Source organism: Hesperophylax consimilis, chromosome 11 (assembly GCF_061612785.1).
Source record: "Hesperophylax consimilis isolate HC1 chromosome 11, BYU_Hcon_1.0, whole genome shotgun sequence".
Lineage (NCBI taxonomy): Eukaryota > Metazoa > Arthropoda > Insecta > Trichoptera > Limnephilidae > Hesperophylax > Hesperophylax consimilis.
In genome coordinates, this window is record NC_142846.1 from 6,481,408 (window position 1) to 6,625,586 (window position 144,179).

General features: G+C 33.7%; 3 protein-coding genes across 3 annotated transcripts in view; 1 reads left to right on the forward strand and 2 right to left on the reverse strand.

Annotated features, from left to right (window-relative positions):
- Positions 1 to 1,474: 1,474 nt before the first annotated feature.
- LOC149419713 (organic cation transporter protein-like) lies at positions 1,475 to 78,059 on the reverse strand. Its single transcript, XM_089637236.1, has 6 exons — positions 77,794 to 78,059; positions 7,669 to 7,891; positions 6,092 to 6,347; positions 5,170 to 5,802; positions 4,588 to 4,769; positions 1,475 to 3,647 (listed from the first exon to the last, which is right to left on the reverse strand). The coding sequence occupies exons 1-6, from the start codon at positions 77,949 to 77,951 to the stop codon at positions 3,468 to 3,470; spliced, it is 1,632 nt and encodes a 543-aa protein (XP_089493362.1). The 5' UTR covers positions 77,952 to 78,059; the 3' UTR covers positions 1,475 to 3,467.
- An 11,798-nt stretch (positions 78,060 to 89,857) lies between these two features.
- On the reverse strand, positions 89,858 to 108,120 carry LOC149419714 (organic cation transporter protein-like). The gene is made up of 6 exons (XM_089637000.1): positions 107,628 to 108,120; positions 95,519 to 95,762; positions 94,588 to 94,843; positions 93,084 to 93,758; positions 92,042 to 92,223; positions 89,858 to 90,181 (listed from the first exon to the last, which is right to left on the reverse strand). Exons 1-6 carry the CDS (start codon positions 107,795 to 107,797, stop codon positions 90,017 to 90,019), a joined length of 1,692 nt encoding a protein of 563 aa, XP_089493126.1. The 5' UTR covers positions 107,798 to 108,120; the 3' UTR covers positions 89,858 to 90,016.
- Positions 108,121 to 124,487: 16,367 nt separating this feature from the next.
- Ttc7 (tetratricopeptide repeat domain 7) overlaps positions 124,488 to 144,179 on the forward strand; it is a 22,844-nt gene continuing 3,152 nt past the window's right edge. The window contains exons 1-11 of the mRNA XM_089637001.1: positions 124,488 to 124,691; positions 124,813 to 125,092; positions 126,238 to 126,349; positions 131,761 to 131,996; positions 133,415 to 133,595; positions 134,731 to 134,928; positions 135,034 to 135,222; positions 136,460 to 136,575; positions 138,448 to 138,598; positions 140,286 to 140,480; positions 140,834 to 140,987. Of these exons, the coding sequence (XP_089493127.1) occupies positions 124,568 to 124,691; positions 124,813 to 125,092; positions 126,238 to 126,349; positions 131,761 to 131,996; positions 133,415 to 133,595; positions 134,731 to 134,928; positions 135,034 to 135,222; positions 136,460 to 136,575; positions 138,448 to 138,598; positions 140,286 to 140,480; positions 140,834 to 140,987 (1,936 nt within the window). The 5' untranslated portion in view covers positions 124,488 to 124,567. The remainder of the gene's footprint in view (positions 124,692 to 124,812; positions 125,093 to 126,237; positions 126,350 to 131,760; positions 131,997 to 133,414; positions 133,596 to 134,730; positions 134,929 to 135,033; positions 135,223 to 136,459; positions 136,576 to 138,447; positions 138,599 to 140,285; positions 140,481 to 140,833; positions 140,988 to 144,179) is intronic.

Here is a 144,179-nt window from a genome sequence, read left to right on the forward strand (position 1 = left end):
CATCATACAGATAAATAGGGATGTAAAAAGGTGACTATATACCGCCTGTAGCAGAATCCAAATTAATTTACTGGAGTCTTCCATAATTTCTTCAGTTCTCACTATTTTAAAGTTTTTCAAGAAATCTTTCAGTTTTCCGCTGAAACATAATTTATGATGACATCTATCTGTTAAGCCCCCAACTTTTTTAATTATTCAATTTCAGAACCATTTATTTATTTGGATTTTAAGGTTATATTCTACGTGTTCATAGATGGCGTTAATTAAATTGTTTTATTAAAATACGCTTTTAAGTTTTGCTTATCATTTTTTGTTTTTAATGAGTTTTTATTATTCACTGTGAATAATAAATACTCATTAAAAAACAAAAAATGTCTAGAAATTGTTACATAGTGAATGCCAAAGTAATACATGAATCATTTTGTTTGCGCCTGTACATACTAATATGAATATGAATAATTAGTTTTGTCTCCATTAGTGATTCAATCCAATATTGTATTTGTGTGACTTTCTTGAAAGAATTGAGTTTTATAATTATAATTTTATTTAATTTTTATTTTTTTTAAATATTCATTTAAGTCAATATCCAATAGAAGTCGTGCAGAGAATAATTATTAAAATCATATTAAAACCTTCGGACTACCCAACAGACCGCTTATTCGAATAATTTCAGGTACCTTCTTCTAAAAATCTGTACATTAAAAATTCATTAATTCAAATCATAAAAGAAAAAGAAAATTACCAATTTCTAACCGTAGGTACTCGACTTACATACATTTTTCCATGTCCAAAATTAAACACTTCCTTTGTACAAAATTACTTTACATACCAAGGAAGAATCTTTTTCAATCAACTCCCTGAAGAAATTAGAATCATATAAAATAATCTTACCTTTCATATCCTCAATCTACTTTGCAGCCCAAAGCACGAATCAAAAACAGCTATAGATGGACAGGGGTCGATGTTGATGATATTTATTTTAAGTTCGCCTATATCCAGATGTAGATGGACAGGGGTCGATGTTGATGATATTTATTTTATGTTCGCCTATATCCAGCTGTAGATGGACAGGGGTCGATGTTGATGATATTTATTTTATGTTTGCCTATATCCAGCTGTAGATGGACAGGGGTCGATGTTGATGATATTTATTTTATGTTCGCCTTCATCCAGCTGTGGATGGACAGGGGTCGATGTTGAAGATATTTATTTAAAAAAAATGAGTAAATAAAAATTCCAGTTTAAAATTGATTGAATTTATTTTTATTGTCAGGCTCTACTGTTCGTGTTTTGGTTATTCAGTAAAAAGGACAATTACATATTATTTATTTTTCGGAATAACTTTATTGAGTAAAACCTCAAATTGTAATATTTAAATATTGAAGACAATATTAGTGATTTCTAAACGAAAATCTGAAACAGAAAAATCAGAAAAGGAAACGGTCACATCTGGGTGTGACCGTTTCCTTTTCTGATTTTTCTGTTTCAGATTTTCGTTTAGAAATCACTAATATTGTCTTCAATATTTTAATTACATATTACGTAAAAAATATGACGTATCAATAGTTACTTATATATATTTAAAGCCCAGAGATATATATATTACATAAGTAGTTAGTATTATTTTTACGCGTGACAGCCGTTTGGCCATTTGAAGGCATTTTCAAACCCTGGCTCCATCACTTTTGGTCGAGTGTGCAATGTATCTAATGTAATCTAATGCTACGTATACATACGCTAGCCGAACTGCCAAGTTGAACCTCAACTTATAAGAAAGAACGCAACAACCGCAAATGGCGCGAAGTTGCTTCGTTACTTTCTCGTAATTTGTGGCTCGGTTCGCGGGTTTCGGTTTGCAAATGTGTACGTACCATTATGAAGTTGATGTGGGCCAATGTGGGGTAATGCCATCCCCAAATGGTGGTGAAGCCGAGACTAAAATCAGAAAATGATGTATAATAAGATTTAAAAAAATCGGAAATATTGCATCCCTTGGAGGTCTATCGATAAAGCCATATATGTCAAAACTATATTGAATAAATTCATCACTTATGGTCAGTTAGCGATATTTGCGAACACGGCCAACGATTGATAAGAAATCTTTCGACGGTCTATAGACAAATTTTAGCGCGACTTTCATAATATTAGATAAGCTTTGGTTAACTTTAATGTGCCTACTATACGTACTACTGAGAATACGAGGATTACGTTTTTTATAATACTTAAATCGTATATTGGTAAAATAGATAATGATTGCCCGCTTAAGGAAATTTTGAGATTGAATTAAATTTAAATTAAAGGTTAGGTCCTACCCACCATAATATAAAACAAGAAATAGTTACATAATATTTCATTAATTACCTATCAAATCTTTCCATTGATTATATTATACTACATTAAATATAAAATCATTTTTTAAAAATTTACAAAAAATGTAGTTAAATGTACAGTTATTGCCCACATAGTTATTCCCACAATAATACAGTGATTGCCCACTTTAGCGATTTGATAAAAACGTTAATCAAACAACCCAAAAATGGTATTAACTTATTTATTTTTATGTCGAAGGGTCATGCCGGTGGGAGAGCAATCTTGCTATTGAATAGAATCAATCCTGATATCGATATTTTTAGCATCAATGAAATTGACTTTAAAAGGCAAGCTTTCCTTTTACTATATTATATAATAATTATTCTATACAAATGCATTTAAAACGGCATTACATTTAACACTTTTGAAATTAATAAATTGAGTTCAATTTTTTTTATGGTTATTTATTTTTGGGGTATTATGCTATGTTGCGCCACCTCCTTCTTTAGCCAACGAACACTGTAATGCTGTCCGAAACGTTGACTAAAGTAGGATATAATACACGGCATAATACCCGAAATATAAATCGCTATAATACTTTGGCCTTAACGATCTTAAATCATATCTGAGTTGAATTTTGTTTTATTATCCACAAAAACTACTGTGAAATATTTATGTATTATGTTATTTAAAAAAGGAAATTAATTGAATGTGGTCAACCACTACTTGCGGGCAATCATTGTCCAGTTTTCCCTATATTATACAGTTACATAATATACAATGTACTTATGAGAAACACTCTTAACACTGAGTTTTTTACTGTTTACTTCCTAAGGAATATAAACATGTCATACAAAATACAACGAGAGGGTTTTTTCAAACAGAAAAGAAACACAAGACCCCCTGTCTTATGAATAGTTTGTATAATAAATTATGGTAGATTTTGAATTACCTTTCAGATTTTCACAATGATTTAGAATTCTCTGTTCTGGACTAAATTTGTCAAATATGGGATGGAAATTGAAGTAGGTACAGACAAACTCACTTTTGAATTATTCCATGGGAAATTTCCCAGTCAGTCTTTATATACTAATATCTCAGCTTATTTAAAAATATCAATAAATATAAAATATCAACAGGTGGTTTTTTGAGACCCTTCAAGGTGTTTCTGTCTTTGACTTTTTGGGCGATTTCTTTTTCCTAGCGATGTTCTCTGCCTCCTCGATGGTATCGGGGAGTTTGATGTTCAGGGTCTCCGGAGAGGTCAGCATCAGCAGACCGGACAAGATGGCAAAACTGCCAAATAGATAGGAGGGCAGCCCTGGAACGTATTCAGCCTGAAATTGTGTTAAGAATTGTGTTAACTATTCTTTTTTTAATATTATAGAAATAAAAAGGAACATTGGTACGATGAAACAATTTAAACTTACTCAACATTTAAAGGTGTGTATCTATGATTTGTTTCTTTGTAATGTCTCATATGTGGGATGTATATTCAGTAATTACCTGGTGACGTGTGTAGTGTATAGGAGTGTGTGTACTGTATATGTATGCGCATTGAACAGTTTACAATATTATTGACATGATGCCACTTTTAAATTTGTCGATGTCAGAATTTAGACTAAAATTATTGAATGAATACAATATTGTCAGTCTTTATATAAAGGCAACTAGAAACGAAATACAAAAATATATAACCTCATGTCGCCCCAGAACAAAAAACCACATAGAGAAGGACAGTGAAAAGTTTGAATTTAAACAAAAAGTATGGTTTATGCTTACATCATGTACAAATTTAGCCATAGAATCTAATAAAAAAATAGCAATCTTCCATGATTATTACTGGACATCATTTTTGAAGGAAAGGTAGGAAGTGCTTTCACGTATTTAATTTTTAGGCAAGGTCTACCAGTTTTCAACAATGAAACGACAAGTAGCCCCCATCAACTGGCGTGGCGAAGCGATGAACATTCCGACGTGAGCGTCTGTCTAAGACGTCATATTTCTAAGATAATTCCTCTCCACGTTTGTCCTTCTGATAATAACAATGTCGCATGTATCTTGTGTTTTTAAATAAAAGTAATCTTTTGAACAATTGTCCTCCTTCACTCTCCTTTACAATCCGCAACCCTTTTAGCACTGCGTTGAGGTGAGGCACAGTATACAACATTGCTAAATAAGTCTCTGGTAGGATGTCCCAAAAACAGTTCTCTGCTCTCCAGGGAGTCTACAAATAGCAAATATTGTAAGGATTTTAAAATGTTAGGGTTTTCTTACAAGTAAAGGTGTCTGCGGTGCCACAATGGAGCCAATACGTCCTATCATGGAGCAAGTCCCAAGCAAGGAATGACGAAGGCAAGTTGGAAACAGCTCGGAGGTGTAGACATAGAGGGAACTAAAGGCGATGGTGATGAAGTACTTGCCCAGGAGATAGAAGATCATAGAGAGCCAATCAATACCTAGAAGGAAATAAAGAGTGATACAAAATTCTTCAATTAGTTCTGTGGTTTAGCTTAATTTCTAGGTCTAATGTCTAAAGCTCCAAAATGGTCAAAATAGCAAAAGTTACATTACATAATATTTGAATAAGAAATCATTTTAAAATAATTATTGTGTATTTATATATAAGAAGATAAAGGTTACATTTGGAAGCCACCTCTTGTTTGGAGCCCCAAATACTTTAATCTGTTTGTACAGGGTTGACATTTGTCAAATGAGAACGGGTTATCAACAGCTCGGCCATGGAACTATTTTCCAAGCTCTGTGTTCTCCTCTCCTACAACATGGGTCTCTTTAAGACTTGGGTGTCTTTAAAACCCTTGAGTTAGCGTAAAAATACATAGGTTAATAAATAATTACCTTCTGGTAAAAGTGGAAAGGCGATGCAGGCAATGCCACCAGCTATGAACGAAATGCAGAGCGTTGATTTCCTTCCGATCCTGTCCAGCACCAGATAACAAGTCATGTAGGCTGGCAGTTCAACCATACTGACCAGAACAAAGTTCAAGTAAATGTTTCCAGTAAGGCTCACTGCGTTGATGCTTAAACCGTAGTAGGTAAACGTGCAAGTTATCCACCAAAATGAACAAGTTAACAATCTAACCATGATAATTTTGGATTTTAAGCACTGTATAAAAGCGTTTTGCTTCTTTTCTGGATCGGATTTTACTTGAGTGTGTTCGTTCTCTGCGTTCAAATATAAGCTCTCCATTGATTTCTCTGATAAAGTTGTTCCATTCTTCTTTGCAGCTTTCTTGAGAATTTCAACAGCCTTTTCGAATTGGCCTTTGCTAATGAGCCAACGAACGCTCTCCTGAATTAGCCAAAAATAGACGATGAATAAGAGGGAAGGAGTGTAGAGGACACGGAGAAGATCCCTCCAGTAGGGTACAAGCCAAGCGATCAAACCAAGCAGCATAGCGCCAGAAGAATAGAACATGCAGATGATAGTGGAGCCCAGAACACGACGTTTTGGACCCACCAGCTCCATTCCTGTAAACAATAATAGCAATAATTGGAGTAAATCTGATAATTTTGACAGAAACACTACAAATAGAGTATTTTTGGCTTCAATTAGATTTACGAGATTTGAACTGAAAAACATGAAACATGGGGTCTAACAGTTTAGATAGTGTTATTTAACGCAAAATTTTTATAACAACTATTTTGCTAATTCTGGTACAATTGCCAACCTAGGTACAAAAGTATTATGAGAAACTGGAGTAGCTTGAGGACCGGAATCTGGTTCTACTACGCTAAGGAGAAAAAACTGCAAAATTACCCAGAATAAAGCCAGCACTGAAGACTCCAGATCCAAAGAGTGGCTCCAAGAATTCAAATATCAAAAACATGACATAGGAAGTGGAAAAAGACCTGGCGAGTCCAAATACGCCGGCAAGGAAAGCAGAGGACACGAAGGCCAGCCTCCGCCCATACCTGTCTGAAACAACGGAGACCAGGGGCAGGGCACAGAGGAGACCCACACTGTGGATGGTGCCGACTAGGGTTCGCTTCCATCCGTCGCACTGTATTTCAAGCTGGAAAAATATGGTCAATTTTGGCATAAGTTACATCGCCTTGATTTTATTTTTCATTGGTTCATTTGCATTAATTATTATTGCCCTTCATCTCAAACATTTCATCGAAAAAACACAGCATCGTTTACTTGCACATTTATACTAATGGTACTGGAAATCAGCTACTTTGTTGACAAATATTGAGTGCTTATGCGAGTACGATAAACAGATAGAAATATGGTAATCTTACAAAATAAATAGGTATGTTGGTTTAATAAAACTAAATCACTTCATTTACAGACTACTACTTTCAAAATAAACGACATGTTTAGAAACCAATGGTTTTTGTTGAAAGGGTCGATTATTTTGATTAAATCGTGGTACATATAAAGAAATTTATTTTCATTAAAATAAAATGGTGCCACAGAGTTAATTTACGATTATTGAAAAAGAAATATTAATGTTTGCAATTGTCACAGCCAAGTGTCACGTCTTGATGGTTTATTGGGATTTTGAGAAGAGTTGTACTTAATCCTTATATTTGAAAACCGTTGTGGTAAGTAAGTAGTAGAATGAAACAACACGTTGTAACTCCATCGTACTGAGGTCTCCATTGTAACCACTCTTTCTGTTACATCAATTTTTTTGTGGAAAAGAAGGAGATGTTACAACAATGTTATCTATGGCAGGACCGTATTTATAAAGTGTGATGTGTGGAAGATGGACGGAGAACAGGCTTGCACGTGCGCGGACGGGAACACGAAAATGATGGCTGGCCATGTGAGATTGATTGGAAGAGATTCCAAAACACTTCGGAACACATTTACACCGGATATCATCTTAAAAATATATGAAACATATGTGTGACCTTTCCTGGAATATGTTTTCCAAATATAGAGTCCATATTTTGCGAAAGATATAGATCTAATAGAGAAAGTACATAGACGATTTATAAAAATTCCAAGAACTTTAAAAGACCGGCAATATGAAGATAGACTCAAAAAACTAAGATTACCATCGTTAAAAGAAAGAAGAGAAAGGGATGATTTAATTGAAATTTTCAAAAATTTACCTAGACATTATAATTGCCCTTTGATCCAAGAAATCTTCACCATTAACAAAAAATATAAATCTCCATTGACACTCAATAAAACGAATAAAACACCTCTCGCATCTAATCCTAGGAAACACTTCCTTACCGATAGAGTAGTGGATGTATGGTTCTTCCGTGACAAACTTCAACAACGTGTCATCAATTTAACTAACATAAGCCAATTTAAATGTGTCCTGTGATTAGTGAAGCATTTAATAGTACTATAATAAAGACGGGTTTAATTGCTACCTCTTTGACTATAGAATGACCTAATCCAAAGACAAAGTCTTCGCACCCGATGACTGTGTTATGGTCAAAGGCATCCGGGATGCAGGTGGAGTTGACCAGGGAGGTGTTCAGGAAAGGGGCGTATCTGAAACACCTTCTGGGGTCCTCGCTGTCTGGCATTGCGTAGTGAAGCCATTCGGCCTCCAAAGGTGTGTTCTCGGTGTCGCATTCTGGCACGGCACATCTGTTGGTGAAATTTCAAATTATATGTTAAATTACTATTTCTAAAAAATCTTTCCAGTTACTATAAAAATACATCGTTCAGTAAATGAAAGAGCTATGTCAACAGGATTCGGAAGAACCCTTCCTCATTGAAGGCAAAACAACAACAACAAAAAATACAAAAAATCATGTTCTTAAACAATTTTACTTTGAAACAATAACCAATCATTTAAATTTTTTAAACTTTCAACTTTAGTCTTGGCATTGGCCGTGTTTAATGACCATATCTGAATAGCCAGCTATTTCACCACCTTCCCCTCCCTATCTCCTTCCCCTCCACACTACCTTCAGCGTAACAATATACCCCCATTGAGGATGCCATATTTTCACTTACTCCAACCGGTTGGGAGCAGTTGGTACTATTGTTCGTTTTCATACACACGGTGTATCGGCGGTGTGTTATGGGCACTTTGCTGTCCGGTAACATTTTTTTTTAATAAAAAATTTATTATTCATATTTTCACCACATGTCACCACTGTTTTATCCTTTGTCACAGTTTGAAAACCCATCTGGGAATATTTTATTCGAGTTTCGTTGAATAATATACGTACGTACATACATTTGTATATATGGCATGGCACCATTCGTCTCATTTTTAACTATTATTATTTAGTGTGTATGAAAGAGTGAAGACGCTTTTTGACACACTTGCTAATAACTAATAACAGCTGTTGAACACGAGAAACAATGCCAATGACAGTGACGGAGTGTGGATTTTTTTATAATTTTTTGTATTTAATTGAAAAAAAATGTTACCGGACAGCAAAGTGCCCATAACATTTTTTACTCCAAATGTGCTAAGGAAAAGCTGGTTAAAGTTTGTCGGGTACGTGCCGATACACCCTGTATATATTTTTATTAATAATTTACGCCTGAATCATATACATATATACTAATTACTGTAATATCGTATCTTCCGTTTCCGATGTAATTAGGTAGTGATATTTTTGAGCTGTTTATCGAATCTGACGAACTAATAATATATATTTTTAAATTATATTCAAACGATTTACAGGCATAGAAAATAAAAGATTTTTTCCTGCTTATTTTACATTAAAAAAAGCAAAATTAAATTAAAATTATTTATTTGACCTACTTCCATTCGATACATAGTAGATTGAAGTATCTATTTAATGTTTATACAGATTGAATTAAGTCAGGTAATTAAGTACTTACATCTACATCACATCTACCAAACTTATAATATAACTATTCTACTCACTATAATACCTATTATATTATTAATTACTGTTATATCTCTGCTTACTAGCCGATTTCTGTGTGTTGGGAACTCTCGATAAAGTAAAAGGTTCTTTACAATAATTGCGTGTATTTACGTTACAATAAATAAGTCTGGATTTAGCTACACTGTTCATTACCCGAGGGTTGGTAATTCTCTGTTTCTAGAAGCTTGAAGTCTGACAAGGATACCCCACAGGCAATTGCTACACTCTGTCGGACTCTGGAGTAAGCTTTCTGACTAGTGCCATCTATCGCTTGAATACCCAACTTATTACCATACATCACAATTACTTATAAATAACTACAATAATGTACTGTGCACTCCTATTCCAAACACAAGCTAACGATTTTATGGAGGAGTAGTATTCACATCTCTTAAGAGGAAGCTACAGGCCAAAAATGTTTATATTCTTGGTATACCTTATATTGTAGGTAATAGGCTTTAAAATCGAGTCTAGAAACGTTATATTTCTAGTACAAAACTGGTTTTTATTTATTTTGTAAATAATTCAATAAGAAAGCAAAACGTTAATCAAGTGAAACTGTCACAGATAATCTTAGCTATAAGACTGTATTTTTTTTAAGTTGTTTCCTTTATGCGTTGATACATTTCTGTTGAAAAAAAAAATTTTTAGTAGTTTACATTTATATTTTTTATTCAGTAATTTATTTTTTTACTTGTACTCTACTCAAGCGAAACGATAGGAAAACCTTCAATTTGTTTAAAGCAATTTTTTTGGTATTCACAATATACACCAATTCGTTATAAAGATAAATCAAAATAGTGATTTAGCATTAATCTTCGCCTTAATATGTAGAAACTCAATGTAAATAGATTTTATATTTATTTACTTTATTACTTTAATCAAAAAAATAATTTTTATATTCTGGTAACGAATATAATAATTTATAAATTCCAGAATTTCAAGCCAATTCACTACAAAATAGAATTATTAATTGTAGAATTGTTAATTGGCCACATTGAGACGACTTATTTATATGATTCTATTAACCCCCGCCTTCAATTTTTATGATGTTTAAAATGATTTATTCATCTAAATGGTTAACCGGTATAACTGCTTCATCAACCAATTTATTCTTATAACTGTGTATCGCAAAAACTTTGTATGCATAAAAAGAATCTCAAATTTTAATAGATTGCACAATTTTTTTGTCTAATGTATAGATGATAATTTTGTGACTAGTATAAAGCTTGCTTATTTTGTTTTGACATACATAATAGGAGTTTCATGATGTGAAATATTAATTAAAGTGTGGTAAGATAACCATACCAGTTTTTGTATTGCTTAGTATCACAAAAACGAAATATTGAATCAATAATTATATTCGGTAAGTCTGAATCAAAACTTTCGGTTAGTATTACGAGAACATATGTCCCTCCCGGATAGATTAAAAGTTAGTAGGTATTAAGAGAACATGAGTTCTTCCCGGATAGAGTAATAGTTAGAATTCAGAGAACATGAGTTTATCCCGGATAGATTAAAAGTTAGTATTAAGAAAACATGAGTTCCTCCCGGATAGATTAAAAGTTAGTATTAAGAGAACATGAGTTCCTCCCGGATAGATTAAAAGTTCCGCGTTCATGTCTTGGTCGTATATAATCATAACACAGTGTCAAGAATTTTTCACTTTTTCATCAATTAAAGGGTCTAAAACTTTTGAAGCCGGATCTATGCTTCGAAGCATTTTAAAAAGATGAAATAAATTTAAGAGTAACCAATATTTTTCAAATTTGATCTTATAAATTCCATCTTCGGTCTCAATTTACTCGAAAACGAAAGCTCAAATCAAAATAAATTTTCTGTGAAATTGACTCCAAAAATGTGATGTAGATTCACCGGTTGCACCGCTAGTTTCTGGACACTGTGTATGTCACTTATATTTTAAATTAGAATTGAATCTGAAATGATGGTCTACAACATCCTCGAAGGGTAAAAACAAAAGATGTAATTCAATAGAAAAATGTTTTCTCTTTTAAAGTAAAATAGAAGAGAAAATGATTTTTGCTTGAAATTGAATGAAAGACTTCTACTTAAATATCTTAATCAGTATGAAAGACCATTAGTTACTTTCCTGTAAGTGTCGTTTGACGCTGTGAAGATGTAATTTGTAGCATAATTAGAGCTGAAAAACATGGGTATGACTATACACATGTAGGTATTTCTTTGGAATTTTCCAAACTGGCCGATATCCACAAACAAATGGTCCAAATCCACATCCTTCTTGGCTACCATGATGAAATTGTTAAAAAAATTACCACACTTTTACAAAATTCCGTAGAAATTTATTCCGAATCGCTCAAAAATCACATTCATACTCATAGCGGTATAAAAACTTTAGTTAAGATAATGAAAAACTTTAAAAATAGAAATACAATATCACATCAACGGGTTTTACGCACACTAACATTAGATAACCTAAAGGTTATAACATTATTCACCTTTGCGTAAGTACTTTTTTTTATATTATACATGGTGTATCGGCATGTACCCGACAAACTTTAACCAGCTATTCCTTAGCACATTTGGAGTGCAAAATGTTATGGGCACTTTGCTGTCCGGTAGCATTTTTTTTTCAATTAAAAACAAAAAAAATAAAAATTTCCACACTACATCACTGTCATTGGCATTGCTTTTCGTGGTCAACAGCTGTTATAAGCAAGTTTGTCGAAAAGCGTCTTCGCTCTTTCGCACACACTAAATAATAAAAGTTAAAAATAAGACGAATGGTGCCGTGACATTTCGTTGAGATTGTAAAAGCGCGCCAATATAGGTACACACGTACATTATTCAACGGAATTCGAATAAAATATTGCCAGATGGGTTTTCAAACTTTGACAAAGGATAAAACAGTGGTGACATGTGGTGAAAATATGAATAGTAATTTTTTTATTAAAAAAAAACGTTACCGGACAGCAAAGTGCACATAAGATTTTTTACTCCAAATATGCTAAGGAATAGCTGGTTAAAGTTTGTCGGCTACGTGCCGACACACCCTGTATATCGTTCCAATAAACCGAATCGTTTTGACGATGAAAATGAAAAAAATATTTTGAAAGTCTTGTTTTTTTCTGTGATTCTAATTTATTGTTTCTGATAATAAAGAAAATGACTTGCTAACCAATTTCGCGATGCAATAAAGGTTTGGCAAGAAATATAGTACGCCAAAGCTAATTGCAAACGGAATGAGTTGGAAACCAAGTGATTTTACCTTAGAAAATGCAATTTGAATTTAATTGTTGATACCTGTTTAAAGCTAATACATGGCAAAGGTATTAATTAAAATGACTGGCTTACTACGATGCTTCCAGACAAATGATAAAGATGACACGTGTATAAATACAGGGTGTTATATGATATACCTGACAATCTAAATTCTATATACCGACTTCTTTAAAGCTTTCGACCAAAAAAAGTTAAAGTAAACCACTCAATCCTTATGGCCAAACTATATGCTATCGGTATTAGAAACCCCTTGTTATCATTCTTTAATTCTTATTTAAGGAATTGAATACAAAGAGTTAAATAAAACAACTTTGTGTCTACTATTATTGAAGTAACGTCTGGCGTACCTCAAGGTGCACATCTAGCACCGTTTCTTTGTAACTTGTTTATAAACGACATTTTTAGTATTTTTTCTCATACACGCTTTTAGCTTTTTGCGGACGACAATAAGATTCTAAAGATTATAAAAAATCACGATGACTGCCTTCTTTTTCAATCGAATATCGACTCTTTCAATGATTGGTGTAAAATTAATTGTTTGAAACTAAATGTCGATCAATGCAAAATTATGTCCTTCTATAGATCAAAAAAACCGATTGTCTTCGAATACAAATTTAATAATATTTGCTTAACAACTGTTACATCTATTAAAGACCTTGGTGTCTCTCTTGATAGCAAGCTTTCTTTTCGGGATCACATAACTGCAATCGTTAATAAATCCCTCAAACTACTTGGTTTCATCACTAGAATCACTTCGGACTTCAAAAACGTAAATACCCTTAGAACTCTTTACTGCTCCTTGGTTCGCCCCCATCTTGAATATGCTTGTGTTATTTGGTCTCCTTTTTATGCTGTCCACATTCGACGCATTGAATCTGTTCAACATCGGTTCTTAAGATGGATTGCTAGGAGACTAGGTTTAGAAAAAGGCAAATACTCATATGATGAAATTGAACTAACTCTAAACCTCTCTCCTTTGGAAGTCCGTCGGGAAAGAAATGACCTCATTTGCTTCTTCAAAATTATAAATGGTATTGTTGATTCACCTACTCTACTGCAACTCATTCCCTTCAATATCCCCCCTCGCAAAGACTCAGAAATAATGAATTGCTCTTCCTCAACCATCATTCGACAAATTATGGATATTATTCACCATTGTCCAGAATGTGTAGACCTGGTCAACTCAAGTCAAAACCTTAACTTTTTTGGGATAAGTCTGAATGATTTTTGCCAGTCGCTAAACAAGTGACGGAATATTATAAGTGTCCTGTGGTCCTGACCCACGGCGTATTCTTGACTTGATTCGACTTGTCACTTTATTTTCTTATATTATATCTACCATATGTCTTTGCTTTCATGTACCTTTGTCTACTCCTGTATTTTTCTTTTTACTTTATTCGTGTTATTATTTTGTAATTTGGACGATGTCCGTTAGTAAATAAATAAATATTTTTCGCTTAAAGCGACATAAGACTAAGACGAAATAACGGGAGCTTGCTCGACGCTCACATTTTAATTATTCCTAAAGTAAAATGAAAGAAAGTTGCTCAGAAAATTAAGTTCGCTATAGAAAGGTAACGGTCTACAGCGCAGTGCAGTGTGGAACATTTCTGCAGAGGGTCTTACAGCATTTGGTTAATGTCGATTGCTTACCGACCCGTGTGCGCCATCTCTTGGGCCGGCTAGTAGCCAGTTTCAAAGATTTTTAGACAATGACTTTAATTTTAATTTTTTATGATATTTATTCAGTTGTTTTTACATAGTGTCTTACAAAATTGAGTCTTGAGTATTCAGTTTGATTGTATCTTGATAATTGGATTTAGGTTTTAATTAAATATATATATATTTTTTTTTTGTTTTTACGTGATTCATTGAACTAAATTTTTGCTGTATACTAAAACTATATTTGATTTCTACGACGACCATCTTACAGGTACGGTGCGTCTTTTTGCATATTGCATATTAGGTATTATACATTCATTTACTTTTAGGTATACGTTTTCATGTTCTACGGAGGTAGAAAGACCTGATTTTTATGTCTTCAGATAATACGTTAAATATTTCAGGGATTTTATGAATCTTTCTTCTATTTCCGCACACATTTTGTGATTTATTAATTATAAACATTTGTGCTTTTCTATGTCTAATAGGGTAATTGTGGTTAATGGGTTTTTTGAATTCTGTGTTCCAGAATGAATCCAGCGTTAATTGGTAATCTACCCTATTACGTATGGGGAGTACGTTACACAATGAAAACATTTTTTTATAATCGCCTTCATATAATTGGTTTTTTTTTCCCTTCTATCAATTTTAGGAGTTGTATTTGCTCCATCGACATCGTGATAATACATTAAAAACTATTAATTCATTAGTTAAGGGTAGGCAATCTCGTTTTCAATCGGATTACGAAGAATTTGAAGAGTTTTCTAATAAATTAGTAAAACTCATTTTATTCCGTGCTGAATGAGTTTACACGAGGTGAATTTCAAAGTTTCCAGAATTCCAAGAATATTTCAAAATTTCCCAAAATTGACTTGAGAATTTCGACTTCAAAAACCAAAATATGAAAAATTTGTACGTTTCCTTTTTCCCTAAAAAGAATTTCCCTATATCGAGTGAAAATTCCCTAGACATACCTTCTATTTCTTCACTGTAATATGAGATGCTAACCGTTCGAACCTTCGAATAACCAGATGTTTGCGAGTGTGTTGCCGTAGGCAAATTTGCTCGGCGAACAGATTCGGCGAGCAGATCCGTACTTGAATTCAGTGCATAACACAGTTCATTATATTGTTACTGGTTATCGTAAAAGTTGGCGATTGAGGACATTATGTACATTATATAATTTAGATATTATTTAGCATAATTCCTAATTGATTCTAAAAAAACCGACGTAATTTTTTTTGGTTTGCCTTGATATTAATCGTTCTGTTGAATGGTCGATGCAATTTTATGAAAATTACAGCTGTTAAAAATTAATAAAAAAATTACAGGAAACCGGAAACATATAAAATAGCACCCAATAATTTATAAATTTTATTGAAGTGAAAAAAACATGTTTATGTTAGTACTTGATGCGTTTTGACACGTTTCAGAGTGGACGATGTTCTTAGTATCGCCCTGGTTAAAACCAGGACGACTATTCAGAATTTAAACGTTGATCTGAATATGCCATTCCTATTGAAATTAAAAACACCATGGAAATAGAAAAGTTAAAAATAGTCATCAAATTATGGCTAACTAAACATGAAGATGAGGAAATCATTAAATTTATGAAGTAACCCCAACGCAACCTACAGACAACAAACATAAATACTTTTTGCTTAATTTATTTTATATTTTGGTGGAACCAACAAATGATGAGGAAACCGTGATCAACACATACAACAACCTACAGTCCGCCTCGGAACAGGAATACCTAGTGAGGAGGACTGAGAACAAACTACATCACTTTATATCTTTATTTTACTTAATATTGTATCTTTTTAACTTTACTTTATAATGCCGTTAAATAAAAAAGATATGAATAGCGAGATACTTCCCCAACTTCCTCTTCACCATCTCCTTCCTCTCCCAACATCCTTCAACATCACAACATACTCCGATTGGGGATGACATAGTGACACTGGCTCCAGACGGTTAGTAGAGGTATTCACATCAAAAATATGTTGCCAATTCTAGCAATCATGAATTCCTAATTATGGTCTCTCCCCTGGGGATACTGATAGTATCAACGATATGATAAATATAAAAATAAAAAGTATGACGTTTCTAGATTATATTTTTACTCGATCACTCTGAATCAGTGATACAGTTAAATAGTTGCAATGTCGAAAAGGTCGAAAGATTTAGATACCTCGGCAGTATTCTCACGGAGACTCTTGACCCAGATGTAGAGGTTAGGTGCAGAATTGAAGCAGCAAGAACTGCGTTCATTAAAATAAAAATCCCTCTTCTGCAATGATAATATCAGCTTAAAACCAAGGCAGAGAATGCTAAAATGTTATGTGTGGTCGGTCTTGTTGTATGGATGTGAAACATGGACCTTGAAAGTAAATACCATGAACAGATTAGAGGCTTTTGAAATGTGGCTTCACCGGAGAATACTCAAAGTCCCATGGACCGACATGATCACCAACACAGAAATTCTCAGACGGGCTAGAGCAGAGAGAGAACTGCTTAGATTAATAAAAATCAGGAAAATTTCATATCTGGGTCATGTACCTACTTCGAGGGGAGAAGTATCACTTGCTCCAGTTAATATTGAAAGGCAAGATAGAGGGTCGCAGATGGCCTGGTAAGAGACAAATGTCTTGGCTGCGAAATATACGAGAGTGGACCGGCATTAGAAGTGTGGAGGAGCTATTCCGGGCAGCGCAAGACAAAGAGACATTTTCTAGAGTGATCGCCAACGTCGGGGGGACCTGATACGGCACATAAAGAAGAAGAATGACGTTTCTGAGTTAGCATCGCATTTGGGTCCTACCCAAGCGTCGTGAGTTTAATTTATATACTGGCTAAGCAGGACTTTGCGACATTACGACAAAAGCAACAATTTCCAATTCCGGTAGTAACAGAAATCCAGTATCAGTTCCTAAATAATTACTCAACGCGGGTGGGATGTTATCACTTTCACATAATATACAAACATACTTTCCTGTAATGGTCATCTTCGGCAGTGAATACGAAATGCGTATCGTATATCGCAGATGCCAGCAAGGGAAGACAAATATACATATAATCTATAAACTGTGTCTTTCCGAACTCTCCGATGTTAACCAAGATCTGGTCTAAATTAATATTCACAGAAGACATGGCGAAGAATCGAAAACTTTACCAAAATTCACAATAACATCCGTTAACTTAGTAAATATTTCAGAAAAAACCGATGGAATAATCAAAATCACTCCGAAACACAATGCATTGTACTTGTAATTCACATAACTGGTTTCGCACAAAATTATTTGCAAGCTTTGGAAAATTGTATTGAAGAAAAGCACTACATTATTGAATTAAGTTTTTATAGAATTTTCTTATTATCACAAACACTTTTATGATTAATAAAGAAGAACAATAGGTTTTATCTGTTATGCCAAAAAAATAAACAAAAAACTTAAGGCGATACCATACGTCGTGTAATATTTTGAATCGAGCCGCCATCAATAACACTCCTTACGTAGATGGCGATAAGGCTTAAATTCCCGCTTACCACCATCCAGCTGTTTTGATTTATGCAAGAAAAAAACATGGCCAAAAAGTGCCTTTTATTTTATTTTGAGGATGTTCAGGCATAAATATTTAAATGTTTTCCGATCATTTTATAAATAACTTAATTTGCCACATTATACAATAAAACCATAACCGAAAGTGGGTTCGTAAGTAGGAAATTTTGAACTTTAAAGCAGTTTTCATAGGCCTATACATTATTTTTTTCTGGGCTTATAAAAAGACTTATGTAAAAAATACTAGATTGTTTCAAAAGCCAAGATGTATTATACTCGCGGTATTTATTTAAAGCATCTGAAACATTTCTAGGCGACCAAATTTTCAAACCAAAAACACATGATTTTGTATTACTACGTATGGCATCGCCTTAACGATGAATTATTTTTATCTCGTAACGTCGTTGACCATTAGAATTAATTCCGTTTTCAGTATCAAAACAAATAACCTTTAAAGTAAAACATTTCGGTTTAAGACGCCTAAAAAACCTTTTTACTCGAATCTCGAAAATCTATTATTATTATTGATATCTTGGAAAATTACAAGCAGATGTAGCAATCGCAAAAGCCACAAAAGAACTGAAAATAATATCAGAATGATTAAATTTGTGTGTAGGTTTGTAACAGATTCCGCGTGTTTACATCTCACCTTCTGCTAATATTTACCGTAATGCCCATACCTGTGACGATACTCTAAAATTCATCTCTCACGAGAACAGTAAAGCACCTGTTTTGATTTAATTGATTAGCTAACAATGGATAAATGGCAATTTTTTTCACAAACGTGAAACAGGAAACATTGAATCATCCGTGACGGTCACATATATACATATATATATATATATATTGTTAACGCTGATTTTGGGCTCCTTAACCCTTAAATGCATGATTTATTAATTTTTCTGGAAAAAAATATATTTTGTAGATATTTACATGCATATGCAAGGAAATATAAAGAATTTTTTTTTTGTAATTTTTTAACCTGTTGTATGCCAGGAAATTCCAAGCTTTTTTGAAAAAAACCGCGCGCAAATTACTCTCCTGCCTTTTGGTCAAACATCCGTTTAAAATCAAAGAAATTGTTTATTTTGCGATTGTTTTCTGTTTATCAGATAATGTATCTTATTATTCATATATATTACATGATAATATTGTTACAAGTTTTCCCAGAATAGCTAACTTTAACAAAAAAATGTGATATTTGATTAAAAAAAAATATTGCAGATTTACAACACCATGTATTTAATAAAAAAATAATATGAACAATTTACGTATGAAAAAAAAAATAAAAAACCTAAAAAAATTCTCAAAACTAATAAGTGTACCGGAAAAATACGAGTTATTACATATAAGTATTGTATTATTGTATCTAATTACCTAAGAAAATCAAAATAATAACAGCAAAACCAAACTGTAATTCTAACCTCCAACCGATTTTCGAGAATCTTCACTTTGTTAAAGAAAAAGTGACATTTGACATTCGCGAAAGAAAAAAAAGGTGATGCCACTCGATAAAATATATTACCGTGAACTTGATAATTCTAAAACGGCATGCATTAAGCATACACCAAAGAGTTAAAGGTGGTTTGAACGGTATGTTGCAGTTTTGCAACAGTATGCATTTAAGGGTTAAAACGGTAATTCAATTAACCAAAACATCACATACTTAAGGTTGTACACATAAAAACTACTTAGTGAGCGTTCACAAAGAAGAAGAAAACACATTTTAACACCACTTATTTTAATGAGGTCACAGGCAGACTACATAACAGGCTATTGTCATTGCTTCTTTCTTTACTGTTATTTTATTTTTTATGTTTTAACTAAATTTAATTCTTTAATTTTTCTCATAAAAATTTAATACTGCACTATGTATATGTAAAAATATAAAATAAAAACTTTGTGTGTAAATGGAACTTGTGCCGTAAATACTAAATAAATAAAAATTGTTTGAAAGGGAGATATATAAATACAATTGTTAGAGGGAGCGTGCTAGATCTATTACGAAATAGATAATAATAAAGCAAAAGTTGTGAACACATTTCATGAAACCCGACTCGTTTAAAAAATAACAAAAATCTCTCGACAAATGCCTAGGTTGCATTTCAAGATATACGGTGATTTTTTTCTATATCTATAAACATGTTATACAACAGAACAAAACGTGTTTTTAATAATTTTCTGAGCATACTTTTCGACTTTTTTGTTTCGAGGAAATTTCAAATAATTATCGTTTCGGCTTATCGTTACAAAAACAACAAATATTATTTTAGAAACATAAAAACTTAAAGTGTTCTAGAGAAACATGTTAAATATGGAATAAACATTAATAACACGTATGTCATGATTTTTGACAGTTTGCATAATGACGTAGAATGGCGTAGAATATAACGAAATATACATATTTATAAATAGCCTCGTTTATTTAAAAAAAACTATGTGCTAATTTTATTAGCTATTGTGAAAAAATATGATGTCATGGTAAATAGAAGAACTTGAACTAAAAATATATGTAATTATGCTTAAGGCGATGCCATACGTAGTAATGCAAAATCATGTGTTTTTGGTTTGAAAATTTGGTCTCCTAGAAATGTTTCAGATGCTTTAATTAAATACTGAGAGTAGAATACATCTTGGCCTTTGAAACAATCGAGTACTTTTTGGATAAGTATTTTTATAAGCCCAGAAAAAATAGTGTAAAAGCCTATGAAAACTGCTTTAAAGTTCAAAATCTCCTACTTACGAACACATTTTCGGTTATGATTTTATTGCTTAATGTGGCAAATTAAGTTATTTATAAAATGATCGAATAAAAATTAAATATTTATGCCTGAAAATCCACAAAATAAAATAAAAGGCACTTTTTGGCCATGTTTTTTTCTTGCATAAATCAAAACAGGCGGATGGTGTTAAGCGGGAATTTAAACCTTATCGCCATCTACGTAAGGGTTGTTATTGATAGCGGCTCAATTTAAAATATTACACGACCTAGTGCATCGCCTTAATTACAACTTCTTTTCTTTCTTTCTTCTCTTTCTCTGTACTATGTTTTATATTTTGATTTTTCTTATTATGATTTTTGTTATTTCACTGGTAGCTTCTACACCAGCTAGTAACGACACACTTTAATAGACGCAAGGTGAGAACATACTTAATTGGAGTGTTTATATTTATACAAATCCCAATGGCAAATTAACTGTCCATCTTCCTGGGCTATAAAAGGAGCAGTTTATGTCAAATATGGGTTATTCACTATCAGAACGTTGAAGAGAACACACGTGAATAATTAACGCTAGAAAACAACACCTTAAAATGGTCTCAACTGCTGACGAAGTGGTGGCACTACTGCAATCAGGAATGCGACAGTGTGATGTTGTTAGGCAACTTAACTTAAGCCGTTTTGCCATTCGACGGCTTTTCTAACGGTCTCAAGAGACTGGTGGCTTCATCCGGAGGCGTGCATCAGGGCGATGATGCTGCACATCCGATGGCGAACGCTTTATTGTCTCATAAAATTTTGCAGTAGGTGTGATTTTTTTGACTCAGAGTGTAGTATAATCTACTTTGAAAGTTCATAGAAAATTGAGTTCTACTTTAAAATAACAATTTAATAAGAAATACAGGATTAGTTCCTAAATAATTACTCAAATCGGATGTGATGTTATCACTTTCACATAATAAAAAAAAACAATCTTATAAAAATACTTTCCTGTAATAGTCATCTTTGGCAGTGAACACAAAACTCCTATCGTATGTCGCAATAAACACCATGGGAAGACAAATATACATATAACTTATAATCTGTGACTTTCCGAACTCTCCCATTTTATCCAAGATCTGGTTCAAATCCATATCCACAGAAGCCATGGCGAAGGATGGAAAATTTTACCAAAAAATCACTAAAGATTTCAGAACAAAACCGGTCGTATAATCAAAATCACTCCAAAACATGTTGCATTGCACTTGTAATTCACAAAACTGGTTTCGTTCAAAATTGACATACGGAAATTTGTATTCCACGAAAGCACAACGATATTGAATTAAGTTTTCCTAGAATCTAAAACATTTTTCTTATTATCACAAACACTTATATTTTATCTTTTATAATGAAGATGCACAAAAGCTTTTCCACTGATAACTTATATATCTCTTATTCCAGGAAAAATAAATAAAAAACTAAACGATGAATTATTTTTATCTTGTCATGTTCGATGACCATAGGAATTAAATCGTAAGTATTCGGTAATTTCGTTTTCAATATCCAAATCTTTAGAAAAGTTATCAGTATCGAAATGTTTAAAATCCAAAAATGATATGTTACTACTGTTTACTGTTTGTTACTGTTTTTAGTGCAAAAAGTGATTTATTTTATTTTATAATGATTTTCGTTTGTCCATAATGTCACGGAAATGACGAAAATCTGTGTAAAAATGAGAGGCAGCTCCCTTTAATGAGTAATTTTATATTTAGTTCGACGAATTTATTTCAAGCAAATCAAATTAAAAGTTAGGGCCCCATTTACACTTTTTTATAAAAAAGGTTTATTTTTGAATATTGACATTATTCGTCAATTTAATGAACAATTGATCTTTTCGATTCCGGAAATCAAAGAAATCAGATAAAAAGCTATAATCCGATCAGATATAATACTTCTTCTTGAGTATCTTCTTCATTGCTAAGTGTTGCGACCCCACTCCACTTTCCCTGGCGGACAAGGCTCCTTCACTCCTCGCGGTCCTGGGCTGCATGGAAAGCCAAGGACGCTGACGCACCAGACGACAGTCACAGTCAGATGGTCACTCCAGCACATTGGTGACCATCCTTCTCTTGTCCTGCCAAAAACTTGACTGTGAGTTTCTCCAGATTAGAGTCCTCACTTGATTTCCTGTACGTGCCTATATTGCCTATTCGAAATTTACTAAAATTTTATCAAGAAAACTGTTAATTCATTCGTTAATGGCCTGCAATCCCGTTTTTAAACGAATTACCAGTAATTTGAAGTCCGTATATCAATTATTGTGGATGTAATATTATTTTCACTTTAGTTTTACAAAATTTGGATCTTTTAAAGTTAAACAGTTCGGTTGATAAAAAGGTTATACAAAAAAATTGTAGAAAGTCACGAAAATTTATTATTATTGATATCTTGGAAAATTAAACTCAGTTGTTGCTATCGCAAAAGCCACAAAAGAACTGAAAATAATATCAGGATTATTAAATTTGTGTGTGGGTTTGCAACAGATTCGTCGTGTTTACATCTCACCTCCAGCTAATAGTGCCACCGTACCTGTGTCAGTAGGTATTACATTTATCTCTCATGGAAACAGTAAAGCATCTGATTTGATTAAACAGGTTAGCCAATAATGGATAAATGGCAATTTTCGACAAGAGTTTTACATATTTTTTCACTAATGCTTAACGCCGTTTACACGTCAGCTAGTGTATAAATTGCCTCGTTTATTTTAAAATACATGTGCTAATTTTATTAGCTATTGTACATAAGATAATATGCTGTCATAGTTGAACTAAAAATGATGTACCTATATTATTACTTACTGTGTTTTATATTTTATTTTGATTTATATGTTTATTTCATCAGCAATATCTCCACATAGTAACAACAAATCTTAATGTACGCATGCTGAGACCATTTAAAATCTTCGTCTATGCACATCACAACATTTAACATTGATGTAATTATTGCTCACTCTGTAAATGTTTCAAATAAAAAATAAATAAATTTTTGTATTCAAAAGCTGATAGTAGAAACAACAAGCGTGCTGAAATCAACTTCATAGATTTCGATTCAGACAGAAAAGTTATATTAGTTAATTCATGACACCAGAACACGTCGATTACGAGATTTTTAGCGCTTCGGATAAAAGGGTAATCTACTTTTAAGGCGATGCACTACGTCTTGAAACATTTTAAATCGAGCCGCTATCAATAACAGCCCTTACGTAGATGGCGATAAGGTTTAATTTCCCGCTTAACACCACCCGCCTGTTTTGATTTATGCAAGAAAAAAACCTGACCAAAAAGTGCCTGTTATTTTATTTTGTGGATGTTCAGTAATAAATATTTAATTTTTTCCGATCATTTTATAAATAACTTAATTTGCCACATTATACAATAAAACCATAACCGAAAATGGGTTCGTAAGTAGGAGATTTTGAACTTTAAAGCGGTTTTCATAAGCCTTATACATTTTTTTTTCTGGGCTTATAAAAAGACTTATCTAAAAAATGCTCGATCATTTCAATGGCCAGGATGTATTCTACTCGCAGTATTTAATTAAAGCATCTGAAACATTTCTAGGCAACCAAATTTTCAAACCAAAAACACATGATTTTGCATTACTACGTAGTGCATCGCCTTAAGCTTCATGACCTGCTTCAGTTCCACTGTAAAAATATAATTTTATTTAAATAATAAAAAATATTTTTTCGTAGGAAGCAATTACTTTGTGATTAGACATTCTATATTTAAATAAAATGCTTTGTTTAGTAACCACGGGTTTTTATTAATTTTCACCCATCTACCGGTTTCTCTTCCGTCAAGCTTTATCAGGATGTTGGTTAAAAAGTTTTTAATTTACATACTGATGAAGCTTGAGTGAAGCGAAACCGGTAGATGTGTGACAATTAATAAAAATACCTTGTTATTAAACTAACTATTTTATTTAAATATAATTAAAAATAATTGAAATCCAGTATCAGACAGAGAAAAAATAATACTGATGACTTCGTGACTGATAAAATCGTGTTTAAAACGTGATTGCACGCTATTTCCCAACAAAACATCAGTAAATACAGAAGATATCGAAACACGTGTTCTTGCAGCTAATAAATATAATGACAGAAAGCAAAAATATCAAAAATTTTATGAACACGTGTTCCCACATCGTCATAACACATTCGTAATGCACTAATACTTAGTTAGGAAATTTTCAATAAATTTGCAATTATTATATTTTATAATAATTTATATTAATTAATTATAAAATATTTTAAATCAGTAAGTTTTTCCATGAAGTTTTTAAATAAAGATTATTATTAATAATCTTTATTTATCTTAATTCTTATATCTTGTCAACTACAGATCTAAAGAGAGTATATTATGCTCCATGCCACTCTCTATTGGAATATGGAATAATAGGATGGGGCTCAGCATCATCAAACCATATTAAACTACTAAAGAAAACTCAAAATTGGATCATAAAGAGCATATTAAAGCTCCCCGTAAGGACGCCAACTACTGATATTTTTAATCTGTTTGATGTTCCAAGTTTACAAAAAATCTATGCTAAAAATATTCTAGTTCATCACCTAAAAAATAAAACCGAGGTAAACCCCTCTCACGATCATAAAACCAGAGCCAAGCAAACAGACATACTAAATATTCCTAAATGTAATTCTACCTTTGGACAAAGAAGCTCTGAATTTTTAGCAATAAAATTATATAAAAATACAGTGTGTGGCAAGCCTACGCACGACGGAAGTGAAACTTTTAGTATTCTTCTCCTCTCTTTTCATTTCATTCTCTCTTTTTTCTGTCTATTGACATATTTATAAGTAGCATGTGATAAAAAAAATTAAAAGTTATAAAAATATGGGATTCGAACCCGGGTCCTGCATAACGAGTGTCGAACGCTCTGCCTCTAGACCGCGATTATTACGTATTCGACCAAAATATCATATAGTCAAAATATCTAAAAGTCTTTTATCACTTTTAAAAAAAGCATTTTATCACTTGAAAAAAAATTATTATTAAAAAAATCACACAAAGGAAAAAAAATAGTTTCAACGGGGATCGAACCTCGGTTCTTCACGACGAGAGTCGCGCGCTCTGCCTCTAGACCGCGAAGCTGAGTTTGGAAAGTGACCTAAAGTAAGTATATAATATTGGCTAGGCTCCTATAGCGATATGATCACGGTTTTTCATGACGGTCATGAGTTGGTTTTACTCCTGTCCTCGAAAATGCATAACGCGCGTAAAGAAGTTTCACTTCAATAAACTTCCTCTCAACGTCAAACAAAGGAAAACAAAAAATAACTACATTAAGGACATCAAATCTTGGCTTAAGGAAATATCGGAAGAAGAACTAGCTAATATATTAAAAACATCATCTTAGTCGCTGAAAACGTATACTAACATATATACAAATTGTCCAATATTATTATTATTATTATTAATTAATCAAAGAGGGTGTGATGTTATCACTTTTATATAATACACAAACATAGTTTGAAAAATACTTTCCTGTAATAGTCGTGTTCGGCAGTGAATACGAAATTCGTATTGTATATCGCAGATAGCAGCAGGGGAAGACATATATACACATAATTTATAAACTGTGTCTTTCCAAACTCTCCCATTTCAACCAAGATCTGGTCCAAATCCGTATCTACAGAACCCATGGTGAAGAACGGAAAATGTTACCAAAATTCATAAAAAAATTTTAAACCGATGGAATAACCAAAATCACTCCAAAACACAACAAATTGCACTTGTAATTCACAAATTTCGATCAAGAATTCGCTCAGTTTTGAAATCTGCATTAAATAAACAAAACAATATTGATTTAGGTTTCCAAGAAACTAGATCATTTTTCTTATTATCTTCACTAAAAGGTAACTAAATCACAAACACTTATATTTTATCATTCATAATTAAAAAGCACAATAGGTTTTACACTCATGATTTCTATATCTGTAATGCCGGGGAAATTAAATACATAACTAAATGACAGTATTTTTTATCTTATCACGTTCGATGTCGGTAAGAATTAACTCTAAATCATAAGTATCCGGTAATTCCGTTTTCAGTATTGAAATCTTTAGAAAAGTTTGTCTGTGAAACTTACTAATAACAAAAATGCGATACACGCGTATCTAAAGTATCTACCTGTGAACATTATAAAATTATTGTTATTCTGCATAACTATTTATCTCTAAAAAAAATTGTTTGGGGATTACTCTTTCGTCAGGCATTAAACTTGTCACTCTTTTTGAACAAAAAGGAGAATTTTTTAGATAAAATTATTTATGTTATAAATTATGTTACATAACGTTTTTAATGCTTAAAATTGTGGATAATGGATAAATAAGTCAGTCCAAATCCGATATGTCGCTGTATTTAGTAGACATTTTGTTTTGTTTGATAATAAAATGGTTTTTGGTACGAAACAACAGCGAAATCCGTGTAAAAATGAGCTTATATTTAAAAATTACAACCAATCCCAATAGGTATGTATGTATGTCCTTTTTATATTTAGTAGGAGAATGTAAATTAAGGAAAAATAATCTCGAAAATATTCCAAATTGAATTGAATGTTAGAGACTGACCCCTAGAGTAGCTATTCACAGGTGTTTTTTTTCATATAAAACGTATATTTTATAACTAGCTGTACCCCGCTACGCATTGCTGTGGCTCCTTCTGCCTGTGCAGCTAGAGAAACAATAGCGCGTGTAGCATTTAAGTCCAATAGATGGCGCTGTTTTAAGCAAATAAACAAGTTTGTCCCAGCTGTGTCAACAATGTCACAGTTGACATCTATATAATATATAAAACAAACGCGTATTTGAATCCAAAGTTGTGTCAAAATTTCAAATCAATCGGTGAAGTACTTTCTGAGATTTAAGATTTTGAACAAACGAACATTAACAATTTTATTTATACAGTTATTGCATAGACATATGAATATTAGTAGACCTGCCCTAAGTGATTAAAAGCGTATTATCCCCACTCCCCATACCGGTTCCATTGGAGCCGGCTGTGCTCGCGTATGGCCTCAAGTGAAATTTGAAAACGTGACGTCATCATTCTTGTTCGAACTATGGTCGAGGCATCATCGGTTCATTTTACGAAATAACACGGCAAAATGTTGACTTGTACTATGAAAACTTGTAAAAATAGATGTGAAAAAGAGAATAAACCCAATTGTCGTATTACATTCCATATATAAGCATTATTTTACTTTATTTTAAGCATATTCACATCGTATAATATAGATCAGTTTTAGAAACATATACTATCACATCGAGAAACGTCTGGACGCGAAACACAAAGCTGGTTGGTTGCTGGGAAGTAAATTATGAACATTTATAAAAGTGTCTTAACTAAATACTTAAACGAAATATTCGACTCTGAAAATAGAACCGAATTTTTTTGCCGAATTTGGACTTCGCCAATTTGTTCATAACGTGGCGAGTAATTTGCGCTCCCATGTAAAAATGTCTATTCATTCAAAAGCAGATTTTACTTTTAAGAAGTAAATGGTGATATTATAATGCGAGATGCCTATTTACTGTCAGATTGATTTATTGACGAATCACAGTCAGCCTTACGCCCTTCGTTCTTCAACAGTTGATTTTACCCCTCGCCATTATCTTCTCGTCTATTAATTCCTATGTCTGTGAGTTATTGACACTTTTCGGCAAAAAAATGAACAATTAATCTTTTCTATTTAGGAAATTGCCAGAAATCCGATAAAAAGCCAGAATCCGTTTAGAGATAATACTTTTTCTTGAGACGGTTCATTATGATCATGACCCTTCTCTAATTTACAGGCTCCTCGAGTCCAAGGATACTGATGCACCGGACGCCAGTGATACTTGGTCACTCCAGCGTATTGGTGACATTCCTCAGCTTCTCCCGCCAAACACTTTGCCGCTGACTATAAGCTTCTCCATATAGGAGTCCCTTGTTCGGCAAACCACCTGTACAAATATCTGAAAATACGCTGCGGGCAGACAGTTGATTTCCTATTATTGTCGATGCTAGATATTAAATGATTTTCAATTTATTTGTATAAAATGTATTACTTTTAAAGTAAAATATTTCGGTTTTAAAACGCCAAAAACACAACGATTTACGGAAAGTCGCGGAAATCTATTATTATGTCTTATAATTAATTCAAATAACACACAGATGTCGCTGTTGCAAAAGCCGCAAATGAACTGAAAATAATAACAGATTTGTAACAGATTTAACCGTGTTTTCATGTCACCTTCTGCTAATAGCTACCATTATGCCCCTACCTGTGACTATAGTATAAAATTCATATGTTATGGAAACAGAAAAGCCAGGGCCGGCACCACGCGGGCACAATTGGAGCAGTCTATTCCGGGCGCCGTATTGCCAAGGCGTTGACAATACCTAACACCTAACGCATCGCGATTGAGATTATTTTTTACAAAAACGGCGATATACAAAAATACAAAAGTTAAGAATATTATTTATTGCAGTGGCATAGGCGTAGGTTAACGCCGAACGACTACCTGTACCTCGGTGTTATTTTATTGTTATCAAGATAAATGTGAAGAATTTTTTAAATTAAAGTTTAAAAAAAAACTGCCACTGTTCGATTCCGATGAAATAAAATGATCGTGTTAAAAACGTGATAGCATGCCAATTTCCTGATAAAATATTAGTTATTAAGAATATATCGAGAAGACGTGTTCTTTTCCTAATAAATATCATGACGAAATGCGACAATATCAGTATGTCAATATCAATATGAGTAATTGTATGACAGCGTGTTCTGCCGTCCTCCTAAAACATTCGCTTGTAACTGATACTTTGTTGGGAAATTTGTTAATTCATTTGTTAATATATAATATAAGAATTTATTCCAGAATGTATGCAGGGGTAGTGCAATGCAATACATTCCATATTGGAAATAGTACCTATACATAATAAGTAATAAAAATAATAAGAAGGTAGATAATAACGTAGGTGATTCCGACAGGCACAAAAAAGCGGAATTTATAAACACAAAAATGAGTGTGAACAGCCGTTTATGGGGGGTATTTGCACATCTCCCGTCTCCAGAGGGCCATCAGAGGATACTCCATCCAAGCAACCATGGCAGTGATGATTTTGTTACTTGATTGGCGCAGTCTGCGCCATAAGCTTCCCATGTGATGGCGGAGAAGCGCTCTGAAAGAGTATACTCGTCCCTCCAGGAATATTTCCGTGGCGCTGCAGTATCTCGGTAGGCGGAATAGTTGGAGATAAGCATTATTGTAAGCGACTTTTTGAAGTGAAACTTCTTTACGCGCGTTATGCATTTCGAGGACCGGAGTAAAACCGACTCATGACCGTCACGAAAAACCATGATCATTACGCTATAGGAGCCTAGCTAATATTATATACCTAGTTTAGGTCACTCTCCAAACTCAGCTTCGCGGTCTAGAGGCAGAGCGCCCGACTCGCGTCGTGAAGAACCGAGGTTCGATCCCCGCTTTAACTAATTTTTTTTCTTTTTGTGATTTTTTTAATACGAGGAAAAGTGATAAAATGCTCTCGTGCTGCGACTTTGTCAGGCATACATGTAAGAAGATATCTACATGATTGTTGTCAAAAATGCACATTTATATTTTTTTATTGAGTAATTTATTTTTAGAATTTTTGCGATCGAACCTTCTAATTCTGTTTGAAACGATCGATTGAAGGAAGCGAATTTTGAATCGTAATATAATATCATATACAAACTCCGTTATAAAAATAAGCGCGGGACAAGTCAATTGAGGAGTACACGTTGTATACGCGGTTCTCTTCGCGCGAGATACCTCTCCTCTGGTCTAGAGGCAGAGCGTTCGACACTCGTTATGCAGGACCCGAGTTCGAATCCCATATTTTTATATCTTTTAATTTTTTTTTTATCACATGCTACTTATAAATATGTCAATATTAGGAATCTAGTTAAACGTTCATTTGTTAACAACACGCCTATAAATAAATGTATGCTTTTTAAAACTATAATGTACAGCATTCTGAATAATAATAATATGAAATGAAAAGAGAGAGAGAAGAATAATAAAAGTTTCACTTCCGTCGTGCGTAGGCTTGCCACACACTGTAATTTTTTATGCCATTGGGATGCAGTGTAATTCACCCACCTTAAAGGCCTGCGGTCCCGTTTTTAAAAGGAAAACGGATAATTGGACCATATTTTTATATCAGTATGTTTCCTCGAGTACGCACGAATGATGACGTAATAAATGATACCTCACACGAATTAGTTTTAAAACATATATTTTTCAAAAATCCCCCTCCTTTTCCATCCCCCTAGAGGGGTGTCTCACAATTTTTTTGGACGACCCTGCAGATATTAATTTATATCTACTGCTCAGATGAACAGTATGACTAAAGTTTAATAAATGCACGAATTTTGTCATTTATCAAACCCTATTTTATGTAGGTTTATCTGTAAGTATTTGCAGAGATTTAAAATTTCATCAAATCACTATTAAAGATGCAAATTTATCGATCTGTTTTGTTTTTTCCGAGGAGTACCCTGATAAAACAGAGTGGTTAACAGTAAGGATTTTTAAAAATAAAATTTCCAAAATACGATTAAGGCGATGCACTACGTCGTGTAATAGTTTAGATTGAGCCGCTATCAATAACAACCCTTACGTAGATGGCGATAAGGTTTAAACTCCCGCTAAACACCATCCGTCTGTTTTGATTTATGCAAGAAAAAAACATGGCCAAAAAGTGCCTTTTATTTTATTTTGTGGAGGTTCAGGTATAAATATTGAATTTTTGAAAATGGGTTCGTAAGTAGAAGGTTTTGAATTTTAAAGCAGTTTTCATAGGCCTATACATTATATTTTTTTTGGGCTTATAAAAAGACTTACATAAAAAATACTCAATTGTTTCAAAGGTCAAGATGTATTCTACTCGCAGTATTTAATTGAAGCATCTGAAACATTTCTAGGCGACCAAATTTTCAAACCAAAAACACATGATTTTCCATTACTACGTATGGCATCGCCTTAAGTATGTTGTGCATAAAGTTTATTATGTATTTAAAAAAAAACTCATAAATGGTAGGAAAGCAAAGCTATTAAAATCCATTGTGGAAAACTGGTAAAATTAGTGTCCACGTGGGAAATAGATACATGTATCATTATTACAATTACATAAAATAAGTCACAGAATACTGGATAGAAATTTTAATCCCTTCATTGCGTTTTTGGAATGACATTGTTGTTGTTACTTTTTTAACGAAAAACAGTGTTTTAGTAAATTCAGGTTTTGACAAGGGGCGCCAAAACTTACTTGCTCCAGGCGCAGTTTGGCTCAGTGCCGGCCCTGAATAAAGCATTTGTTTTGATTGAATTAATTTGATAATGACAGATAAATGGCAAATTATTTCAAAAATATGCGACCACCAATTTGGAAAATTGCATCATTTGTGACAGTCACAATATGCGTTCTTGACACGATTTTCGAAGTTTTCCGTATTTTCAATAGGCAATTCGCGTTGACACAAACATCACAAACTTAAAGCGATGCACTACGTTGTGTAAGATTTTAAATTGAGCCGCTATCAATAACAACCCTTACGTAGATGGCGATAAGGTTTAAATTCCCGTTTAACACCATCCGCCTGTTTTGATTTATGCAAGAAAAAAACATGGCCAAAAAGTGCCTTTTATTTTATTTTGAATATTAAATATTACACATCTGTGAAAATAACTATTAACAACGACACACATTGATAGTCACAGACAAATCGTTTTGTGTCAAGGTATTAATTATAAATATAACTCATATAGGAGCTCCCGCTCCTAAGTAAAATTGTAATTTTATAGAAGAACTGAACCAGATTGCCTTGAACTTTCAAAGTAAATCGTGATCGACGAGTTCTGGCGTCATGAAACTAATACAGCTTTTATGTCTGGATCAAAATGAGTGCATCTAATTTCAGCACGCTTCACGCTTGATGTTACCATCATCAGCTATTTACCATTGAAATATCTGTTGAAGATCATGACGCATAAATTGTAAATGTTTATTACATATCGTGCAATTAGGAGAAATAAATTCCTACTGGAACATGCTCTACAACGTTTTTTATACGAACAATCTTAAGGCGATGCCATACGTAGTAATGCAAAATCATGTGTTTTTGGAGTGAAAATTTGGTCGCCTAGAAATGTTTCAGATGCTTTAATTAAATACTGCGAGTAGAATACATCTTGAACTTTGAAATAATCAAGTATTTTTTTAGATAATTCTTTTTATAAGCCCAGAAAAAAATAATGCATAAGGCCTAAGAAAACTGCTTTAAAGTTCAAAATCTCCTACTTACGAACCCATTTTCGGTTATGATTTTATTGTATAATGTGGAAAATTAAGTTATTTATAAAATGATCGAAAAAAAAAAATTTATGCCTGAACATCCACAAAATAAAATAAAAGGCACTTTGTGGCCATGTTTTTTTCTTTCATAAATCAAAACAGGCGGATGGTGTTAAGTGGGAATTTAACCCTTATCGCCATCTACGTAAGGGTTGTTATTGATAGCGGCTCAATTAAAAATATTACACGACGTAGTGCATCGCCTTAAATTGAAGGTTTTCCTATCGCTTCGCTTGAGTAGAATATAAATAAAAAAATAAATTATTCAATAAATGCAAAATACTAAATTTTTTTTTTTTTCAATAGAAATGTATGAACGCATAAAGGAAACAACTTTTAAACAATACAGTTTTATAGCTAAGATTATCTGTGACAGTTTCACTTGATTAACTTTTTTGCTTTCTTATAAAATTATTTACAAAATAAGTAAAAACCAGTTTTGTGCTTGAAATCGAACGTTTCTAGACTCCGTTTGTCAAGCGATTTTAATGCCTATTACCTACGATATAAGGTACACCAAGAATATGCACATTTTTGGCTTGTAGGCAAGTTGAATGTTTTTGTACCCGTTCGCAGTCTCTTCAATCCAAAACGATACTGGGTGCGTAGGGAAGTTTTTCGAAGATTTTTTTCATGTTTTATGAGCTTTTCTACACAAACCTTAAATTGCAGCTAACCGGCAATAATAAGGCTGCGTTTTCGATTCCCGTTTTTTCAATTTGTATGGGTATATCAGGTGAATAATTTTGCTTATAGTAATGTGTTATCCTTTGTGTTATGCATAGAACTCTTGTGTTAAAACATTGGTTTATAATTAAAAATATTAATATTTGAAAAATAAAATATTTCACCATTAAATGTAAATATAATGTATACTAACAAAGTCTTTCCTACAAAAATAAAGATGGTTGTTTCCATGCAAAAAACGTAATAAACAATAATTGTTGAATGAAAAAAATACTAGTAGATATTGAATTATTTGGCGGGTTTGTAATAGGCCCACGCAGCTTAGTGGTTACAACAGCTGACAGTCGGAAGGCTGTGGGTTCAATTCCCATCGGCGGCATTTATTCACTCTCCGAATTTCGTAATATTGTTTCAATTTGTATGGGTATTTCAGGTGAATAATGATTGATTATAATAATTTGTTATCCTTTGTGTTATGCTATCCTTGTCTTAAAACATGAGTTCATCATTGAAAATAACACTGTTAAATTTTTTTTTACCTGCCCGAAAACCTATAGCATTTGATTTACTTTCCACCGAACCATATTAATGATAACATACCTTTGAGTCGTACACGACATACAGTGCTATTCCACACGCTTAATTACAAAACAAATGCAGCATCTAATTCGACAATTAACCGAGATCTTCATACCCTAAATAATATTTGTCTTAATTCAAACATTGAACATTTTTCGGATTTATTGCCCAAATTCATCAGCAGTCATCATGTCAATAATATAAACTGCTCAATGCGCATACATATATACACACACATTCACACATACATACACACACAACTATTTACTACACACGTCACGTGGTAATTAAGGAATATTCATACCACTTAGCAGACATTACAATGAAACCATGGACTATATAATATATCAATGAATGAAACATATCATAGGTGCTCAACATGAAATATCTAATTCCTGTCATTTCATCACTGTAACTCATGTACAGTTTCGTTCTGTAATACCAAATAAATTGGTTCGCTAAACATTATATCCCCTAATTAGTCTTGGTAAGAATATTCGTTACTGAGACAACACGCTGATCTGAACTACTTCAGCGGGCAGTTCATATAGCTATTTTATTCATACACCCATGTTCTTTTAATCGTTAACCTTTTCGCGGTGATACATGCATGAATATTACTTGTGAATATAATGCGCAAAATGTCGTATATATTTCTCTAGCTGTCATCAATTATACAGGGTTTTCCAATAAGAGGTGTTATTTTGATATTCAATCGTAAAAGATCAATGGTTTCGTTGCTTGTGTGGCACGTAGCGCCATCTTGTTGAAAGTAAACGTTGTCCAGATCAAAACCATCCAATTTTGGCCATAAAAAATCATTAATCATCTCTCAATAGCGCAATCCATTCACCGTAACTGTTGCTCCAGCCTCATTTTCGAAAAAGTAAGGTCCAATGACTCCGCCCGACCATAAACCGCACCAAAAAGTCACACGTTGAGGATAGAGAGGCTTTTAATCAATAACTCTTGGGTTTTCCGAGCCCCAGATGCGACAATGTTGCTTGTTGACGAAGCCACCGAGGTGGAAATGGGCTTCATCACTCAAGATGATTTGCATTTGATTCACTCAAGTGAATTTTAATAATTTCAATGCGTTTTTGAAGCATGTATCGTTCCATTTTTATCAATGACGTAGTTTCTACTTGTCAAATGTCAAAATGACAGCTTCAAATGTAACATCTACCGAAATAGCGGGCTATTCAAAATAACATATCTTATTGGAAAACCCTCTATAATTGATGACAGCTAGAGAAATATCAATGAACTTCACAATAGAGATACAAACAACAGTAAAAGATTTATCACTATTATGAATAATAAACAATTAATCTCATGGAAGAAAGAAGTAGTAATCTAATTGTTAATACGTTTTAGTATGCATGGTTTAGCGTCGAGAGATTGCAAAGTTCGCTTATTGATATGCGGGTGTATACTGTATAGTAGCGATGGAACATGACTCATTTGATTAATAGCGGGAGCCATGGTACTAGCTCAATATTTTCGTACGGCTCAATAAGAGCGTATGACCAATGAGAACACTGTGTTCGCTCCATACTACTAGCCCGATGCGGCTCCCCCGCTACGGCTCCCCCTGATACGGCTCCCGGCTCCTAGACTTTTGTTACCAGAACCTGGCATATTATTTACCACGAGATAAATAGTATGCCAGGTAGTTAGTAGGTGTGTGTAGATATGTCCAAGTCCAGATGTCTGACTGTCAAACGCCGATCGCGTCTCTGAGTATGTAATGTCTATTTCATCTTTGGGTAAGCTGTGATTGGTCAAGAGAGACTAGTTGAGAGATCAGGGACCGTTTATCTGGAGTTAGGAATACGGCTCACCAAAAAGAGCTAGCTCTATTGTGCGGCTCGTTCACGAACGACTCATCGCTAGTGTATAGTACAGCAGTTTGTATGAATTACATCTTAACGGTTTTATTACTCCAATCTATTAATCCATGGCTTAGGAGTTGTTTTAATAGAGGAGCAATTCATGTTAACGAGATTATTTTTATAAGCTAAGAATTAATTTATGACTGAAGAAGGTTTTTTAAACGCTGATATATTACTTACGTGCGTTGTCTGGAGGTGACGTCACAGTATTTTTACAGTACGAGACAATGTGAATGTTATCGTGAAAGTCGTTCGGTGTTAGTCACCAGAGTAAAGTTTATTTATTATTTTTTATACATTAACCCCACACAGAAGGGTTTGAAGAAAATAATTTCATCTTTGGGGATACTGTGTGGATGGTCTTTTTAAGGAAAGGAAGAAGATTAAAGTCTGGAAAGGTAAAAGGTATGAGAAGGTATAGTAATCTAGGAATCAGTGTCTTCAGGAGTGACTGACTTATGAATCCATCCCTCCAGTTGAAGTGCAAAGCAAATAATGTCATGAGAGACCAGTTAGAGAGGTCAAAGGGTCTCTTCAAACCAGCCTATCCCAATCTGGCAAGCCACATAGTACTATAAAAATTGTAGAAATTTTGCTACGTCTACCGTAAGTTGATGTAATGACGAGACAATCATGAAAATAATTGGAAACCATTAAGGTATTCAAGACTAATTTTAACCCTTTGGATCCAACCAACTACAATAGCAGGTCAGTGAAATCATGACTATCTTCAGGTGCACTGCAATGTGCAGTGCAGTGTATAGAGTTAGGTTTTACAGGTTTTCAACGCATCTCAATACTGTTCATAAAACTTCCTTAGTAAAATGTTGATATTGTAGATGCCTGCTAATTATTTCATATACAATTTTCAATGGGTGTATCGGCACTAACCCGACAAACTTTAACCAGCTATTACTTAGCACATTTGGAGTAAAAAATGTTATCGGCACTTTGCTGTCCGATAGCATTTTTTTTCAATTAAAAACAAAAAAATTAAAATTTTCCACACTCCATCACTGTCATTGGCATTGCTTTTCGTGTTCAACAGCTGTTATAAGCAAGTATGTCGAAAAGCGTCTTCGCTCTTTCGCACACACTAAATAATAATAGTTAAAAATGAGACGAATGGTGCCGTGCCATTTCGTTGTGATTGTAAAAGCGCGCCAATATAGGTACACACGTACATTATTCAACGGAATTCGAATAAAATATTGCCAGATGGGTTTTCAAACTTTCACAAAGGATAAAACAGTGGTGACATGTGGTGAAAATATGAAAAATAATTTTTTTATTAAAAAAAACGTTACCGGATAGCAAAGTACACATAAGATTTTTTACTCCAAATATGCTAAGGAATAGCTGGTCAAAGTTTGTCGGGTACGTGCCGATATACCCTGTATATGGCTTTGAGATATTTACAAAATATTACCCAGCTTCTAAAGGTTAATTACATTGCCGTGAACAACTAAATAAGAACGTAAAGATGAAATTTATGTCCGTGTTTCCAAATGTGCAAAGATAAGTAATTGTTTTTGTTAAAATTTTAAATAAAATACATCGGTCCTGGGCTTCAGCATCACAACATATCCCAATTGGGCATGCCATGGGCCGGTATTCACATAGCAAAAATATGAAGCCAATTCTAGCAATGTAATCTTAATTATAGTCTTTCACCTGGGGATACTGAGTAGTGCCAACGATACGATAAACATACCTTAAAAATAAACCACAAACTAATAACATAAAACAGAAGTCCAGTAATAACCCAAAGAGGGTGTGATGATTACTGTCACATAATACACAAACATACTTTCCTGTAATAGTCATCTTCGGCAGTGAACACGAAATTCGTATCGTATATCGCAGATGCCAGCAAGGGAAGACAAATATACATATAATTTATGAACTGTGACTTTCCGAACTCTCCAATTTCAACCAAGATCTGGTCCAAATCAATATTCACAGAACCCATGGTGAAGAATAAAAAAAATAGATAATTTCACAAAAACATCTGGAAAAAACTGATGGAAAAATCAAAATCACTCCGGAACAAAAGTAGTTGGCAAAATGTTTTAATTTGTATAACAAAAACACAACGATATTAATTTAGGTTTTCCAGAAACTAAATCATTTTTCTTATCGTCTTCAATAAAAGGTACCTATATCACAGACACTTGTATTTTATCTTTCATAATCCAGAAGCACAATAGATCTTACACTGCGATGATTTCTACATCTGTAATGACAGAAAAATTAAATACAAAAGTAAATTAAGAAGTATTTGTATCTTATCAGGTCCGATCGTAAGAAATAACTCTTAATCGTAAATTTCAGTATCGTAATCTTTAGAAAAGTTTTTTGTGTGAAACTTACTAATTAACAACAATGCGATACACGCGTATCTAATGTACCTACATAATATGCATATTATTTAATTTGTGTAATTCATTATACATACTTATCTCCAGAGGGATTACTCTTTAAGGCAGGAGTTTCAGTCTTTGAACGTTTAAAGATAAAATTGTTTCTGTTGTAAAATGCTATTACAGAAGATATTTGATGCTTAAAATCTTGGATAATGGATAAATAGTCGGTCCGAATCCTTGAATAATCGATAAATAGTCGGTCCGAATTCGTGGATAATCGATAAATAGTCGGTCCGAATTCGTGGATAGTGTATAAATAGTTAGTTCGAATCCGTGGATAATGGATAAATAGTCAGTCCGAATCCAATATGTTACTATATTTATTTTTAAGTGCAAAAGCAGATTTTTTTAATCAATATATGGTCCGGAATATCACGGAAATCGCAAAAATCAGCTAAAAAATGACAGAAATTTCTACTATAATGTATTATTTTATATTTAAATCGAGAAATATTACGAAAAAAAATTTCTTCAAAGTCCAGGAAATTGAATTGAAAGTTAGGGCCTTACCCCTAGGGTAGCCAGTTACAGTTTTTTTTACAAGAGGTATGTTTTGAATATTGACACTTTTCGGCATTTAATCTATTATATGCAGGAATACAATATTGCACAATATGGAATAAACACTATTTATTACAAAAATATTTCGACAAATGCTTTAGTTGCATTTAAAGATATACTGTGATTTTTTTTTCATATTCATAACATATTAAATAATTGAACAAAACGTGTTTTTAATAAATTTCGGAGCTTAGTTTACGATTTTTTTCTATCGAGTGAATTTCATATAATTACCATTTCGGATTAACAAATGTAAAGATAGATGTTCCTACTCTAGGGCAGGAACTAGAGTAGGAACTTGAGTAGGAACTTGAGTAGGAGATCCCCTTATGCCCCCGGATTCCGAATTTCTACCGATTTATACATATTTAATATACGATTTATAAATCGGTAGTAATTCGGAATCCGGGGGCATAAGGGGATCTCCTACTCAAGTTCCTAATCAAGTTCCTACTCTAGTTCCTACCCTACTCGAGTGCCTACTCGAGTTCCTACTCGAATTCCTACTCGAGAATAACAATAGGCACTTTTTTTTCGATTGTTAAATCTTCGTAAACAATTTTAACACAATTTATAATTTATCAGAAAGTGATATTTGTTGAAAATTTATATTCACCGCAGTTCGTCTATATGTTTATTGAACAGCCGAGAGGGAAAATTTGTATTTAAGACAAAAATAATTAAAAATAAATTTGTTGAATAAAAAATGTTTACCAAATATCTAGTTCGTATATGGACTACGCTATTTATTTGGGTTTTAAATAATAAAATATAGGCCATTAAAGAATTCAATATTTATTTTATTTTTTGGAATAACTTGATGATTAAAAGCTAAAATTGTTGAAGACAATATTAGCATTATTAAAATCATAAAAAGATACGGTCACATCTAGGACTCGAACCTGGGACCCTCGCCTTGCCGGGGCACACTGGCTATTGTCTTCAATAATTAAATTCAATATTTCAAGATTTCAGAGGCGACTTTGATAATTTTTTGTGAGATAGTGGTAATTATTAAAAAAAATAATCTTGCCCAATCTACTACTGAAATACATTGATAAAAAATCGTAAGAAACCGCATTTAAAAATATATATATACATATAGGTATGACAAATTTCTGTTCCAACGTAAATCGGTCGTTTGTGCAGGGATAAAAATGAGTATTACTGATTTATTAAAAACGTGATGGCAAGACATTTTCCAAAAAAAATGTTACATTTAGAATATAATATCATAACACGTATTTATGCAACTGCGCTTTTTTGATAAATATATTGACGAAATGGGACAATATTAGAGTTTTCATGAATACGTGTTCCGACATTCTCATAACACATTCGTATTTTACTGATAATTTGCTAGCAAATCTTTCAATTCTTTTAACAGGATAAAAATTACCAGATTTTTAATAAATTAGAAATAAGTAATATCGTTAAGTTTTCTCGGTGTAATTTAAATTTAAGCCAATGAAAAAACTTTTTTAATAATTCTTTTTTTTATTATTTTATATTTCATTATATTTGCACAGTAGTTTATATTGGGATTTACAAACTTTGCAATTAATTAATATATATATACCTATATATATATATATATTTTTTTTATTGTTTAACTTATAACATTGTTACATTGTACATAAAATTAGGTAATAATAGGTAATAGTGAAAAACATATATTATTGAAATTCTACTCCAATTAAGAGTCGCTGATATTTTCGTATTGAATTTTCATCAACCAAATTAATTCATCACTTTTTATTAAACGTTAATAACGACATATCATAATTTATGCACATGGCTCTCGACTAGCAAGCTGGAGGTCGCGGGTATAAGCCCCGGGATGCGCAAGTAAATTTTATTTGATTAATTTCATAAATTAATCAGTTAAAATAATATATAGAATATTTAGTGCCAGAGTGAAAGATACTCTCAGTATCGCCCTGGTGTAAGACCATCATTAAGAATTGAAACTTTGCTTGTAAAGGCTTTGGCTTTGTTTGGTGACCAGATCTTAATAGCCAGGTACTTCCCAACCTTCATCATTCCCATTTCCTTACCCTCCCTACAACCTTAATCCACCACTTGGGGATACCATAGTCTCACTGGCTCCAGACGGTCGGGAGCAGTTGGGACATGTGCGGTTTCACTAAAGACCACCATCCAGAATCGAAATTTTGTTTGAATTGGCTTTAGCCGTGTTTGGTAATCAGATCTTAATAGTAGACAACATTCCACCCAACTCCTTCCACTCGCAACATACCCAAGTTGGGGATGCCATGGATATATCTCCAGGGAATTAATTTATCTTACGGCTTCCTGGGTGAGTGAATATCTAATTTTTTCAACTATCATGCCTTTTTGGAAAAAACGAGATTAAAAAATAAAACTTAAATACATATAAATATACAAAACTAATATCCAACACATTGTGATCAATTGAGAGATTATCCTGCAATGGATTAAAATTATCTAGAATATGGACTGGTGGCCTTTGACAGGCAGATAAAAAAATACACATGTCGTAATATTACCCAAAGGTGTGGAGACATACTAAATTATTGAGAATCGACAAATTACTGCCACCTATTGAGAGCTTCCCAAAGCAGAACTGAAAATACCAATACTAGTGGTAAGAAAATTTTCATATAGATGGCGGTCATAGTCTATTTTATGAAAGTAAAATTCAAGTACAGAATCATCAAAAAATTATTGATGACAAACTCGTCAAACTTTTGTTAGCGTATACCGGTGATTCCCAACATATGCGAACTCACCCTCCTGGGAGCGTTGGTGAGATTCCGCATCTTTTTCCGGTGTGCGGACATAGTATTTCTCGGGCGTCTCAAAAAATACTTAACGTGGAGCGTCTCGAAAAAAACAGTTTATAAATAATCCATTTTTATAAATTGATTAATAATATTTTAGTAAAAAAAACTTCTGTTTAATGTAATTTTGTATGTTTTCATTTTTCTTATAACTTCATTTTATATAATTTTACCTAAAATGAAATGAGCAGTGATTCTTGAGGATATTTGGAGCAAAAATTATACCTAAGTATAATTTCGGTCCGGTGACTTTCTTCTTTGTTTTTACAACTAAAAACATAATCAGAACGTAACAGTATGAAAATGGACTTGAGTGCCGAAACAGCTGTCACAATAATACAAAAAAATAAATTACTTGCAGGACTTAATAATAACGGTGACCGTGTATCTATCTCATCAAAATGCAACACATCTACAAAAAATGATATAGTGATGAAACAAATACTAGGTTAAATAAGTAACTATTTAACCTACTTTTTGTTTCATCACTTTTAATGACTCCATATCACTTTTTAAATGTGTGTTTAGTTATAATATTGATGAAATATCATGGAACCAATAAAAGCATTATTAAAATTGATTTGCAATAAATAAATGGATTTCTACGAATTAAGGCGATGCACTACGTAGTAATTTAAAATCATGTGTTTTTGGTTTGAAAATTTGGTCGCCTAGAAATGTTTCAGATGTATGAATACATCTTGGCCTTTGAAATAATCGAGTATTTTTTAGATAAGTCTTTTTATAAGCCCAGAAAAAATAATGTATAAGGCCTATGAAAAGTGTTTAAAGTTCAAAATCTCCTACTTACGAATCCATTTTCAGTTACGGTTTTATTGTAAAATGTGGCAAATTAAGTTATTTATAAAATGATAGAAAAACATTAAAATATTTGTGCCTGAACATCCACAAAATAAAAGAAAAGGCACTTTTTGTCCATGTTTTTTTCTTCCATAAATCAAAACAGGCGGATGGTGTTGAGCGAGAATTTAAACCTTGTTGCCATCTACGTTAGGGTTGTTATTGATAGCGGCTCAATTTAAAATATTACACGACGTAGTGCATCGCCTTAAATAACAAAGAAAAACGTTTTTTTAATAATTTACAGAGCTTACTTTGTGATTTTTTCTATCGAAGGAATTTCATATAATTAACTTTTCGGTGTAACAAATGTATAGATATTGTCTTAAAAAATTACACTTTTTTTTGTAAATTAAAGCGTTTAAGAAAAACTTGTTATAAATCGGTAGAAATTGGGAATGCGGGGCTTAATTTTGATTCTGATTTCAGAGGTGATAGATAGACTAAAGACCCATGAAAGAATATTAATTTACAATGTTAGAACTTTATCATTTGACACAATCTTCTTATCAGCTAGTTATTTTGTGTAAATATGAATGTTCAACACTATAGATAATAATATAATATATTATTATCATATTATGATCGTGAGATTAAATAATACATTTATTACATATTGCGAATATTAGAGGTTACTGAAGGACATGTTGAGATTGTTTAACATGATTGCATTTTTTAAAGGTTTTATAAGGTCAATAAATTGATAGACGTTTGTACGTGCGGTTAATTTACCGAACGGAAAAAATCCTACCGTTCACACAAAACGGATATTTTGTTGTGAAGTCCCCACGAACACAATACGTGCCTTTTTTTAAACGGGAATCTGCACAAGAGTCCCAACTGAAAGACTATGGAATTCCTAATTGGGGTAAGTTGTGAGGCTGAAGGTAGGGGGGAGGGGAAGGAGATAAGGAAGAGGAAGGTGGGAAGTAGCTAACTATTCAGATCTGGTCACCTAACTCGGCCAAAGCCATTAAAAGCAACGAACTGGAACGTGCCGCAAATACACAACATTTTATTTTAAATTAGTATTTTGTGAAATAACACAAATTAATCAAATAAAATTTACTTGCGCACGCCGGGATTTGAACCTGCGACCTCTAGTTACTAGTATATTAGAATCGCTGACATTAGAAATAGGAAGGTATTGAGAACATCCTATTGTGAGACAGATGCTAGTATTTAGGGTCCTAGGGTCTATCTTCAATTATGAAGAGATGAAAAGAAATTTATACATTGACCCATACATGGCCATAGATGTTTTATGCATATGTCAGGTTTCCTAGACAAATGGTCAAGAATTATACAGGGTGTATCGGCAAGTACCCGACAAACTTTAACCAGCTATTCCTCAGCACATTTGGAGTAAAAAATGTTATGGGCGCTTGACTGCATAATGCGTAACAGTATTCAATTGCAATGAGCTTTTGATTTTCAAAATGGAACTGATTATTGAAATTACTTATCAGACAAGCGATAAATTAGGTAGGTACAAAAATAATAAATAATCATTTTTTTTCAATTTTATTTTGTACAAATGTTTGATAGATGCTTACATGAAATAAAAGAGTGAAGATACGTTACTGAGACAATTCGTGGATTCACTGAACTAGGTCCAGTGGACATACTTTATAGGCCCGTTCATCCTACATAATATTTTTTTAATGGCTATCCATTTCATAACGGTGCCACATTTTTGTTCTATTAGTAAGAATATAACGTGTCTTGTATTTTTGATGTCATAAATTTTCTAAATCAATAACACTAAAAGGATTTATTTTTTTAATAAATATTTTTACCTTCACAAATCCTAAAATTATAATAACATATATGATTTGTCATAGGTATGCGCTACACAATAATCATATTATCCACTTCAAACGCGTTTACTACGCAATATAAATAATTATTATCTGACAGTAGCAGAACAAATCAACACTAAAACTACGATGTATTGATGAATTTATTAACAAAGGCAATTTTGCCTTCTATGATGCGTATCTTAAAATGTCCGTGTCAATGGCACGAGCGTTTACAAGATGTTATGCCATGCATATAGGGTGATAAAGGACGTACTGGACTATTTAAACAGTGATTCCTGACATTATTTGCAGTAATTCTGGTCTCCGGTGACTTTGAGTTTGAACATTAAACAAATACAAGATACACACAAATTCAAAACGTTACTAAACACTTTCCTTGTTAATAAATGTCACTACACGTTGAGTGAATACCTCACGTAAATGAAACACATATTTTTATTGGTATATATATTTGTATTTTTTTATTTTTTCATTGGTATATTGTTATTTTATCTGTATAAACATTGTAATTAAATAAATGTGGTTAGTTGGAAGAAATGGGGTCTACCCATAAGCTATACCTTTTGTAATTTTAATTTTACAATAAATAATTTTTTATTTGATTTGATTTGATTTGATTTGAGCCATGGATGTACGGTTACTTTGCTGAGTTACCAGTGACAACAACAACAACAAAAATCGAAGTCACTGGAGACCAAACTTTCATTTTCATTTTTACTCTAAATAATTTCAGTAATCACTGGTTAAAGTAAGTCAAGTACGTCCCTTAATACCCTGTACATCACCATTACCAACGTGCACGTGGCGACACGTATAAGAACATAAGGAACCGGTTCTTTTTCTGTCACTGGGACCTTGAACCGCGGTGACAGGCAATTTCGTACACGAAGAATACTAGCCACTTTTAATCGCAAATGCGTAGTGCAGATTTAAATAATATAAAAATACGCAGTTTATTTGCCGTGGTGTTTTATTATCAACCAGTCATAAATATGTGCACGATACATGTGGTTATCGCGTTGTCAATACGTACCTATATACAAAGTTATTCGACGCGAAAACCTTCAAGCAAAACCCGGTACCGTGCTGTATGAACAGTCTGTGATTAGAATAAATAATATTTATTAGCATTAGACGCGGCGTGAAAAGATAGTGGCCCTGTGAAAACGTTATATAATAAATTTATAAGTAATAATAATTAGATAATGAATTATACGAGGTGTCCATCAGCGACCGAAGTGATTCTACATGATAGTATAAGTGAACTGGCATTAAATAATGTATCTTTTTTTAATAAATCATAACCACAATTTCCTTTGAAATCGTAAGATTTGTAAGTAGGTACTTAAATACTTAACTACTTAATTATAAACCATAAATTGAATAAAACAAATTTTAAATTTAATGCTTAATAATTCTTGCTGTTGAACAGAATAAATTCGGATATCGACATATTTAGCATTGGTGAAGCTGCCTTTAAAAGGCAAGCTCTATTGATGCTGGTATAATTGATACACCGCTTATTTATAATGTAATAACATTTTACTAATGTACTTAAAAACTAATTAAAATGTAATTTTGTAATGTTTTTAAAAGAATAAACAAATTGAATTCGAAAATAAAATCTTTAACGGGCCACGCACCGTCTTGAAACAGAAAAGGAACGTACAGATTAAATGCAAAACGGTCGACTTATGTCAGGAATTACGAAAACGGCTCATCAAAAAGGGCTAGCTCAATTTTGCGGCACTTTCATGAACTACTCATCACTATTACCTATTGATATAATATCACAAAACTTAACTTTGGTATTGTTGTATCTATTTTAATACAACTTTTCTTCATACATTTTGAATACTATCCACATTTATATGGTTGTACATACATTCCTCATTTCTTTTCAAAAATCTTCTATCGAACTTAATATGTATTTGCTCCCACGATTATGTTTGTATTAGCTCTATACGCAATATAAAGCATTATCTACTATTGTAGTAACCTAAAACTTCCATTAACAAACAAAAAAAACATTGGCAAAATCTTTTAAAGGATTTTTCCTCAGCAGTTTTATTAATCAGTGATAACATTTTTCTTTAAGACTTCGTTTTAGTTTGCATATGTTTCTTATATTTACAAAAATGTGTATTTGTTTCAGAAATTTATTTGTGATTTGTTTGGTATGATGTGTCCGTCTGAGATTATATTCAACTATGATTCCTGTGTTTTATTTGGTGTGTTTTTTCTAGAGTAGGGTTATCACAGATATTGGTGTTTGTACATTCATGTATTTGCATTGTTTTTTGGCTGTCCCTAGCTATTTATACTGTACGTTATAAATTTTGTTTTCGGTGTGTTTAATGTAAGTATGTTTGTATCTAACAATGTTTTAACTCGCATGGTTCCTAATTCAGCTATATTACACACATTATTCCAGTTTTAAGATTTACAGAATAAAACTATGTAGCACATAACTGACTATTTCTCCATCCATTTCCATATTGTTGAGTTCATTTATTTAAATAGCGAATGGAACGGGCCCTAGTATGCTTCCTTGTGGAACACCATATTCAATCGACAGTGGCTTGCCAGTATGGTGATTAATTTTGACTTGTTGTATTCTGTTACACATGTAACTTTTCATTAGTTGGAGTTCCTTGCCTTTGAAACTAATGTTATCAAATTTAAAAATACGTTTTCGTGGCAGATTGAATCAAAAGCTTTAAATAAAATTAAAAATATAAGCTAAATACTATGCTATGCTTCAATGGGTATGGATAGTTTGTAATTGATGAGCCTTAAAAATTCGTAATGAACTCTGTCAATTTTTAATTTATGTGCTTTATAGTATAAATTGTGGAAATGTATTCTAAATTACTTCTTATTAAGGCAGTGAAGAGAATTTCAAAAGAATAGAGCAAAGTAATAGAATCTTTCACTGTTCTTAAAATAAATGTCAAACATTGTTTCGCCATGTTTGTACATGTTTACTTTATTTTTTATGAGTGACTTTTTGATATATGCAGCTCAAATAATTATTAAAATGTATGTTAATGGTTAACCTTGTATTACTCTACTCACGCCAAAGGTCAGCGACATGGCGCTGGGGAAATTTTGAATAATTAAACATACAGTGAGCTGACAAAAATTTATAAGCCACGATGATTTTGCATAACAGCGAAAACATTTTTTCACAATATTGAAAATGGTATAAATTAGATTATATATAATACAGGCTGTCCCAAGAGTCAACGTTATCTTTTGGAGGATATCTTTTTTCTAAAATAAAGCGTAGCAAATATCATACGGATTGGTGTGGTGCAATTGTTTAGCGGCAGAAGGAGCCGAATTAATTTTTTTTTTAAAAAAAACAAAGTTTTGGGGATCTGATAAGGAGACGAATGAAAGATATGTGTGGTATCATAGCAGCGTCTTTATTGAAGTAGTCGAATTACACAGTCCAAATAGAGTAGCCAGAGTAGTCACAGTTGTTGCAGTAGTTGATGTGCATCACGATGGTCTGTGAATCCGTGGTCCATGATCACGGCGATGGAGTCGGTGGCCCGACACCGCGTCGGTGGAGACCGGACTTGCAGGTGGTGTTCATCACTGGTGAAGACCATGGGTCAACCTGTGTGAAGTAAGTCCGCTGGACCTGGTTGGCTGATGATTGTGAGCTCGAACCACGGGCAAAGCCAGATACGCTTGTAGGTACCTTCGGACCGTTGCGGGAGCGGAGAGCGCGGTTGCAGCTGGGCACTTGAACGAGACCGATCGACTGAGTACTTAGGACTGACTTTTAAGTACCTCGATGTGGTATTTATATAGTAGTCATATGCGCCTAGTAAAGTCTAGTATCTTTCAGGCTGTAAGTAGATAGGCTGGCGGCTTCGCTATTATTCTAGATAGGTACTACGCTGCTCTCGAAGATTTCGGGCGCTCGATGTATATTCGCCGCGCCTCCCGTAAGTTCTAATGCGAAGCGGGTTGCATGTTTCGATATTCTAGATCTTTCGAGCAAGTATCAAGTATTATTCTAGTAGATGCCGCTTCAAGGTTTTCTTCACTACAATATGTCTATTTTCAATAATGTATTCATGTATTTAAAAATATGCATAGATTTTTTTTGGGTTGACTGAGGGTTGAACTACCTCCCCAGGGACTGGCTCTTAACTGTTGTGAACTTTTAAGATATCTTGTAAAACCTTTTTTTTTTAATTTTTGACTAAGGATTAAACTTTCCTCCCCAGGGATTGAATAAAATGAGTGAACTGCGATATCACTTAAGAAAAATCCTGGATGGAACCGAGATTTTTTTGTATATTAACTGCTGTAAATATGTATAATGTCAACCAATTTCAGAGAAATGCTTGTGTATGTGTAAATGTCATGAAAAGTCAATAAAATTCATTGCCATCTGCCGAGTTTCAGCTCTATCGAATGTCGGGAAGTGTGTTAATTTCAACTTCCAAGATTATATTTCATTAATTTATTTATGAATAGTTCAAGAAAACAGAATCTAAATTCAAATATATATATTGAAAAAAAATAACTCATGTATCGAACAAAAACTTTTTTTACAAAGAGTCAATGTTTGTTTTATTTTGGACTGTGATCGAAGCAGCGCTCTTAAGGTTTGCGTAGTAAAAAATAGAATCTTAGGAAATAGAATTTTCTATCTGTTGCACTCGAAAAACTTACCTAAGTGCCAATACTTCGACAACTAGGGACGTATTTTTTTGGTCCGTCATGAATTATGAGTTGGCCTATAAATCCTCCGAACAAATTGACTTTTGGGACAACCTGTATTTAGATTATGTCTCTTCATATCAGGAGGAAAGTACAATTTGGATTATTTTTCTAGCCAGTGACTGCCACTAAATATTTCATCGATGCCACGGTCAAAAGTCAGGTATCTTATACCACCTGTCGGAATGCTGCTAAATAAGAAAAAATATTGAAATAAGTAAGCTGCAGTTTGGGAGGCGGGTGTGGGTACCGACGCCCCGGGAACTATCCATTGGATAACCAACACCTATGCCATGTGTTACCCCAAGTGGATCGCTACGTTTGGTGACTTAGCAGAGGTGCCAGGATACGTGAGGTGAGGATTGTCTAAGTCTTGGAATGGTATAGATGGTTCGAAAGGGAGATATGTAAATACGATTGTTAGAGGGAGTGCGCTAATATTAAAAAACGATAACAATTAAGCGAAAACGGTGAAAATATTTAATAGAACACGACTCGTTATTGTGATAAGAATCATGGAACAAGGCTAAATCAGTCTTAAAATCTGCAAAAAGTTGCATTTCTGGAAAAATCATCGTTCTTATTGGCACTTTGCAAGACTTGGGTTCGGACTTTAAAAGCCAATGTTTCAGGCTCTACGGTACCACAAGGGCTGAAATTTCGGATTCCAGGCAAGAATCTTGGTCTTAAGCGAAATCAATCAAAAAATCTCCAAATTGTTGCATTTCTGTAAAAATCATCATTCGAATGGGCACTTTGCCAGACTTGGGTTCGGAGTTTAAAAGCCTCTAGGTACCAAAAAGGCTGAAGTTTTGGAATTATGATAAGAATCTTGGAAAAAAGCTAAATCAGTATTAAAATCTGCAAAAAGTTGCATTTCTGGAAAAAATCATCATTCTTATGCGAACTTTGCAAGACTTGGGATCGGACTTTAAAAGCCATTATTTCAGGCTCTATGGTACCAAAAAGGCTGAAATTTTGGAATTATGATAAAAATCATGAAACACAGCTAAATCAGTCTTAAAATCTGAGAGCAAAAATCTCTCGACAAATGCTTTAATTGCATTTAAAGATACACTGTGAATGTTTTCATGCCCTTAACATATTAAATAACAGAACAAAATGTGTTTTTAATAATTTTCGGAGCTTACTTTGCGATTTTTTTCTATTGAGGGAATTTCATATAATTAACGTTTCGGCTTAACAAATGTATAGATATTATCTTAAAAAACTTAAAGAGTTAAAGAGAAACTTGTTATAAATCGGTAGAAATTGGAAATGCGGAGGCTCAAAGAAGATCTTTTTACCTCTCTAGCAGGACTTTATAGACCCATCGCCTTGCAGCGCAGTTGGAGGGATAAATTCAAACTTCCGTCACTTCTGGACACACTGACCGCAGATTCCTACCCACCCCTCATACCCTTTTCCTTCTCAGATCTTTCTCTCTTTCATTTCATTAAAAAAACCACCACCATCCCAAAAGGTGACATGAGCGGGAAAACTAACGTAAAAAAACGTAAAATAAAACATTATTGTAGACAAATTTTTCAAGATTCTCTCAATCCGATTATGAAGCAATTTGATTTACCCATGCGTGAGCCACGTTTATAATATTTTCTTCCGATATTGAAACCGGAAAGTATTTAAATCTTATTTTACTATATAGAATAAAACAGAACTAATAAATTTAAAGAACAGAATTAAAGTGACGCTCGCAATTGCCGAGTGGTTAGAAGCGTTGTTCTGGTAAGAAAGAGATTCTGGATAAAAAACGGCGGTTCATGTTATAAAGTTAAAGCCAAATAAAACGTAACAAAAAAAATAGTGAAAAAATTCAACATCAGCCTAGAAATAGTAAAAAACAACGAAAAACACATAATAAGCACTTATTATGGTATTACTTGAATGATGAATTTTTAGAACACCATTAAATTCAACGAATATTATGTAATGGAAAAGGTAATGGAAAATTATTGCGCTATTGCCAAAAAGCTATCAAATTCACAACACTAGTGACGTCCAGAAGTACAATTCGTGCGCATTTTGGCAGATAAGTAGATAGGTGCATAAAAAAATTACATATTTTTGTACTCAACGAAAATATTTTTAGGCCTTTTTTAGAGTGAAGGCATTGAGTAGACGTGAACTATCTAAAACTAATGAAATATTTAAGAATTAAGAAAGCAAAGATATACACGGTGTCCGGAAACTCGTAGTACAAGCGGGAAACTGGAGAATCTACACCACATGGGGAACCCAAAAAAACATAAAGTTTTTTGATTTGAGCATTTTCAAAAAAAAAAAAAAAAACCAAAAAAAAATATTTTTCGGCTAATTTAGGGTTAAAATTTTTTCTGGTGTTTAGGGTTGAATAACAGATGTTTTAACCCTGCAGAGCAGAAATATTTTATGATTACACCGGGTTAAATGAAGGGTGATTTCAAAATAATGCTTCAAATCCGAGTTTCTTCATTTGTTTTACTTTCAAATAGTTTTAATTAGTTGGGTACTTTGATCTTCAGTAATAATTTATAAGAATTTGATTAAAAAAAAAAATCAACTTCAAACTCGATTTACTCGATAACGAAAGCTCAAATAAAAAAAAAATATACTACTAAATCGACTCCAAATGTGATGTAGATTCACCAGTTTCCCGCTTGTACTACGAGTTTCCGGACACCCTGTATACTATCATAAATTAAATAAAACTAATGAAATATTTGAGAATTAAGAAATCAATGATATATACTATTAAAGATTAAAGAAAACTAATGAAATATTTGAGAATTAAGAAAGCAATGGAACCCTATTTCTATAGGTCATATTTTACTGTACACTTCGAATAAGAAATAAGAACTATCAACATTATATTAATTTTTTAACCACACATTTTTATTGGCTCCTATATTTATGTATGATCGCAAGATTCGGCTCGAACTTAATGTAATCTAGATAATTCTTGGAAAAATATTTCCCATTTTTATTTTATGTAATGTGCGATATCTATTGCCATTTTTGCAAGCCAAGGACGATTTTTTTTTAATTTTTGGAAAAATTAATGAGTAAAATCTAACATTTTTTGTATTTAAATATTGATGATACTATAAGCGATTTGTTAACGAAAATTTGAAACAGGCACAATAGAAAAGGATATGAACACATCTGGGATTTAAGGACCTTTGCCTTGCTGGTGGAATCTTTTTCTGATTTCAAATTTTCTTTTAAAAATTGCTAATATTATCTTAAATATTTAAATAATTAATTTACAAACAAAACTTTATTTAGGTACACCACAAAGAACATTTTAAATAAAGAACATTGTTCTCGAAACATGTTTGTTTTATATTTAATAAAGTAGTGTAAACAGAGCAGGTACCTAATTTGACTTCAAGAAAGTACTTAATTAAGATAAACATAATATTGACTTAGCAAATAAGGCGTTTCAACAAAGCGCTGCGCATTCTGCAAGAATATGCATCTACGATAATTTACATACAATGTAAGGTAGAACTCGTCTTCATCTAAAACGGTGAAATAATTTCATATATTTACGTGGTGGCCTTGAGAAGCTCAACGTTAAAATAACAACTGCAATAATAATACTGTTTCTCTCATTGAGCCAAAGTTCGATACCATTTTACTAACAGATGGGAGTCGTTAATTATAATTCTGTTGCGATGTGACGATGATCCGCGTAGAAAATTCTTTTCTCTAGAAAGCTCTGAGATGGAAATACATCATAATACTTTAACACATAAGGGGAAATAGGGTAAGAGAACAGGGCCGCGGCCGGTTAGACGGGATTAGCGTCTAAAGCACAGACTCCCAATCTTTATTTATTCAATTATTTTATTTATTTATTTAATTATTTACTTAGGTTGAAAAAAAAATTAAAGAATTATTTTTAACTTCTTCTAACACAGCAAACTTATTTTGTGGCACCATTTTAATTGAAATTAATAAAATACTTCGTTTTTACCACTTTTATTGTTTATTACCAACATGTTTCATGAGCAACGCTCACTTCTTCAGGGTTTTTAATAATACTAATTATAAATAATAGACATAGACAATAGTGTCAATAGAGAATGACCCAATATTAAACCTATTCCCTTTGTAAATTGTTCCATATTGCCTCTCTTTCCCCTATCCGTTTTATCTTTTCATTGTTGTCATTGTCTTTGTCTATTATTTTTTAATGACACCATTGTCTATGTCTGTTATTTCTCCTTTGACACTATTGTCTATGTCTATTATTTATAATTAGTATTATTAAAAACCCTGAAGAAGTGAGCGTTGCTCATGAAACATGTTGGTAATAAACAATAAAAGTGGTAAAAACAAAGTTTTTTATTAATTTCAATTATTTTTAATTTTTTTATATAAATACTAGTACTATAAGAAAATTTACTTGTCTAATTATTCGTATTCATGTAAAAAAAACGGGACTGCGGGCCTTAAATTGACAGGTTTCCTAAAAAAACTGACGGTAAAACACACTTATTATGTTATTAGGATGTCGGAACACGTGTTCATACATTTTTAATATTTTAACATTTCGTCATTTTATTTATAAGGAAAAAGACACCTGCATGTTCCACACGTCTTCCGATACATACTGAGCGGACTAAAATTTTATTATTTATGGAATGCAATCACGTTTTTAATAGGATTTTAATTAATCAGCCATACTCATTTTTATCCATGCATAGAAGTCCTAACTGCTCTCAAACATCTTAAGTCAGTGAGATTATAGTATCCCCACTTGAGGTAAGTTGTGAGGGTTCAGGTTATTGGAAGGGGAAGGATAAGTGAAAGAGGAAGGATCTGGTCACCAAACACTGCTAAAGCCATTGCAAGCAATGTTTAAATTCTGAACGGTGTTTTTCATCAGGGCGATACTGAGATATTCTAACTATGAAATGTGGACGTTGGGATTTGAACCCTTCAAGAGCTTTATCCCTCAACCTAGGAGGCTGTCATTGATTGTTTTCCTGTATCTGTCTGCCAAATTAGCTAACATTTCTGACATCCTTTCAGCATTCGTTATCAGATCTGGTGTGTAGACTTTTTGCTTTTGTGATAAGAATCAATAAATGGAAAATAAATCTGTAGGTTTTCTATAACATCTATAAATGACGGTTATCAAATTTCTTTACAAAATTATTTGCCACAAAACTGTGGTTTTCTTTATATTATTAATAATGGTTCCGTGTCAACTAAGGACAGTGGCAATTCAACACACTTTTGAAAAGTGATATAAAGTCGTTAAAAGTGATGAAAGAAAATGGCTAGAAAACTAACCTACAGTAAACTATTTAACCTAGTTAACTTTGAGAGTTAGGGGGACAAGAAAGTTTTAAAAATAGTTCTCGGTATATAATAATTACCACAAAGTTTAGAAACCAATGGTTAAAATCAAGTAGTAAAGTTGACAGACCTTTACAATAGTTACTTAAATAAAAAAAAAACTCGACGCGAAACGGGTTTTAAGAATTACGCAAGCACAACAGAAAATAATTAACTTAAACTAATAATTAAAGTAGCAACGTCCTGTTTTAACTCGAACGCTTGGCATTTCATCTGTTTGTAAATTTGTTTTAAGTTCCGTTTCCGGTTCAAGATTGGTAGCCGTGTTCTTATTCCACCAGATTGGTTCCTACTACGAGCGGAAAAATCAATATAATAATAATATCTAATATAACCATTTCATATCTGGTGAGTTGACGTGTTGTTGTTCTTGTATTGTTTTGTATTTATTTTACTTATATAATGCACTTACATAGTGTTGATTGACTAGCTGATCATTTGTGGAAAAGTGAGTGGAAGGGTTTAGTTTTTCCTATGGGGAAGATTTAACCCGGACAACAAAATCGGAAGCATAAAAAAAAAAGTATTATCTTGTTTTTATGTAATAAATAATAATAATAATAATAATAATTGGATAATTTGTAGAGCGCCGTTTTTGTGAAAAATCACCTCAAGGGCGCTGTACAATTTATTTCCTAGGATCTACATTTGTTATTTAGAAAAGATACCAAAACATACTTACCTGGCAAGTCACTTCCAACAAACACACTTATATTAAAAAGTTTATGCTTATAAAAGATAGAACTGCACGCAGAGGACACTATACCAAAAAACACTGGTCGTCGCATGATCTTAAGTCTGCTATAGTTTTTATTTTAATTTAAATATATTTTAACTGTCTTAAAAGCCTACAAATTGTAAGTTGTTATCATTTTTATTTATTTATTTTTAATTATTATTTTTATTTATTTTATTTTATTTTTAGTATTTTTTACATTTTGTTAATTTAAATTTAAATTGCCGTCAACTGTGAAAGTGGAGGTTTCTGAAATTATGGATACGACTGTCTGAAAAGGTGCGTTTTAAGTTTAGACCTAAATTCTGTCGAGTCTGCGATCATTCTCAAATCATGTGGCAGTCCATTCCAGGCTTTAGGTCCTGACACGGCAAAAGCACGCTCACCGAACTTAGTATCTGGTGTGCGCTTTGGTTCCTTCAACCTTCCGATAGCTGATGACGTTGCTGACCTAAGGGTTGACTGTCGGGAATTGGAATCTTCTGGAATACACAATATAAATAAGCCGGAGCCATTCCGTTAAGTGACTTAAATACCATCCAGCATACCTTGAACTGGATTCTTTCAGGACATTTGAGCCAGTGCAGATTTTTGAGATGCTTTGAAATGTGGGAGTATTTAGATACTCCGGTGATAAGCCTTGCCGCGGCGTTGAAAACGGATTGTAATTTGTTGATTTGACATTTAGGGAGACTTGCATATATTCCGTTGCAATAATCTAGACGTGAAACAACATAGGAATTGACTAGCAATTTAGTCGCCTCTGTTGGCAGGTTTCTCCGCACTGCTTTAATTTGCCTTAATTGAAAGAACCCCGTGCTTACAGTTCTGTTCACCTGAGTTTTAAGGGAAAAATTAGCGTCCAGATTGACACCCAATAATTTGATGCACGTTTTTGGAGTGATGTCACTTCCGGAAATGGTTATTGGGGAGTTTTCAATGTTATGCTGACGTCTGCTTGTAGCAGTCCACAGAAACTCAGTCTTTGTGGGATTCAGTTTCAATCTATTTGAGGTCATCCAGCGAGTAATTGCTTCTATACACTCAGTTATACGAATTTTTAGACTGTTTATTTCTTCTGGTAAGCAGTAAAAATAAACTTGCTGGTCATCAGCGTAGCAGTGAGATAGAAGGCCGAATGATTCTATTATTTTAGCGACATCATTTGTGAAGAGGATGAAGAGTAGTGGGCCCAGAACGGACCCTTGGGGTACTCCAGATGAAAGGGTTGCATAATTTGATTGTTTTTTTCCTACTTTTACGGCTTGTAAACGGTTGGCCAGGTACGATGTCAGCCAGGTCTTAACATCACAGTTTAAACCAAATGATTCATCTAATCGTTTAATAAGAAAGTCATGCTCAATCGTATCAAATGCAGCACTCATGTCCAAGACTGAAAGAAGTGCCAGTTTACCCGACTCAATGGCAGTAGTTATGTCCGACAAAACACGTAGTAACCCGGTTTCTGTGGAGTGGAACCGTCTATATGCAGATTGGTATTTAGTTAATAATAATAGATATAATTATATCCTCACTGGGATCTCCCGTGCTGAGGATTTCATTTACATTATTAAAATTTAGTAGTATGGATAATATAGATGGTGTTTTTTGTTCAGTTGAGTTTTTTCAGTTTCATTCTCTATTTGGTGTCAGTATATTATCATTTTCTGACCTCCCTATTTTTTTATTATGGTAGCTACAGGTACCTGTCTGAAGAAAGTTTGAAAAAGAATAGTCATTCATATACTGACATTTCTTTGGAAAAACTGTTTTTAATCTCATTTTAAATACATAGAAATATTACATGAAATATTTATGTTTCACAATAAGGAGAGTAGTATTTAAATTGGTAGCTACATATAAATCTGGAGTGATTTTTTAAAGAATAGAATATTAGAAACGTGTGTCAGGGTGTTTGTAAGAAAATAGTCTTTCAGCGTTGGTCAGTTTATTTCTCTTACATACAGCGTTCACAGCTTATAGTAAAAAACAGAGTACAGGAAAGTTGTAGCACAAAGTAAAGTCATTTAGAGTTTAAACAATGATCACTAACGTTCTCACTAAGCACTTAGCTTAATAACCTACACAGAAGACCCGTGGTCTCTTAGTTGGGTTGAGGTTATCCCGACAAATAATGTCCCCGAGGGAGCTTTTACTTGAATTCCCAAGGAGGACCCGGAGGGTTCTCTCGACTTGGTACTGGGGAGGGTTTAACTGGACAATGACCACTAGGATTCTGTTGCTTAGTTTAACCAGGAGCAGGGGCGTATAACTCCCGCATGACCTTGTAACCCTGATGGGAGGAGTTATTCAATACCCAAATTCTTATAGACAAAGCTGTTGTGGCTGAAAGCTCAGATCTCATTGGCTTAGAGCAAAAATTGTAGTTTGATCTCCCGCTCTCTACCATAGCGACTTGTGTAACAGAAAGAGAAGCTAAGCATGCTTTATGCTCCGATAAAAATTAACGGTAATTTCTAAGACGCCATTTCGTAAGTTGAAAAGTCAGTTGATGTTTTTACGTAAATATTTTGAATTTTCTTTCACCCATCTAAAAATAATGTTACGTGCTAGAATTCTTTTTTTTTTTTTTTTTTTTTTTTTTAATTTATTAACGAGGCTTCTGACTCACATAATGCTGTCATTTTTTGCCTCATCTGTTTTTAAAATTACAATATTAAAATATTTTTATTATAATTTATAAGTTCTTTAAAAGGTGCCTTTTGTCCAAGATTACACTTTCAAATATTTTCAAATTTACATGATCGAATAAATTTCATGATTCTTGATATGGCATAGAACTCTGTTGAGGCTATTAAATTCTGAACTTCCGATGGGTCCGAGGTCATCAATATTGTCACTCTCTGTTGTTCATACTTAATGCACTTTGTTAATGTATGTTGGAAATCTTCAATTTCATCACATATTGAGCACATTGGATAATCAGAGAGGCCTATCAAACACAATACTCTTCCCATTAGTGCATGTCCGGATCTTAATCTAAAAATTATTCTCATTTCTGACCTTTTCAGATTAACCTCAGTGAACCAGGGTTCTTTAAACGGTTCCTTTTGGAGTTTTCTATACCATATACCCTTATTGGTAGATAAAGTTTCAAAATGTTGATTCCACATCATATTACATGTTAAATTAATTTTTTGGCAGTAATCTTCGGCATCTGGTTTCCAGTCATACATGTGTCCATTCACACATGCTTCGTTTGCTAACAAATCCGCTTCTTCATTCCCATGTATTCCTACGTGAGATGGAATCCATTGCAAGCATATTTGCATACCTTTCTGCTGTAGCCGCATTATTTGATCTGCAATATTGTAGGCTATTTTTCTGCAGGCAATTCCTTTTGAAACACTTTTGATATGTTGAAGCGCGCTTTTAGAATCGCTTAATATTACAATTTGATTCCAGTTATTTTTAATTGAATACTCCACAGCTTCTTTCATTGCTATCAATTCTGCATTCATAATAGTGCAATTTTTATTCAGTTTTATTTTATGTGTAAAATTGTTTTGTATTGAAATGAAGGCAGCTCCAACTTGATCCGGTTTTTTCGATCCGTCGGTGTAGATCTGGTAGAATCCTGAATATTTCTTAATTAGCATATCGCTTACGACATTACTAATTTCTCTCAATGAAAGATGTCTTTTGGGGTAATTGAAATCATGAATATCAACTGCAATACATTCTAAATTAATTGCTCCAACCCAGGTTTCGAAGGAGTACATATCGAGACATTTGTTTCTATTTGTTTTCCAATCAATGGTTTCTGTACAAATTTTTATCAACATAGGTAATTTTTTATTATTCCAGAATCTGTTTTGTATCAAGGATTTTAGTTTGAAAATTTCCAAAACAAGTGGATTATTTTCAATTGATACAGCTCTTAGCCAAAATCTTGCAGCTAGTTTCCAAGTTCTTATATGCAAAGGAGGGGCACACATTTCACTTTGTAAGACATGCACCGGAGTTGAGTTCAGGAAGCCTCCACATATTCTTAAGGCTCGTGATTGTATTCTCTCTAATTTTTCAATATTGCTTTTGGCAGAATTATGAAAGAGTATACTACCATAATCTAATCGACTTCTTATAAGGGACGTGTACAATCTTCTCATATGAAGTGGATGAATTCCCCAGCTTTTGCCTGACAACACTTTCAAAATATTCATCGGCTGGTTCAATTTTAGACAGGTATTATTTATATGTTTATTCCAAGCGAGTCTGTAATCCAACCACACCCCAAGGAACTTATGTTCATCCACTCTTTCTATAAGTATATCATTTATTTTAATATTCAGGATGTTTCGTCTCTTTCCCCTTGCAAATAGACATATTTTCGTTTTATGTTCCGATATTTCAAGACCTTTTATTTGAAGAGCATTCTGTAGTTCTAACAGAGCTTGTTGAATAATGTCTTCACATGTTTTTACTTTCTTACTTGAATAATAAATACCAAAATCATCAATGTACTGTACGCGTTTCACTTGAGGATGGTTTCCTATACCAGAAGTTCCAATATTGAATAGGAGGGCAGACATGGGATCTCCTTGCGGTAGTCCTCTCGAGCACCTTTGTGTAGCAAATATGTTACATTCTTTAATAATGATCATTCTTTGTTTAAAATATTCCCAGATATACTTTATAACTTTTCCTTTTATACCTTTAGAGATGAGAACCTTAATGACCTCTTCGATCTTTATATTATTGTATGCATCTTTAATGTCTACAAAAGCAGCAATTGTAACGGCATTGGTTGTTTGGGCAACTTGTATTTCTGTAACCATTCTTCCCAGATTATCCATGGTTGATAGTTTTCTTCTAGATCCTTATCGAATAAAAAATTACTTTCTAAATACCACTCTAATCGTCTTGTAATTATAGTGTTGAAAGTTTTACAAAGACATGAAATTAACGAAATTGGCCTTATAGAGGTCATAAGTTTCGGATCTCTTCCGGGTTTAATTATAGGCACAATTTTTACCTGTTTCCATTGCATAGGTAATATGGAAGTTCGTAAAATTGAATTGAATAAATCGATAATAAGCAAATGACAAGAAGTAGGTAAATTAGTTATCATAGAATAAGATATCATATCTATTCCTGGGGATGTATCTTTCATTTTTAATACTGATTTTAGTTCAGAAGCTGTTATCGGTTTGTGAATGCCAGAAGTATCCGAGGTTTCTTCTTCTGTCCACACATGTTCAATTAGATCTTCGTTTGGGGCCAGATATTTTAGATACTCTAACGCTGATTCGCTATTCTCAAAGATATTTGGACGGGAGGTTCCTATTCCCTTATACCATTTCATTTTCTTCCACATATCAGAGTAGGTTGTATTAGAGTCAACAGAATCACAGAACTTTCTCCATCCATCCCTTTTTGCTTTTCTTACTATCCGCCTAGTACTCGATTCCTTGCGCTTTAATTCTATGTAATTGTCAATATTAACATTTTTCCGTAAACGAGTCAGAGCTAATCTTCTTTCAGCTATAGCTTTCGAGACTTCTTGATTCCACCATGACTTCGGTTTGAATTCTTTATTTTTAGACTTCTTAAAGAATGGAATACTTTCATCTGCACCTTTGTTTAGAACTTCTTCTAATTTATCATAGTACTCTTGGATTGACAATGCTTGTTCTGGAAGATTTTGTATTAATTTTTCCACCGTGGATTTATATTTGTTCCAATCTGCTTTTTTGAAATTTCTTTTCAAAATTGGTTCATAGTTACAACAATTTTCTTCTAAAGTGATAATTATTGGTAAATGATCACTACCCATCGTATCTGAATCTACCCTCCAGTTACAAGTCAGTAGGAGCTCTGAAGATACCAGGGTAATATCCGGGCTCGAACTCCTTTGTCCGGGATGTCCTAATCTTGTTATATCTCCGTTATTGACAATAATAAGGTTTGAATCTTGGCAGGCTTCTGCAATGAGATCTCCCCTTGTATCTCGTATAGCTCTATCCCATAGTGGATTGTGGGCATTGAAATCACCGCCTACTAGTGCACCTGATCCCATCTGATCAAAAGCTTTCCTCCATGTTTGAATTGTAACATTTATATTACTAGGACAATATATCACGTTGACGGATTTCAGATTTCCAGCATTGAGTAAGTTAACACTGCATAATTCTAATTCACAGGATCCGATGATATCTAGGGTTCGTTCAATTGACTGTAAACTTTTATGGATTAAGATTGCAACTCCTCCATAGCCATCGGCTCTGTCTCGTCTATATGTTGTATAGTCTTTAAATGTCAAATGTAAGGAAATTGTAGCCAAGTTTCTGATATTAGGGCAATTTTAATGTGTTGCCTCTGTAAATATATTTCTAAATCAGGTTTCTTAAAATGTAAGCTTCGAGCATTCCATTGTAATATGTTAAGGTTATTCTTATCCATTATTCGCCGTAACAAGTGATTTCAATATATCATTTAAGCCTCCATCCTTAATCATACCCATTATGGTGTCTATGAATCTATTAATTGCTATTTTTACGAGATTTTCCCAGTTTTCCCCATTTATAATTGCTGTCAATATTTCACGAGCAATGTTGACATTACTGTTGTTTTTTGAATTTATATGCATTTCAGCTGTGTTTGTCTTATTTCGTTTAAGTTTCTCTGCATAAGTAGTTTTTCCGCTTGATTTGTACACATTTTCTTTATTAAACATGTTATTTGGAATATTTACTTTTTCTTTTGAGTTGGATATCTTCTTTTCTATGAGTTTTTTCGCCTGTTTATGCGTAACATTTTTTTTTGCCATTTTTTGTGTAATCTCTTTCTCGTTCTTCCACTTTGGACAGTTAATGTCATTTGCCGGATGGTCTCCTCCGCAGTTAACACATTTGGCTACCTGGTCACAGGTCTCGTGCTCTCCATTACATTTCGGGCACAGCTTAATATCTTTCTTGCTACAGTTATTTGCAATATGTCCATACCTCCAACAACAATAGCATTGCATTACCCTGAACACATAAGGTTCTACTCCGAATTTGACCCCGTACATAAAGACGTGTGATGGGATCTCTTTCCCCACGAATTTCAGGCTCACAGTTGTCGTCAGTTGACCCTCTTTCCCCTTTTTAGAGAAACGCTTTATGCTAACCACACTTTTATCAGATTTGACGACTTCCATGATTTCTTCGTCTGTCACATCAAGGTCTACCCTTCGTATTACACCGAAAGAAAATTCATTATTATTTTTTTTTGCCACTTCCCATTTCTTAAAATTGAAAATTGAATTTTTGATGGCTTTTTCGGCTTCCAGATCGTTTGGGAACGTAATTTCCATTTTTGTTCCGGAAATTATTTTCAATTTCTCCATTTTCATTCCAGCCTTAAAAAGTAGTTTCGCCATTCCTAATTTTCCAGGTAGGTTTTCTCCTTGTACCACAATGATTCCTTTCTTTTCATTCAATTCTTTTTTCCCTGTTTCACTAGTTTCGGAGTTCAGCCTTGACCTTTTACCGGACCGTGTCACGGTTTGCCACTCTCCAGAAATCTCATCACTTTTATTATTTGATGTTTCCATTACATCATTAATCACTATTTTAGGCGATAGCGGGTACACCATATTACTGGATGGATCCAGAGCCTTCTGGCCCTGGTCTCCCCTTTATTTATATTTCAAGCACGAGTAGTTTTTCGAAAACAACGTTTTGTAGATTTATTGTCACCAATGCGCGTCCACTGGTAGTAATTTCTGATTACGTCAAAATACGGAAATTCGAGCGCGGCTCGGACTGCTCACCACAAAGGTTCGCGGCGTACTGTGCTAGAATTCTTCAAGGTGATAAATTAATGCCGTGTTGTGTTAAAGTGTGTTATCCGGTCTATCTCCACCAATTGAAAGAAGGACCCGAACCCGTTGTAAAATACAGGTACTAACCTCTCGTTCTTTGATACAATGTTCCTGATTTCTGAATGTACTTCATTGGCTAATAATTTAATTAATTTTCCTTTTCAGACCTATCCGTATTCCGACGCGATACAATACCACGTATTAGGATGCTAAAACTGCTAAAAAAAGCCACGATTACATCATACAAGGTCATTTAAACCTCTCCAGAATTGCATCATGTAAGTATTCAGATTTAACCAGCATTTTCCATGATGTTTGCTGACAAAAAGAGCTGTGGAAATTATATGAAACCCTTGCAGGAGAATTTGAATAACTTCTAGTGCTGTGGCAATAATAATGAACACTTAAATTTGTTGAATATGTATATATTCTTGTATTTTTGTGCAAGGTCAAATTAAATCCTATTAAGTTGTTGCAGTAAGACAGAAATCCTGGGTTCGATTCCTAGTTGAGACCGTTACTTTTTATTTTTCTGTGTCTTGTTCCGTTTCATGTTTTGTTTAGATATATTAGTTTTATCTTCTACTTCAATGATAAATCAATGCTCAATACATCGGTTGTACTGACCCTGTTTTGTATTACTGTCCATTGTCTTTTTGAAAATAAAAAGTATTTTTATGTGTGCATAGCTGTGGGTTTTTTTTATTTTCCTTTTCCTGCATTCCAATATTTTTATTTTTAAAATATAATTTTTGTGGGCTATTGAATGAACGATGTTCGCTGGGTGTAGTTATATTGTTTATGGTTACACTTTTTTTAAATGGCCTTGAGATTTATTTATGGTCCACGATATATTTACCTGTCTGGACTAAACGACCGTTTTATCTGTGGTCGTCTGTGGTTAAGGGGGTGACAAAATGGCGCCATACAAAAAGCCCGAAGATATCGATCTAGAGAGTGGTTTATTTATGACCAGGAGACTGGATACTCTGATTCCATATAGGCCTGCACGGTGTTATATACCCTTTGGGACAGGGTAGTGCCGGCCGATGACGGAGGGGTGGGGGTAGCTCGGCCAATGGGGTGTCTTCCTGTAAGGGTGATGAGCTGAAAGTTGCCGAGCGAGACGGCGCTATACGTGTGAGGGAGAAAGTATTCGGATCCGTGCATCGGACGAAATACCGCGCACTACAAACGTTTTTTTTTTGGATACGAAGTCTGCTATTCAAATTACTACTGTCAGATGTCTTAAGACTCATTTAAAAAGTATAAAATGTGTAATTAAATTATACATATACTTCAAGTATAATATTCAAGATACCTACCAGCAAACATTATCTTAAGTCCTCCATAAATAATATATCTCATTTGTTGTGTTTATTGCATTGCACCTAATTTGACGGTTAAATGAAAGTTACATTCACGACCACAATTATGCACTCTGAGCTGAAATATTTTGAATATTATTAAGGCGATGCCATACGTAGTAATTAAAAATTATGTGTTTTTGGTTTGAAAATTTGGTCGCCTAGAAATGATTCAGATGCTTTAATTAAATACTGCGAGTAGAATACATTTTGGCCTTTGAAATAATCGAGTATTTTTTAGATAAGTCTTTTTATAAGCCCAGAAAAAAATAATTTATAAGGCCTATGAAAACTGCTTTACAGTTCAAAATCTTCTACTTACGAACCCTTTTTCGATTATAATTTTATTGTATAATGTGGAAAATTAAGTTGTTTATAAAATTATCGAAAAAAATTTAAATATTTATGCCTGAACATCCACAAATAAAATAAAAAGCACTTTTTGGCCATGTTTTTTTCATGCATAAATCAAAACAGGCTGATGGTGTTAAGCGGGAATTTAAACCTTATCGCCGTCTACGTAAGGGTTGTTATTAATAGCGGCTCAATTTAAAATATTACACGACGTAGTGCATCGCCTTAAAGACAGTATTAGCGATTCTCGAACAAAAATGAAACAGAATAATCAGACAAAGATTAGAAATAATTTTAAGAACCACTAATACTGAATTACCATTTTTAAGTTTGTTATACGAGTAGTTAAGGGCACTTGAAGTGAAACGACACTAAACTGCGCTATATAAATGCCATATTATTATTATTATTATACGGTAGAATCTAGGACTTGAATCCAGGACTTTGCCTTGCAGGGACGCTGCTCTATCAACTGAGCTAATCCGACCCCATATCCGTCAGTCATTTTTAATTTCATCACACTTCAAACAATAACTACCAACATTATATTTATTTTCTTAACGCATATTTTAACTGGCTGCTATCTGTATGTATGATGGCAAAGATTAATCTCGAACTAAATTCTATCTAAATAGTGTATTAGATAAATATATCCTATTTTTAATTTGATGTACGACATCTATTAACGTTTCTGTAAGTCTAGGATGAATGCTTAATTTGATTTTTGGAATAAAATGAGCAAAACCTCAAATAGTAATAATACTAATAATGGATTATTTTTGTAGTGCCGTTTTTGTGCAAAATCACCTCAAGGGCGCTGTACAAGTATAAAATACATTTCTACAATGATCTATGTTATTACTAACTATATATGGAGATAATATACAGTACAATACTTACCTGGTAGGTCACTTGAGATTAAGATTAACTTATTGTTTACTAGCGAAATTTATATACATGATTAAGGGCATAATTAGAAATTTGGACATAATTGGACTTTCTCTCAGAAATGGTATATTTAATTTAAGGGTATGACAGCTTAAAAAGGTAAGTTTCTAATTTAGACCTGAATTCTGTTGGACTTGTTATGGATCTTAGTTCTAGAGGGAGTTTATTCCAAGCCTTCGGCTAAGATACTCCGAAAGTGCGATCACCAAACTTAGTATTTTGCTTGTTTATTTATTGATTGCACATAATAGTTTTTCCTAAAATAAAAATATGTATTTTTCATAATTTTGCGTTCATATTAGGCCGTGTTCATAACTTACTAATAAGGGCTGGGCTCTTTACATACATTTCAGGATAAACTCCCAAGGCTAAGTGACTTTGAGGAATATTTACCTATTTAGTAGCTACCGGGGAGGGGCGACTCCAGTATGACCTAATATGACCTTTTTAACCGCTGACAAGTTATCCACAATATGTCTACAACGTTTGCAGGGTGTTTCAAAATAAACTATTCAATAAATAATAAGGTAAAATTTTTACTAAACTTCTGCAATAACTTTGTCTTCTACTCCGCGATTCATCCATTAGTCACTGTTCCACTCAAAGATAATAGTATTATAATATGTTTGCTTCCACTACATCAAAAGTGTTTTTTTTTACAGAAAAAACGAATTCTTTTTAAGAATTTACAATTCGAACTTGATTTAATTTACAATTGAAATAATTATCTGACGTCTTCCCGGCCTTGTTTTGGTTTGGAATTTTTGGTTTTTACCAAACATAAGTATTTTACCATACAAAAGCATTTGTTTCATTTGATCCTACCACGCCTTCCTCGGGCGTCTCTGACTTATTCTACCATTCTCTTCCATATCATACAAATAATTATTTGATTCGTGTCTCCGTCGGGGCCACCGATTTTTACTACAATACAATACTGTATACCACATTGTTACTATTAAAAAGCTACATTATATCAACTTGTATTCGACTCGTTCCAGAGATAGTGCTTAGCCTTCCTCGGGTGTTCCAGGCTATTTCTACAATTCAAACCACTCTCTACACACTCCCAGCAATAATAAGAACAAACATTGAGCAAACAAGAATGAATTTTCATCGCTATTGGTCCAGTAGTTTTGAGTCTATAAGGGTCCAACGACAGGCAGGGTCGTCGAAAAATTATCAATGACTGTAATAAACAATGTACTTAATAAAGGAAATTTAATGAAATTAAATAATGTACTGCCATACAACATTATTCAACACAATATTGTTCTTACACAGAAATGTAATATTGTTGTGAAGAAGTTTAAATATACAGGGTGTATCGGCACGCACCCAACAAACTTTAACCAGCTATTCCTTAGCACATTTGGAGTTAAAAATGTTATGGGCATTTTGCTGTCCGGTAACATTTTTTTTAATAAAAAATTTACCTTTCATATTTTCACCACATGTCACCACTGTTTTATCCTTTGTCACAGTTTTAAAACCCATCTGGCAATATTTTGTTCGAGTTTCGTTGAATAATATACGTACGTACCTACATTGGCGCGCTTTTACAATCACAACGAAATGGCATGGCACCATTCGTCTCATTTTTAACTATTATCATTTAGTGTGTATGAAAGAGCGAAGACGCTTTTTGACACACTTGCTAATAACAGCTGCTGAACACGAGAAACAATGCCAATGACAGTGACGGAGTGTGGATTTTTTTGTTTTTAATTGAAAAAAAATGTTACCGGACAGCAAAGTGCCCATAACATTTTTTACTCCAAATGTGCTAAGGAAAAGCTGGTTAAAGTTTGTCGGGTACGTGCCGATACACCCTGTATATAAAATATTGAAACAAATAAATATTCATATATTTTTTTTTACTTCAGTAACACGTAGGTATACAAATGAATTACATTTTGAAGTTATGATAATTCGCTGAGCCAAACATTTTTATTATGTGCAATTTAGAATTAGGAATTCCAATCAAAATTTCTCAAATGCAATTAATTATTATTGTTCACTAGATTTCCTTATTACAATTACCTTTAGTTTTGGTTGTATTGCTCATTGTTTATAACAAATAAGGTAACGATACTGATTACAGTGACTACGCCATTAGACTATGGACACAAGTGTTTTTCGTTCTCACAGAGTATAAGTAATTTATTTCCAGTGGTAAATAACTTATCATTAGAAATATATACACACACACCTGCAATGATAAATGGATACTTTTTCCAGTCTTAATTACTAGAGATGCAACGAATAGTAATTTGGTCGAATACCGAATATCGAATATTCGGCTGCCGAATATCACATAGCAAATGAGATAGATTTTTAATTGTGTGGTGTCTCAATCGTTAGGTAATGCTCTACAACCGGTGGTCTGCAAACGCAAAAAAATTACGAACCTATTGAAGTTCGTTAAAATTTATCTTTCGTCAGCTTGCAGTTATAGTGTCTGTAGTGAGAAACTATTTTCGGAAGCTGGTATAGTCTACGAAGAAAAGCGCAATTGTCTGCCACCAGCAAAAACTGGTTTTATTCACCACAGTTTGCCTCCGATTGATTTTAAATATTGAATAACGTAATATTATCTTAATAAATAGACAATTTTTGATTGAAATGCATTTTTATTTTCATTATTAGGTATTCGGTAAACAGTATTCGGTCGAATACCAAATATTAAAAAAAATAGCCTGTAATGTATGGTAATAAGTTGAATATTTAAGCTATAGATGGCGCTAGTCATAAAGCTTACTCCAGAGTCCGACAGATGTCGCTAGAGTGTAAAAAATACTTGTGAGATGAGATTGACATGGAGCAAGCTTCTAGAACCAGAGAATTACCAACCCTCGGGTAATGAACAGTGTAGCTAAATCCAGACTTATTTATTGTAACGTAAATAAACACAATTATAAGTAGAACCTTTTACTTTTTAACAAAGAGTTCCCAACAATAGATATAACATAACCGAATACGGAATTGCTGCCGAATATTCGTTGCATATCTACTAATTACTGAAAATTTCGGCCAAAAATGAAAAATAGATTGTTTTAAAATGAACTAAAAGTCAATAATATACTCGTAACATCTCAACCATTTTCACAAATATAACAACCCAGCGAAAAACCATTTTATTTATATTGGCCAAACTACCCGGAAATTCTATACTTCAATCAAATATCACTTGAAAACGCTCGAGAATGATAAAGATTTTTTTGAATTCGCCAAACATTAATACCCCGATCAAGCCAAAATCGTTGAGAATTGAAACCACTTAATAATAAATGAAAATTACTATTTTCTAAGGCCTCTGAAATAACCAAATTCTTAATAATATTGATAATAAGAATCAATGATTAATTTATCTAACTTAATGTATAACTAAAAGTTAAACATAAGGAAATTTCTGTAAGCCCTGTAGTTTTTTCATTGTTTCCGCCCTGACTGTCCACTTTATATCTGTCACTGCTGTTGTCTCTTTCTTTCACTCACACGTGACATAATTGCAGTAGTAAACAGTAACCACACACATATTACATTCATACCTATGCCGACATATTGCACACTGTTCCACGACGCATGTGTTTCTGGTGAAACCATAATGCAATGAATTTCTTGAATGGGAAAAAACAGGCCGAAAGTAAATATGTCGCTTGGTATGACAAGTTGTAACGTTTAAGAACCTTTCTTTTTTCGGAGAATACAATTATAGCAGCACGTGAAATTACGTTCACACGCTCAGGCAATTCCACGAACCTCGACATCTTCAAGGTGGTAATCTTTCAGCAGGATGGAGCACCATGAAATTATGTAACAGCCAGGGCCGTACCGGAGCCAAACGGCGCCAGGCACGACTAAAATGTTGACGACCCTCATCAAAACCAATAGACGCCTAGATAGGTGATCACCACTATCAATAAAACCAGAAGATGCCTAGATAAGTGATCACCATTATCAATAAAACCAGTAGACGCCTAGATAGGTGACCACCACTATCAATAAAACCAGAAGATGCCTAGATAAGTGATCAGCATTATCAATAAAACCAGTAGACGCCTAGATAGGTGACCACCACTATCAATAAAACCAGAAGATGCCTAGATAGGTGATCTCCATTATCAATAAAACCAGTAGACGCCTAGATAAGTGATCACCATTATCAATAAAACCAGTAGACGCCTAGATAGGTGATCACCACTATCAATAAAACCAGTAGACGCCTAGATAGGTGACCACCACTATCAATAAAACCAGAAGATGCCTAGATAGGTGATCTCCATTATCAATAAAACCAGTAGACGCCTAGATAAGTGATCACCATTATCAATAAAACCAGTAGACGCCTAGATAAGTGATCACCATTATCAATAAAACCAGTAGACGCCTAGATAAGTGATCACCATTATCAATAAAACCAGAAGATGCCTAGATAGGTGATCTTCATTATCAATAAAACCAGTAGACGCCTAGATAAGTGATCACCATTATCAATAAAACCAGAAGATGCCTAGATAGGTGATCTTCATTATCAATAAAACCAGAAGATGCCTAGATAAGTGATCAGCATTATCAATAAAACCAGTAGACGCCTAGATAGGTGACCACCACTATCAATAAAACCAGAAGATGCCTAGATAGGTGATCTCCATTATCAATAAAACCAGTAGACGCCTAGATAAGTGATCACCATTATCAATAAAACCAGTAGACGCCTAGATAGGTGATCACCACTATCAATAAAACCAGAAGATGCCTAGATAGGTGATCTCCATTATCAATAAAACCAGTAGACGCCTAGATAAGTGATCACCATTATCAATAAAACCAGTAGACGCCTAGATAAGTGATCACCATTATCAATAAAACCAGTAGACGCCTAGATAAGTGATCACCATTATCAATAAAACCAGAAGATGCCTAGATAGGTGATCTTCATTATCAATAAAACCAGTAGACGCCTAGATAGGTGACCACCACTATCAATAAAACCAGAAGATGCCTAGATAGGTGATCTCCATTATCAATAAAACCAGTAGACGCCTAGATAAGTGATCACCATTATCAATAAAACCAGTAGACGCCTAGATAGGTGATCACCACTATCAATAAAACCAGTAGACGCCTAGATAGGTGACCACCACTATCAATAAAACCAGAAGATGCCTAGATAGGTGATCTCCATTATCAATAAAACCAGTAGACGCCTAGATAAGTGATCACCATTATCAATAAAACCAGTAGACGCCTAGATAGGTGATCACCACTATCAATAAAACCAGTAGACGCCTAGATAGGTGACCACCACTATCAATAAAACCAGAAGATGCCTAGATAGGTGATCTCCATTATCAATAAAACCAGTAGACGCCTAGATAAGTGATCACCATTATCAATAAAACCAGTAGACGCCTAGATAAGTGATCACCATTATCAATAAAACCAGTAGACGCCTAGATAAGTGATCACCATTATCAATAAAACCAGAAGATGCCTAGATAGGTGATCTTCATTATCAATAAAACCAGTAGACGCCTAGATAAGTGATCACCATTATCAATAAAACCAGTAGACGCCTAGATAGGTGATCACCATTATCAGTGGACGCCTAGATAGGTGATCACCGTTATCGATAATATTCGGATAATTTGTATTTTTATGTAGCGCCGTCTTTGTGAAAAGTAATCTTAAGGCGATGCACAACGTAGTAATTTAAAGTCATGTGTTTTTGGTTTGAAAATTTGGTCGCCTAGAAATATTTCAGATGCTTTAGTTAAATACTACGAGTAGAATACATCTTAGCCTTTAAAATAATCGCGTATTTTTTTAGATATGTCTTTTAATAAGCCCAGAAAAAATAATGTATGGGTCTATGAAAGCTGCTTTAAAGTTCAAAATCTCGTACTTACCAACCCATTTTCAATTATGGTTTTATTGTATAATGCGGAAAATTAAGTTATTTATAAAATGATCGAAAAACATTTAAATATTTGTGCATGAAAATCCAGAAAATAAAATAAAAGGCACTTTTTGGCCATGTTTTTTTTTGTATAAATCGAAACAGCTGGATGGTGTGAAGCGGGAATTTAAGCCTTATCGCCATCTACGTAAGGTGTGTTATTGATAACGGCTCGATTCAAAATATTACACGACGTAGTGGGGGATGTGTTAGGACTGTTAAGTGTTAGGCATAATCAGCGCCTTGGCGCCTTGACAATTCAGCGCCAGGGAATTGATAGACTGCTCCAATTGCGCCCGCATGGGGCCGGCCCTGGTAATAGCTTTTATTACGACGATTATCTCACATCCGATATTATGTCGTTGAATTCATCGTCCCACATCAATTACGGGCAGCAAGTTTGTTGGTTTATGCTTTGACTTTTTGCTTTAACTTGGATGAATTTATAACTTGATGAGTTCTACAGACTATGGGGGTATTTCTCGAAAGCTGTCAAAAATATCACTCGATAACGCTGTAAGTACTCGAAAATAAAGTCCGAGTATATACTATTCATTACTTAAACCTGTGAATAGTGGCTATAGGTTTAGTTATGGACAGCTTATCGAGTGGATGATGAAATACCCCGTTAATCGTAATAATGTGACAATTAATGAATTGTTATCAAGTTTAATTTATAGAACCACGTTTTATTTCTTTTTTTTCTTTTACATATTCAATAATATTATTTTTAAATTTATAATAACCGTTTATTTATAAACAAGCTCCGCTGTGTAATCATTATTACGCGTGACAGTTTAATGCGAAACAGCTGTCACGCGTAATAATAATTACACAGCAGATATTCTTAATAAATAAACTGCTTTAATAAATTGAATAACTTAAGTAATAATAAATTGTTGAACATATAAAAGGAGAAAACAATTGCTGTGACCATTACTGAAAAGTATTGGTGGATTGATTGGCGAAACATCTTCTATAGAGGCAGTATAAACACTAATGTCCAATGAGTCTGTAGTGGGTTAACCCTAGAAGCCTAATCTATTTTATAGGTACATAAAGCCTTAACATACGTCTCAGAGGCGTACACATGTAAATGACAGCCTGTAAGCCAAAATATACCTACTTTTGCCCTATTATTTGATGGAAAGTTAAGTTTGGTATATAAACTAATAATAAAACACAGTTTTATCAATGAAAACTACTATCATAGGTATTTAATACAACGAATCAAATAATTATGCTTATATTCAAACAAAAAAATCATCTTCTTAAAAATCAACCTGAACATATGTTTTTTTTAAATAATCTAATATTTTTTTAACATTAATTTCTTATTCATAGGGCAAACATTAAAAGTAATTATGCTTTTAATTACTAGCTTTAATTTTAGAGCAATCTACACAGACATCAACTTTGTGCTCAGAAAATACTGACTTTTTGCACTTACAGCACACTTATTTCGACATTCTATTTTTTTAAGCAGCAAAAAGCTCAGTATTTATGTTTGTTTGGGCTCTGGTTCTCGTGCCTGAAGTTTATTACCTGAATCAGTAGGTTTTGCGAGAATTTGGCTCATATTTTGTATTTTTGTCTATATAAGTCGAAGTTTCAAGTCTCATCTCCATCCAAGGCTTGACCGAATCTGTGCTGAGTTGTTTAATGAATTTTCTTTTGTTTGAGGGTTTATTTGATCATGTTGTGGCCATAAATTACAGCAGAATTGACAAAAGCCATGTTCAAGATGCCATAGAATACAGCCATTGACCATCTATTAGTTTTGCGGCTGCACCACATTGAGGAGCACTTTTGATCAAATTTATCTACTCCTCCTTTTGTTTGGTTCTAGAAATGAATCATGTCTGGTTTGCCGCTTGAATTATAAAAAATTAAATCATATTTGCAGGTTTTGGTTTGTACGATAAAGTGTCAGAGGGCCATCCAAACAAAACGTAGGATTGCCAACAGGTCGAGATCTCAAGTTCTTCAAGTTTTCGTGAATTTCCCGCTCATTTGATCGAATAGTGCCCACTAGATTTAATTTGTAATTTGAGCTGGTCCTCGAGAGGTGCGGACATTATTCATAGCTGAAGTTCTGTGAGATGATTGGCCCCTATTTGTTGACCAAACATCCCGCGTCCATTCTTACCGCGAAGATTATTTCCAGGAACACGATAATTTTGCCCCGAGTAGGCGATTGCGAAGCATGAGCAGCATCAAATGCTAGGTCAGCTTTTGAAATTTTGAGTCTGCTTCTTTAATGGGAGCAGATTCTTGTAAAGGGAAAGCCTCTTCAGTTACATAGTTATTCTCATCTTTGCTTTGAATGTCGTCCAAACTGGCTGTCCTCGTCTCCTGGAGCTGATTCTCCCAGAAAAAGACTATCTTCTTAGTGTAAGATTTTAAAAATATCGTTACTGTTTAATATATTAGACCATGACATATTGGTATCAGAAACAATGCCAAAATAAACATAAAATGGACGAAAAATTAACGAAAGTAAAAACATATAATCTTAGTTAAAAGTTACACAAAGCCTAAACATACGTCTCGCAGGCGTACTATACCTCAAAAACTCAAAAATGGCTGGACTTAAGTTAGTGATGAAGTTACCATCGGCGAGCTCCCGTCGGCCACTAGGTTGGTTAAAGAGCACGAGGCGCTAACTTCAACCGTTAGAAAGAGAAATAGAATTTAAGATTGTGTGTACGCCTCGCAGGCGTAGATAAGGCTTCTATGGTTAAAAAAACCCTCGGAAATTTTTTTTTTAAACACATCATAAAGAATATTTTTTTTTGAATTGTATGCATTGTAATATTTTTGAGAAAAGATGTATTAATGAAAGTCAAATAGCCTGTTCTTGGATCTCGTCTATTATTTGGATCATAAATTCTAACTCGATTATTTGTTAGTATGACAACAACGATGTGAATTCAGCCATTATCTGCAAAAGTCAAATATAGAACTTTTACAGTTTAAAACATTAGAAATTATTTCGTGAAATTTATTAAACTTATTTTTAAATGTGCTTCAATGTCACTGAAAATGTTTACTTCAACTACGATATGCATTGGAAGATTTTTTGTTGGAAACTCGTTTGTAGGTAAAGTGGTTGAAACTATTGTTTATGAACATTATTATTTAACATAGGTAAATCCATTTGTAATTAAATTTCGCACGACTTACCTCCCTATAAATCTTTCAACCCTGGTATTTAATAAATTGTTATTGTTAACAATTTTCGTTTACACATTTATGTGTAAGAAAACGGAATATTACTTCATGACAGGATGAGGTCAATCCTCACCCTTCCTACCCAGTAACTGAAGTCGACAACTTTATTGAAAATCTCGGTTAAGAACGACATTTATTCCGTATATTAACTGCTGTAAAGTCATCATAAATGCGTGGTTGCCACCAAAAGTCGTAACAATGCATTGTCATCGACAACGAGTCTGTCTGCTGACTTTCAGCTCTATCAGATATCGGTAAGTGGATTAATTTCCGCTTCCAAGATTTGCATTTATTACCGAAAACATAAGTGAAATTCAAATATATATAGGTATTTAAAAATGTGTAAACAACGAGGTTTTATTTTCTTACTTTGTAAATTTTCGCAATCAAATTTTTTATCAATTTTAAGTATTTTAATATACGTAATGTGTTTGCAATGCAATTTAAAAAATTCGATGCCTTTGAAAAAAATTTTCAACACTTTTGAAACAGCTTTTAAAAGATTATTACGTTGTATTTATCATGCTGTTTATCGTACCACAAACGTATTGTTTATATTTAGTAATCAAACAGTAGGAAATAATTGTTTTATAAACAATTATGAAAGTAAGAATATGTTTTGTGACAAACACCAATAAAATATTGCCGATAGTAAAAAATAATTAAAAATATTCAACGTTGAATATATTATTACTTCTATTATATGAGATTACGAGAGAAAAATTCAGGTAAATATTGGCTTTTCTTATAACATTAAATCGCAAATTTAAAAGACCTCGCGGTTTAGATACTTTGTCTTATTTACTGTCTATAAAGTCACGCTGTCAACTATTGACTTATAAACTATCGATTAGTCACGACTTATATACTCGTACATATGAAGGGTCTCAGATGAAAACAATTAATTTCAAAAAACAAAACGTTATGTTTTTGTCACATAGAAAGACAAATTCGGATTGAAAACAAAATCTTCTCAAAATAGTAAAAAACAAAGTCGCCATCCGCGTCTGTCTGTTTGTGCTCTTAGTACTTCTAAATTACGTAACGGATTTTGACAGGATTTTCACTGTCATTTAGAGAATTTCCTAAGGAATTTTTATATGTTTAATACTTGAATATTCTATTTACAGGGACAGCTCCGAGCTGAAGTAGAATTTTGGTGCCCCTTGTCAAAACCAGTAGACACCTTTTTAATTTGTATTTTTGTGCAGCGCCGTTTTTATGAAAAATGATCTCAAGGACGATGTGTTAGGACTTTTGGTGTTAAGTATTAACAGCGCCTTGTTAATTTGGCGCCCGTAGCGGACTGCTCCAATTTCGGCCCTGTCTATTTGTAGAAAGTAGAGAAAATTCGTTGTTTTTCAATCAAGTCGTAAAAAAACAATTATTGGACGCTTACTTTGATAACGCTGGCTAAACCTTATCATGTACATCAAAATAATCTACTACGGAATTGTATATCTTAAAAAGGCCTGCAGAAAGTCCGCGATGGTATTCCTAAGGTTAACCCCCAACAACTCCAGTTAGTAGTAAATAAATGTAACAATTTAGATAAAATGAAAATTTTGTTGAGGATCCAAAATATCATCCTATAAATTTACTAATATTTAATAGGTACATTGATATCTTCTAAGTTCAGCGGGGTTATCGCACATTCCTACAATAATTTTATCTTTAATACAGGGTTTTCCAATAAGAGGTGTTATTTTGATATTCAATCGTAAAATATCAATGGTTTCGTTGCTTGTGTGGCACGTAGCGCCGTCTTGTTGAAAGTACACGTTGTCCAGATCAATACCATCCAATTCCGGTCATAATAACATAATCGGTCATAATCTTGTTGAAAGTCACACGTTGAGGAAAGAGAGGCTTTTCAATAATAACTCTTGGGTTTTCCGAGCCCCAGACGCGACAATTTTGCTTGTTGACGAAGCCACCGAGGTGGAAATGGTCCTCATCACTCAAGATGATTTGCATTTGATTCACTCAAGTGAATTTTAATAATTTCAATGCGTTGTTGAAGCGTGTATCGTTACATTTTTATTAATGGCCTAGTTTCTACTTGTCAAATTACAGTTTCAAAAGTAACATCTACCGAAATAGCGGGCTATTTTAAATAACACCTCTTATTGGAAAACTCTGTATAAGCACACTGTGTTCAAATCAAATTTCAATTTCTTTAGAAGTTCTGCGAAAGTTCTATTCAACTTATATTTTTATTCCACTGTGTTGCAAGTTTCAAAGAAATTGAATATAACTTTCGCAAAGCTTGAAAATAACTATGAAATTTGATAAATTGTCCTAATTCTATGAAACAAAAAATCACTGGTTTCCACTAAGTTTTAAACTTTAAAATGGAATCACAAATACACATTTTTCTTTTTAAATGGAATGATTTATCAATTTATACAGCGCCATTTTTGTGCAATATCACCTCAAGTTATATTAATATATTAACCGGGAAATGTACTTGTTTCGTAACGATTGTAAGTGATGCACATGGCAATATAGGTAAGCTTTAGAGTTGGAGACATCTATTTATAAAATTCCTACACGAGTTACAGTAATGCACGGAGCTATACGGAAGAATATTGATTCAATTGACTGCAGATTTTTCATTATAAACAATCAACAAACAACATTACACTTCAGATATGATTTAAGATTCTCACGAACAGAAGAATAATGCTGCCATCTGTTCCGATGATGCAAACTGGCTGTCTGAAACATTGAATAAACAAGTAAAAGGGGCAACACAACGTAACACCCCAAAAATAATTCACTTTTACTTGCCTATAATTCGTATGTCTTGCCGTGAAGTTGTAGTTCATATTGTACATTGAAGCGCACATAATCGGCAAAGCGATCATCATATAAGTCAATCTCTGCGACTTGCCAAACTGTCCTATATCGAATAAGATGGTATCCAAATTAAATTGTTTCCCGCCCATTTTGTTTGTAATGTTGTGCACTTTTTTATTTTTCTGTGGTTTTGCTTTCGTAAAGATTGGCAAAATTTTACAGCGGCTTTTGCGCGGAACAAGTTGCGACCTCTCGGCGCGGCGCGGAACTAAAACTAACTTGAATTGTTGAAGTTGGCTTTTTCTTCGGCGCCATTTAAACCGCGACGTGTTATATTTATAAATAAGCGACATGTGCGTTGATGATAAGCGGTTCGACCGGAGAAATAAATAATATATTATAAATGGATTATACGCAAAATACGCGTTGTTGTAAATCATAAAAGTCATGTTTTATAGATTTTTATTTACGACAAGTCATTCACAAAATAAGAGGCGCGATGATCCGTGATATGTATATTTAAAACCACACTGAATTTTTGTTTTTTTTTTTCTTACATATTATCAATTAGTAGGTACCTTTTTAAAATGTTCAACCGCACAGGAGTCCCAACTGCTCCTGAGACTATGGCATCCCCAATTTGGTTATGTTGTGAGGCTGAAGGTAGTGGAGAGGGGAAGGATATGCGGAGGAGGAAGGTGGGGAAGTACCAGGCTATTCAGATCTGGTCACCAAACACGACCAAAGCCGTTTCATGCAACGTTTCATTTCTAAATGGTGGTCGGTAGGGCGATACTGAGAGTATTTTTAAATAAATAATTTGTGAAGTTACATAAATCAATCAAATAAAGTTTACTTGCGCATGCCGAGAATTGAGCCTGCGACCTCCAGCTTGCTAGGCGAGAGCCTTATCCCTCGACCACGGAGGCCAACATTATGGTAAATGCCATTCCATGGCAACTCAGTACAGTGACAATTCAACACACTTTTAAAAAAATGATATTTATGGTAATAACATAACGTAACCTACTTAACATAATTTTTGCATCACTTTTCTTGACTTTATTTCACTTTTCAAAAGTGTGTTGAATTGTCACTGTCCTGAGTTGGCCGGTTACCGGTAAATACACTGTTATGTGGCTTGGAGGGTTTTAAAACACTCTGCAAAGGATATAATTCCTCGTGATGTTCATAACCAATTTGTCACAATAGGCACCTATTCCTCTTAGGGTTTACTATAACTAATTTGTTATGATTTATTACTCTTGAGGTTTATAACTAATTTATCATGATATGTATTACTCTTAACTTTTATTATAACTAATTTGTCATGATTTATTACTCTTCAGGTTTATAACTAATTTATCATGATAGGTATTACTCTTAACGTTTATTATAACTAATTTAGCATGATGGGTATTACTCTTAACGTTTATTATAACTAATTTAACATGATGGGTATTACTCTTAACGTTTATTATAACTAATTTACCATGATAGGTATTTATAGGTATTACTCTTAACGTTTATTATAACTAATTTACCATGATAGGTATTACTCTTAACGTTTATTATAACTAATTTGTCATCTTTTTTTCCTCTTAAGGTTTATAACCAATTTACAATTATAGTTAACCTTCTTAACGTTTATAACTATTTGGTCACGATAAGTGATCTTCTTAACGTTTATTATAATTAATTTGTTCGTGTTTTTAAATCACTCAGAATCTTAAATCATTGCATAAAAAAGATCAAAAAAATTTGGCTCTGCCCTTATTTCATATTAAGTAGAAATTTTAAAGCTCAAAAGTTCATAGTGAACATGATGTAACGCGTCTAAAATAGTTACGTTTACCCAGAGATTTCAGACTTTGCAAATTTCAGGATAGCTGTGTTCGCCGTTTGCGAGTTTTTACTTCTTCAGTTTACACGAACAGCTTTTCTGCTTTATTCATTATTATTACATGGTGTCCGGGTCATTGTAGTCAAACAAGTAATTTGTTTACTCAGTCGGGATTTAAACAGTACATAGGTTACCTAATTAGACACTTATTATATTTTTATATATATTTTTTTTAATTTTACTCTTTTTTAGGCCCGTTCATATATTTAAGAAAATAATACTTGGCTAATTTTAATTGCGACATTTTCGATATTTTTTTTCATATGACTACCGCACAAGAGTCCCAATTACTCCCAACCGTCTGGAGCTAGAGTCAATATGGCATCACTAGTTGGGGTATATTGTGAGGCTGAAGATAATAGGGAAGGGAAAGAGAAGGGGACGAAAAGGTAGGGAAGTACCTTGCTATTCATATCTGGTCACCAAACATGGCTAAAGCCATTTAAAGCAATATTTCTCTAGAGCGATACTGAATATATTTACCACTCTGTAACGTGACGTGAATGTACTGTACGTATGTTATTTTTAATTAAATAGGTAACACAAAATAATCAAATAATATAATAAGTCTTTCATACATAGATTGAAAATATTTCTGAATTGTTTTCTCTTATACTATCTGCATAATGTGCATATCTTTTATATTGCTACCATAAAATTAAAAAAATATATTATCTTGAATAAATCACTTTAAATTGGGCAAACATGTTAATTGAATTCAATAAACACACGTTAAATGTTTTACATGAAAATATAATATAAATTATTTAATCACGAAAACAACATTTTAAGGTAAGGTTAGTGACAAAATGTCTGAAGATAGGAAAATAGATAATATAAATATTATGATAAATTATTTCCACATTTATTCAGTACGTGACAGTGGCGTGCCATCTTTAAGATTAATAAAAATCCCACATTAATAATATTGGTAATGTTAAAATTATGTAAAGGGACGTGCAAAACTTACTTTAACCAGAGATTCCTGACAAAGTCTGCGGCGTTACTTTCCACGATTTTTTTCTTTTTTAAATTTTTTTTCTTCCTTTCTTGGTTAGTCAGCCGAGTAAACGCCAAACCCCCCACTCCGACCCCAACTCATCAATAATTACTGATTTTTACGATTTTAGTAGGAAAAAAGTATCTAATCTGTCACCGGAAACCAAAATATCATTTATTTTATTTACTCTAAATAATGGCAGATATCTCTGGTTAAATTAAGCCAAGTACGTACATTAATACACTGTATGTAAGCAATATTATTGTAGTTAAATGTAACACAATGAATTAACAAATTAGAATTGATAGCAATAATTTTAAGCAATAGTAAAACTTTATTTATTTTATTCAAAATATGAATCAAACGGGTGACATTTATTTTTCCTTTTTTTAAGTAAAAATCTTTTACCTTTGTACCATATTTACGTCAATAGTGTTACGGAAAATTGAAACACATATACTTTAGGTTAAATATTGTGATCATTTTGTGAACATTTATAATCGACCATTGAATACAGATTAACATCTCTTTAGTAATTAAAATTGACTTACATTTTTTTCACATCCGAAGAAAAACTACGTTAAATAATTATCCTTTTTTCTTCTTATGTATGTATTGTCTTCTCTGTTGTCATCTATTCACTTTGTAACCTTACACAATAATACATATCTAACTTTTCACTTAACTTCGTTCTGTAACCACGCACTTTAAAACTTCACTTTGAAACTTTTCACAATAATACATGTGTAACTAATTTATTTATTTATTTATATAATTTGTACATTTATTTATAATAAAGCCTAAGACGTTATAATTGTACCATTTATGCAGTGTATATGCAATGCCAAAAATCTCGTAAATGCGCTATAGGACACAAAAAATAAATCTATTTTTTTATCTACCGCATTCAAAAAGCACGTAGCTCTCCTCACAGGTGAGTTCATAAATAAATTAGTGCGGCTTGCTCTACTATATAGAAGATTGTGATGACGTCCTCGAGAGTGAGACTCTGGTACAAAAAAAATTAATAGGGCCATAATATGAGTGTCTAACTTTTCACTTAACTTCATTCTGTAACCTTTCACTTTGTATCTTTTCACTTTGAACTTCGCTTTAAAAATGATCATTTTATGCCTTCATTTTTAAATTCTTCACTTTGTAACTTTTCACGAGTAATTATAACATATAAGTTCTCTCCTCCTAAACACAAGAATCTGCTTTATTAGGAGAGTGTAATAAAATTTGTGGAGAAATAAAAAAAATAAAAAAACTTATAATTTGATTCTACGCTTTAATTCTAACTCGGTTCTAATGATAAGTAATGTAAACACCATGCAGTAAAAAATATGAATCCTTGATAATAAATGGTAATCTCACGGTTGTCAAGTGTAAATAACGCGAATGCAAATTTCCTTCATGTCCATTTACGAGTCGATTGACCTCGTTACACTATTGTTGCAATATTTATTGCTGTACAAGTGTACATACATTAAATAATATTATTTAAAGCCATAAAATTATGATGTATACGATATATCAATATAATGTCCGCCTATAAATATTAAATGATCGGTCAAATCTGCACTCTAGTGGTAATGTATGTAGGTTGATTGATTCACTTTCGGTACATGATACCGGGTTGTTTCATTTCGGTAAATGATACCGGGATGGTTGATTCTCTTTCGGTACATGATATCGGGTCGTTTAATTTCGGTACATGATACAGGGATGGTTGATTCTCTTTCGGTACATGATACCGGGTTGTTTCATTTCAGTACATGATACCGGGTTGATTGATTCTCTTTCGGTACATGATACCGGGTTGTTTCAGTTCGGTACATGATACCGGGTTGTTTCATTTTGGTACATGATACCGGGTTGTTTCATTTCGGTAAATGATACCGGGTTGGTTAATTCTCTTTCGGTACATGATACCGGGTCGTTTAATTTCTGTACATGATACAGGGATGGTTGATTCTCTTTCGGTACATGATACCGGGTTGTTTCAGTTCGGTACATGATATCGGGTTGATTCAGTTCGTTACATGATACCGGGTTGGTTAATTCTCTTTCGGTACATGATACCGGGTTTTTTCAGTTCGGTACATGATACCGGGTTAGTTGATTCTCTTTCGGTACATGATACCGGGTTGTTTCATTTTGGTACATGATACCGGGTTGGTTGATTCTCTTTCGGTGCATGATACCGGTTAGTTGATTCTCTTTCGGTACATGATACCGGGTTGGTTGATTCTCTTTCATTACATGATACCAGGTTTTTTAATTTCGGTATACGATACCGGGTTGGTTGATTCTCTTTCATTACATGATACCAGGTTTTTTAATTTCGGTACACGATACCGGGTTGGTTGATTCTCTTTCATTACATGATACCAGGTTGTTTAATTTTGGTACACGATACCGGGTTGGTTGTTTCTCTTTCGGCAAGTTGTCTAGGCAAGCCTCATATTTTAAACTTCATTCTAACATCTCTATCTCTAAATAGTATAAAATAAAGTCACTATTTGTGTCTGCCTGTTTGTGCGCTTAGTTCTTATAAACAATGCAGGGAATGTTTTATCCATGTTGGTGTAACAATAGTTTTCAAATTGAAATTCAGCTAAAACACAGATACAGCTATAGTACCAATGAAACAACCCGGCCTAATGGAGATATGGTTTTTCAATGTAATAAGAAAAATTAATAGTGTGTGGAACAAGAATCACGTCACCACTACTTGTTTGTCACCGGTTACTTCATCGGAGCCGGAGCGAAATGCGATTTTTAAAGGGGTGGTGTTTGAATCGTTACCATTACTAGTGTCAATATGGCTGAAATAATATTATAATTTGCTGTAATTTTAATTTCGATAACTGTATTTAGTGTTTGTAACAATTTTGTAGTTTTATTTATTTTTTAAATTTTAATTTTACTTACATGTTTTTTTAATTTTTTTTATGTACACCTCACAAGAGCGTCCCTGCCTGTGCAGTGTACAGACAGGGGAACTATGTCACCACCCGGTTGGGCGGCGTTGTGAGGCGGAATAAGGTAGGGGCTGTAGGAAGGGATTTGTTAATGCGGGCCTTGAAGAGGCTCGGATTATAGGAGGGAGGAAAAACAGATGCCGGTAGCTCGTTCCACATACGAGCCGACTTACACAAAAACAAGTCGTAAAAACGGCCCGTTCTCATGAAGCCAACGTCAACCGTGAACGGGTGTTCAGCTCGTGTCCGTTGAGTTTAGCGCACGTGCACCGGTGCATCAGGAATCAATGCTGCTAGCTCCTTGGAGCAGGCTCCATTGAAATACCTGTAGAACAGACACAGCATGCCTACATTACATTGCGTCTATGCATTAGAGAAGGCAATCGGTCTGTTAACAACGGATTGTCAATCAGACGGATCGCTCTCCTTTGCACAGATTCAAGCAGGTTTATTAAGTATTTTGGGGGACCAGCCCAAAGGTGGCTCCCAAATTCAATAGTTGGGCGGACTTGAGACTTGTACAGGGTCAGCAGCTGGTCACTGTTGAAGAATCTCCTAGCTCTGTACAAGACGCCCAACTTCTTGGAGGCCCGATTTACTCGGGCTTCTATGTATCCCCGATGTTTGCTTTTTAATACATCTTTTTTAATGTCGATTTTTTTTTCTTGATTGAATGAGTTAAGTGGAAATTAACCCACTTCCCGACATACGATCGAACTAAAACTCGGCAGGTAGATTCGTTTTTTTTTTAATAGTTTTAGTTTCATAAGATATTTTAAAAGTTTACAGCAGTTAAGAACCAGTCCCTGGGGAGGAGGGTTCAATCCTCAGTCAAACATTTTTTAAAAATTTTATAAAAACAAAATGCCACAGTACGGTTTGGTTTTTATTTATATAATTGTAAAGCTGCACATCTCAACACAGAAATGACACATTTTTTTAAATAAATAAAATAAATAATGACCCCCCTTGGAAGACTTACAAGACATACGCAGGAAATGATGATATCTTCCACACAAACTTCAATAAGTTCACAAACCATTGAGTCTTTAAGATTGAAGTACCTTCTTTTTTCTTTGTTTATTGAAATATAATTCTTACAAATTTATACAAAAAGAAATTAACATTATTAGAAGTTACCTTAAGTAATTATCAACGATTAGTTTATATAAAATGAGATAAAATAATATAAAACGAAAATGCAAGACATATAAGCAATGCAAAAAAATAACAAGTTCTAAAATGTCAATGTTATTAACACCTCCCTAATTAAGAATAAATCTTGTTTAGACAGGGGGTACACTTACCTACATACTAATTGTATTTATTTTATGTTGCCGAAACAGTACAAAACCACAACATTGCAAATGCGATAAAAAAACATTAAAAAAAATAATTGGCTTAGTAAACATAATATATATTATATTATAAAAACATAATTCATGTGGGATAAAAAAAGATTTCACGTGGGTACACACAGACAAAAAGATTAAACAACAATTCGTGCTGGAATTCTTTGTGGTACATGTGGAAAATATCGGCATTTCATCTACATCACGATTCGGTAATGTTGTGTACTTAACCCTAGATAACTAAACTGTTTTCATTGTTTCATTGTAATTACACTTTCTGACTACGAAATAAAACACTAGAAATAAATCAGTAATATTTAATTAAGATAGGAACTTGTTACATGGCACAAAAGTAAGGTTTAAAATGAACAAATTAATATCAAAATATCAGTCTACACAGTGACCACACATGTCAACATTATGTGGACCACAAATAGCCCCTCTACATCTGGTGCAACGGTGTTTGGTCATCCTCCGGGCTTTGGATGGATACAGGTAGCAAATTTTACGCACGTTTGACGTAGATGGAACCGGAGCTTCTATTGTAGAAGATTCGCCAACATTAACAATAAATATAAGAATATATGAATGTACGTACCTTAAAAATAAAAATTATTGCTATAACTAAAGTTTCGTCCAGCGGACAACGAGATGGTCATAGGGCACGTCCTAGTATGCGTGTGGCAGCAATCGCGTCACGTGCTGCACTGTTTACTGAAATTAGGAAGGTAATGAAAGAGTCAAGGTCGGGGAGCGGGGGGAAGTAGGTGATTTCGAATTTCGCCGAGTAGCGCGTCGTCGCCTATCGACGAGCGATTAGTTATCTCTGGTTAACATTTTTTAGTTACAAATTAATTCCTTTTTCGAGTAAATCGAATTGGAAGCTGGAACTTTGAATACATCATTAAAATAATGCATAATATATTTTCTGCATGTTCACAATAGAAGTAACTCTCAGTAGCGCTCTACTACTAACTAAATACCACCATTAAAAGTTGAAACTTAGCCTGAAAAGACTTTTGCCGGGTTTGGTGGCCAGATCTGAATATCCAGGTACTTTCCCATCTTCTTCTTAACCATTTCCTTCCTATCCTCAATACCTTCACCCTCAAAACATACCACAATTTGGGATGCCGTAGTCTAACTACTGGCACCTGACGGTTGGGAGCAGTTGAGACTAGCGAGCCGGATCACCAGTTCCAGCTGTAAAGATCTGGTTCGGTGAACCGGCTCGATTGAACGACGGTTCGTGAACGAGCTAGTCCCTCCCCCTCAACCTTCCTTTTCACATTTCATTGTTACAAAAAGGATTTGCAATATCATTGAGATCCCCTTTTGAAAAAAACAAATATAATCAAGAAATCCTTTACATTTTCCCCCTCGGTCTGATACACAATGACAATCTAGTAGTTCTTTGAACAGTTGACCTCGTGTAAATAAACGTACACTTCTAATTTATTCTTCTTTTAAATCAAAACCGAAATTTCTTCTGAAATGATAACATTTATGTGTAGGTAGTTAAATATCTACCTACTTTATTGATAAACATTACACAGCGAATGAAGTGTGCACGCATAATATGAATCCCTATATTATCAACCCGGATCAGCAGTGACCATAGACGTAAAAAGCATTGGACAGATCATTAGTGCGATTTTGTATTAATGGCGTTGAAGCCAAATCTAGGGTAAGGGGATATTGCCTGGTAGCCATCTTGTATGTCTATTTTTGAACTGATTTGTATGCAAAGTGGTACATAATTAAATTTTATCATTTTTTTGTTGTTAATGCAGTTATAACGGCATAAGATTTTTTAGGGTATTTGATGAGACAAGGAATGGGATACGTCATTAAAAAAACAGGTTTTAGCATTTCTCTACATCTCCCCCCTCACCACGCGGCTTTAAATTGTTCTCGAATTGCTCCGTCCAGGGTTTTTTAAGTTCATGCTGGGTTACCGGCTCACCAAATCACTCGTTCTAGAATATCCGAGAACCGTGAACTCGGGTCTATGCGAACCGGATCTTACGGGTCCGCATGGAGAGCCGGTTCCTTGAGCCGAGTCGTTCGCGATTGAATTCTTCTAGTTGAGGCTCTTGTGTGGTATTTACATAAAAATAAGTAGGTATTTACATAAATAAGAAAATTTGAAAAACAAAACAGCAAAATAATTTCAGTACACTTTATTGTAATCTTCGCCTTAGTATTGTCATTAAGGTACGTAGACTGTCACATTGTATTTAAAAAATAAATAATTAAAAAACTTTTAGTAAAAATATATTATTTTGTGGAGTAGCCAATGCTCGAAATATTGGAATGTTTTATTTATATTGACTTCCTGCGAATACGGTCCTGCCGTTGAGAGCTCTATTGTAATCAGTCTTCTCGCCTCCGTCGCTTGCAAGAAAGAGGAAGAGGGAACAACGGAAGCAATCAGAGAAAAGGTTTAGTGTTATAAATGGACTGGCTTCGTGGCGTTAATTATTTATTCGTGGAGATAACTTAATGAAATTTCTGTACAAAAATAATTTCAATCAGAAAACTGTTGGTTTTATGTAGAAAGTTACCATATTATTCCAGTTAAAACTGAGAACTTTAAAACAAAATAAAAATAACTTGATTTTTTTTTTTTTTTATAATTTGTATAAAAAAATTCCTTCAGAATATAAACCGTAAGTCACGGAAACTATACAGTACACGAAGAAAAATGGCTAACACTAATTAATAACCTTCAATTTGTTTATTATAACAACTTTTCTTTTGAAGGTTATAGCCATTAATGTGCTTTATCATTGAAGAAGAAGATAATACTAATAAATCTAAATGAATCATACAGAACAAGACATAGAAAAATAACAAGATAACGGTCTCAACCAGAAATCGAACCCGGGATATCTGTCTTACCGGGCAACATGTTGTAACTACTGGACCATTAGAACCCATTTATTACACGTAATTTTTGTCGAACTCATATTTCAAATTCAGAATTAACAATATTATCTTACAGCTAATTTTTGTCGGCTATTTTTTTTAAATATTATCTTTCTATTAGATTTAAAAGTATTATTATCTTCTTTTTTAAGACGTTATTTTCGGTAAAGAACGGAATTGCAGGCCTTACGAATGAATTAACAGGTTTTCTGACAAACTTTAAGTAAATTACAAATATATTATCATGATGTCGGCACACGTGTTCATGAAAATTACAGTGAAAATACTTTGTATGGTAGCAATGTATCAAGGCAAATCGCTATAACATTCTTAAAACGATATTTTAATAATATGGTCTGTTAATTATTTATCGTGAGGGCAAAAACCAATATCTCTCCGTGTACCTAACTACCTACGCCGCTGAATAAGAAAGGTACTTTTTTCATTGTAAACATTTATAACTTCTTATCTTTACACCAGTAATAAATCAACACAAGTTTTTAGATTAGCAATTTTATGAAAGTTAGCTATAATTTACTTTGTCATTTTTGTTTAAATTAACCTCAAAAACAGCTTAATATTTTTGTGGTTGGATTGGACAAATACATGTTTATTCAAATTTTGTTGGCGTTGAAAGATTGAATGAACTAACAGACCCGTGAAAAGTCACGGGATCATCATAACGTGATCATCACGCGAGTAGAAATGCACGGGGACCGGATTCTGTAGTTTCCGGTCGTTCGGTGTTAGAGCGTCGGACCGCAAATTGGACTAACTGTAGGATAAGAAGTGGAACCAATTATTTAGTCTATAGTCCGAATTCCAGAAAAATTGGTTCCATTTTTGAAAATGACAATTCAAATAATTTTCTGTAAAAATATTATATACTTAACATTTTTCAAACATTTCAAATTTTGAAAATAAAACTTAAATTCAAAGCACAAGTTAATTGAACAGGATGAAAAACCGAAAATAAGTATTTTTAATATTGTTTTATTTTAAGGTGATGCCATACGTAGTAATGCAAAATCATGTGTTTTTGGTTTGAAAATTTGGTCGCCTAGAAATGTTTCAGATGCTTTAATTAAATACTACGAGTAGAATACATCTTGGCCTTTGAAATAATCCAGTATTTTTTAAATAAGTCTTTTTATAAGCCCAGAAAAAAATAATGTAAAGGCATATGAAAACCGCTCTAAAGTTCAAAATCTCCTACTTACGAACCCATTTTCGGTTATGATTTTATTGTATAATGTGGCAAATTAAGTTATTTATAAAATGATCGAAAAAAAATTAAATATTTATGCCTGAACATCCACAAAATAAAATAAAAGGCACTTTTTGGCCATGTTTTTTTCTTGCCTAAATCAAAACAGGCGGATGGTGTTAAGCGGGAATTTAAACCTTATCGCCATCTACGTAAGGGTTGCTATTGATAGCTTCTCAATTTAAAATATTACACGACATAGTGCAACGCCTTAATAACAAATAGAACAAGCCTGTCTACAACAGGTATCAACAGGTGGCGCTGTTTTCCATAAAATCATGTTTTTACCTGTAACAGGTGATAACTTTATAATATCTTAATTTATAAAAACACGTTTCACTGTGTTCATACACGCTTATCTTAGAAACTGCCTCTTTTAGGCCCAACATATTGTGATGTTTAAAAAAAATGCTTGTTTGTCCAAAAGATGGCGCTTTTTAAAAAAAACACATGTTTGTACCTGTCACGCTACATCTATATAATAAAGGTCTATAAAAAACACACGTGTATTCGGAAGCAACGTTGTTTTGGTGAAGAACTTTTGGAGATTTAAGATTTTGAACAAAAGAACACATTTTTTGTTTTTATAGATAGATAGATAAAAAAGAAGATTATGTAACTTAAGTATAAAAATCTATTAGAGTTTCTTCCGTTAAAATTCGGTTCCTGTTGGACACTTTTAAGTATAATAAACCACCAATTTAATATAAATCACTGATTTTTTCTAAAAAAAATTGTGTATTTCAGTCACTATAATTTATGATCGCAATCTCTTCAAGCTTCTGTCTTTGGCACTTTTCTTTTGGAGATATTTTCTGCTTCCTCGATGGTGTCTGGTAATTGAATGTTTAGAGTCTCCGGGGAGGTCAGCATCAGAACTCCGGACACTATGGAGAGACCTCCAAAGAGGAACGATGATAGACCCGGCATCAACTCCTCCTGTGACAGAAATAAAATTCATTCATTACATACCAATTTTAAAGAAAAATCCAAATGGAATGTTAAATTTTCTAAAATATTCACTGTACACCGGTGATTGGAAATATCATCAAGAATACTAATTTCGGTTAGGTTAGGTTAGGTTAGGTTAGGTTAGGTTAGGTTAGGTTAGGTAAGGTTAGGCTTAGGTTAGGTTTATCAGAATCCTTTTGTATAAATTTGTTTACAACTATTTTAGTATTTATGTCGGATTTCGTCATTTTAAGGGTCGTGTAGAAAGCAATAGCATTTTCTAAGTTTTAAAATGGGTATTCCATCAGTTTTGTTGAGCTAAAACACTCTTTTAAATGATATGATTAAAATGTAGGATTTTCACTGACTTGGTACTAATGTATAAAATTCTAAATGACGGATTTGAGAGATCGGAATTTTTTGCATTCATAAGCTTTCGGACTAACTACCATATGTATTCCTCACTGCCCAGAATGGAGGAAAATAATCAAACCGAGTCGGTGGTCATTTTTAATTTATCACTAAACAATGCATAATAATTACTGTATAATTTTTACTATTCATATGTAAAAGCCTCTAAAAAGGGCGATAATAAATAAACATATTCAATGGTAGCAACCCTTTAACAAATTTGATGATTTTAGTTTGAAATAATGTCGTAAATATTTTTGGTAAAGTTAAATAAAAATACAAAAGGTGTGTAACTCGGATAACCTCGTTGCACGAAAAACACTACTATTTCAAATGAATAATTAGAATCATTGGCGAAATAATCCAAAAATGTAAGGTTAGTATTATTGTTATATTAGATCAGACACGTGAAAAATCGCGGGATAGTCTGCATTATTGACACATCAGTAACGATTAAAAAATGTATTTTAGGTATCTAGGTAATTTATCGTTTGTTTGAATTCTTCACCCAATCATTTCGATTTTTGTAAAATAACACTTAAAAACTCCGAGTATATTGAAACAGTTTTACAATCACAGACACGCGATCGAAACTAATATTTTTCATGATTTTTTAGCAAAGTAATGACAGCCATTGGCGATTCTGAAATATCAAAAAACCATAAATATTAAAATATATCGATAGGTGCATAGTTAATATCTAATCTTAATCATTTATTCGTTGGAAGAATCTATGTGTTGGTATAAACATCTTATTCTGTATACTTGAGATAAATAAACATCTTACTCTGTGTACTTGTGATAAATAAACATCTTATTCTGTATACTTGAGATAAATAAACATCTTATTCTGTATACTTGAGATAAATAAACATCTTATTCTGTGTACTTGTGATAAATAAACATCTTATTCTGTATACTTGTGATAAATAAACATCTTTTTCTGTGTAGGTACTTGTGATCAATTAACATCTTATTCTGTATACTTGTGTTAAATATACATTTTATTCTGTACACTTGTGATAAATAAATAGTTAGGCTGCAACAAGGCCAGCCAAAAACATATTGAACAATATACGAAACAAATAATAACTGTTATATCTCTGCTTACTTGGATATTTCTGTGTTGGGAATTCTTTGATTAAGTTAAAGGTTCTTTACTATAATTGCGTTTATTTACGTTACAATAAATAAGTCTGGATTTAGCTTCACTGTTCATTACCCGAGGGTTGGTAATTCTCTGTTTCTAGAAGCTTGTTGTCTAGCAATAATATCCCACAGGCAATTGCTACACTCTAACGACATCTTTCGGACTCTGGAGTAAGCTTTATGACTGGTGCCATCTATCGCTTGAAAACCCAACTTATTACCAAACATTACACATAAAAATTTGATTATTATCCTGGTTTGCCTGATATAAAATTTTATTGGACGTACTATTAGAGGTGCTTGAGGTGCCACAATTGATCCAATTCTTCCAACCATGGAGCAAATTCCAAGCAATGAATGCCGGAGACAGGTGGGGAACAACTCCGAGGTGTAGACGTAAAGGGAACTGTATGCCACGGTGATGAAATACTTCCCCAGAAGGTAGGTTATCAACAATAGCATTTTGGAATCTGAAAAAGGCAAGTAAATTTATGAAATAAATGTTTCATAGACAGGATTAAAGAACTCCAATATAATAAAACATTATTTTTGATACAATTGTAAATAAATCTGACGAGTCGATTTGTATTTTTTTAAATTATCAGATAATTAATAGGAAGGAGCCACCTTGGGGTGATTTGACAAAACTTGAAACAACGTTAACAATTTTAGTTAAAATACAATTCAATGCCTAGTTCACACGAGGACAGGACAATATTGTATTGTACTAACTCCGGACCCATTTTCCTAGTGTGAACAGAAGTTTGGAGGATAGGACAATGAACCAAAACATTACCCTACAGATAGACGAGCAGGCATCTCCGCAGGATAATGTCTTACCTCACCCCGAGATTGGACAAGACACTCCACACGTCCGTATCTCAGATCGGATTTATTTGGCTTAAAAATGTGGCGTAAATGGAACAATACATATATCTTGGTAAATTCCTCGTAATATTTTTTGCGAACTCGCGCATCGTCTTTGTCCATTTTCCGCATTTGAACTACGGTTGAATAGTATTCCATTGTGATGTCCTGCGCGGTTGGGGCTTTTTACGGAGCTGGGATAAGACAACATTGTATTGTAATGTCTTATGTACTATCCTCGCGTGAACTCGGCATTAAAGTTCTGCAAGGTTCAGTTATTTTATGCTTCGCCTTCCAAAAGTACTGTAACATTGTCATTGAACTATCCTGCCAAGCTGTTCGATGATGTCTCCGCAGATGTACAGTTTATTTGTGATACAGCTGTCGCGCGTACAATAAATATCGGGCAGATTAAAAAATATTATTGAAGTAAATAAAAACAATGAATCATTTTATTTCTCACCTTTTGGTAAAAGCGGAAAAGAGATGCAAGCAATACCACTCGCTAAAAATGCACAGAAAATTGTGTACTTTCTCCCCACCCTATCCAGTAATAAGAATACAGTACAGTAAGCTGGTACCTCCACCAAACTGACCAGAATATAGTTCAAGAAGATGTTTCCAGTCAGAGAAACAGCGTTGATACTCAAACCATAGTACACAAAAGTACATGTAACCCACCAGATTGAACAAGTCAACAATCTTATGACAATCACTCTCGATTTAAATGCGTCTTTTATTGAAGAAGGTTGTACTTCTTCTTCTTCTTTCAGTTGTTTAATCTCTACATCTACTTTTAATGGTTTCATTTCAACATCAGTTTCCTTGCTCTCTAAACCCCCATAAAGACTATTCATGGACTTCTCTGATAGAATTACTCCGTTAATTTTTGCAGCTTTTTTCAAGATTGCTGCAGCTTCCTTGTTTTTCTCCTTGCTGATGAGCCATCTTACGCTCTCTTCGATCAACCAGAAGTAGACGATGAAGAGGAGTGAGGGGGCATAGATGATCCGGAGCAGATTTCTCCAATAGGAAACGGACCAAGCGATACGCCCTAGTAGCATTGCACCACTACTATAGAACATGTGGATTACGGTTGCACCCAACACTCGACGTGTTGGACCCACTAGCTCCATACCTGAAAGCAATAAGAAAATGAGAATTTACCAAAAATCACTCTATAAAAGGGTTGTTATTAATCAACGAAAATAATATAATTTTCATTCCCTCGGTCGTTCCATATCCCTCTAAGGCTTCCCCTACAAAATAGTTCATTCAATTGCGCATCATAATATCTACAGGGTTTTCCAATAAGAGGTGTTATTTTGATATTCAATCGTAAAAGATCAATGGTTTCGTTGCTTGTGTGGCACGCAGCGCCGTCTTGTTGAAAGTAAACGTTGTCCAGATCAATACCATCCAATTCCAGCCATAAAAAATCATTAATCATCTCTCGATAGCGCAATACATTCACCGTAACTGTTGCTCCAGCCTCATTTTCGAAAAAGTAAGGTCCAATGAGTAACATCTACCGAAATAGCGGGCTATTCAAAATGACACCTCTTATTGGAAAACCCTGTATTTTTTATTAACACTCCATTTTCCATCCATCCGCTCGATGGTTCACACGATCTAAATGTCCCTTTAATCTTGTTATTTACGCTTTCATTCGTTACACATTACTTTTCTGACCCCAAATTCGTAAACGACCGTGTTAAGTTACATGATTTACTGTCTTCTATTTGTTTTTGTCCATTATCTGCCAGTTTCATGCTTCTCCGCCATACATCCGTTTTGAACTCAGAATTCTATTCTCGCAGCTTTATTCGCAAAGTATTAATGCTGTATAATGCATTAATACTTCTTTAATTAACTTTCCATCGTCTTTATCAACATTGCCGTCTTTTGCAAACATCCTCATGAAACATGCGCAAATGATTTATGATAAAAATAAAGTGTATTTTTACCAAGGATGAAGGCAGAGCTAAAGACCCCAGAACCAAAAGCCGGCTCCAAGAACTCGAAGATCACGAACATGATGTACGAAGTGGAGAAAGACCGAAGCAATCCGAAGACTCCAGCGAGGAAAGCCGAGGAAACCAGAGCTACCCTTCTGCCATATTTGTCGGAGACATAAGCCACTAGAGGTAGAGCACAGAGCAGGCCAATACTGTGGATGGTGCCTACGAGGGTTCTTTTCCAGCTTTGACACTGGATTCCAAGCTAGAAAAGAGAAAAAAATGTTTAGCTTTGAATTAAGAAGTTCTAAAATGATTTGACTTTTAACAATAGGGTAACAAAATATTCAAAAGGTTCCACAAAGGTAAGAAAATACAGGTACATGTTGTCATTCCTTACGAAAGCTGCAACGTCAATTTCGTTCATCGAACTACACATTTGGTTTTGAAGTTTTTCTCAGGGTCTTTGTTATCTCCGGAGATGCTGTGTGGAAACTCTTTAAAATGAGTATGAAGTAGGACAAATATGAGTATGAGGGAGGACAATTACTATCACATTCAAGTTACAATAGATTGAGCAAAAAGTTGTCAAAATAGCCCATTCTTACGTGGAAAATAAACAAAATATGTAAATATATTGGGCATTACTTTTCCGGCATACCTTGCACAGGGACTGAAGAGATAAAAATTGCTTTGGAGTACCACCCACTGAAGTACCGATAGAATACACACAGCATTACCGCATGAAATTTTTATTTTAAATATTGCAAATCGCCAATTTTCATCAAAAACTTTATACTTACATGTTTCATCTATGAATGGTGATACTTGATAGACATGCATCAAAATCGTTTTTCATTTTTACTGTTGTACCTAGTGTCGTAGGTTCCGATTACGACATTCAACATTCATTCTTTTAAATAAACATTTTTTTAAATACCTCTTTGACTATGGAACCTCCTTCCCCGAACACCCATTCCTCACAGTCCAACAGCGTGTCCTGATTGAAGGATTCTGAACTACAGGAGCCAAGCAGCCCTTCATCTCCGGAGATCGCTAAGGAGGATGTGTTGGATGGACCATAGCGGGAGCATCTCCTTGGATTATCACTGTTGGGCATGGCATGGTGGAGCCAGTCCCCGTTCAGAGATGCGTTTTGCAGGTCACATTGCGGGATGAAACATCTGACAGAAAGAATTAAAATAACTTGTTTTATTCATATCATTACAATTATGCTTTTTCTAATCAATTAGAAACTTTTTTGTTTCTTATGAGTCCTGTGACCTTAAGAGTGAGTTAAGAATAGATATTTTATTTTTAAAAAAGTGGACCTAGAACGCTTACAGCGGTAAAACTAACAATTACAACACTTACACCGGTAGGTTTAAAATTTGTACTGAAATAAACAGTCAGGTAGATTTAAAAGTTGGACCTCGCTCAAAAAGGGCCAACGCAGCTTGCTATCTCAGGACCATTTTAGTTTTGTTAGGTTGAGATCAGGATCAGGCCTTGAACTTAGTACTCGCTAGGGAACTCTATGACGTAATATATTATGCAAAATACTGAAGAAACGCACCAAAAAAACGACAAGAGATTCAATTCCAAATCATTGTCAAAAATATATATTTTATTTTAAAATGCCGTGAGAAATAAAACCGGTTTATATTCTATACTTCCAATTCTTACGAATTCCCGTAACCTACATCACCATCACCATAAGATACCGCCGAATTAAATTAAATATTATAATTTAGGTTGTATCTGCCACTTCAATAAACTGTATTTGAAAATCGGATTTGATTTGAATTTAAGTGTAATCGTTTTCAAAATTGGGAGTGTTTGTTTGGACAAATCCAGATAAGCGATAAAGTACAAACTTATGTTTTTTAACAGAATACTATTTCAATTGTCTTTGATCTCGTGATTTTCACAGATCTAGTAATATACAGGGTGTTAAGGGACGTACTTGACTTACTTTAACCAGCGATTTCTGACATTATTTCGAGTAAAAAATGGAAATGAAATTTAGGTCTTCGGTGACTTTTTGGTGTGTTTTTTGTTTTCAAAAACATATATTTTTAAATTCTTTTACATGTCGTCACGGGTCACTCAGTCGAGTAACCATCCAACCACCCACATTGACTATAGCTGTCCAATACGTGATGATTTTCTATGTTTTTAGTTTAAAAAAAGAACATTAAAGCGTCAACGGCGACCAAAATTTAATTTACTCCAAATAATATCAGGAATCACTGGTTAAATTAAGTCAAATACATTACTTAACACCCTGTATATATTCATTAAAAATACTATGTTATTAGGGGCCGTTCAAGTATTATGTAAGCACTATAGGGGGGCAGGGGGGTCTTTGCTTTGCTTATTTTTGATGACATGGGGGGTGGGGGGGTCGAGATAGTGATTACTTCAGCACTGCTCAGCAGTAGTTATTTTTTTTTTACACATTGGCAACCCACACATTGTCTATGTTTGAAAACCGAATACATATTCGGGGATTCCCACAAATAATTAATACGTTTAGGTACTCGCTTAAAAAACAGAAAAATGCATATAGCTACCAATTTTTACGTAAGCATGGGAGGGGGGGTAAGAGCTTTGCTTACCTTTGGTGACAAGGGGGAGGAGGGGGTAAATAATTGTAATAAATCTGCTTACGTAATACTTGAACGGCCCCTTACGTATAGTGAAATTATTATACTGCTGTCGCATTCACAAGAAGTCGTATGTGGCATTTTTGGCCAATTTGTTTTTTTACACAATCTTTTATTTAATGTAATGTGCTACTTCCTATATTATCTGGTATTTTAAAATAGTTACGTTAACGAGTATGTTCCTGTTAAAGATAAAATTGTATCCGGTCTTACAATGGTCATAACCGTTGACCTATATTTAATTTTAATTATGTAGTTTAAGCAGATTCTTGTTGAATAAATTAATCCCATTTTAGTCGACTTGAACGATGACAAGTTACCGACACTATCGTGCTAGGGGTGCAAAGTAAAAAATATAGTCGGTATTTTTCTCATTTTTATATTAAATCAATTTAAGATACACACACGCACACACACACAGTAATATTAGCCGTGTGAGATATATTACGTAGGCTTACTGCCAAAAGGTGGTAACTAAATTTTCCGCTTTTGTGAGTTACCAACTTTTGTAAGTTACCAACTTTTGTAAGTTACAAACTTTTGTAAGTTACCAACTATTGTAAATTACCAACTTTTGTAAGTTACCAACTTTTGTAAGTTACCAACTTTTGTAAGTTACAAACTTTTGTAAGTTACCAACTATTGTAAATTACCAACTTTTGTAAGTTACCAACTTTTGTAAGTTACAAACTTTTGTAACTTACCAACTTTTGTAAGTTACAAACTTTTGTAAGTTACCAACTTTTGTAAGTTACCAACTTTTGGAAGTAACCCTACGGTTAATAGAATGTTTTAAACCCAACACGGAAGGCAATAATATCCAGCCTTTCTCCCGTACAATCTATTTATATAAAGGAGAGAGTCTGTGGCGGACGGGCGGTCTGGCTTTGTTTTTTATACAAAGCTACAATTTTATTCTAAGATTGATAAAATTTTGTACGCTTGACCTTCAAAACAAGAGAAAGGTCACTGTCTACTTTATGTATTGAAAAACCGTCCCCATCCTGTTTTCCACTACTAAAAGAAGAATTTTGATGCTCTTGAAGAAATTTTGCACAATTAGGTTAAAAATAACATGAAAATTACTGTCTATTCTAGATGCTAATAAATAATATAATATGCGCATAGCAACACCCGCGATAAGATAATATCTCCACGTACTATCGTATATTACGATACGACACAAACATTTATTTTTAGCCGCGTTTACGTGACAGTATAATATGCAACTATCGAGATTGGGCTGAAATTTTCTCCCAATCTGAACAAGGCTTCAAGCATGTTCGGGGCATTGTAGTATTTACCCGTTTAGTGTGTCTATTTGTAATTCATAGTGTGTTTGCGAGATAGATAGAAAGAGTTAGTGGGATAGAAAGGGAAAGGGAGTATCGTACGATAACATCGTACGATATTCTGTGTATAAATATAGAACGAATACTTTGTATGTATAGAGTGTCGTCTGAGAGAAACAGGGGGGGTCAATGTGTTAATGCATTATCATTATTTTAAATACATATATTTGCATTTCGATCTTGTTTTCTTGAAGGAATGAGTAATTTATCGAAATGGAATACCGGACCATGCTGAAACTCGCAGATAGACTCGTTGTCGATGAAAATGTATTTTATTACTTCAAGCATTTCTATGAAATTGGCTGACATTATAAATATTTACAGCACTTAATATACGAAATAAACCTCGGTACTCGGATTGCGCGGTTCGTTCACTTTAGTCAGTCCCTCGGGAGGAAAGTTTAATCCTCAGTCAAACCAAAAAAAGTGTATTTTTGAAATAGTTACTATGTTTAAGCTTTTTTTAAAGAAATTGTATTTATTTTAAGTTATATTTTTTTACTAAGAGATACAATTATTAATTAATCTATTTATTTGTATTAAGCAAACTGTTTTTATTAATTTATCTAGTTTTCTTAAGTAATCATGTTTTATCTTGTAATATAGTTTTATATCTATTTTAAATAAGTTTTCTATTTTCAATAAGTCATCGATATTAATCAACAAATATTTTTTTTAAAGACATCTATTTGTATTATTAATTAATCTAGTTTTCTTTATTATTGAGTTATCTTTTTTTTTTTTTTTTTCGACTTTATGTCCGGGTTAAATCTTCCTCACAGAATAAACTAAACCCTTTTCCACAAATGATCATCTAGTCAATCCACATTATGCAAATGCATTTTATAAGCATAATAAATATAATACAAGAACAATACGTCAACTCACCAGAGATCAAATGTGAAAATAATTCACCGACTCCAGATATTTTCATATCAGAGGGTTCAGCTCGGTGGAACTCCTAAATCCTACTGATCCCTCGATATAAATATTTAAAAAATCTTTCGTAATCCTACTTGTACAATTTAAAATGACTGATTTTTGTATTTTTATATATAAATTCTTTGACAGATCTAATACGCCTAAATTTTGAATGAGAGAGCTAGTTATAATGCCAGTAGTTAAAATGGTAATATTTTTATAGACTGAGAATGCCAAATTCTTTTAATCTCATTTCCTAAATCTGTGTATTCTCTTATTTTTTCAGAAACAGAATTTTTTTAATTTTGTCATTTAAAATAATAATATTTTTACTAAGATATCAATTTTTAATTAATCAATCAATTTTTATAAAGTAATCTATTTTAATAAAGTAGTTTTTTTATTGAATAATCTTTTAATAGTATATGTTTCGTTTATTTTTTTTATACCGAAGAATAAGAATATGAACAGATACTGATACAAAAACACGTACGTCACAACTGATTTATATTACCTACATTGCTATTTTTTTGAAATTTAAATGTAGTTTTTTTATTTGACAATGAAATAAACACTGTTAATTGTGAATGCGTAAAAACTGTTTACAACGCTAATAAAAAGAATAGATGACTATTCACCTATTCCGATTTTGTTAATAAACACAACATTTGTTCATCAGTAAACCACCAAGTAAAAGACGAAACCTACACTGGAAAGATCATACCAGCCAAACCGTTGACAAAATGAATAGTTAGAAATTGTAATAACCGTTAAAAAAATTAGAAAAATAATTAATAGTTTTAAGAATTCGAAACTTCACGGGAGATTGTGAGCACATCATTATCTCTGTTTGTTACAAAAATACAAGATGGTAAAACTTTTATTATTATTTATTTAACTAGAAATAATAATTTCACTCTAGTTTTTACCGGTCGAAAATGGTATGCAAAAGAATTTTAATGCAAATAATCAAAATATCATATCTAGCCAAAATATCACATCGAGCCAAAATATCATATCGGGCAAAATATCATAACAAGACAAAATATCATATTGAGCGTGGACTGTGACAACAACTTACAGATATATGTTTATATATTGTGTTTTACAACAACGTCCTATCAATTTCCGGGAATCAATTTGTAAGGGATCAACTAGAAGAGGGATTTATCTGTCCTGGGACGAATTGTCAGGGGATCAATTATCGTCTAGGGACCAATAGGGAAAGAATTAAAAGAAAACGTTCGACTGTGTGATAAGAATGCTTCTTATTGTGTTTATAGTATACCTAAATACTTCAGCAATTTGAATATATTGATAAAGATATTAATTATGATATAAATATTGCATTCATATTTATGAAAAAAACATTATCGTGCCTGAAATGGATCGCCTAATAGCTGAAAGTAGTTTAAAAAATATATATCATTAAACGGTTGAACATCCCTGTAAAACCGTTATCATAAAAATAGGGTAACATACGGTTACGCCCACTCATTGGAATGGAATGTACGTCAGAGTGTTAAGTAGGTACATATGTATTTTTATTTTCGCTTTCAAAATAAACAAAAAAACTATAAATATTATTATAATTCAAAAAATCATGCCGGATTTTCCAAAAATAATGTTTCCTTTTTATGATTAGGTTAAGCGAAAAGTTGCATGGAGTATTTTAATAAAATGGAATATATGAAATTCTACTTAATATTTAAGGCTATGTACCATGTCTTGGAATCGGACAGCTAACAATAACACTCCTTATGGCGAAGGCGATAAGGTTGAAATTCCCGATTAACACTTACTAGTCGCCTGTTTTCATTTTCGCTAGAAATAAACATTGTCAAAACGCGTGTTTTATTATGTTTTATTTTAAGTTCAATCACAAATATTCAAATTTTTTACATTCATTTTCTAAAAATCTTAATTTGCCACAACAATAAAACCATAACCGAAAGTGGTTACGTAAGTAGTCGATTTTTTCAAAGATTTAAATATTAAAACCAAAAACACGTGATTTTGCATTACTACGTAGTGCTTCGCCATAACAATTCTTTTCTTCTCTGTTTTCAATCAAATTAAAAAATAATTAATTTTCTTAAGTGAGACATGGTGTCACTACCGAACTTGCTCGATGGAACGACTCCGAATCCAATATGACGCCTGTAGAATCATATTTGTATACCGAAGATACAGCAGCGCATCGACAATGTTCACGGAACTAGGACTGAATGGATTTGCCGGCCTGATGAGGCACCGGGTCACTGGAGCCAGGATGCGGCTAATGGCCTCCGCCAACACGTTGGTGACCGCAGCCTACCAGCACCAAGCGCCACTCTTGAGTGAGCGCTGGGCCCAAGCTCACGAGAGACAACGCCCTACAAGGTTGTCCTAAATTGGTAATTTTATTTTTTATCTATATGGGACGTGTGGGATTGCACTAACCTCCCCACATCCTTCCAACAGACAGAATAGTGTTGGAATTCTCTGTCATGAAAGTTGAAGAACCTAAAAAATTGTTATTATCCATCCGACATTTTGATTTTGACATAGTGTGACAAGTCGAGCGTGAAGATTTTACTTTAGCTTCAATATTATAGCCTAAACGGATTACAGTTGAAGAGTAGGTACCGTTCTTATCTTAAAGTCTTATCGATAGCTGGGAAGTCCGGGTGAACTTCGACGTTGCACTTTTTTTAACCTTTTGTAAGTTATCTTGTTTTGATGGTATTATAGTGAACTACTTTACTATAGTGAATTATTATTAAACTACTAAAGACAAGTTGTAGACAAAATACGTCAGTATGAGGACGCCTGTCAGATGTAAAATATTGATTATTTAATGAAATGAAAATGAAAATGTCTTTGTGTTTTAATAGTAAAACCATTATTTTATTCTTATTAAAATATATTCAAAGAAATATATCAGAAATCAAAGATATATGCGTTGATGTAATGCGGTTAAGTTGCATAAATCGCTCTATCACACCATACAAGAATCGGCCTTCCCCGCACAGAGTTTTGACGGCCGGGAGGAAAGAGCCGATGAGTTACGAGGCTGGCCGAATTAACGTTGTTCCGTGCAAGAGAGTCGTCCCGTCGCAACTAAGTGCGACAATGGATAATTTCCGTCATGATTTACTCAGTTTTGAAGTATTTATATACTACAAAAAAATGAAAACAGTATGTTTTTTGTTATTGTCTCCAAATATTCACATGGGTGATATGTTAATAATGTATTTTTATGTATAAATTCACTCAAGATAGTAAGTAATTTGCTGAAACCTAATAGTTCGATTAGTTCAAGTACACATAATATATTATACAGATTATTTAGATAGCATCGTGTAATATCGTGTCATCGATAAAATAAATACATAAATGATAATAAATTCACGATAACTAATAACCATATCAATGTCATATATTTATAGTGATTTCCCCATGATATTATGTACCTGCTTATAAAAAAGAAGTAAACGCGACGTACGTTTATTAATTTTATCTACGCGCTGATAGATAGACGCGCGTTTTTTTAAAGTTTTGTTCGTTTTGCTTTAAAAGTTTGCGCCCGTACAATGGCCACATGAATATGAATAAATAGTTTTGTTCGTAGAAAACTCGACTCTTTCAAGAAGGGCATACAAATATAATATTGCATCGGTGATTCGATCCAATATTGTATTTGTATGCTCTTCTCTAAAGAATTTAGTTGTATACGGACAAAACTGTGTATTCATATTTATATTGCGTATAACGGGTGCAAAAAAAAATTTTCTTCTCAATATTCTAAACATAACATTACACACATTGAGATTGTCACACACACGGCGAGCACAATACACATGGAGAGAATTACATACATATAGAGATTTACACACATGAAGATAATTACACACATATGGAGATTTACACACGTGGAGAGAATGACCCACATGGACGGAATTACACACATGGAGAGTATTACATACATGGAGAAAATTACACACACGGAGAGAATTACACACATAGAGACACTTACACACATTGAGATTGTTACACACATGGCGAGCATAATACACATGGAGAGAATTACACCACCGGTGAGAAATACAAACATGGGCACACATGGAAAGAATTACACAAACAGAGAGAATTACACACAGAGAGAAACTTGTACACATTGAGATTGTTACGCACATAGCGAGCATAACACAGATGGAGAGAATTACGCAAATGGAGAGAATTACACCACTTGTGAGAATTACTTATATGGTGAGTAATTAAACACATGAAGAGAATTACACACATGGAGAGAATTACACAAATCCATCCTAACATAACATTTATTTACCACACACTAAAAACGCTCTAAAATGTAAAATTATTTAAAAATTTAAAATCATTTCATGTGTAATTTTGTCTGTGTGTAATTCCATCCGTGTGTAATTCTGGGTTCCGTGATAACTCCTCAAAATGACATTTCAACACACCTTTAAAAGGTGATATAAAGTCATTTAAAGTGATTGAGGCGATGTACTACGTCGTGTAATATTTTAAATCGAGCCGCTATCAATAACACCCCTTACGTAGATGGCGATAAGGTTTAAATTCCCGTTTAACACCATCCACCTGTTTTGATTTATGCAAGAAAAAAACATGGCCAAAAATTGCCTTTTATTTTATTTTGTGGATGTTTAGGCATAAATATTTAATTTTTTTCCGATCATTTTATAAATAACTTAATTTGCAACATTATAAAATAAAATCATAACCGAAAATGGGTTCGTAAGTAGGAGATTTTGAACTTTAAAGCAGTTTTCATAGGCCTTATACATTATTTTTTTATGGGCTTATAAAATGAATTATCTAAAAAATACTCGATTATTTTAAAGGCCAAGATGTATTCTACTTGCAGTATTTAATTAAAGCATCTGAAATATTTCTAGGCGACCAAATTTTCAAACTAAAAACACATGATTTTGCATTACTACGTAGTGCATCGCCTTAAACAAAAACTAAGTTACATATGTAACCTATTTAAACTTGTTTTTGTTTCATGACTTTTCATAACTTTATTATACCTTTTATAGGAGTTGTCATTTTTTGAGAACTGTCATTTTGATGAGTTATCCGGTCACGGTAATTCTGGTAATGTAATATTTGTATGTGAAATTTACGCCTAAGTAATTTTACTCGGATACCATGAAATGCTATTTAGTAAGAAACAAAAGATTGATTCATTTTAAAGATACTTACGCCTCGAAAACGTTCCATTTATTGCGAATACGTATACTAACATAATACATATTCAAAAATTACATAGTATTATTTTCAAAGGGTTGGTTATTAAAGAAAAAAGATTGTACATTACAAGTAATAAAAATCAGAAATTTAACTTTATTGAACCGTTATTGTGTTTTGACAGTTGTTTTGTATAAACGATTTATGGTAAACATTCTGTTTCAAATTTTTTTTATTTTCTACGTTAAATTGGTAGACACGACGTGTAATTATATTTTCAATATACAAATTCCCAAATTCCGACAAGTTTTTTTTACCAATGTTATTTACAACAGCTGTAAAACCATCTGTTTTAAGTCTATCAAAGTTAAACACGGAGTAAAAAATTGAAATTCAATTAAATCTACGTCAGAATTACGAACACGTTTATATTTTTTGCACTTAAATTGGGTGTTAACCGAAATACACACACAGTTGGATTAATTTTATGTAATAAATGCACTCTAAATAGATATTTTTGCGGTGTTTTAAAGATAATCTTTTTGTAAAGCCATGGATTACAAAAAACCTTTATTATATTCGTTTATTACGATCCTTTTAACGTGCTTTAAACGCAGTTTTAATCCGTTAGGCCAATTGCACGGAAACGGTGCATGAATCTTTATTGCTAGGTGTCCAAGAGATTACAAAAAGTTTAAACAACATACGTCGACGGAAAAAAGGATAGTAATTATTGTATTTCGGCTTAGTCGATTCGACGAAGGTTTGTAATCTAGGGTTAGAGTAAAGGGCTCTATAGGGGTTAACATGTTAACATATAGATAAAAAGTAAAAGTCTAATGGATAAATGATAACTTAATTGCCCTTTATAATATAAAATGTTGTTAGGTAGGGTACCTACTACCATATTAAAACGTAAATGTAACGGGAAACTCGCTGTACAAGCGGCAAACTGATGAATCTTCATCACATATGGGGTCGGTTTTGTGGTTTGTATAACTGTTTTTGATTTGAGCCATCAATTTCAAGGAATTTTTTAGGTTAAATTTGAAAAAAAATCGGTCGCCCTAATAGGTTAGTTTCAGCTTTCAAATGTCTTTTAAAATGCGCAAATGGACGTAAACCATACTCCAAAAGTTTTTTTTAACCATTTAGCTGCCGAAAAAAAGGACAAAAATAAAAATGCTCAGACCGTGTTGTAGATTCACTAGCTTCCCCCTTGTAGGTACTACAAGTTTACGGACACCGTGTATAGTACATTTGCAGCACGTTCTAGAGTGGATGATACTCTCATAATGGCTTTTTGTTTGACGACTAGATCTGGCCAGAATAGCCAGGTACTTTCCCACCTTCCTTTTTCCCATTTCTTCTCCGTATCATCTTTTCCCCAAAACATACCCCTATCGGAAATCCCGCAGTCTCACTGACTCCAGACAGTGGGAACAGTTGGGACCTTGGTTCGGTATTCACATAAAATTAAAAATATATTCACAAACACAACTGTTTATTTCAGTTCCTACTTATTACTTATCAGCCACTTGTGATGGTTTAGTGTTCGTTCAACTTCTTGTAAAGCTGACCTCTTTTTCGCCAGGAATACTTAAGAATTCGTGAAATTACGCAACGCCGCACAGTGGGCTGAAAATCGCCTTTCATAGACATAGAGACTTGAATTTTCAAAGGTATTTTTTTTGGCTAGAAATGGATTCTGCTGATCATTACTATGCTATAAAATTTCGTATGAAGCAATTGCGTGTACAAATGAAGGAGTTATAATTTTTTTAAGAAACATTTGTAGGGCACTGACATTAAAAATGAGGCTATCTATTGAATCATAAAGTTGGCCATTATATCCTTACATTCAGATAAACTACTATTTATTTGTATTTTTTTTACATACTTCGTATTGTGGCGCAACTTGCGATTTTTTTTTTAAATCCTCAAAGTTGAAAAAATACTTTTTTATGTTGATGATTCATTTTAATGCTTAAATGCTTTACATATGAGTATGATTTGTCTAGTTTACAATATTTTATTTACACTGCAAGCCAAAATACCCTTGAAAATTCAAGTCTATGAAAGGCGGTTTTCAGCCCACTGTGCGGCGCTAACTTCAATACAAACAGAAGCAATTATAATTATTATTATTAGCGATGAAAAACTCAAGAAGATGATGAATGATGATCCATAGTTAATAATAAATAATAACTTTATAACTCTCAACTATGTATGACTAAAAATTGCTTCAAAATCAGTAAATAATTGAACCACGATACTTTCACTGAAGGTTTCAATTACATCCATATTACATCTGACGAAGGCAATGACCTAAAAACTAAAATCTACGCTGTCGTAAAATTTACACAAACCATTTGTAAGAAAACTAACTCAACGCACGTGTTGAGCCGCATTCAGATGAGAGCTAAAATTCAGCACGGAGGCCAGACAACGAAATTTAAGATGAAAATATTGCGATTTTACAAATTTATTAATAATAAACAAACTCCGAGGTGATAAATCTTTCCACATAGTATTTTTTTTGTAATACAAAATTGAATAACAAGAACATTTGAATTGATTGAAAGGTTCGTAACTGATGATGGAAATGAGGTTGCGACCTGAAAATAGTTGGGTTGACCTAGAAATTCATGACATAAAAAGCTGCGCAAATTTCGAGACGCCAAAACTTGCCAGAATAGATTGTGGGTGGCTTTTGTCTATGAATGAAAACTTTTGTAAGAAATACATATAAATAAATAAAAAAGTACTTGTGCTAGGGAAGTACTTATTTATTAATTAGTAATTTATTATATGCCTTCTATAAATATATTTTAAACGTGTTAAATTTGAAAAGCTTGAAAACAACATATTTTATTTTAGTACAAACCTATATTCGAGATCAGCAGCTGAGAAAATGTAATTTCCATTATTCAGAGCTGCAAATACCACGGGTATCACCAACAAAACATAATTCAAAAACTGATATTTTCCAAATTCACCAATTTCAACTAAAACACTGTCCAAATTTGCCACAACAGTTTTCTTTTTTTCCTCCATTTTAAAAAAATATTTGGTCTATGGCAACTTTTGTAAACAAAACAATATAAAACGTCAGTTTATTTTAAAACCGAATATGGAACACTTTTGAAAATATTATAATATTATAAAGCGATACATTATTTTCAAGTTGAATTCGGAACACTCGTTAAAATGATCACATTTGAACGTTCAACTGGACATTTGTCACATTTGAATTTGGAACAATAGGTCAAGTCGATTAAATGAATTAATTATCTTGTTGAAAGTTCTAATTCTTTTGAATTCGGTTTTGAGCGGGAAATCCAAGCGCACGTGGAACGAACGAAATGGCGCGACTTTAGCTCGTGCGCGCGTTCAGTTTAAGACTGAACGAGATTACAAAGACTCAATATATAGGGGCATCGTGCCAATACATTACTGCTAAACGTGCTAACGTCTAGGCATACAATATTGGACACTATTTTAGTTCGGAATATCGCGCGATCCACCGAGCCCGCTTAAATTTGGAATTTGAACTCGCGAGGAATGCCATTTTCAAAATTTAAACTTGCATAAATCTAAATAAATACACGTGGCTAGTATTTCGGAGTGTCTCATATCTGAACACGAAATAATACAATGTTGCTTAGAAGCAGAGAACGCTAAATGCTACTAAGTATTATAATATTCAATTATAAATTAGAAATTGTGGTAGAAAGTCACGGATATTGTCGATTTGGGCGGAGGGTATGGGTAACGCCGCCCTCGGAACCATTTATTGGATAACCAACACCTCTGCCGTAGTTCACCCCAAGTGGTTCGCTACGTTTAATGACTTAGCAGGGATGCCCGGATTAATGCGGTGAGGTTTGTCCGGGTCTTACCAACTGCACTGCGGGAGAGAATGGTTGGGGGAGACCTCTTGACCTCTTCAACAGCACTCTCTCGGAACATCGCCTTGCACCGCGGTGAGAGTCACTCCTGGACACCATAAATCAACTTGTATAGATTGATAACTTCGGGCTTTATGTATGGAACAAATTGGACCTAAAAACCATAGATATGGCAATATAAAGACAGTTAACTTCTCATTCGGAGCCTACTTATTGTACTATAAACCAATGAAAAACTTTGAAAGTTTATTCCATAGATTTTCAGAGTTTTTCATTGGTGGATATAGTTAGGCAAACATATGACATAACAGTATTTCGGTTCAAATTTTCGATCGGAGTTATACCCCCCGGTGGACACACTGACCCCCAGATTCCTACCCACCCCTCTTACCTTTTTTATTCCCAGATTTTCCTCTCCTTCCTTTCCTAAAAAGACCTTACAAAGACCTGTTATATCTCTGCTTACTACCAGATTTCTGTGTTGAGAACTCTTGCGAAGAAGTAAAAGGTTCTTTACTATAATATCGTGTATTTACGTTACAATAAATATAAGTCTGGATTTAACTACACTGTTCATTACCCGAGGGTTGATAATTCTCTGTTTCTAGAAGCTTGAAGTCTGACAAGGATACCCCACAGGCAATTGCTACACTCTAGCGACATCTGTCGGACTCTGGAATAAGCTTTCTGATTAGTGCCATCTATCGCTTGATTACCCAACTTATTACCATACATCACACCCATCATCCTCAAATACGCCATTGGCCCTCAAGGGAATTATATTCCTCAGGGCCTCAAGTGTGGAGATAATGTAATGCAAATAATAACCCTTAGTATATGCCAAGACATCCACTGTGGATTTTCTGGTATGTTGCTTCTATGGTACCTACTATATTCTTATTTATTCGCTTGCAAATGAAATAATGTATCATATTAATTTAGGTTGTCGTTTCGTCAATTTCAAATATGTTTATTTTATCAGTGAAAAAGCTTATCGCTAAATTAAATGTCAAATATCATGATTTTTCATTTTCGAAGTCTATTTTCTGTATTTATTTACAGGAAAGCTTCAGATATTACTTATTTTTTGTAAAGAACGCTTATTTATTTAGAATATATAATATTTTTCAAGAATATTTTCGTATGTATTCTTAGCATCATATTTTTTATACCATTAGAGAGAAAAAAAAACTCTTCAAATATAAGTAGCTATGCTAGGAAAACTGCATAAGACAGTGGATATATACACTTTTTTCATTTGTATTTAAACACGTGTGTTATCTGGTAAGATGTTACAATTTACAAAAACATATTTTTGCAAAAAACAAGAAAGTTATTAAGGCGATGCCATACGTAGTAATGAAAAATCATGTGTTTTTGGTTTGAAAATTTTGTCGCCTAGAAATGTTTCAGATGCTTTAATTAAATACTGCGAGTAGAATACATCTTGGCCTTTGAAATAATCGAGTATATTTTAGATAAGTATTTTTATAAGCCCAGAAAAAAATAGTGTAAAGGCCTATGAAAACTGCTTTAAAGTTCAAAATCTCCTTCTTACGAACCCATTTTCGGTTATGATTTTATTGTATAATGTGGCAAATTAAATTATTTATAAAATGATCGAAAAAAAAATATTTATGCCTGAACATCCACAAAATAAAATAAAAGGCACTTTTTGGTCATGTTTTTTTCTTGCATAAATCAAAACAGGCGGATGGTGTTAAGCGGGAATTTAAACCTTATCGCCATCTAAGTAAGATTGGCATTTTAATCCCGACATTCTAAGGGTTAACCGACTGATATTCCAGGGGAAGATTTATGGAAGACTTAGTAGAGGAAGAAACCACACCTCATAAGACAGGTTCATACCTGGACTCGTGACATGAGCTGATTAAAATTATAGTTATTTATGAGAGGGCACGAAAAATTGAGCATAATTTTGGTCACAAGTAATTAAGGAATTCCAGTCAATTAATTGTTTTTTTTATGTATTCACCTTCTAGTTTTAAATGATTAAAATAATTTACACAGTTAAACTTTTTAAAAGCTCGCAAAAAATATCAAAATTTGGCGGGTACGGGTGACGTCATACGTACCTTGGTTTTGTCGGTTAATAGTAAGGCCATTCCCACACAGGTCGGTATGAGGAAATCAACAAATCTCAGGGGATTTGGGTGTTTAGGGGGTTTAATTCCCGCCCCATCGGACTAAGTATTCAAAAAAAAAACAATAGTAGGTACCCGTAACGGTTCCATGCTAACTCAACCCAGTGACTATTCAACACACATTTAAAAAGTGATATAAAGTCATTAAAAACGATAAAAAAAATAACCTAACCTAAACTACTTAACCCAGTTAATAAAGTTTTTGTTTCATCACTCTCCATGAATTTATATAACTTTTTTAAAGATGTGATGAATTATCATTTTGATGATTTATTCGGTCACCACCCGTAACAGTAGTTACGCCTGAAAAATACAATAATATTATTTGCACTTATCTTTTAGGTAAAAACTTTCAAAAACAAATCCCTCCCTTCCCCTCAGGGGGTAACCCCTCTCTCAATGTGAATACTATCGCCACGCCACTGGTATATCCAATTAATAATCGGAGTTGAATGACTGATAACAATACATTTTTATTTGATATGGTTGACAATCGAGTTCTTTGTTCTACAAATTTAATAACCGTGTTGCTATTGCCTACAAAATAAGGATCAAAATATTGTTCAAACTCGGGCATCGCCGGGTAGTAACTACGACAAATTAATTATAGAATGCAACTGTATTCATTTATCAAAAAACATTAGGCATCTCCCACGTGATGATATTGTGATGTATGGTGATTAAATTGTTACTAGGGCTACTGAATAAACAATAATAATAGATTAAATTGTTGGTAGGGCTACCGAATAAACTAAAATAATATATTACATTTTTACTAGGGCTACTGAATAAACTATAATAATATATAAAAAAATTACTAGGGCTACTGAATAAACTATAATAATATATACAAAATTTACTAGGGCTACTGAATAAACTATAATAATATATAAAAAAATTACTAGGGCTACTGAATAAACTATAATAATATATGTGTTGGCGTTCTATTGATCTTCGGTTACCACGGTAAAGTCAAATGAATTATTGCTGACTTGGCTCCTGCAGTGACGTAATGGTAAAATTCGAGACCCCTCACTTTCTGAGAGTAAAAATGAACGCGAATTTGACTTCGCGGCACTGTGTAGTAGGGTGTATCGATTTTTAACTTTTTTTTGTTTTCAAATCCCAAGTTGAAATAAAGTTGCTACTAGGTACCACAACTTACCACAATTTTTTTTGGATTTTAAAAAAAATGTTTAGGTCTCCCGCAAAGTTTTTTTCAAAAAATATCAATTTTTTTTTTAATTTAAAAAAATAAATTCATAACTTTTTTGTTTATTCCAAGTTAAAAAACAGTAATATTAGGGCATAAAAATAAGTACGAAACGGTTTTTTTTAATAAAATATGGTATTTTGGTCTCCCGCACAAGCCCTAAAGTTTGTTAATTTTGATGAAATTTTGTAATTTTGTGTACATATATGAACCATGTTTTTTTTAAGTTTAAGCCACCGGAATTAATTGTACTTTTCTTACAGAAGGCATAAAATGAGACAATATATATATACATAATTCTTATAAACATACAGTAAAAATATATACCACATATATACTATATATATATAATATGTTTTATACCTGAAAAAAGATAGTTGGACGGTGTAAATTGTATGAGAAAGGTGTTGAAAGAAACTAATGTTATTTGCTATTACTGTTGTTTATTACAAAAGTATAAAAGGTTATAACATGTCATAAAATGTAGTATAAAAACTAAGTACAAAATGTTGCTGATTACTTTCCATACGACATGAGTGGCAGTTTTCTTGTTCTACTGCAAATTTACTGACTTGTTTAAGTATTCGTCCTTTCATCTTGGCTTCAAAACCTTAAATCAAAGTTATGTATAGTATTTACATAGGCCTAGTGAAAATTTTATAAATGTTATTACAGTTCCCAAATGAAATTTCAATTTAATATGGAAGACAATTCTATTGCTGAAGAGTTGGCCAAACGAAACCCCGGCAACATCTCGCACGCCAGGTGGCTTACTCTGGCAAATCGAGTCCTTCGTTTGTATGTAGCCACCGATGATCCGACCCCTCAGCTAAGAAAGCTTGCAGAGTTCATAATGAAGGTCTACATACCATCATGGTTCTCAATTAAGTGCAATCCCCAAATCCCGCAAGCTTCCATTCATTTTTTAAAAAGGATTCTTTTCCGCAATTACTTGGAAGATGAGCTAAGAAAAGTCGCCCATGCAACGTTACAGAGAAATGCTTTCATGGCTCACCCAGAGCATGTTTTGATAGCTATGCTGTTCGATGAACGAAAACATATCAGAGCCTTGGCTTATAAGGGAATCCAGAAAGCTCGCGCAACCGAAAGGAAAGGGGTAAGGGTATTTAAACCCCCTCAGATCAATTTTGATGCCGAAGACTATATAGATATGATTGACTGGCGATCCACTTCAGTAACCGAACCCCTTCTTGTTACTGATATGAGCCTAGAAGAGTTGGAGTCAATTGCGGAAACTGGCAAAAGTGGAAGGGTTGAATTTAGAATTCCTTCTCACACTCAAGCGGTGGAACGAATTGTCAAGAAAGTCACAGAAGCTTTAAAGCGAGTATGTGGGCTGATCGAAAGATATGGTTTTATCCGTGCCAGACTGGAAGACCGTAAAGAGCTACCAACGTTCGAGACCAAGAGCCAGTACAAAACCTCTGCAAAGGATTAGAATTTAAGTAAGTTTTTTCGACTATTTTGTAGTTATAATGTTTCTAAATAACGTCTTTATCATACTGTCTTCTATATTAAATTGAAATTTCATTTGGGAACTGTAATAACATTTATAAAATTTTCACTAGGCCTATGTAAAAACTATACATAATTTTGATTTAAGGTTTTGAAGCCAAGATGAAAGGACGAATACTTAAACAAGTCAGTAAATTTGCAGTAGAACAAGAAAACTGCCACTCATGTCGTATGGAAAGTAATCAGCAACATTTTGTACTTAGTTTTTATACTACATTTTATGACATGTTATAACCTTTTATACTTTTGTAAAAAACAACAGTAATAGCAAATAACATTAGTTTCTTTCAACACCTTTCTCATACAATTTACACCGTCCAACTATCTTTTTTCAGGTATAAAACATATTATATATATATATATATATAGTATATATGTGGTATATATTTTTACTGTATGTTTATAAGAATTATGTATATATATATTGTCTCATTTTATGCCTTCTGTAAGAAAAGTACAATTAATTCCGGTGGCTTAAACTTAAAAAAAAACATGGTTCATATATGTACACAAAATTACAAAATTTCATCAAAATTAACAAACTTTAGGGCTTGTGCGGGAGACCAAAATACCATATTTTATTAAAAAAAACCGTTTCGTACTTATTTTTATGCCCTAATATTACTGTTTTTTAACTTGGAATAAACAAAAAAGTTATGAATTTATTTTTTTAAATTAAAAAAAAAAATTGATATTTTTTGAAAAAAATTAAAACTTTAGGCCTTGTGCGGGAGACCTAAACATTTTTTTAAAAATCCAAAAAAATTGTGGTAAGTTGTGGTACCTAGTAGCAACTTTATTTCAACTTGGAATTTGAAAACAAAAAAAAAGTTAAAAATCGATACACCCTACTGTGTAGCGATGGGTCATGATATGACTCATTTTATTAAGGCGTTGCACTACGTCGTGTGATATTTTAAATTGAGCCGCTATCAATAACAACCCTTACGTAGATGACGATAAGTTTTAAATGCCCGCTTAACACTATCCGCCTGTATTGATTTATGCAAGAAAAAAACATGGCTAAAAAGTGCCTTTTATTTTATTTTGTGGATGTTCAGGCATAAATATATATTTTTTTTCGATCATTTTATAAATAACTTAATTTGCAACATTATAAAATAAAATCATAACCGAAAATGGGTTCGTAAGTAGGAGATTTTGCAGCAACTGCTTTAAAGCAGTTTTCATAGGCCTTTACATAATTTTTTTTCTGAGCTTATAAAAAGACTTATCTAGAAAAATTCTCGATTATTTCAAAGGCCAAGATGTATTCTACTCGCAGTATTTAATTAAAGCATCTGAAACATTTCTAGGCGACCAAATTTTCAAACCAAAAACACATGATTTTGCATCGCCTTAAGAGCGAGAGTCACGGTAACAGCTCAATATTTTCGTACGACTGAAAGAGTCAACTCAATTTAACGACCGCTCAATTAACGGGAGTCGAGAGCTTAGAGTGTAGGAGCAATGAGAATACTGTGCTCGACGATACGGCTCCCCCGATACGGCACCCCAGATACAGCTTCTCAGATACTGCCCCCCCGTTACGGCTCCCCCGATACGGCTTCCCAGCTCCTAGTATATGGTACGCCGCCTCGTACGACGACCACGAGAAAAATAAGATGCTAATAAGTGTAGGTACATACGAGTATGTCCGAATCCAGACACCGGACCGTCACACGCCGTTCATGTCTCTGAATACGTTATAACAATTAATACTTTCATTATTTCAATAAATATCTCCTGATAAAAAGAATAACTGTTCAATAGATCCGTGGTACGGTTTACTGGGAGTCGTACAAATATGGCTAATCAGAAAGAGATTTAGATGTGTACAAATTTCTCATATATCTAGTATGAATATATGTATAAAGTACAAGTAAGAAATATAAAACTAAGTTACAATTCAAGAAATACAGTAACATTGGTTTATAGTCCAGTCAGTGGGGAGTTTTACCTTGCAAAAGGTTAGGTAGTAGCGATTTTGATATATGTTGTTAAGATTGGGACTCTAAGGAAAAAAAAAAGTTTTCGACCTTGGGAGGGTCGAGCTCGACCCGCCATCTTGGATTGAAGGTGCCAAAATTTTATTTTTTCAAAATAATTGTGAAGTGGTCGTTTTTACAACCAAATTGCTGAAGGCAAACTTAAATACAACTAAATTACCTACATTTTTTGTAGATGGTATTTTTTTGTAAGTCTAATAGGTAACGAGTTACAGTGGCGGAAATGTGAATATTTTTCTAAAAAAATGATGAAATTCCCAACTTTGTAATTTTTTCGGGTTATTCATTACATAATTATAATAATTTTGTAAACTCATTTCCACACCACCATGAGGTATAGAACATGGCGCATTTTTTTATTGTGGTATCTCCAGTAGGTCTACTCCACAGATATACCAGCGATGGTAGATTTCGAAATTATGTTACATTACTATGAATTATGTTACTATAAATTATGTTACTTAATAACAGTCTTCGTCACCAATGTCATCATCTAACTCATTGCCTGTGATACTGAGATTCTGGGCTTTCATTGACAAAATCTCTTCTTCTTCGTCCTCGACATCGATGTGAACCTCTAGCGAATTTCAGCATGTTTGACCATTACAGCACCCACATACAATAGAACACTTCAATCCAGCTTTCGTGCAGCTACATGCAACGCCGCATCCTTTTTTACAATTGCATGAAATAAATTTTAATAAAGTCTCGGGTGCTGGTTTCTTTGTCATTCTTACTGGAACAAGCCCGTTGGTGTCACGTTTCCAGCCCCAGTTTCTGGATTTTTTTGGATTCCATACCATTTTTGGACTTCATGGTACGTTCTAAATGCATGGTACTGTGCAGCGTCGTTCGTTGGTGGCAAAGAGGCAAGATTGAATTTGCTTTTTGTTGTCGACTTTGCGAAACGTTTGTAGCGGACTTCTTCCAAGGTTTCCTTATCCATGTCACCCCCGTACAAAGCAACAAGAAAGCGTGTTCTTGCAACTGCTATGTCTTCTGGTGTTGCATCATGTTTTTTGAAGATTCCTATCATGGCATTGAGTCTTGTGTCGTTTTGCACAAGCGAACAAAATTTTGTTTTTCCTTGGTTGAAGAAGGACGATGTTGTATCGCAGCCGCTAAATGCCTTAAATGCCATGAAGAAACAGAATATTCTCAGCCGCCTCTTTGTATTTCACACTATTCGCGGAACACAGTCTTTCAAAAGTTTTGCCTCTCCCGGGTTTGCGAAGATATATACTACTTTTGGGTGGTGCTAATGCTGTCAGCAGAACTAGGAGATCAATGTCTTCGCCAATAATGAAAACAGCGTCATATGATGAACACAAGGAAATCGCAGTATTGACAATCAACTCATCAGCATCTTCTTCAGCCTGCTTAACTGTAAAATCATCCTGTATAAATTGCTTTGTAAGCATCGAAATCAGACGGACTTTGTTATTTTCATTGGCTAAAAATCGTTCTTGTGAAACTTGAACTGGCATTGTTTCATCGAAAAGAACATCTGCAGACATGAGCATCCAGGCAACGTCCTGTAACCAGGACTCAATCAGTGTTGCCAAGTCAGCTGTAGACTAGGATCCCACTATAACAAATCAACGTCATCGAGTACACGGATGATGCTATATAAGTATATTGTAACGTAGAAATACGTTAAAATGATATTGTGTAATATGTTCGTACAAAATTTATCAAGAAAACTGGAGTTTTACAATTTTTTGTCAAAATTTTCTTCTTTCAACCGCTGTAACTCGTTACCTATTAGACTTACAAAAAAAAACTTTTTGCAAAAAATGTAGGTAATTTAGTTGTCTTTAAGTTTGCTCTCAACAATTTGGTTGTAAAATCAACCACTTCATAATTATTTTGAAAAAACCAAATTTTGGCACCTTCAATCCAAGATTTCGGATCGAGCTCGACCCCCCCAAGGTCGAAAACTTTTTTTTTTCTTTAGAGTCCCAATCTTAACAACATATGTGAAAATCGCTACTACCTAACCTTTTGCAAGGTGGAGCCCTTTTTTATTCCCCACTGACTGGACTATTAATATGAAGTGAAAAAATAAAATAAATACCTTCGTATATTATCAAAAACTTTTTTCTTAAATATATTTCACATACCCTACGAAAAGTGCCAAGACTTGTGGCTTCCTTTACTAATTTTGGTAGGTTATTATAAAAATTGTGTCCTTTATAAAATAAACAGTTTTGTGTGCAGGTAAGTTTAGTTTAGGAAAGCCTAAAATCTCTGCAACTTCTCGTAGTGTAATTGTGAACATGTTCATTGTACATAATATTATAATATTTTTTTTAATGATAAACTAATGTTTATAAGAAAAGGTTTTTACAAGACACGAAGGATAATTATTATAAACAATAATTAGTCGCCTGTAAAATCATCCTTATTTATTATCCTTTGTACTATGCATAAAAACTTTGTCTTATAAATATTAGTTTATCATTAAAAAAAAAAAATATTTGACAAGTCAAAATATTTCACCAACAAATGTAGATATAATATGTCTCAACGCCATCTAGTGGAAAATTTAGCACTAACAAAGCCTTTCCTACAAAAATAAAGTTGGTTCCTTACAGGTGGAAAAAATAAAATAAGCAGTAATTATTGTTGATTGAAGTACTAGTACATATCGAATTATTTGGCATGTTGGAAATAAGCCGACGTGGCTCAGTGGTCCAGAGCGTCTGGCCGGACATCAGAAGGCGCGGGTTTAATTCCCGTCGGCGGCATTTATTTTTACTCGGGAGATAATTTCAATTTGTATGGATATTTAAGGCGACTAATTATTGCTTATAATAATTTATTTAAATAATATTAATTTGCAGATAATTAGGGAGGATGTTATTTTTAATCTCGTTCATCAATGTTAAAATATTATATTATAATATGTTGTTTAGTTGATATCACATTTAAATTTTGTAACATAATTTTAACTCTTGTAAACACATTATTTTACAACACCCTATTTGAATAAACTGTAGTTAATTATTTTAGGCTTCGTAGTTACGTAAGAATTTCAATTTCTGATCCTTTTTAAGAATCCAACTTTTTTCAGCAATTTTCTTGGTTATCTAAGGGTTTAACAAATTTTAATTTATTATCCAATATTACACCCAAATATTTCATACTACTAATCCTTTCTATAGTTGTGTTATCAATTTTTAAAATTGCCTGCTCATATCCACCTTGGATATCTACAATTATAAACTTTGTTGGTGAATTTGGTGACATAGTGTGACATAGTGATAAAGGAAATTTTGAGGAATAAGAAAAAGTTTTCAAGAACCAATATTTAACCCTTAACCGGTATACACGGGTCAAAAAAAACCCGCTCCATCCTTAGAGCGGATCAATATTCACACATCACGCTATCGGTATTTCACAATTGCACACAACTTTGCAGTATAATCTAATACGCATCTGATTTCAGCGAGTATATTCGAAGTTACGAGTACTTACTGTATCGGAACAGATTTGACACAATAATATGGTTTAGGTACCACTTATGCATAAAATTGTGATGAAAATTGAACAATTTATTAATTTTACATCCTAATCTACCTAAATACAGAAATTGTTTGCTAATAAGACTATGGGCCTGGGTTCTTTACCCCAGCAAATGGTATGACGCTACGCCACTGCTTTGGAGACTTTATAGTAGGTACTCACTTATCAGCACTACACGCAAGTGATATTATTACCTACATGCTAGATAAATAAATTATGTTTTATTTTTCTTTATTACAAAACAATACAAGATTTCAAATTATAACCGTAAAAAAAAATTGTTTCTACTTATTCTACGAGGAGTAAGTATATACAAAAAGAAAATATTTTTTTAAAAGGTGATGTGGGAATAGTATTCAAAGTCTTATTAAAAAAAAGTAATTCAACATACAAATTAACATAATTCAATCTTCAAATTAACTACAAACATATTTCAATATACTAATTCAATCTTCAAATTAACTGCAAACATAATTCAATACACTAATTCAATCTTAAAATTAACTACAAACATCAAAGATATTAGACTTCTAATATCTTTGACAAACATAATTCAATGTACACAATTTTAGAGAATTGTTATAATGACAATAGCCAAAGTTAAAAAAGCTAGATAGTATAGATTGTATGCGAATATTGGGCACAATATATTATTATACAATTTCTGAGAGTTAATTTGCTTTTTGAATTGTTCATACTTCAAAGTTTCGGTTACCTTCATTTTGTTTTTGGACAATAATATATTGTATCATTTCACACCTAAATACAAGCAGTGGTACTGAGCCGTCATTCCTAGCATTAGGATGGCTACTAGGCCCTATTATGTTCTAACTTAATTAATGTTTATATTATAACAAACCATGTACAATGTGGCTTACTGTAAAGCTACACTTTATTTTATTTCCTTTTTGTAATCTGCAAACTTATAACAGGAATAAAATATCTATTTTAGTATTTGATTTATTGACTAGCAACTATTAACGTTGATGTGTTGATGTTATCTTAGGTAGGCCAATCAAATCGGCCTTTGAGAATCGGACCATTTTTATCCACACAGATCAATCTACTGAAAAACTTGTTGCATAATGTACATTCACCCGATTTTGTCCGACCATTTATTTTGCACGGTTCAAATCGATTGTATCCATTGAGTTGATTGAATCTATGTTTTGGAATGGCTCGAGTACATAAACAGATGTTTCCTAGAATTTACAGAAAAATACCAAAACAATGAACGAAAAACACATATTTTACGACTCTTCTAATCTAGTTCTTCTACATCTCTGTGATTTCCAAACTGGGTAATATCGTCCAGTGGGCGATTTCAGTCGCTTATGGGACAATCAAGTGTTAAAAGTGCTTTGATGGGCGATTTTCAGTAACATCAGTAAATTTAAGTGATTCACCACTTAAAATCGTCGGTAGGCATTCTTTGTGCACTTACTTTATTGTAGGCACTGTAGATATTTCAGCACTTTTTAAAATTGAAATCAATGTTTGGGACAATATAACACTATGATGAACTGCTAGTGCTGCATACCTATATACACTGCGACCGTCATATTGACGGCTGATTACATGTGCGTGTAATTTTTGGCATAATATAAAATAAATAAAACAATAATTTATGGATTTGCTTACTTTAATGAACACATTTGGCACAAACATGTGTTTATTCAAAAAAATAAAATCGATGCACTTTCCGCAAACGGATTTCTTACAATTTTCACACTTGTCATTTGTTCGGTTTTCATTTAGCAAACACAACTGTAGCTGGAATGGGTATGTTGTAAACTTGGAGGAAAAAGGTTGTAAACAAACTCAGCTTAATGGTTCTAACCGTCACATTGACGGCGTCGGTAAAATATGTATAATTCATTATATTTCAAACAGTAAATAGTATGCGTACCTTTTTTTCTCCATAGTCGTAAAATCAAAAATCATGAAAAGTAAAAAATCACACGAAGAAAATAAACTTTAAGCAAAATATCGGCACATTACATCGGGCAGCCGTCAAAATGAAGGTTTCGGTCTTTCTAGTGTTAAAGGTTACCGTTTCATAAAATTAAAAAAAAAACTTTCTAATCTAACTCTCCGACTGATAAGAATTTGGTTTTCTATATTCTAACCAGATGCCCTAAATTAAAAGTTTTATCTAGACTAGAGACAACCCTAAAAAAATTGCCTGGGGTGAAATAGACAAGATTGTAAAATTGGATCCTTTTTCATAACATAGATTTAAAATGACAAAATAACAAATGACCGGTCGGTGGCCGAGTTGACATCGCGTTTGGGTCCCACCCAGACGTAGTGTGTTCAATTCCTCGGCTGGCTAAGTCCTTCATCACAAAACAAGCAACATTTTCAGCTTACTGTGGTGGTAGTAGGAGATTTTCAAATATTGTCAGGTTATTCGTAACCCGGGAATGTTTGTCTTTCTTTTCTTAAAAAAAAAAAAAAAACAAATAAAATTAAAATAAACTCGAAAAATTGTCAAAAATATGAGTAATCACGTTTAATTGAAAAGAATGGTAAAACTCATAGACATATGAATATTAGTAGACCTGCCCTAAGTGATTAAAAGCGTATTATCCCCACTCCCCATACCGGTTCCATTGGAGCCGGCTGGGCTCGCGTATGGCCTCAAGTGAAATTTGAAAACGTGACGTCATCATTCTTGTGCGAACTATGGTCGAGGCATCATCGGTTCATTTTACAAAATAACACGGCAAAATGTTGACTTGTGATATGAAAACTTGTAAAAATAGATGTGAAAAAGAGAATAAACCCAATTGTCGTATTACATTCCATAAGTAAGCATTATTTTACTTTATTTTAAGCTAATTCACACCGTATTATATGGATCAGTTTTAGAAACATATACTATCACATCACAATGTAGCGATTCTCAAGTGTGCTCATCGTTGTTTACTGGGGTAAGTAAATTATGAGACATTTGTAAAAGTGTCTTAACTAAATACTCTGAAACTAACTACGACTCTGCAAACAGAAGAAATTTACTTTGCCGAATTTGGACTTCGCAAATTAGTTCATAACGTGGCGAGTAATTTGCGCTCCCATGTAAAAATGTCTATTCATTCAAAAGCAGATTTTACTTTTAAGAAGTAAATGGTGATATTATAATGCGAGATGCCTATTTACTGTCAGATTGATTTATTGACGTATCACAGTCAGCTTAACCCCCTTCGTTCTTCAACAGTTGATTTTACCCCTCGCCATTATCTTCTTGTCTATTAATTCCTATGTCTGTGGTAAAACTGCATTATTGATTTTTGTAATGGGTGGGATTTATATAAATAATAATGTTTATGTTCGTTTGTTAAAAATCTTAAATCTCTTTACCGATTAAAGTTTCGTTCAAATACTCGTGTATTTATAATATCCTACATATATTATATAGATCTCACCCGTGAAAGGTAAAAACAGCGCCATCTGTTGGACAAACATGCTTTAAAAAAAACATTGCCATCTGTTGGACGTAAAAGCAACACGCGCTATTGTTTCTCTATCTGCACAGACAGACTGAGCCACAGCAACGCGTGGCGGGAGTACAGCTAGTTGAATAATAAAATGGCTAACATATTATGCATTAATTACGAAAAAGGGATGTCCGTTACATACGCATTATCTCACATATTATGCAAGCGTATATATTATATTTGGCTATGATTAACTATACCTAATTATTCAAATATTCTACGATGCGATGCCATTGCTATAATACGATTTATTTTATTTCGCCTTATCTAGTCCCCGTAATCTGTGCAATCCAATTTCTTATCATTAATCATAATGGAAACTGAAAACAAAAGTAATAACACGTCATAATAATCGTAAAAGCCTTATTGTATAAATCTAAGACTGGGCAAAAAACTGCAATGCAGATCATTCGCGAAATATTATTTTTGTTCAGAGTTCGAGCAAGTTAAGTTGAAATGTCGTGTCGAAGCGTAATTTAAGAAAAAAAATCAACAATTGTAACCTACTTATAAAATTAAAGAATAGTTATACAGTGTGTTAATAAATGCAATTCAATCTAAAATGCTCTGGAGTTCTAGCAGTATCGAAAATGGTTTGTATTATTTATTGTATTCAAGTGTAACATTCATCAAAATTAACACTGATGTATGACAGGTCTTGTGAAAATTATCAAATTATATAAATAATCTATTCTAATCCAGACAAGCGATAACGGTGTCCGAAAAATAATGTTACAAGTGGAAAATGATAAATCTGGTTCCATAATAACTCAACACAATGACAATTCAACACCTGTAAAAAGAGATATAAAGTTATTAAAAGCGACAAAAAAACTAACTTATAAACCTAACCTACGTAACCTATGTAACCTAGGTAAGTTTTTAGATCAGTTTTTAGTTTTTAGGTAAGTTTTTACATCTTCGGATCTGCCGGATCTGCCCTGATGATGGACACTGCAACGCTGTCCGAAACGTCGGTTAAAGAAGGAGTTAGCGCAACACGGCATAACACCCCAAAAACAAACAACAACTATGTAACCTAGTTTTAAAAAAAATCACTTTTCATGACTTTTTAAAGATGTGTTGAATTGTCATCGTTTTGAGTTATCCAGTCACCGTGTCCTAGTACCTAATTAATTAACAAAAATTGTAGTTCTTATTAGTGATTATAGTAGTTACAAAATATATTACGATAAAATTTACGTGACATTTTGTTTCGTCAATGACCTGTTAATTATTGTCATAATTCAGATTTACTGTAATGAAGTACGAAAAAAAACGAGTAAAAACAATAATATTTGTAATGTGTGATGTTTATATTTGCCGCTCCTTCAATACTATAGCTACTTTGATAATAAAAAAATTCAGGCAGCGAGCATAAAATTATTTCCATCATTGCCATGGCTAAGGATTTTTCCCCATGAAATGGGAAAAACAGAGTTCTCGGTCAAACCTAGAATACATATCGGCGAAGATGACGTAAAGTATTGAAGAACGTAAACCATTTTTTTTTTAACTAAATTCAAAGTATTGGTATGCAACCTCCATCATGCAATTGAAATATCTCTAGAAATGTTGTATTACACTATTGTGCAACATTCTGTTAAAATAAAAATAAAATGGTTTTGCCTAACATTCTTGTAAATTTTAGAGGTTTTAGAGTAGTACTACTGTGTTGTTCTTCAATCAATGTTGTGTTTCGCACAATATTAGTGTAACTATAACATTCATCAATAAAACGCGACTGTCTCAAAATCTAAGGAGTTTTCCGCATTTGCGGGAATGTATAGGGATTTTAGATGTCTTTGCTAGGGAGTTCCTTATTTTTAACATGGCAGCCCTGCACGTACGGCAACACCAGCCAGTCAAAGTTGACATTCGATGAGTGTTCGAACATTCATTAGCGATAATGTCAGAGTTTTTGCAGATTTGACGTTTATGTGTGTACAATTATAAATAAATAAAATGACGGGACGGGGCAGAAATGTTGTTCGCATCGAGACAGAGATCGAGAAGAGTCGCGAGGATTCAAATTGGAAAAAAGTAATAGAGCTCGCAGAACAGCTGAAAATTAGGTCTCCTAATTATGGTAAGATCATGTGCAGTCAAGGTGGTTGTGTCCCTAGAGCAAAACATTGTGTTGTGTAGTTTGTATATTATGAAACACGTTACGTGGAGTGTTATTGATCGAATCTAATGTATTATTTCAGAGTGTCTATCGAATTTTCTCATCGGTGAAGGAAAGCTTGAGAGTTATCTCGAGGAATGGCCCCCCATAGAGGCCAATTTCTCGAAGGCCAAGCAAGGGCTGGCAGACGCCAAGTCGTTCCTACTTCTGGCCGCCAATGAGCTGGGGAAGAAGGCAGGGGTGGCCCTGGATGCTCACCTGTTGCTGGGCAAATTGCACTACGCCAGTGGAATGTTTGAAGATAGCTTGAAGAACTACACCTTGGCAGAGTTGCACACATTGACGGAGAAGCAGCTACCAATGTTAGTATTTGTTTTTCAATTGGATGTCTCAAACGTTTAACATCAATACTTTGTTTATCATTTAATTTAATTTAACCCACCAAACCAGGCGAATGCCTATTATGATGGTAAAATAATATGTTTAGAATAATAACAAAAATAATAGCATCGCCAACGAAAGATTTTTTAAATATTTATGTCGAGGGATCAGTTGGATTTATAGGCCCTGTTAGGAGTTATACCAAGCTGAACCCTCTGATATGAAAATATCTGGAGTCGGTGAATTATTTTCCCATTTGATCTCTGGTGAGTTGACGTGTTGTTCTTGTATTGTTTTGTATTTATTTTGCTTATATAATGTACTTGCATAATGTTGATTGACTAGATGATCATTTGTGGAAAAGTGTGTGGAAGGGTTTAGTTTTTCCAATGGGAAAGATTTAACCGGGACATAAAATCGGGAAGAAAAAAAAAAAAAAAAATTATTATTATTACTATACATGTCGGCTCCATTATTTAGGGAGCTGTTCAGTTGTTGGTGGCTGACGGCTTTGGGTGCCTGGGTGTTGGTAGGCAAGTCAGAAAATTTCATTTTGGATAACAGCAGAATCCAAGTAATCAATTTGGGAGGCGAAATTTTTTTCAACCATTTTTTGGATAACCAACCTACCTCTGTCATGACATCATGGCATATGTCGCCCCAAGTGGTTCGCTACGTTTGGTGACTTAGCAGGGTTGCCCGGGTTCATGTGGTGAGGTTTGACTAGGTCTTTAAAGCATTCTTTTTAAAGTTTAGCATTTTAATAATTTGTGTTTTCAAATTTGAATATTTAATAATTATAAAAAAATCGCCAAATCAAGAAATTCATTAGTTGTTGGCTTGAATTTTGAAATTCGGCTAGCTTTTCATTTGACTTATTCGTCTACCCGGAACAGCTGGTAAAACGCTGTGAACAGTGTAGACATCTTGTTTTTAAATAAATAAGTGTAATATATTTTTTGGCGTCATTTATCAAGTTTTTAATAAAAATCTCTATCCCCATTCATAGAAGGTAATCCTGATTTTGTAGTGAATCTGCCAAAAGTATTAAAAAACCTGCTTTCGAATAAGACTTCATGGAACAGGTCAACTGTTGATTATCAACTTATATGTATTTTTATTGCAGCCGAAGTCTTCGAATAGTAGCGGAGTCCTACGCCATCAAGGGGCTTTGCTTGGAGCACAGTGCCACCCCGGGAGGAAGTCGGTATAAGCAAGCGGAAAGAGAAAACGATATGGTAAGCATATTTACTGCAGATAATATTGTAAATCGTACTCATAAAAAAAAGTATCAGTTCGTTGAATAATTTTTTTCAAACATAACCCCTGGTCCGTTCCTTTGAACGCCAACGGTCCATATGGCACAGATTCATAATGGTTACGTTCTTAAGGGATTTCGAGCCTTAAAGTATATTCGTACAAACTCAAATATTTGTTCAAATTCGATTGGCAAATAAATAATTCTACATCTGAAAAAATAAATAATGCCCTGTCATCGATATCATAGTTTGCTGACATTTCTGTCATATTACTGTGGGTAACCTATTTACAGAAAAACCTTTAATTATTTTATTCTTACTGTGATGGAAAATAATCTAGTAACATTTCAAAAATAACACGATACAGTAAAGATATGATTTGAGATTTTCACGGCCAAAAGTATTACAGTGATTTATTTTTGGGGTATTATGCCGTGTTGCGCTATGTACCTCCTTCTTTAGTCAACAATTCGGACAGCATTACAGTGTCCATCATCAGAGCAGATGTGTAATAATAGTAAAAATCATTGCTCTGATATATGAAGCTATTCTGTGGAAACTATTTATGATATATGCATACAATTTTTATGAATACATAAACATGTTATCTGATAAAACGAATGAAAAAAACAAGTGAGAAATTATGATATTACACTACTCACCTGGCGCACAATGTAGAAATCACGTCAAACGCTCCGGTTTTTAGTGATCTGTCGGCAGAAAATCCCGGTTTTTGAATAGGTTGATGCTGAAAAATATATTCTTCTTTTATCTTTAATTTGATAGCTAATTTTGCCCGCCTTTACCAATTTTACTTACTTTGACTATACAATAAAATAAATAATTTCTAAACTTCCGGTAAAAAAATTTGTCACATATCATCGTTGCAATTGCAAGATCGGCTATATGAGTTTTACCAAATTTTACAGCGGAAACAAAAAACTTCCCAGTTTTTTTTATTTAAATGTGTCAAAAAACAATGTTTGAATGAGTATTATGTGATAACGGTTAAACTTATGCATATAGCCTAGATTGGGCCTAAATCTTTGGTTTTTTTTTAGAAATCTTTGATGTAAGAAAACATTTTGATAAAATCTATCACTCAATGTCATTATCAGTCATTATTGCAAGTGCAACGACGATATATGGCATGAAAGAAAATGATATACCTTATATTGTAGGTAATAGGCATTAAAATCGCTTGACAAACGGAGTCTAGAAACGTTCGATTTCAAGCACAAAACTGGTTTTTATTTATTTTGTAAATAATTTTATAAGAAAGCAAAAAAGTCAATCAAGTAAAACTGTCACAGATAATCTTAGCTATAATACTGTATTTTTTAAAAGTTGTGTCCTTTACGCATTCATACATTTCTATTGAATAAATATTTTTTTTAGTAGTTTACATTTATATTTTTTATTGAGTAATTTATTTTTTTATTTGTACGTATTCTACTCAAGCGAAACGATAGGAAAACCTTCAATTTATCTAAAGCATATTTTTTGGTATACATAATGTACACCAATTCGTTATAAAGATTAATCAAAATAGTGATTTAGCATTAAGCTTCGCCTTAAGTACTTGCTCAGTTATTATTAGTTTTTAAATGTTTCTGAGCCATCATTTATAAATACAGAAGAAACAGATTTATGCACCCAACTAATTTGATTACTAGTATCTCTGTAAGCCATTTAATAGCAATCTTGTATAATTTAATACAAATAAAATTTATTGGACTTTGCAACGAGGTTAAATAAATTTTACCCATTCGCTCAACCAATTGGAACACTATTTAACAACAGGAACATGCTGTGATTATTTTTCAGATTTTTTAACTGATATCTATTTATTATTAAATGTGTATGATTTTTATTAAAAAAAACTTCTTCCTTGGTTTTTAAACTAACCTTTCAGGCTAATTTGTTCACTTTTGTGAACAACACATATTATGGTCTCACAGAAATCTTTGTGTTTTCCTTACTGTTGTAGTTAGAAATATGATCAAAACGGTCTTAGAAAGAAAAAATACGACGCTTTATATTCAAATCTAAAAGTTAACCACTATCTGAATAAAATATACACCTTTATGAAACCAAAGTTCTGACCGCAATTTGAAAAAAACTTATGAGAATTATTTTATATGAAATGACAAAAAGGTGAGGTAACAATAATGTTTTTAATACATTTGTCTAATTAAATGCATGAGTTTTTACATATTTTTTCACTATCAGTAATTTTAGTTTAACCACTCAGAACATTAGAATGTCAAAAGACGTAAATATGATAATAGCGGTCAAGACATTAGAACGTCTTTTCACGTAAACGCGCGAGATTTTACAAAAATCGATTTATTTCCATCACTAGTATACGGATTGCCATGATTTAAAAAACAGAGTATCGATAATGAATAACGCTACGCGTCTGTATTCAAGAATATCTATGGAATGTAGAGGTGCATTATCTAAGTCGATTGGATCTGTCATCTTGTTCGTTCATAATTTATTGCGTTTCTAAATAATTTATTAAAAATATTTTAGTTTGGACGGTTAATATTTTGAGGTGACTAATAGTTTTTAATTATATTTCTTCAATATATAAAGTGTTATTTCTTTATGATACTCAGAAAAAAGTACATTTTTCACAGCTTTGAAATAATGGTCAGCGATTTTTACATATTTTTGACGTTTTCAGAAAATGTATATTTAGAAACGCAAATATTTACGTATAACAATGTAATACGATAGTGAATTTCATAATCTTTCCAAAACATTTTTTAGAATGAGGCTACGTTTCCCAAAACGTGAGTTATGAAGCTTTTAACAAAACTCGTAAATATCACAAAAATTTTCACGTTTTGACAGTTCGCAAAGGAATACAAAGTAAATAATAGTCTTTGTCCGAGAGGTTAAAAAAAATATAAAGTGAGCGATTTTAATTTTTTTTTTTTAGTTTACATAAATATATGTTTACTTCTAATAATAAAATATGAGAGTGTATTTTATCACCTTTCAAAAATAGTTTCTTAGTTTTCGGATATGTTCAGAAGTATTCCATTTATTTAGATTTTATTGCAAAGCGGAAATATTCTGACCTTCTGACAGAATGTGGCTTACGCCTGAACAGTTAAAACTACTTACAATAATGCGAAAATGATCATGGTAGTTCAACAGTGCGTGAATAATTGCTGTAATTAAACTATCTCACAATATTAATTGTTATCATTATTTGCGCAATTGAACTAATTCACTGTACAGGAAACTATTCTGATGTGACGTGAATAGAATATCTGTGTGCTGATAAACATTAGCTATTCTCATTGAATGTGTAAAACATAGTTTTAACACAACAGATTGTTTAAATTACAAATGAAAATATTGTTTACTTATTCTACAAGTATAGGTATTGGTAAGACTTACACATCGAAGATATTACAGAAAAACTCACAAGCATTATATATATATTTTTTAATCTAAGAAATGTGGTAGGTAAATGCAGGGTTTTCCAATAAGAGGTGTTATTTTGATATTCAATCGTAAAAGATCAATGGTTTCGTTGCTTGTGTGGCACGTAGCGCCGTCTTGTTGAAAGTAAACGTTGTCCAGATCAATACCATCCAATTCCGGCCATAAAAAATCATTTATCATCTCTCGATAGCGCAATCCATTCACTGTAACTGTTGCTCCAGCCTCATTTTCGAAAAAGTAAGGTCCAATGACTTCGCCGGACCATAAACCGCATCAAACAGTCACACGTTGAGGATAGAGAAGCTTTTCACAATAACTTTTGAGTTTTCCGAGCCCCAGATGCGACAATTTTGCTTGTTGACGAAGCCACCGAGATGGAAATGGGCCTCATCACTCAAGATGATTTGCATTTGATTCACTCAAGTGAGTTTCAATAATTTAAATGCGTTGTTGAAGCGTGTATCGTTCCATTTTTATTAATGGCGTAGTTTCTACTTGTCAAATGTCAAAAAATGACAGCTTCAAAAGTAACATCTACCGAAATAGCGGGCTATTCAAAATAACACCTCTTATTGGAAAACCCTGTACAAAGGAAATGAAAAAATTCTATTACTCATTACGTCTTTCTCAAATCGAATATGGAAATGTAGGGTGCTACTTATAAGTACATATATAACTCCGCAACGTGTTGGAGTACGCATGTTTTATATGGAGCCCAACCTACAAAATTCATATTCAACGAATAGAGCGGGTTCAAAAACATTGTATGTACCACCTGGCGTATTGTGGTAAGCGAGCTCGATCACTTCCTCATTACATCGATAGACTAAATTTCTACAATGTTCGCACCCTTGAACAGAGAAGACTAAATATTGATCTAAATTTTCTTTTCAAAAATTTAAATTCAATAAACTGCCCCTTTCTAGTCCACCAAATCAGGTTCAACGTTCCTAGAATTGGTTCCCGACTTTTAAATTATATTCCGTTAAATATTAAAAAAATTACAAACTTAGCTGGGGTATGACTCAGCTTTACCGAGAATGTGCCGTAATTTTAACGAGACATATAAAAGTCATTCCATTGATTTGACAATGTCGTCATTGGCCACCTTCAAATCATCTGTTAACAAGACTTAAAGCTCCCTATAGTTTTGTTCTAAAAACTTATTACTGTTATGTAATGTATATGTTAAATATTAAGTAGCGTAAAAAGGCCAGCCAGTGTGCATTCTGAGCTGCCTCTGTGTGGTTGTGTGATTGTGCGTGAAGTAAATATGGATCATTTTTCGAAGAAAACTTCTTCTAACTGCTTTTCACTTTGTGATGGCATTATTTATTTTTTATTAAAACACAAATAACATTGTTTACATCACTTTATTTCGATACAAAATCTCAACATGTTTCATGAACCAAGTTCACTTCATCAGTATACTTGTGCTCCTGATGAAGTGAACTTGGTTCATGAAACATGTTGAGATTTTGTATCGAAATAAAGTGATGTAAACAATGTTATTTGTGTTTTAATAAAAAATAAATATGGATCTGCTAGAAGTCATAGCTATATTTGAAGCAAGATGCGTGCGAGACTTCTAGGCCCTATTACGCTCGGCATAACGACTTATAATACGCATGGTGAGGCCGTGCTGGAGAATTTGTATGTAGTGCGGTGTATACACATAACGCAACGTAAAATGAGCTGCACAAAATACACTCAGTGTGTTTCGGCCCTTAATCGAAGATCTAAGACTTGCAACTGGGAATCGAACCTAGATCCTCTGTCTAACCGGGTCAATACTCTACCAATTGACTTGTTGTTAAAATGTATTATCTTCTTCAGCGTTCAAATATTACAATGAGGTTTATATGTTGCAATAAGTTATTCTAATAAATATATTTACTTATATTTTTTCTTTTCTTTACTTCCAGATAAGATGCTTTGAACTCGCCTCCGAACTGTCTCTTCTCTACCTCCAGCGGGCGGAGGGCAGCAGTGGCTCGGGTGCGGGAAGCCTGGTTGGGGGAGCCTCGGTAGTGTCGGGCTCTGGGGGCAGTGCCGGAGGCCACGGGAGTGCCCGGGCGCTGGGACCCGCACTGGAGACGGCACTGCAGAGGGCCCCCATTCTGTACATGAGAGCTGGCCGGTTGCAACAAGCTGTTACAAGGTATTGTTTATTTTTAAATTTAGATTGCTGGATAATAAAGACTTTCAGTATTGCCCTGGTGAAAAACAACCATTCAGATTCGAAATTAACTGAATTTTTTTTTTTTCTGGTTCGACCCCTAAAACCTAGTTGAGTCGGGAACCCAAATTAGTAGCAGTATTATTGGTTATCTTAAAATCTGAATGAGCACCCAATATATGTAAAAATATATATACATATTTTGCTTTTACTGCATATTCAAGTAATGTACCAGACTTTTAGATCAATCTTCAAATTAAAAACTAAATAACTTTTTTATAGAAACATTTGTGTGGGAAAATTTTATGTCGTATTTATTGCAAGTGTTTAAAGTATCAAAATATGTAAAAAAATAAAAAAGTTTATGTGTTGGCGAGTCAAAAAAAAATTAAATCATGGGTATCAAAGTCCCCTTACGGAGTGCGGTGACTTTGAAGTACATAGTACCTTTTTGAAGCTAGTCAAGGCCAATCAAAAGCTAGCCAATCAAAATCTAGCCAAGTCAAAAGGCCAATCCCAAAAAAATTTGTAAACAATAAAAATGTGAGTTTTTAATATTCGTGTAGTCATGTACATTTATAGACACTGGTAAATTACACAAAACTATTATAATTTCTCTAATGTACAGGCTTTTCCAATAAGAGGTGTTATTTTGATATTCAATCGTAAAAGATCAATGGTTTCGTTGCTTGTGTGGCACATAACGCCGTCTTGTTGAAAGTAAACGTTGTCCAGATCAATACCATCCAATTCCGGCCATAAAAAATCATTAATCATCTCTCGATAGCGCAATCCATTCACTGTAACTGTTGCTCCAGCCTCATTTTCGAAAAAGTAAGGTCCAATGACTCCGCCGGACCATAAACCGAACCAAACAGTCACACGTTGAGGATAGAGAGGCTTTTCAACAATAACTCTTGGGTTTTCCGAGCCCACCGAGGTGTAAATGGGCCTCATCACTCAAGATGATTTGCATTTGATTCACTCAAGTGAATTTTAATAATTTCAATGCGTTGTTGAAGCGTGTATCGTTCCATTTTGATTAATGGCGTAGTTTCTACTTGTCAAATGTCAAAAAATGACAGCTTCAAAAGTAACATCTACTGAAATTGCGGGCTATTCAAAATAACACCTCTTATTGGAAAACCCTGTATTTACATTTCTCAGAAACAAAAATAGCTTCACAGTTCAACGGACAATATTTATGAATGAACTAAAAATTTAATTTAAGACTTGTTTTCTGTGATATCCTAGACATAGTTTAAGAGGTTACCTATCCATTGCGCAAAGCTGTCGGTAATGCAGGGATTGAAACTTTAATAAATACGATCCATATTACGGTACCTATTCAAATATCTTTAATTTCAATTAATCTTCTACATTTCAATATCTACTTCCAGATATCGCGAGATGCTCACAGCTGTGGAATCCTCCGGCACTCACTCCCTCCGCCTGACTCTGGCACGGCAGCTCGCCGAAGTGCTTCTGCGAGGAGTCTCCGGGAGCGAATGGTCCACCCTGGTCAACAAGACCACCGCCGACGGACCCTGGAAACCCAAAAAGTACACAGGACTGAATCAGGTTTGTGCTGGATTAGTGCAACCAACACCTACACCTACTTGCAGTACATATCGCCCTGGTGAAAGACTATGATTCTAAAAGAATCTCCGCTAGAAAATGGCATCAAAAATTACCTTTTTTAAATGCATCTATTTAAATTTCGATATTGTTTTCTTGATTGAATGAAGTGGAATCTTGGAAGTGTAAATTAAACCACTTCCCGTCATCCGATCGAGCTGAAACTCGACAAGACTAGTTGTTGATGACAATGCATTTTATCAACTTTTTGATGGCGGCACTCATGCACACACACGCGCGCACATGCATTTTTCTGAAATTGGATGACATTATGTATCTATCTAAATGAAAATGTAAATGTTCTTCACCGATTGCTTTGAAATTTTGACACAATGTTGTATATTATATACTTACATTATATAGAAATCACCTGTGATAGGTAAAAACAGTTTTTTTTATAAAAACAGCGCCATCTGTTGGACGTAAAAGCAACACAAGCTATTGTTTCTCTTTGTTTTTTTACCGGTTGATTTTTAATTTTTATGTTCATCTATAAAATGCTTTATTGCTTGGAAAATTGGATATGTATATGCCGGCACTGTCCAGTGACTAGATCTGATTAACCTGATACTTCACAGGTCTGTCTATTACTTATTGCTACTTCCTTGATAGGTACATATTTCCTTTGGTGACTGGTTATGCCATTAAAATGACAATTCAACACACCTCCAAAAAGTGATATAAAGTCATGAAAAGTGATGAAACAAAAACTAGGTTAAATAGGTTACATAGGTAACTATTGAACCTAGTTTTTGTTTCGTCACTTTTAATGACTCTATATCACTTTTTAAAGGTGTGTTGAATTTTCATTTTGATGACACAACATACATGAACGTCTTTTAGTTAGTGAGGCGATACGTCACAACGGACTGGGAAGTCGAGTTTGTATTGTAGTAGTTGTTAGTTAATCTATTTCCGCCACAACACTGAACACATCTATACTTGATAACGTCACACCCAAGGTTAACCTTTTTTATTACTGATTTTCATAGAGTTCACAAAACACATGTGATAGCACATGTCATACCACGAATCTCTGGCTTTTTCTGGTAAGTGAAAACTTTTTGTGTGCTTTCAGTTTGTGCCAAAAAATGAGTGCGAAGAAACAATCCTCCTCCTGCTGATTGGTGAAGCCATGGCTGTCCGAGATGCCGTCTTGTCGCAGAGTCCGGAGTTTAAACTGGCCAGAATTCACGCCTTTGAGAATGCCAGCGCCATCTATGATCTGCTCACAATAGCCACCGTTCGGTGGGGACAAGTTGGACTACTGCAAGAGGTAATCATTTTAATATGATCATGATTGGATTGAGTGAACCATGAAATTCTTTTTGATATTTGACTTGTCTTGATACGAGAATCTCTCCTTCTTTTTGTCTTCCAGTCCCTGGAACGAGCCATGAAGTTCTCTTTCGAGGAGGCCCACGTGTGGCAGCAGCAGGCCTACTCGCTAGTGGCGCTAGGACATACCACGCGCGCTGTCAGCGTCCTGTCGCAGGTGGCCAAGCTGGAGCCCCTCGCCGTGGTGCCCTGTCTGCTGGCAGCCAGGCAGTGCTACGAGACTCTCAATAGGGTGAGAACTTAAGATGGTGGACCAGATCAACATGTTTTCTCTATAAGCAGCCAAAAAAGGAACTATCGAAAGAATTATTATTTTTTTAAATGCCACTAACTGCACAGGCAAGTATATTGATCTGTACTTCGGTTTCATGTAAAATCTGTTGCCCACTTATTGTCACAAAGTTGGGTTAGGTATAGGTTAATACTGTTACCGTTATCAGGCCCTCTGTCCTGACAAAACCTATAGTGTCCCAATGTAAACCTGCACAATGAAGCAACGCTGTTTATAAATTCTTTTTAACATTTTCCACGGCGATTTGTGTAGCATGACAGTTTGTGCGCCACGTTTTTTTAACCACTTGTGGCAACCGTAGGTAGGTAACACATTATTATAGCATTAATTACTCGCCTGAAATATCCATACAAATTGAAAATATCTCCCAAGTAAAAATAAATGCCGCCGACGGGAATTCTGACGTCCAGTCAGGTGCTCTGGACTACTGAGCTACGTCGGCTTATTCCCAACCCGCCAAATAATTCAATATGTACAAGTACTTCAATCACGTAGGTAGGTACTTTCTTGTAAGATTTCCCTTTATGTTTCCATTTTTCTGGCTGGCATATACGCTTACATTTTAATTTGCCCTTGGTTGCTACGCACAAATAAAATTTCACATACCAAACCACACATCGCCAGACGTATGTTTTAAAAGTCACCTTTCGCTGTTATTTCACTTTTTTTAAGCTTATATAACATACTATTTAACCCTTTAAATGCCGGAAGGTATTTTGCTTGGATGTACCGACAGGCTGCGAATTTTTTAGCTTTAAAGGAAGCTTCATTTACATCACTCTAAAGTCGATATAATCTGTGAACTGTTATATTATAATTATTTCTTCATCATCCCAATAGATGTCACCGTGGGTTCCATATTTTAGATTTTTCAAATTACTTGAGTTTGACAAGCAAAATCGTCATATAGAACAGCGTGTTAACGCGATCATTTTGTATGGCCGGCCTTGTGTACCTCGCTACCTAGAGCGCGTAAACGAGCTTAATACACACAACCGGTTAAGTGTTACAAGTACAACAGTGGCTTACGACAAGTAGAGATATATTGGTGGGATTAGAGAAATGTTTGAGATTGGAGAAAGAATTAAACAAAAAACAGTAGAAGTAGAAAGGATGGGATTTATTATATTTAGAAATAACACAAATAAATCTATATGTATTTTTGTCTTATTTTCAGATATCTGAAGGACTGGTGTATAGTGAAATGGCTCTGGAGAGAGAACGCCAGAACCCCACCTTTATGCTTTCGAGATGTCATCTTTACGTTGGGATTGGTCACCTAATGACTGCGAGGTAAATAAATTATAAATAAGACAGACTGTAATATTAATTGAGACATTACAGAAACAAATTAATATCTTATTAATAATTATTATTTTTTTATAATGATAAAATAATGTTTATAAGACAGGGTTTTTTATGCATAGCACAAAGGATAACAAATTATTATGTATAAGCTATAATTAATCACCTGAAATATCCGTACAAATTGAAAATATCTCCCGAGTAGAAATAAATGACTCCGACGGGAATTGAACCCCTCACCTTCTAATGTCCGGTCAGGTGCTCAGGACCACTGATGGACCACTGAGCTACGTCGGCTTATTTCCAATACGCCAAATAATTCAATATGTACAAGTAGTTCAATCAACAATTACTGCTTATTATATTTTTTTTTCACCTGTAAATAACCAACTTAATTTTTGTAGGAAAGGCTTTGTTAGTGCTAAATTTCCCGCCAGATGGCGTCGAGACATATTATTTCTACATTTGTTGGTGAAATATTTTGACTTGTATACACGGTGGCCGGAAACTCGTAGTACAAGCGGGAAACTGGAGAATCTACACCACATGGGGAACCCAAATAAACATAAAGTTTTTTGATTTGAGCATTTTCACCAAAAAAAAATATTTTTCGGCTATTTCAGGGTTAAAATTTTTTCGTCATTCGATCTGAGACACCGACGCAACGGATAGGAATTATTATTAGCATAGGTAGGTACTCACAATTTGTAGCGATGTTCCGATCTCCAATTCAAAACACAAACACGTCAAATTATTTTAAATGTTCACCGTTAACTTCCAAGCACAGTTGGGTCCGTCTAATGATTGATTATTGCACTATTTGAATCATGTCGGAGTTGATTTTTACCTCGTCGAAGGCATCGATGATAAGTCTCAAAATCAAAACATTAAAAATGTATAACTGTTTTCAAACACGTCGAACGCATCGATGATAAATCTTAAAGTATCACTATCAAAACAATAATAATGCGTATTAAAACACACAAATTTCGACCACAATTCGCTTTTATGTTTAAATTAACGAAGAAACTTCTTAAAGCAAAATGCAATGTAAACAATGTATAAACAATCACATAAACACGGCCACCTGCGGCAACCCATAAACCAAAACTGACCTACTTACGATTTAACAGAAATGGAACATCTGCTTATCGTGCGTCTCTTTCCTTGATATGTTAGTTGAACCCAGCATACTAGAGAAAGCTATATTTTGCGAATATGTCAGAGATAGGTATGAATATTAGAACAATAGATGTTTTAACCCTGCAGAGCAGAAATATTTTATGATTACACCGGATTAAATGAAGGGTGATTTCAAAATAATGCTTTAAATCCAGGTTTCTTTATTTGTTTTACTTTTAAATAGTTTTAATTAGTTGGGTACTTTGATCTTCAGTAATAATTTATAAGAATTTGATAAAAAAAATCAACTTCTGAATCTATTTACTCGAAAACGAAAGCTCAAATAAAAAAAAATTATACTACAAAATCGACTCCAAATGTGATGTAGATTCACCAGTTTCCCGCTTGTACTACGAGTTTCCGGACACCGTGTATATTATTTTTTTTAATGATAAACCAATTATAAGACCATGTTTTTTATGCTTAGCACAAAGAATAATGAATTGTTATAAGCAATAATTTCCCAAGTAAAAATAAAAACGTAGCTCAGTGGTCCAGAGCACCTGACCGGACATCAGAAGGCGCGGGTTCAATTCTCGTCGGCGGCATTTATTTTTACTCAGGAGATATTTTTAATTTGTATGGATATTTCAGGCGACTAATTATTGCTTATAATAATTTAATATCTAATTGATTAATCAGTTATAATAATCTGTGTCTTCCCTTTCATTTTATTAGAGCAACAACGATTCGCGCTGAGAAAGAAGTGGCCAATGCAAAATGTTTGGAGAGCCTCAACAAGGCTGTGGACTGTGATCCTGATGACCATCTTTCCCTCTATTACCTGGCCTTGCAGTATGCTCTGATCGGAGGGATCTCCGAGTCTATGGTATGATTAACATTCTCCAGCAATTGAATCATTTTTGACTCGCACAGTTGTCTAGAAGCAGATCTCTCAAACGCATTTTAAAAAACCCCGCGAAACTAAATTCAACGCAGAACTAAGCGGTGCAGAACCACACGCACATCCCACTGCTCACCAACGCCAAGCCCCAAAGGTTTTAGCCGCCCGCCATCGGCATACAAAATCTAGCGTTGGTCTCAATTACAATTACACATTCAATTACACATTTTCGATTCAATTACACATTCGTTTTTATTCATGGATTCAGCGGCCTTGACGTCACGCCGGGCACCGTTGGTGACAGCTGTCTTACCAGAAATTGGCATTTTCTACGTCATAGTGACGTTGTAGCCAGTTGGAATCGTTTTGAAATGTGTGATTTTAGAACATTTTTGGAATCAATAATTATGAATGAAAATAACATGTTTTTAGTACTGTAATCATAATTGGAAAAATGAACTTAAAATCGTCCACACATTTTTGAAGGTACACAATATTGTATACCTATATACGATATAGGTATACGAGAAGGACAGAAAACAATACAATTTTACATTTTTGATTTGAGTAATTCATTTAACATATAGTAAACTAAATTGGGTATGAAATTAGTGTGGAACTTGTGCCTGCACACTTTGAGTCAAAACATTGATTTTTGATGTTATGTTTGAAATATCCACTCTCAAATTCAGTTCTTTGTTTAGTGTGGAGCGATATTTAATTTGTATGGCAGTCAATGGGTAAAAACTTTCTCGCACATGTTATGTAGATGTAAATAGTATGTAACTTCACTCAGGGATTTTTTAATAAGAGTGGATACTCTTTTTTGGTCACGTTCCAGAACTTGTAAAGACCTGTACTTTTGTAACCAGTGGACTGTTTTTTGCGCACATGTGCGTTCCACTTTTTACAACCGTGTTTGGCACTCGCGCACATGTGTGAGCTCTAGTACTGTCCATGCTGGAGCTTTGCGATTTAACCCTTAAACTTCGAAGAATGTATAAAGGAAAAAATCAGAATCGCTTGTGCTAATATCAATGTAGATTCTACTGTTATTTCATGAATGTAGTAGCCTCTATGATAGCTAATGGAATAATTTGTCTATGACTGTAAAAATTGAGTTTTCAAAGTAGTATAAAGTTCATTATTTCTTAAAAAATACCTTTTGATTGGTGTTTCCTTGTATGGTATTTGTAGAAATAATAAAATTAGTTTAAATATTCGCATAAATATACTCTTAGGAAACCTCTTATGATATAAACATGAAATATATAGAAGTAATAGACACATTATCTGGCAAACAGAAACATAGATTTTATCCCGATATTTGAACAAAACTCATTAAGGTAGTTTGCGCGCATCTCCAAAAATTATCTCCCAACATTTGCAGGTATTTTGCCGTTTTCCTACTCCAACATTCAACAGGTCAGCTGCTCCTTTTTAACTTTACACTGTTAAGATCATAAATGAATGGATTAATTTATCCATTGATTTCCGAACTTGTCTACGGTACGTGTCTCGTGTATGCACTGTGCTCGACAAGTTGTTTGTGAAGTAAATACACAACGTCAGTATCAGATACTTGCGCATTCCTGTGCAAGAAGGGCTTTAGAATTGCTGGTCTGCCATCCAGAATTAGCAAACGATCAAATTCTTTCCGATTTCCTTGCAGTATTACGTGCGGTTATGTCTTGGCAAGCGCTCGGAGTGTTCAGCAGCCATGCAGCTGCTGTGTCTGGTGCTGTCGGCCAAGGGGCGGGCGAGGGAGGCGCTGGCCACCGCCACCGCCGCACTGGAGGACCACCCCGACAGCATGGACCTGCTCCGGGTGCTGGCGCTATTGCAGCTCAGGTGTCACGGAGGAGAGGTGAGCAAAACTAATAAGTTGTCAGTGTTCTGGAGATTTGATTAGGCCTTCAAGCTTGACCTTTACAATGTTGGCCTTTTCAAAGCATCTGCGGGCAAGAGACCCACGATGTAGGAAAGAGGAAACACAAAGGCCGGCAGAATGTTACAGCCAAGCTGTTGAATTCAAGAACGAGTTGTAGAAACGACCCATTCTCATGTTGTAAATGTCTGTTGTGTACAAACATTGGGCGCGCTTCAAATACTTTGGTTTTCTCTTATTGTTCCGAAGTTTCTTCTTAGTATTTTCCTCGAAGATCCTCCATTCATTATCATGATTTAAAAAAATAATTATTGTTTTTTTTTCTGTTTTAGGCTGCTTTGGTTACAGGCAAACACATGTTGGCACTTTGGAAGAACCTCTATGAGTCTGGGATAATGGGGGACAATGAGAAGGACTTTGATAAACGCTCAGAAACCCGCTCAGTGCTTCAACTGTATAACGATATGGACTCTGTTAAAGATTCAAGTAAGAACATTACCTTCATTTGCAAAAAAACGTGTGTAACAACTGTTAGTAGTGGAAATCTGATCTTTTGTTTCCAGTACTGTTTTCAGCGCCTGTCAGGTGATTTTTCACACAAATGCACTGTACAAATTATTCAATTACGAGAGTGGGTCAATAAGTCCTTGGAAAGGCCGACAGGTGGCGCGACTAGTACTGTAAGCGGTTTGTTTTCATGCAGCGGCACTACCGATTCAGTATGCTGCGAAGTTTCAAGCAGATTGGTCTGGTTGTTGTGTGTTTCTCGTACATTTAAAAAAAAAAAAATGCTTGTGTACAAAAATGGAGAAAATTGAGTTTAGAGCTGTTATTAAACATTTTAATATAAAAGGGTAACAGCAAAGGAAATAAAAAAATGAGTTGGTTGGGTTGGTGTGTGTTTCTCGTACATTTAAAAAAAAAAATTTGCTTGTTTACAAAAATGGAGAAAATTGAGTTTAGAGCTGTTATTAAACATTTTAATATAAAAGGGTAACAGCAAAGGAAATAAAAAAATGAGTTGGATTTAGTTCACGGCACATCTGCTCCTTCACTTGCAACTATTTATAACTGGTTAAATGAATTTAAACGTGGTCGTACATCAACAAAGGATGAACCACGCTCAGGACGTCCTGTAGAGGTGACTACACCAGAAATGATCAATAAAATCCACGATATGGTGTTAAGTGACCGAAGATTAAAGTTGAGTGAGATAATTGAGGTTACAGGGATCTCAAAAGGTAGCGTCATTTCTATTTTACATGACAAATTGGGCATGAAAAAAATTTCTGCAAGATGGGTGCCGCGTTTGCTCACAGTCGACAATAAACGCAATAGGGTGGTGGCCTCTAAAGCCCTGTTGTCGCTCATGCAACGCAATCCGGATGAATTTTTTCGTCGCTTTGTGACTGTAGATGAAACATGGATACACCACTATTCTCCCGAGACGAAAGAACAGTCAAAGCAGTGGATTGCGAAAGGCGAACCATTTCCAAAGAAGGCGAAAACAGTAAAATCAGCTGGTAAGGTTATGGCTACTGTATTTTGGGATGCACGTGGAATTATTTTCGTTGACTATTTGGAAAAAGGAAAAACAATAACAGGGGATTATTATGCATCTTTATTGGACCAGCTAAAAAACAAAATTGAAGAAAAACGGCCTCATTTAAACAGGAAAAAAATCCTCTTTCATCAGGACAATGCCCGTGTTCACACATGTTTACGATCAATGGCTAAAATTGAAGAATTGAAGTTCGAATTGGTCGACCACCCACCGTATTCGCCAGATTTAGCCCCTAGTGACTTTTTCCTTTTCCCAAACTTAAAAAAATGGCTAAGTGGACAACGTTTTTTTTCAAATGAAGAAGTCATCGATCGGACAAATGCTTATTTTGAGGATCTTCCGAAAACTTATTTTTCTGACGGTTTAAAAAAAATTGAGAAACGTCTAACCAAGTGTATTGAGCTCCAAGGAGATTATGTTGAAAAATAAAAAAAAAATACAAAAATACAAACTGTTTTAATGCTTTTTTCTAAGGACTTATTGACCCACCCTCGTATTATTATTAATAAATGGATATATATACAGTAGAATCCCGTTAATTGGGAACCCCGATAATACGAAAAAACGCATTAATCGAAATTTTCGCCAAAAAAATATCCACAGATATTTTTTTTTCATACAAAATAGTTTTTTAATTCGAAATTCGTAACTCGAAATTTTCGCATGAAAATTTGTTTGTGCAATTCGATTTCTTCGATTCGATTTCTAACAAAATTTTGTAAATTTTTTGATGTTCCGTGGATTTTGAATTGACGAGGTTCTACTGTATATCTAACAAAGAGATTCTGGCTCAAATAAATTTCTTTGTACCAGAATCTCGCTCTCGGGGACTTCATCAGAACCTCCTGAACTTTCGAGAGAGCTGCACCATTTTTTTTATGAACTTACCTATTGGGAGAGCTACGTTCTTCCTAAATGAGTGTTTTTTTGTTTCATTCCTAAAATCAATGTTTTATATGTCCTGTAATGCATTTACAGGGTTTTTGGAATTGCATATGCATTATATACATTATACAGGTTTTCCAATAAGAGGTGTTATTTTGAATAGCCCGCTATTTCGGTAGATGTTACTTTTGAAGCTGTCATTTTTTGACATTTGACAAGTAGAAACTACGCCATTAATAAAAATGGAACGATACACTCTTCAACAACGCATTGAAATTATCAAAACTCACTTGAGTGAATCAAATTCAAATCACCTTGGAAATTGTCGCATCTGGGGCTCGGAAAACCCAAGAGTTATTGTTGAAAAGCCTCTTTATCCTCAACGTGTGACTGTTTGGTGCGGTTTATGGTCCATTGGACCTTACTTTTTCGAAAATGAGGCTGGAGCAACAGTTACGCCGAATGCATTGCACTATCGAGAGATGATTAATGATTTTTTATGGCCGGAATTGGATGGTATTGATCTGGACAACGTTTACTTTCAACGAGACGGCGCTACGTGCCACACAACAACGAAACCATTGATCTTTTACGATTGAATATCAAAATAACACCTCTTATTGGAAAACCCTGTATAAATGGTACAATTGTAACCATTTAGACTTAAATCTGTAATGTTGTAAACATTTGTACACACAGAACAATAAATAAAAAATAAAAATATGTAATGCTGGCTTTGAAGGTTTTGTTAGGTTTTATATATATATATATTTTTTTTTTTTTTTTTTTATAAATTTAATTTAGATTAAATTTGATAATATTATTATTAAGTTCTGCAAGTGTTTTAGTTTTTTATTATTGTGACAGCTGTTTCGGCTTACAAGGCCATTTTCAAACTGTGGTTAGTCCACATTGAGACGACGTTTTTATACTATTTCAAATATAAATTTTGAAGGTGCATACATTGATTTATTACTGGTTACACCGATGACATGATCTATGGTTGGTTAAACCAATTTATGTTTTTCCCTCAGTAAATGGTAATGGGTTCTTAATTATTTACTAATGACTTTATTGCTATGAATTATTTGGGTGCATTATACTGCTTGGGTTTTGTGAAAATACTGAGAAGTGGTGAGTAAATTATTTTCCGTACTTTATTAATTAGTGTTAAATTTGGGTCATTCGTTCGTTTATTGATTTCTAATTGTTCAAGTAAATTTAATCTA

Coding starts and splice junctions, on each gene's coding strand:
- LOC149419713 (XM_089637236.1), bottom strand. CDS start 77,951: ATGGGCGGGAAACAATTTAATTTGGATACCATCTTATTCGATATAGGA. Junction 6,348..7,668: donor GTCATTCTATAGTCAAAGAG/GTAGCAATTAAA, acceptor ATATTTTTCCAG/CTTGAAATACAGTGCGACGG. Junction 3,648..4,587: donor CACCGCAGACACCTTTACTT/GTAAGAAAACCC, acceptor ACACAATTTCAG/GCTGAATACGTTCCAGGGCT.
- LOC149419714 (XM_089637000.1), bottom strand. CDS start 107,797: ATGGAGGAAAAAAAGAAAACTGTTGTGGCAAATTTGGACAGTGTTTTA. Junction 93,759..94,587: donor TAGCTCTGCCTTCATCCTTG/GTAAAAATACAC, acceptor TATTGCTTTCAG/GTATGGAGCTAGTGGGTCCA. Junction 90,182..92,041: donor CACCTCAAGCACCTCTAATA/GTACGTCCAATA, acceptor TTTCTGTCACAG/GAGGAGTTGATGCCGGGTCT.